General features: G+C 40.2%; 3 protein-coding genes across 7 annotated transcripts; 1 reads left to right on the plus strand and 2 right to left on the minus strand.

Moving 5' to 3' along the window:
* Positions 1-741: 741 nt before the first annotated feature.
* Positions 742-43,389, minus strand: LOC145353285 (tRNA (cytosine(34)-C(5))-methyltransferase, mitochondrial-like). Of its 2 annotated transcripts, XM_080203889.1 has the most exons (7): positions 43,229-43,389; positions 39,111-39,226; positions 31,202-31,545; positions 24,727-24,881; positions 16,740-16,861; positions 16,411-16,445; positions 2,804-3,025 (listed from the first exon to the last, which is right to left on the minus strand). In XM_080203889.1, exons 1-7 carry the CDS (start codon positions 43,370-43,372, stop codon positions 2,928-2,930), a joined length of 1,014 nt encoding a protein of 337 aa, XP_080060015.1. In that variant the 5' UTR covers positions 43,373-43,389; the 3' UTR covers positions 2,804-2,927. The 2 variants fall into 2 exon arrangements, with proteins under 2 accessions (XP_080060014.1, XP_080060015.1); XM_080203888.1 differs by lacking the exon at positions 16,411-16,445 and having other exon boundaries at positions 742-3,025.
* Positions 43,390-51,387: 7,998 nt separating this feature from the next.
* On the minus strand, positions 51,388-118,534 carry arl13b (ADP-ribosylation factor-like 13b). Of its 4 annotated transcripts, none has more exons than XM_080203892.1 (12): positions 118,437-118,534; positions 111,148-111,270; positions 107,469-107,539; positions 104,312-104,561; positions 74,615-74,720; positions 70,563-70,765; positions 68,739-68,856; positions 65,745-65,937; positions 65,487-65,594; positions 61,647-61,667; positions 54,777-54,855; positions 51,388-54,682 (listed from the first exon to the last, which is right to left on the minus strand). In XM_080203892.1, exons 2-11 carry the CDS (start codon positions 111,204-111,206, stop codon positions 54,779-54,781), a joined length of 1,206 nt encoding a protein of 401 aa, XP_080060018.1. In that variant the 5' UTR covers positions 111,207-111,270; positions 118,437-118,534; the 3' UTR covers positions 51,388-54,682; positions 54,777-54,778. The 4 variants fall into 4 exon arrangements, with proteins under 4 accessions (XP_080060018.1, XP_080060017.1, XP_080060016.1 ...); XM_080203891.1 differs by lacking the exon at positions 61,647-61,667 and adding an exon at positions 61,812-61,880 and having other exon boundaries at positions 51,388-54,679; XM_080203890.1 differs by lacking the exon at positions 61,647-61,667 and adding an exon at positions 61,812-61,880.
* Positions 78,571-91,850, plus strand: LOC145352971 (syntaxin-19-like). Its single transcript, XM_080203278.1, has 2 exons — positions 78,571-78,807; positions 89,049-91,850. Exon 2 carries the CDS (start codon positions 89,143-89,145, stop codon positions 90,022-90,024), a length of 882 nt encoding a protein of 293 aa, XP_080059404.1. The 5' UTR covers positions 78,571-78,807; positions 89,049-89,142; the 3' UTR covers positions 90,025-91,850.
* Positions 118,535-144,179: the final 25,645 nt, after the last annotated feature.

The following is a 144,179-nucleotide window of genomic DNA, read 5'->3' on the forward strand; positions in this document are numbered from 1 at the left end:
GAGGGGGAGCGGGGGGTGAGGGGGAGCAGGGGGGTGAGGGGGAGTGGGGGGGCAAATGGGGGGGTGAGGGGAAGTGAGGGGGAGTGGGGGGGAAGTGAGGGGGAGTGGGGGGGAAGTGAGGGGGAGTGGGGGAAGTGAGGGGGAGTGGGGGAAGTGAGGGGGAGTGGGGGGGTGGGGGGAAGTGAGGGGGAGTGGGGGGGAAGTGAGGGGGAGTGGGGGGGAAGTGAGGGGGAGTGGGGGGGAGTGGGGGGAAGTGAGGGGGAGTGGGGGGAAGTGAGGGGGAGTGGGGGGGAAGTGAGGGGGAGTGGGGGGGAAGTGAGGGGGAGTGGGGGGGAGTGGGGGGAAGTGAGGGGGAGTGGGGGGAAGTGAGGGGGAGTGGGGGGGAGTGGGGAAGTGAGGGGGGTGGGGGGGAAGTGAGGGGGAGTGGGGGGGTGGGGGGAAGTGAGGGGGAGTGGGGGGAAGTGAGGGGGAGTGGGGGGGAGTGGGGGGAAGTGAGGGGGAGTGGGGGGAAGTGAGGGGGAGTGGGGGGGTGGGGGGGAAGTGAGGGGGAGTGGGGGGAAGTGAGGGGGAGTGGGGGGGAGTGGGGGGAAGTGAGGGGGAGTGAGGGGAAGTGAGGGGGAGTGAGGGGGAAGTGAGGGGGAGTGGGGGGGAGTGGGGGGAAGTGAGGGGGAGTGAGGGGAAGTGAGGGGGGTGGGGGGAAGTGAGGGGGAGTGGGGAAGTGGGAAGGTGGTGGGAGCTGTGAAAATTGCAGAGACAGTGACACAGTGCTGTCTGCAAGATGAGGGAGCAATATTGAGGCTGTAAAGCAATGGCTGCTTAAAGGAAGCAGCTTAATGATGGTACATTGTATATTCTATAAGCAATTACACACAAATCATCAAATTTATTATTGAATTTAAAATCCAGAAAAAGGTAAACTGCATCTTACAGAACTGTCCTTAATTCTGAAAAACTACTAGGAACATACTGACAGCATTTTAGCCAACATTTTCCAATTTATTTGCATGTGCTATTTGGTGGGGGATAAATTGAGCACTTTTTCAATTCACTGCCTGACCTTAGTAACAAGTGCTCCAGCTTGGGCAGAAAGTAAAGTTTGTTCTACACTTGATCAGTCTAAACCTCAGCATTATTATCAGATTATTTGGTTCAGGTTGCTCAGGAGCATCCGAAGTGAGATGCACAGGGATCACAACTATACAAGACACGCTGGATGGGTCAGCTCATGTCCTGTCTAATATTTCTGTAGGTCTGTATATACAAGGGTGTCATTTTCCATTTCGAGCATCAGCTGTTTTGTTCCCTGACTGATATTAGCAGCTTTGCAACATTGCCCCCTCTAATCATACTGTTAGACACTGGACTCAAATTACCTGGGATTATTCTATCCAACACAACATTAAACTTTCATTCTTTTTGTCAAACTGCAAGGGATAAGAGATGTTGAAAGAAATTTTGGTTCTGGTTAAGGACTGTCATACTGACAGCCTGCATACAGTAGAAGTTAACAGCAGTTTTACTGCAAGCATCAATGATTAGAATATTTGCTGCTCGTTTCAGAGATGTACAAACATATTTCTTACACATTTTCAGTGTCGTTTAATGTTTACAGTGACTTAGCATTTCCTTTTACTGTTTAGCAACAAAAAGATGAGCTAATTTTTGGTATTACCAGAATGACTCCCCCACCCCCCACTACTCTCAGTAAAACCTCTAGCCCTGCACTCCAGATAAATCAGAGGTGTTATAAAGAGCTGATGCTACAGTGTGGAAATGGAAAAAGGATGCACATCTAAATCAGAAAGACCTTAAAAGAATTTGACATTTCTATTTTCTATGTTTAGTTTTCTTCCTGCACTTGCTAATTTACTCAACTATTGAAAGTTAGCTGGTCTGCAGTTTTCACTGCTTTAACTTACAAAGTTGGAGTTCACTTGAACCTTCTTGAGAGATGATATATAAACAAGCAAAATAAGTGCATTTCCCTGTCCTAAGATAATTTCTCTAAAGAAGGGGAAATTTATCCTTAATATTTCAATTGTTACACCAGGGAGTGTTTACAAAAGGCAAATTTTGGTAGGACACCTAAATGGCCTGTTTTGCTGTCAATCATATTTAAATAAATTGTGTTATAGGTATTAATACACATTGACAGCTGGGGGCTACTATCTTATTGAGATAGAAAATTCTATTGTGCCATCTTTACATATTTATTTCTTGTGCTTAGTTATTTGGTCATTATAAGCATTTTTATCTTTCCCTTTCAATTTTAACAGGGGAATAAAACATTATAACAAGTACATTAAGGTGCAGAGTACAGTTACAAAACATAAGCAAGAGATGCCATTTAAGTAAACAGTAAATATTGCAGATGGTGGAATCTGAATAAATACAAAAAAATGCTGGAAATACTCATCTAATGCAAGGTTATCAAAATGAAACACAAACTTCCTTTCTCTCCACTGATGCTGCCTGACCTGCAGAGTATTTCCAGCATATTTTGCTTTTATGCTGTTAAGTTAGTAACACATTCAACTCAAAACTTAAGTGTTCATAATCCCTTATATTTAATTAAGCCAAAGTTTTTCATATATTTGAATGAATTCTGAGCTTCATAATTTGTGTAGCTCACAACCGTGACTAGTGTGTGGAAACTGGAGTCATTAGTATGCACAAAGCCACAACATAAGCTGAACCTGATATGATCACAATTATTACCAAAGGTTGCCACCAATTTTTTAAAATTTGTACCTGAATTACATATCAGTGCAACTTCCGCAGTTTGCTGCTATACATAGGACCCCAAGGTTTCCCCCTTTCCGGCACAACTAACTGTCCGTGTTGTACACCCTCAGCAAACATGAAGTAATCGGCGAGAGAATGTACAAAGCCTGTTAAATCCACAGCCTGAATGTTGTCATAAGAATTCAAGACAGAGGCCACAACGTCGTCATTTTCTGCTTGAGACAGTGTGCATGTAGAATAAACGACAGTCCCTCCAGGACGCAGTGCCTCAAGAGCTGACCTGTAAGTGGCCAGTAAAAGGACAGTTAGGTCACTTCAAGTAGACACAGAACAGCAAGTTGAAAAATGGATCTTGTTTATTTGTGTGTAACCAGAAAGTAAAATAATTTTAATAGTGCAGCATCTCTATGGAACAGTGCACCCTTAATCAATCAATCAAGCTTTCAATAACAATCTCAATCACTGAACAGTGTCTCTGAAACGAGAGATGGTAATTTATGGCCGAAAATATGATATAGTTTCAAGTGAAATTTGATTCCTTAATATGAATGCCTAGAAAAAGGAGGTAACTGATTCACATGAATAGGGAGGGAGTAGAGGGATAAGGATAGAGTAATAGCAGAAGTTTTTTAAAATTTAGTTAGGGCATCATAATTGGCACAGACTTGAAGGGCTGAAGGGCCTGTTCCTGAACTGTGCTTTTCTTTGTTCCCTAAAAATTTCTTCTCAAAAGATAATTAGTACTGATCATTACACATCATATACATATGATTTTTAAGCTGATAATTTATAGAAGCTCCTGAATGAAAGTACTCCATCAGAAACATAAACTACTTGTGGATACAATTACTCTGTGCACTGTTTTTAAAGCGCCTGTTTGGTCTGTTTGCATATAGTTCTCTCTGCGCTATCTTAACACAAATGTTAAACAGTTGCAAACAAACAAAACAAACTGCTCAGTATGAAAACATGAATGTAAGTAAATGCATTTATTAATGTGCTAAAAATAGCACAGTACAGAATTAAACTAATTGATATTGTATATATAGGTAAATACGTATCATACAAAATTCTTTTTCATCATCTTTTCAGTAAATACAGGTGGATATTTTTCAGTCCTCATACTTTTCCAATGAGAGAGCCCATGGGCTATTTTTTACTCCCATATGGGGCAAATATGGAGGTGGGCTATGTTCTAATGTAACCAATGATAACATTGGAATCTGTTATAATGTAACCAATGGCAAAATGATGTGATATAAACCAGTAAGCTTAACATCGGAAGAGGGGAAAATTCTCGAATCCATTATCAAGGACTTATAGCAGAGCATTTGGAAAGTAATGGCAGGATCAGACAGAATCAGCGTGGATTTATGAACAGGAACTCATGCTTGACAAATCTGATGGAATTCTTTGAAGATGTAATGAGTAGAGTCGACAACGGGGAGCCAGGTGATGTGGTATGTTTGGACTTTCAGAAACTGTTTGGCAAAGTCCCTCATAAAGGAGATCATCGTGCAAGATTAAAGCGCATGGGATTAGGAGAAGTGTATTGAGATGGATAGAAAACTGGTTGGCAGAGAGGAAACAAAGAGGAGGAATTAATGGGTTCTTTTCAAATTGACAGGCAGTAACTAGTGGGGTGCCACAAGGATCGGTGCTGGGACCCTAGCTATTTACTATACTGATTTGGATGACAGAACAAAATGTAACATCTCAAAGTTTGCAGATGATACCAAGTTGGGTGGGAGGGTGAACTGTGACCAGGATGCAGAGATCCTTCAGAATGATCTGGGAAGATTGGGTGAGTGGGCAAATCAATGGCAGATGCAGTATAATTTGGATAAATGTGAGGTTATTCATTTTGGAAGCAAATAAAAGCAGATTACTACCTGAATGGCTGTAGAGTGGGACAGGGGAGTTGCAATGGGACCTGGGGATCATTGTGCACTAGGCACTGAAGGTAAGCATGCAGGTGCAACAGATGGTAAAGAAGGCAAATGGCATGCTGGTCATCATTGCGAGAGGTTTCGAGTACAGGAGCAGGGATGTGTTGCAATTATACAGGGCTTTGATGAGGCCACACCTAGAGTATTGTGTGCAGTTTTGCTCTCCTTTCCTGAGGAAGGATGTTCTTGCTCTCAAGGGAATGCAACGAAGATTACTAGGCTGATTCGGTGATGGTGGGACTGATGTATGAGGAGAGATTGACCAGGTTAGGATCGTTTTTTCCGGAGTTCAGATGAATGAGGAGGGCATCTCACAGAGACTTATAAAATTCTAACAGGACTGAACAAGGTAGATGCAGGGAGGATATTCCCAATAGTGGGGAATCCAGAAGCAGGGATCACAGTCTGAGGATTCAAGGTAGACCATTTAGGATGGAGGTGAGGAGACATTTCTTCACCCAAAGCGTGGTGAACCTGTGGAAATCATTACCACAGGAAGTAGTTGATGCCAAAACATTGAATATATTCAAGCGGTAGCTGGATAATAGCACTTGGGGCAAATGGGATCAAAGGTGATGGGGAAAAAAACAGGATAGGCTAAAGAGTTGGACAATCAGCTATGATTGTAATGAATGGCAGAGCAGGCTCAAAGGGCCAAAAGGATTCCTCCTACTTCTATCTTCTTTGTTTCTATGATCAGCTGACCTGGTATAAATAGGAAGCAAATGGGTATTGTGGGGGACTTGCATGACCCAGGGCGTGGCCTGAATGTTGGTGTCATGAGTGAAGGGTCAGGATCTCCATGTGACCCAACAACAAATCCAAATCCTACTCACCATCACTATTATTATTTAGATATAAATGGGACTATATTTCAAATTATGTTATCAACTGTATAAATTTCTTAAAGCAATCGCTCTGTTAGATCCATATTAGAACATACAACAAAAAAATTACCAAGACAGTACTGCAGCTTATTAAACATATGCACATGTCTAAGATTGACATTCCAAGTTAAGCATTCTAAGATAGTAACATATTTTGCTGACATGTAAAAATAGCAATCAGATGGAAAAAAATTTTTAAATAAGTTTTCTGCTCTATTAACCTCATTTCCTAATTCAATTTAGAACATCAACAGTGGAGTGATAATCATCTGAAAAGCTTTTAAACACTCACAACATGACAAGAAACTGTGACATTTAACAATATGCAGTAAGCACCTGTCTATATGAATCTTATTTTATGTAATTCTAAAATATGGCGTGCTTGTACTAAATGGGTTACAGGAATCATGAGTTTCTGAGAAACAGATAGCAACCGTTAAGTCAATAAAGAAAGTTAATTCAATAAGGATATGCATTATGGATTGAAAAGCAGTTTCCAGTAAAAGGGTAACTGCCTCAGCATCACTATTAAGCATTTAGCAGGATAAAGGCATGGCTGCCTTGGAGGTCACAAAGTATCAAATGAAAGAAAGCAAATAATTTTGTTCCCTTACACATCAAGCTGCAAAGTGCTAATGCAATTTCAAATAAAGCACATGGCAGCAAGTTCAGTGCATCTTTGATAATCTGCATAATTAAATAATTTTTATAATACATTATATACAGTTCAATTGATTTAGTGAATCATTATGTTTCAGAGACATGAATTAATCATGGTACAAATAAATGTAAAACAGTCAGTTTTACATAAAATATACTGATCAACATGGTAAATGTGCTACATGATCAATTTGTGAGGTGTACAATATATGGTTTAATGTAAATATACTTGAAAAAGAAGTTACTTGTTTTACTTTGATCACACAGTTATTATGTCATTTTTATTAATTTCAATATTCTAATTGATTTTTTTTCCCAAACAGATACACAAGTTGGAAATGAAAACATTGACATCACGAATTGACAAATAATTCATGATATCAAATGAAAATTGGCAGCTACAGCTTTGGATTAATATTAGAAAGATGTTTGACAGTACACTGTGTAACACTATCACAACAGTGCTAATTCAATACAGTTAAATAGTTGACCTATTGTTTGGTTAAATGATCATAGAGGTTTACAGCATGGAAACAGACCCTTCAGTCCAACTTGTTCATGCTGCCCCTTTTTTTAACCCCTAAGCTAGTACCGATTGCCCACGTTTGGCCCATATCCCTCTATACCCATCTTACCCATGTAACAGTCTAAATGCTTTTAAAAAGACAAAATTATATCTGCCTCTACTACTACTTCTGACAGCTTGTTCCAGACAGTCACCACCCTCTGTGAAAAAATTGCCCCTCTGGACCCTTTTGTATCTCTCCCTTCTCATCTTAACTCACCAGGTCAATTACTTCAATAAAATGAATCTGGGAACTAGGCATATTTTCCACTGGAAGCATTATTTAGTATAAAGTTTCCAGCTTTCGATACCTAATTAGTCAAAGGCTGCCTTGCCTGCTGAGCTTCCTTCCATCTCTTCACACAATTTGTTGTCTACTGCATTTGACTAAACACCATCATCTTGGACACAAGTAGAGAGAAAAAAAATTATCTTTGATGACTGTCAGTCATCATCGCTATAGTGGATAAGTCAACCAGCATGATGTTTGGTGACGGATTTGTGAATACAACAGGAAATGACAGTAGACAGTATCCAATTTATCAAAAATAAAGTTGGATGTCCAACTCAACAGAAAACAAACATTTATTTTCAACTATTTGCATTTCAACTTGTGTAATAGGCACACACATTACTGTGTGTACCTGCTATACCTGGTTTATAGTTATACTAAAATAATTTGACCACAACAGATTAAATTATTCTCATCTCCACTAATTGTTTCAGCAATTAAATATCTTCAGCTATATCAACAGTGCCACCTGATGGTGAAGAGCAGAATGTTCAAGCAGGCTGAGAGTAATTGAAAATTATTTGATCTCAGCACAGAATCCAAATTCTCAATACTTATCGCTCACTTTAATTATATACTATGAATTCCTGATCCATTTACTCAAGAGCTGAAAGCGCAATCGTAATTCAAACATTACCACCTCACCCTCTCAGGTTTTTTAATTCCCTTCTCACAGAATATTGACCGTGCATTTAATGTCACTTAAGGCAACATGAAATGTTAGAATTCTCACCACTTCTCTGCATTAGCACCTCCATGTAAATCATTTTTGTCAATCTATTTGCACAGTAATGTGTGGCATGCTTCCTGTAATCTCATTTCAGTTGAGTAAATGTGCAAATTAGATAAGATGTAAATTGCCAATTTATTCACTGGAGCAGCAAGGAGATTTTGATGTGAAGAAGACAGGGTAAAACATTTATAGGGCTGCTAGTCAATAAAGCAAACATATATGATGATGCAGCTTGATGAATGCACAGGGGATGTAGACTATAGACTATAAAGTGGTGTCAGAAATGAACTGTTATGCATATTGCCCCGCTGATTCTACAATCAATTCTACCACCTGCAGCTTTAAGAATTAAAGGGAAAATATTCTGGAGAAGTATGAGCCTGGAAGTCAGTTCTATCCCGCACAGGTTTTCTGTGGTGCGAATGTCATTGTGCTCAATGTGGCGTCAGCACCACCTGTGTACACCTTTGCAGTGGGCCATGCCGGATGCAGTGTTGGTAAGAGCCAAAGAAGAAGCATCTTTCACCCATGTGAGAAGCAAGCATGAGGGCAGGGACTTACACAAATAAGGGGCAGAAAACCTGCATCTGCCCAATTGTACAACCGTGGCTTACACCTGAGTCAGCTAACACTAATGTTGATTGCCTCCAGGAAAGTCAGTCATAGAACGAGAAAAAGTTAATCATCTTAATCACACTACTCCTTATACAGAGATCTTGGACTTTTCCCCGATTTCAAGCTCCAGACACCACCCTGAACTTCTCTCCCCTCTCCAAAACTCCAATTGCGCTCCCAGATCCCTGAACAATACTGCACATCTAAGCAACGTTCCTTCTTGACACCAAACCCAGCCTTCACCTCCACAGTTTACTCTTCTCGTTCTCTGTGATCTTACACAATCACCTACCTAAAAGTTGGTACGTGGGCCTAAGCAGGCACCTACCACCGTGTCTTCTACATGGTAATAAAGTCTGAGGCCCAAACTGCATTGCTGTTCAGTCCTCCTTATTTGCCCTCCATGGATGGGGTGCTCAAAATGAATGGTGCTTACTTTCTAAGCCTCGACATTTACAATTTTGCGGATTGCTGGACATTTCATGCCATAATCCTTATAATCCTCTAAACTTCAGCCAAAATGTTATTAAAGGAACCAAATGGGGATTAGTCATTTTCCCATATAATAAAGCATCACAATACAAATTGGAGTGTTGTGCTGCTTCTAGAACAGCTTCTCAGTTTGGACCTAGTGCATCATCTTTGTGGGGACTATGAATTGGTTTTTGAAGCAAGCAAGGAAATGGATTAAGGGCTTGGCTGGCCACTCCATGCATTGGCTCCCTACATTCCTTTTTTAAAATAAAACACCCATGGTTGGGCCACTCTTTTGGTTAGAAAATGTGAGCAAGTATCAAACTTCAGGATTTCTACTTATTTAGTGTGCAAGTGATGAGATTAATTTAGTATATAAAGTATTACAAAATAATATTAACTGTGACATGAATAAGATCTATTAGCTGAGGTATCAGGTGAAGTACTTAACAGAATTACATACATTATTTACCATATCAGTTTGAGACATCATTGGTGGACAGAATCATTAGCAAGTTCTAGAGAGGTCAGCAAGCAACCAAATGGGAAATGTACAATCTAGTTATATGGCTGCTATACCCGACAGGCTGGGAGTGGTGGTTGTCGTGTGACGGTGGGGGCTGGGGTGGGGTGAGAGGGCCAGGAGAGTTGGGAATACGTTCGGGAGGCTCAGGGGTTGCAGAGCAACAGGTTAAAGTTCCGCATTCAAAATGGAACTTTTGACTGACAGCTTGGCAAGCCAAACATTGACAACAGGATTAAGAATTCGGGTGTGCAGCTTCTTATGTCGAGAAATGATCCAGAGCATGTTTGAGGATTGGACAAGACAGACAAAAAAAAAGTTCAGTACTGCTGACTTATAATGTGAAGTAGACCGCTATCATAAGGGTAAAGTTTGCATGGTTTATTTTTTACTGTTTAGAATTGGTTGAGATACACTGTAGCCTGTTCATCACAGTTTTTGTGCTAAACTAAACCAGTTTGTTGGTGCTCAGACAGACAGACAGACAGACAGACAATCTATAAAAGGATAGGGATATCAACATGAGAACACAAGGCCACAATATTTAGTAACTCCTTTTGCTTAACTAATTATTGAGTGGTAAATCCATACTTCTGATGTTTGCAAAGTGGGTTCCAGCCACAGGAGTGATCACCATTACTGACCCAAGAGAATATCTTGTATGGATGCAAAATTAATAACACACAGGAAGAACAAACTAGTAAAGCCGAAAGCATAAGGAGTATAACTCAAGCACAAAACACTTGTATGGCAGCAAGTGTTTCATCCTGGATTACGGCATAGTTAGTTGTTGCTTTTATGTCAGTCATTTTAATTTTAAAAGATAACCAATCAAAACTATACAAATTGTTATCTCATTGCACAAACAGCAGACATAACCAAAGCATTCAAATGTAAGGACTGATTTTCATTCCAGTTTAAAAAAAATGAAATTTTGAACCACCTCTTCAGCACTTGAGATAAAGACCTCACAAAGATTGCACATTGAATACTTGTCTATATTGGGATAGATTGCACCTGGGAATATTATTTTTCTTCCTTCAGAGATAACAAAGTGGCTCATCTTGTTTGTAGAGGATAAGCGAGTTAATTGGTGAGTTTCAGAGGATCGTCTAAATAGAGTAGAACTTTATTTTCAGCGCTCGGGAGCAACTATTCAGCATCACCACTTGCCCAGTTTTAGATAACAAGCCACCTGATCTTTCTTCTTTGAAGTCAACAGCGTACAAATCACAAATTCTATACAGGTCAGCATTCGATTCTGCTCAAGAGGTAAAAAGAAAACTCTACCCCTCTGTTAGTTCAACCGTGTACCAGTAGTTCCTTAGATGTCATACTTATTTTACAGCTATCTTGTTGTTGTACAGACAGGGGATAAAGAACAGTCCTATGATTTTCTGTGTGATAGCAAACCAGTCAACATAGTTTTTAGAGATTGAAAACACATTCCAGCTGGCTTCCAGTGAAGACATTCTGAAATCTTCAGGTTTGCTGCTAGCAACATCTTCTTTCAGTCATCAGAACATTGCTTGGAGTTGAACATTATATTATTATTTTGTCATCTTTTTTGAGTGTTATATAACTAACAAGCATGAAGTCCGCCTTGGTTAAACACTACAAGCTACCACAGATTTAAGCTATTAAAAAAAATCCAATGATAACAAGTATGTAGCCAGCAAAATCAGGAGTTATGTATCACATTTGTCATAATTAGTTTATTTCCCCTGTCAAAATAGTTTCCTCTCAAATAGTTTCCCAAAGCTCGCCATCACTGAGTCACCTTGTGTCCGGGTCTACTGTAGACAAATTGATAGTGTTTGCTTGCATTTACAACCAGGATATATACACAAGTTGTGCTGGATTTCAGCTTTGTAGCAAACCCGTTAGAGCCTCTAAGCAAGCCGTGAATGCGCGAATGCCATAACCACAACAGGCCAAATGGCATCCTTCTTTGTTGCATTATTCTATGATTCCATAGCCAGACAGTGTGTCTAACTGGATTGCTCTTCGAAAGAGCTAGGGTTGTGGGCCACTTTCCGGTTCCATAATTTAGTGATTGAATTTTGTGGCTTGTGTTAGACCAACATGTTAGACTAACTAAGTAATAGGTATGGCTCAAAAGGTATTCCTGCAGAGTCTATTGATGGAATGTACAATTACTTAATTGATAATCGCTGAGGAGCACAGCTTCAGGACTGTTATCAATTAACTAATTGTACATTTCTATCAATAGTCTCTGCAGGCAGTTTTACGTGCAAAGTATTATGCACATATTAACTTAATTCTACTAACGACAAATAGATTTACAAAATGAATAGCCAGATATTCAATTTTCTTTCTGTGCAGAGGGCGAGTGCCAAGCTGTTTGAAGAGTCATAATATATCAGTATTATCTGGTAAAACACGCAAAACAAAAGTCATGAATGTATAATATTCCTATTTTTTTAAAATGCTTTTGGTAACATTTTTGCTTTTCAAGGTGAAAACTATCACAACATGTTGCACCTAAAGCCACTAGCATGTCCCTGCGGTCATATTTAACAAGGATTAACTATAATACATGGATCCTCATTCAATCTTCATTATAAAATGTTTAATCTAAGCAAGAATTTAAGATTACACTTTCTAGAAGACAAATTAGGGTTGAAGAAAATGAAGGCGACTAAAAAACTCAGCCAAACCTTGATCACATTCAGAATAATTTTATGACTGTCCATCAGAAACAGAAATCAATTACCCCCCCAAAATGGCAGCAACAAATTGCATTTTCTCACATAAAGTACACCAAGCAGCAAGGAGAAGGGGTGGCGCTGGTGATGTGTGTGTGTGTGTGTGTGTGTGTGTGTGTGTGTGTGTGTGTGTGTGAGTGAGAGAGAGTGAGAGAAAGATAGATAGGGTGACTGAAGGCAAGATCAAAGGCATTGGTTTTAAAGAGGTCTTTGAAGACAGAGGTGAAGGTAGCAAGCGAATTGACCTTAGCAAAGCATTTCAAAAGACCACAGCATTCTGACTGAATGACTGCTCTTCAATGGTGGAGCTCCATAGAAGGAAATAACCAACAAGTAATTAAGATTGCTCAGGTAGGCTGGTGAGAAAACGGGGTCTAAAATTATTAAAGAACCTGAAATCAATTGTTGAAGTATAGTAAGTCAGTAGAGCTGTGAAACGACATGGCATTCATGGTTTGAAGGACTTTTTGCTGAAGAGGGGATGGGCCATGGTGTTATGAATTCACTGTAATTGGTTAGGGAGGAGGAGTTTTCAAAGAGAGGATTACAGAAGTCAATCCTCAAGGTATGAGGTGGAGGATTAGATTTTTGACAGCAGAAGGAATGTGGCTCATCATGCAACGTTTAACTTGTGAATGAATTCCATCTTAGTCGGCCAAATAAAGAACATGAAATTTATCGCAGGGTCAAACAGAGTGAGGGCAAAACTCCTCAGAGTTCAACGCACAGTTTCTCTCACAAATGACTGGCTAAGTTGAAGCTCAAATCAATGGATTCATTACTGAAGGTGAAACAATAGGTTGCAGACAACTAGAAACTGGGGCAGCAAGACGGAAGCAGTGTGTGTCACAGCCGCTTTCAGTGGACAATTAAATTACTGTTGACTAAGCGTTATCAAAAGTAGTTAAAATCAACTAGATTTCTGAACAGTGAAAAAAATCTTGCATTACATATATTTTGTTACATGAATAAATGTATTTATCAATGTAATTTTTAACATCAATTTATGACAAAATAAATAGCATCACTATTCACAATGCACAAAGAAACCTATACATAATCTATCATACAACTGACTGCAAACAAATCCATCAGTTCTGTTATAAAGAGAATACACAAACCAATATATCATACATGATCAAAATATTTGTACTCTATCATTTCACATATTCTCTCCTTCGTTACTTGAACTTTATTTTTGAAATTGGCCAATAAAACAACTGAAAGAATGTAAAACAAAGGAGACAGTCATCGACTTCAGGAAACGTAGTGAGTGGAGGACATGCACCTGACTACACCAACAGGAATGAAGTGGAAATGGTTCAAGTTTCCAGGTGGCAAACCACCAACAATCTGCCCTGGTCCCTCCACACAAATGCTATAGTTAAGAAAGCCCACCAACACATCTATTTTCTCAGGAGGCTAAGGAAATTTGGCATGTCTGCTACGACTCTCCCAACACTTACAGAAGGACCACAGAAAGCATCTTTCTGGTTATATAACAGCTTGGTATGACTCCTGCTCTGTCCAAGATCACATGAAACTACAAGGGGTCATGTACGAAGCCCAGTCTATCATGCAAGCCACCTCCCATCCATTGACTCAGTCTACACTTACCACTGCTTCGGTAAAGCAGCCAGCATAATCAAGGACCCCACACCTTGGATATACTCTTGTCCATCTTCTTCTATCAGGAAAAAGATACAAAAGTCTGAGGTCACCTCCCAACTGGTGACCTCAGACACTAGTTCTTCCCTGCTGCCATCAGACTTTTGATTGGACATACTTTAAATGTCCAATCATATGTACTTTCTCTCCACCCTAGCTCTGACTGTAATACTACATTCTGCACTGTCTCCTTTCCTTCTCCGTATACAGTATGCTTTGTCCATACAGCACGCAAGAAACAATACTTTTCAGTGTATACATGTGACAATAATCAAATCAAAAGTATGATTCATTTAAACTCTTCAACCATTAAAATATTGCATGTTAAATACTTTTAAAATGAGACTATTGTAAAAGATTACTTGATAGATTTATTCACGAGGTTACAAATAATTAAGTTTACATTTCTAGAACATTAATATACACGAAAGCTTTAGAAGTAGTCATTGTGGCAGATATAGATGAATGGAAGTTAAAGATCACGTCGCTGGAGCCAAAGTATTCATGTCCATTTTGAAAAAGTATACAAAAGCGTAGCTGGGGATACCTGCCATAAAATGCTGCTACAAAACGTCTTTTTAAAAAATTAGAGGTTTTTAATTCATTGTACACAATGGGCTGTAATTTATTCTTAGTGGTGACCATTCTCATTTCACTTGCACTTTTTAATTTGCAGTATGCGCAAAAACAAGTCAAAAAGCACAGCACCCTCTACAGAGCATTCGAGACCAATGTGAATAGAGCAGGCAACTGTCTAGTTCTTTAACCAGAATGAAAAATCATCAACGAGTTTTGCAAAGTCTGAACTACAAAGTGTTAAATAGAACAATAAATTTCATGTCAAATCAGGGAGTGCATGAAAAAGGGGGGAAGGAAAGATTGAAGTAAAAGAGACAGATAGCGGCAGAAAGAAAAAGTAAAGGAAAATTGTTTAAGATCTCCAACAGTAATTCACATTTGTAAATTTGGTGAGTGGTTTGTCTTTTCAAAAATCCAGGCTCACTGTTACTTAACGGTCCTGCAAAAGTCATTTTTCACAAGTACACTGCTGATATAATGCTGTTTAGTTCTTTTCTTATTCTAGTTACACAGTATAAACTCCATTTTGCAAGTGTCCTATTATCAGAAACTGAATTTTAACAAGGTGGCTATGTAATCAAAAGAAGAAAATCAAAATCTGCATCTCCCTGAAGATTACATAGTTTTTAGGAGAGTAGGAAAGGTGATGTCATGATTAGTAAAACCCACAACAATGTGGGACAGGATTGATGGACTTTTTGATCTTTTTCTACTATTTTAGCATATTCATTTACTGTATAAAATGTGAAAGGTAAGGGATGCATAAAGTGGCAAGAAAAATAATAAAATTATACAATGCAGATGACAGAGGTATTTTTGGAATAATATTCCCTTCTGCCCATCAGGAAGAACATACAGCAGTATAATTAGGGCTTATGTAAGAATCAATGCAATGACATTCAAATGAAATGTGTTATGAATAACAACCACTGTGGTAGAAATGTTAACTTTAACTCCACACAGTCCAGAGGATTTGAATCAATATAAAACAAAATTTGAAATATAATTGAACAATAAGAAAAAGGCATGAGAAATAAATGAAATTAGCTACAACTGGCACTGCATCACCTTCTTCTGAAAACAAAATGAAAGGGAATAGTTTGGACAGACCATTTTGTCTCTTGGCGTGAAACTTTAAGGTTAAGATTACCTAATGGTTCACCGGCTTAAAGCTGTAAAGTTTATTTATTAGTGTCACAAGTAGGCTTACATTAAAACTGCAATGAAGTTACTGTGAAAATCCCCCAGTCGCCATACCACGAACAGCTAGGTGAAAAAGACTGGGACCATCTAGTTTGCCTTTTCCATCCTGGTTGTCACTTAATGCAATGATAGAGCAGACATTGACTAATTATAGCATTTAGTCTCTATCCATTAGCCTACAACAGAAACCAAAAACAACCAGGCAAAACCAGAGTGAAGGAGTTTAGGAAACCATAGCTACAAAGTCAACAATTTCCCCTAAGCATGCTACATTTACCACATATTGGGCCCAATTCTCCCTAAAAAGTTCTAAGTGCTGAACTGCCAAGAAAAATGGTGTTTTTTCAATGGGAGTTGAATCTCCCACACTCTGTGCAATGCAGAGGTCACAACTGTGATTATTAAAAGCTCTGGTTCAGAGCTTATTCACGCCAGGGTCTGAAAGTTTCAGGCCTCTGCGCATGAGTAGTGGCCCCAAACTGTCAGACTGTAGTTGCTGGTCAGCGCCATCCCCGCGGCCCACACAAGCATTCTCAGAGCAGTCCCCCACCCCCTGTCCAGGAGCACCGCAATCTCCAGCACCCCCCCCACCAGCAGTGACAATCCCCCACTTCCCGCCCAGGAGTCAATTGCCCCCCCACTTCACTCCTGCGGGGTCTCCTGCAAGTCAGGCTACTCTAAACCCTGCTGGAATGAAATATTCATGATGGGGTGAAAGATGCTATCGGGCCTGGAGAATTCAGTCCTGGGCCCAATAATGACATTTAAAGTAGATTTAAATCACTTACCTTGTCTTCCCGCTAGTTTCCAGCCTGGTGCCGTTCTGCAGAGGTGGGAGACATGCATGCATCAGAACACATGCACAAATCCCACAAAATGGCCAACATGCGCATCTCCTAACATAACACACATGCACCTTGGGTTGGGAGAATTGGGCCCAACATGTCTCAAATTACTCATATACTGTATCCCAACACAAATCAATACTTACTACTTCCTCTAGCTCTCTGGGAAGTCTTTTCCAATAGATTGATCACTTACTCACTGAAATATTGGACAATTATTCCATTTAAAATGTAAAACGTGAACAGCTGGGCTTAAAGTTTTTCTCTTGTACCTGAGTAATTGCCTCTGCAAAATCGGCAGATTAGGCCTCTGTGTAATCCTCATGGTTGCCAGAAGGTCATCAGTGCAGAACAGCCAACTTCGGTCATTTGAACACGGAGCGTCCACTAGTATCTGAGAAAAAAAATCAAACTAGTACAAAAACACTAAAGTTACTTCAAAAAACATACAAGTTCAAGTGACAGAAAGTCTTTCATCAAAATTCTTGTTTCCAGTTTAATGTCAGCTTGACACAGTTGTCAGCACCCCAAGCCAAGGTTCACTACTCTGACTAAAGATCATCTAGACTCGAAATATTGGCTCTATTCTCTCTCCACAGATGCCATCAGGCCTGTTGAGATTTTCCAGCATTTTTCTGTCTTTGTTTAAGGTTCACCGGTGCTGATTCCAAACCTCAAAATTCAGCAGATAAGGTAGGCTAACATTTGGTAGCATTGAAGGGGGTATGGCACTGTTAAAGGTAGCTTTTGGCTCAAATGTTCACCCTATGCCTCATTTGTCTGCTCAGGTGAATGTAAATGATCCCATGGTGTCATTCGATAAAGGAGCAGTAAGTTAGTTAGAAAGGTGATCGAGTTAACATTTATCCTTTGACCATTCACTCACTGTGAGAAATTTCATTGTGCACAGACTGGCTGTATGGTTTACCTGTAGAGGAGCAAATCCACTTCAAAATTATAATCCTTGGTTGCAAAGGGCACTTCTCCCTTTCTTTTACAAAGTCATTGTACACTGCACAATTCAGTGACTACTTAAGAATAAAACACGTCTGGAGATTTGTCAAAAGTGAACATGGTGACATAGATAAAGATTTACTTTACAGGAAAAGCTGGCACATCTAAAAAGGATCACTGTAGTAAAATAACGGTGTATGGTCTGACAACCGTATGGTCAGTTAAAAAGTGAACTCAGCAAAGCAATTTAAAAATCTCATCTATCAGCCAACGAAGCATCCACTCAGAAGAAGTTCTACAAAATAACACGTGAGCCAAGACATTTAGGAAATTAAATCTTTGATCTGTTATTGCTGATAGGTTGTCTATTTGGACAATGGTGACATAATATGACCAAAACAGCAAGTCACGTGAGACACGCAATGTGACAGAACATTCCCCAAATGCACAAATATAGATAGTGACTTATAGATACGGGCAAAAGTACAACTTCTGACAGCGCTGGACTCAGACTCCTGACAAAGTCCAGCAAGGTAATTATAGAGTTTCAGACATTAAAAAAAACTAGAATTATGTAAAGATATAGGCTGTCTAGGGTAGGATGGTTGTTTCTGATCGTCCATGCTAAGACTATGCAGTTTTTATGAAAATGACAAATTAATTTCCTGTAACTTACAAATAATGAATACTTTGGAAAATAAGTGAAAACTTGGATTGCTATTCAAAACAAAGTGAACAAGTCATGGAATCCAATTGCATCTTATTGGGATTGTCTTCTGCTACACATGTAGGGGTCAAGCACTGTGCAAAGACAAGGAAATAGAATCATTTTCCTCAAACAGAAATGTTGAGTAAAACCTGACAACTGAGCACCCCCGTGTGGCCAAGATCAATGTAACATGGATATTCAAAAATTCAGCACAATATGGTAATCTTCACATATAGACAGAGTCTGACAATTAATCTCAGGTTAATTGTTGGTAGAATGTCATCTAATTTCAGAACAGATTTGAGCACAAAATTATGTCTACCATGACCTCAGCATTTCAACAGATCTGCCCATGGAAAACATGTTGCATGAACATTTCAGGTCAAAACAGAAGTCAGCAAACCCATGGGCATTATTTGTATCTGACCACAATCCACACGAGGAGAACAGGGTGGTGGTCGCACTAAATACCACTCCAACCATTTAATGACTGCAATTGCTTGTGATCTAATTACTAGATTTGTTCATTTATTAACTGCTGGAAACTGACATCTTTGGACTGATAAACCTTTGAACATCATCTGATTAACCAGTAAAAGTACAAGAGGTATGTAGTCGGGCTTATTTGTGCACACCAACTGGAGCAGTCACCTGATCTTGCCAAGAAGTTGATTTTTCAATTACTGTATGGACCCACCCAAACTATCAATGACATCAAAGTACAGAGAGTAAGTTGTGTCTCCTTCACACAACTCAGGTCAGGCCAGCATATGGCATGTAGATGGTCATAGAACATAGAACATAGAACATTACAGCGCGGAACAGGCCCTTCGGCCCACAATGTTGCGCCGACCAGTCTTATTTTCTAAAAAAAACATTGACCCACTAATCTAAACCAATCCCTTTTCGTCCATAAACCTATCCACCAATCTCTTAAACGCCCCCAAACTAGGCGCATTTACAACTGCAGCAGGCAGGGCATTCCAGTCCCTCACCACCCTCTGGGTAAAGAACCTGCCCCTGACATCCGTCCTATAACTACCCCCCCTTAATTTAAAGCCATGCCCCCTCGTGCTAGCTTTCTCCATTCGAGGAAACAGGCTATCACCATCCACCCTATCTAAACCTCTAATCATCTTATATGTTTCTATAAGATCCCCTCTTAGCCGCCTTCTTTCCAGTGAAAACAACCCCAAATCCCTCAGTCTCTCCTCATAGGACCTCCCCTGCATACCAGGCAACATCCTGGTAAACCTCCTCTGCACCCTCTCCAAAGCCTCCACATCCTTCCTGTAATGTGGGGACCAGAACTGCACACAGTACTCCAAGTGCGGCCGCACATTGTTGAGGTTAATTTTCAGTTCAGCAGTTATATGTTCAGGGTGGGCTGAAATCCTTGATTCAGATTCACTTATTTGAGATCAGCGGGCAGGCCATGCACAATGGGGATTGATTGGCACATGAACCCTCATATCCTCAACTTCAACCAATGGAGTCACAATCCAGTAATTAAAACAAGAGTCTTGTTTCAGCCTTAAGAAGAGTGGAATATCATACAGCCAACAGTACAAACCACTACCAGCTCAACAACTGAACTCCCCAGATCCTTGGAGTCTTTTTGTGTCAGGGGCGGGGGGCGGGGGGGCATGTTAATGCAGTGGTGTGGGGCAATGATTTCACACTCAGGCTGTGGAATCATCACAGCACAACTCAATCACCTCAGATGGTTAGCTGCCAGAGGTAACATCCTGAAAAGGACCCCAGAAGATCCCAATTTTAATTGTGCACTTATACAACACTGATCCCATTGATCTCAGAGTTTAACATGTTACGTCTGATATTTTAGTCTTTTATGCCAAGTTGCAGGACAGTAGAATCAGCCAATGATGATCACCGACTTGTTTAACTATTGTCGGAGAGTAGATGCGAACCAGTGAAAACAGGACTCCAGTGGGTTGCGATGTCCCACATGCTGGCTTTCCTGTTCATTTTCGTGCAGTGTTAATATGGTGCCTCAATATAATCACAGTATTTTACCCCTATAACCCTTTGAAGGCTCTGGTTGCAACTTATGAACTAGACATTATTTAACAGTCAATTTTTCTGGCCAGTAACTTAAAGCAGGGGAGGGTCCTTTATTTTTTTCAGGTCTGAAAAAAGCTTCTGCTATGTCCTTTGCCTCTACAACAACAAAACCCAGAACTAATGACAAAAAATGCAAGCAAGCAAGAATGCAAGGACCTGAGAATCTGACGCATCCTATGTGACCAATGATTGCTGTTGTTCTGGCAGTGATGTTAAGGATGTCAATCAAGCAACAGCAGTAACAAGAACTTAAAAATGTTTGATAGGGTGCGATTGCCCAGCAACAGACAGAAATCAGCCCAGTGATGGCAGTAGCTTTCATTCTAAAAGTATACGGAGATGCAATTTGCCCATTAACAAGATTAACAGACATCTAGACAGAATCAAGTGTAAATTGCCCTATTAGTACCATCTTACCTAGAAAACTGACAGATCAGTGAAGGTATGCACATGCTAATTTCTGGAGTCAAGGAATTTGAGAGATGCAGACAGCCAAATCCGCAGAATAAAATATCAAGAGATTAAATGGTATAACTGCTAGGACCTTCAGAGGAAAGAAGGCCAGAATACCAAACACCTGAGAGGCTATTTTCCATCTAATAGCCAGACAGACCAAAATGATCAAGCCTATGCCATCTAACACTTCGAGCCACAACTGACAGTTTTGTACCTTTGCTGAGCCAACAAAAGTCGGTTGCCAAGATCTGGTCATCTAAGATGCACTGCATGGCCAGGGAATGTGGGTATTGTTTGGGAACAAGAGGTAATTTCAGAGAAAATGGTGTGTGTTTAATCTTTCATATACTCTTGGTCTTGTTGCGTATTTCTCTTCCTTTCTTTTATTTTCATAAATACTCTTTATTAATTGTTTGTATAAAGATTGGACTATTTTCTCACTGGCTCTATTGAAGGATCATCCAGACTTGAAACGTTAGCTCTCCACAAAATGCTGAAATTTTCCAGCATTTTCCATTTTTGTTTCAGGTTCCAGCATCTGCAGTACTTTGCTTTTATTTTCTCACTTGTTTGTACATGATTTCTCACATTAATCCAAACAAATGTACACCACTATGAACGAGTGTTTCCAGCTGGGACATCATCACATATAACTTCAGCGGGGTCTGTAACAGGAGCCGTGGAGAAATGGGTGGGATTAGGCACAAGGAGAACAAAACTCCTCTGAGGAGTGAAGAAATGGACTGCAGGGTGGAGGTGGTGAAAGTCAGAAAAACATGTCAAATAGTGGAATTCCATATTTGAAAATCCGCCATTTGGTGGATACTTTCATCGCTGCATTTAATATATCCTGCTTCTGAATAACTTTCTTTCCAAGCTAAGTAGCTAAGCATTAGATAGCTCTGCACAACCCTAGAGAGGAAAATAAGTTTATACGTAATTATTGATTTGGCAATGCACAATTTTCTTTCACAATCTGACATTAACTGTAGCTGAGGAAGACCTGAGTCTATGTCTCCACAGCTCTCCCTCAAGTCCATTCCATGTGTCACGCAAATCAGCCTCCCATCCACTGACTCTGTCTACACTTCCCGCTGTCTCGGCAAAGCAGCCAGCATAATTAAGGACCCCACGCACCCCGGACATTCTCTCTTCCACCTTCTTCCTTCGGTAAAAAGATACAAAAGTCTGAGGTCATGTACCAACCGACTCAAGAACAGCTTTTTCCCTGCTACTGTCAGACTTTTGAATGGACTTACTTTGCATTAAGTTGATCTTTCTCTACACCCTAGCTATGACAGTAACACTACATTCTGCACTCTCTCGTTTCCTTCTCTATGAATGGTATGTTTTGTCTGTATAGCACATTAGAAACAATACTTTTCACTGTATGTTAATACATGTGACAATAAATCAAATCAAATGTGTTGATTGCTGCTTGTGTAAAGGATTTTACAGTATTGGCTAAGATCAAGTGTAGTATTGGCATCCTGCACTTGGTTGAAGTCATGAGGTTACATTGGACTTCATTTGAAGCAATTTTTTAAAGCGGCATCTCGGCCTTTTGCCTAGATGCAAATGAGATCAAGCCTTGGAGGAGGTGCAATGCTTGCTCCAATTAGCTTGGATCATGTAGATCAAGCCCAAGACAGGAAGAGGCTTGTATGTATTGTCAGTTTGGGTCTGGAAGGTCTCACTTATTGAGACTTTGAATTGGGCATTGATTGAATTGAATTGGATATAAACAAAAAGAAAAATCAGTACTAAATTTACATTTTACTCCTATGTTTCACTACCTTACTCTTGCAATCTAATAAAACACAATAATCTGAATTTAATATCTCCATAACTATTTTGTTTACTTTATAAAGATACTTGGTAAAGTTTCCCTCTGGAATCTTCCTCTTGGGAATTTTCATAGACAGTACACAATGATTGCATTTAATCGTCACATAAATCTAGAAAGTTCAACAGATCTTCCTCAAATGAGCCCTTAGAAGGCATGAAATTTAATGTTTATGAAAGATTGTTCTAGTCCTTAATTATGTTATTCTAGTTTACTCAACTTTGACCTTTTAAATTGAGATTGTTAACTGCACTGCCCTTAATGGTAAATATCTTATTTGCTTCCTGACCAGCAGTACTGGACATGGTACAAAAAATGCAAAATTATTAAAGTTCTGTATAGGTCACTGCAACTTCCTTGTATTTGATGTTTTAGCTAAGTAAACATTCAATAAACTTTTTAAAACTGTTCTCACATACCATTGTCCTCCAATGCATGCACCTGGTTTCACTCTTACTCATCCAGTGGAATGACCTCTGTTTTTTAGGAATCTGAAAACCTAAGTATTTACTGAAAGAATGAAGCCACAAGGCTCACCATTTAAACATGTAATTTTAATACACAAAGAACATAAATACTAGTAACTATACTCTATCTTAAAGATATTGAAAGAACAATGAACACTGTTATCTATACCACTTCGAACTTAACTCAAAATTTCCTTCTAAAGCCATTCGACTGACACCCACAAAGTCAGACACTAAGAAATTGGAAGACGAGCCAAATGATCTGAGTAGTGTTCCCAAAGACTGTATAAGGGTCGAGATTTCTTGGACCTTCCATTTACTCCTGGAAAGGTTGTCTCTTCAAATCACCTTCAACCATTCCATAGTTACAGATGGCCCGTTCAACACAGGAGTTGCTAATATCTTACGTGTCGCCACCTTGATTCTGGATTCTCCCACTTGTAATCATCATAGAATCCCCTAAGGAAGCCATTCGGCTCATCAAGCCTGCACTGACAACAATCCCACCCTATCCCCCTAACGCCACACATTTACCCTACTAATCCACCCAAAACTAGAGTCAATTTAGCATGGTCGGTAATAATTTATAACTCTGGAGTTTTGTATCTGTAAACTCTCTCTCTCCATTTTCAGCTTGATGATCTTCAAAAATCCAACTTACTTTTAGATCCTTCAGTTATCAAGGATTTTAAAAATCCTTGCCAGCCTACACAGAATTTCAATTGTATCCTGCTTGAAAGAAATGTCCTGTGCTTTGCAGTTAGCTTATTCTACACATCTCGCCTCATAAGTAACTTTTTTTTGACCATTTCTATCATTTAGCACCCAGTCACCTTGGTCATGTGATCAGTTACTAGAAACCGGGTGCTTTTCCAGAAATCATCTCCTGGAGAAGCCTAGTTCTTAAAGGGACCATCACCCCACATAGAGGACATGGGTTTCCTTGTAGTCTTCCCACCCCCCCCAAAGAAAAAAGCACATGGAGCACAGAGAATTACTTGCAATGCTTTTTTTTTCCCTCCTCCCATTACCTCTGGAATTCTCCAAGGCTATATTTTTGGCCTGTTAGAATCTCTCACCAAGTTGCAGCCCCAAGTGACATTACCCAAAAACAGAATCAGCTTCCACAGGTACGTTGACGACACCCAGCTTTCTATCTTAATTGTTCAACTATCTCTAAATTGTCAGACTGCTCAAGTTACCCTGGCTCCTCTTGGCTTTGAGCTTAATGTATGAACTTTTCTATGCAACTCTGTTAAACATTTATTTAAAAGTTGAGATATAGCATTTGTACAGCAGTCCACTTTAGCTTTCACTATTTCATTGAAGTTGATAAGGCAGATTTTCCCCTTCTGATATCATACTGATTGTAGTTTATAAAGTAGTTAGAAAGAAACCCTCAAGCTTACTCTTGCTAATTCTGAAATCAGCTTTGGCATCTTTTTATGGCTTCAATTTTAATAGAATTCATGCATGTGAAAGTTTATTGCAAAGACCTTTTTCAAACTGTACAATTTTCACACATCAATAACTTTTTAAAAACTTATCACTTGACCTCCATTCAAAGTTAGTACAGCAAATAGCAATTCAGTGCTGTGTGGCCCATATATTGCAACCCATGTCTCAGTGTTCTGTAGGGTTATACTTTGAAGCTATTATGGGCAATATCGCCACGGCACAGAATTGTATTAAAGACAGTGCTTGCACATGCCTAGCAAGACATGATAAAAATATAGGCTTACCTTGTCATACATTTGTGGCTGCTGTGGACCAATGTATCTGCCATCCTGGTTAGTCACAGAAATTATGTTCGTTAATTCCTCAGGTACAAAAGATTCAAGTGATTGCTTTAGTCGTTTGTATCGCAAACTGTCATATTCATTGCAGAGTAAATGACCTTTTTTAAAAAAAGACAAACAAATGTGAGATTGACCAAGTGAGCAAACATCTCACTGTGAGTAACTAGTTCTGCTGCAATCAACATTAGTGAAAGGTAATAATTAGAAAAAAATTACAAGTATGGCAGTAATAAAACTAAAACCCCCGGTGTGTCTGTCCTCCCAAGGATACTGTGACATGTCTGCCTTGTCCCACAAGTAAGACTCTCATCTCTGTGCCAAAATGCTTGGGTACAAGCTCCACTCAAGAGACTGAGCTTAATCCAGGCTGAAGGTTCAGCGCTACGCCGTCAGCAACATTAAACCTACAAGACTGTCTGCCCATCAGGTGGGCACAAAAGATTCTGTAGTAGTATTTGGAGATCTAGCCAATATTTAAACCTTAACCAAAATATATTATTTGAGTGCAAATTGGCTGCAGTGTTTCCCCTCAGCCACAACTATGACCATGCTCCATAGGTTTCATGGATGGATCCCACCACACACCCAAACTTCTTTGGACACAGTTAGACAGTGAATGGTGCTGCATAAATGCAAAGATGTTTTAAATTCTTCCACAGGATATAAGTGTCACTGACTAGGCCAACATTTATTGCCCGCCCCTAATTGCCTTTGAGAAGTTGAGCTGCCTTCTTGTTGAAGTAGGCTTAATTTCACATTACAATGACGTTACTGTGAAAATCCCCGAGTCACCATACTTGGCGCCTGTCTGAGTACATCAAGGGAGAATCTATCATGGCTAATTCACCCAACCTGGTCTTCTTTGGACTGTAGAAGGAAACCGGAGCACCCAGAGGAAACCCACGCAGACACAGGGAGAACGTGCAAACTCCACACAGACGGCAACCCAAGTGGGGAATCGAACGCAGATCCCTGGCGCTGTGAGGCAGCAGTGCTAACCACTGTGTCACCCCATCTGTTGCACCTGCCATGTATTTGCCCACTCACTCAACTTGTCTAAATCACCTTGAAGCTTCTTAACCTCCACCTTGCCACCCACATTCCCACCAAGTTGTGTGTTGTTAGCAAATCATGTATAGAAAGGAATATGGAAATATTACATTTGATTTCCTCATCCAAATCATTGATACGGATTGTGAATAGACACAGCAGTTCCCAGTAGCACATAATAAAAATGTTTACACATTTAGGAATGTAGGAAATTCATGAACATAAGAATTCATATAAACATAAATAAATTCTACTACTGTTGTTACCATCCAAGATATGTGATAACACGCTAGTTCTTCAATTACCAAAACTGCCATACTGTTCTGAAATATAGGTCTTCCCAAATTAGACTTTGTGCTGTACTACACTGGCAACTCAAAAATTGCTACTGAGGTGCACATATCATTCATTGTAAATGTCTTAATCTGGCATGAACAATAGATACACAGTCAACCAATCATGGTGCAGATAAATTCCTTTGGCTCTACCCAAACTTTTATCATACCCCTAACATTGAAAGGATAAAGGTGTTTCTCTTCCTTTATATGTTCAATGCGCAATTTTTAAAAAAAAATGCCTCCTGTCCCTCAACTGTCCTTGATGCCATTGCTGCCAATGGGGATGGACAAGTCTTTTTACAGATAGGTACCACTTCAACACAAGTTCTCTTTCATTCAGGGACACTGGATAACCTGTGCCCAACACACCTTTGTTTGATTTGACAAACACTGAACAGAGTGGCAATCAAAGCAATAATTGTCTGACTCCACTACTGTGAATATAGTTTCAACATGCTATACTAGTAGAAAGCTCTTATTCAATGATTAATAGTTAACCATCATGAAACATTGTTTATGCTAAAGGCACTATTCAAACACAACTGCTCTTGTACACAAGCAAAACCAGCTGTCTGTATATCTAAAATATGCAATTGTGTTATAAATAGTTGGTTGGATACATTTCATTAAAGTGTTCTTTGCTTGTTTGCTGTCCTGCCATGGACCTTTCCCCTCCCAATCCTTCACTTATGCCTCTCTTGAACTAGCATAGCTAGAAGGATGCAGATTTTCACTTCATAACAGGGAAGTGTCACACTCTATTGCCCACAGTCATCATCCTTGACTTGAAACAAAATTCCCAATGTATGACATATTATGGCCATTTTTGTTGCAGAATTATATCCATTAGACAGAATTGTCTAATACTGAACCAAGGTTACATTCAATTACTCGATTCTTTGAACTGTATTGTCACTGCGGCTCAGTTAATAGCAAACTAGCCTCTGAGTCACAAGGTTGTGGGTTCAAGTCCCACTCCTGGGCTTAAGTACATAAAATCAAGACTTGACACTTTGCCATCCTTCAGCTGAGGCATTAAACAAAGGCTCATCCATCTACTCGGGTGAATATAAATGATACCATGGCAGTACTTTGAAGAGGAATGTGGATTTATTCCCCCACGTCCTGGACAACATTTACCCACTAATCAACATCAATAAAACATCAGACAGCCATTCTCACATTGCTGTTTGACAGAGACTGTTGTCTGAATATTCGTTACTGCTTTTCCTACATTACAACAGTGACTACAATTCAAAAAGTGCAGATCGAATAACCTTTATCCACAAATCTGAAAACCAAACATATCCAGAAATGAAAATTTTCTGAATCTCATCGACCTTTAGCGCAGGAAGTCTAGTTGTTTGCACTGTTTAACTTGTAATTTTTTGTGGTGGACATGTCAAAAAGAAATTGTTGTGGGTATCCTGTATTTATTATTTTGTGATACATCTTATTTTGGACCATAGCTAGCCTAGGCTTAGGCAACTGTAATGCAAGTTTACATGTGGTGTCTGAGAACTAAAATTATCCAAAATGGGTCCCGAGAATTTCAGACAAAGGATATTCACCCTGTATTTCAGTGGCTGTAAAGCACTTTGAGACATCTGGTGGTTGTGAAAAGTGCTGTATAAATCTAAGTCTTCCTTTGTTTTAAGTATCATTACATTGTATTTACAAACATTAAAACTCTTCATCATACAGGAATCATAATCAATGTATTCTTTACAGCTACTGTCCATTTGTTTCAGTGTGCAGTCCTTTTAAATTCTTCTTGTGCAGCTGAATGTGTTATTTATTATAGAACAGGCCCTACATAGTACTTGTCAGACTGTTATGCGACACTGCATCCATAAGTTTAGCAGGAACATTCGTCATAATTGCAGTTGAAAAAAAAACAGCAGATCTGTTCAAAGTTGGATTTCTGTTTTGCAAAAATATTTAGACATAACCTACATTAGGGATAGCAAGGTGGTATAGTGGCTAGCACTGCTGCCTCACAGCGCAGGTATCCGGGTTCGATTCCTGGCTTGGGTCACTGTCTGTGTAGAGTTTGTATGTGCACCTTGTGTCTGCATGGGTTTCCTCTGCGTGCTCCAGGTTCTTCCCACAATCAAAAGATGTGCGGGTTAGGTGGATTGGCCATGCTAAATTGCCCCAGGGTTAGGGTCAGGCAATTGAAGTGACACTCTGTTGCTTGCTCTGTCACACAGATCCTAAATCCCTTTAGATGGCACCATGGTATTTCACACTCACTGGTTTGCCACTGACAAAATCCAAGCCAATACCTCAAATAGACATTTACAGATGCAAGAAATCTAACTTCTTTGTCAATATACAGTTTCTATTTGAAGATCACAGCATTCTCTTTCATTAGGAAGAATTGGAGTAAATGCATGGGGTTGTGCCGATGGGGCCTGGGTGGAATTATGCTCAGTGCAGACTCGATGGGGTGAATGGCCTCCTTCTGCACTGTAGGATTATATAGTTTACTCAAAAATATTAAAGCAGAAAATATGTTCAAAAGTAGCTACAGAAAAGTCTAGATACTAATCAAGAATGGAATCTCCATTCAACCAGTTTGACCATCTATTCCAAAATTGACATTTCTATTGGAACATGTTGACCTGAACTTTGGGGTAGGAATGGCAGAGAAAATATCAGTGCTTGCCATTATTGAAGAGGAAATCAGACAGCAACATCCAGTGTGTGCAATTGCACAGTTAAACACAGAAATTCAGAAGATGCTCAGTTGCCAGGCTTCTCCAGAAGCTTCGACACACCATATCCTTGCCAAGAGATTCAGCTTTTATATATGTGGAGGACAATGAAATTACAGTTCCTGCCTCTTAGATATCGACCCAAATGTTCCAGAAAGTTAAGATTTGCCAATTCAAATGTAAGTGATTTTTTAAAAAGTTTGATAAAATTTAATTACTATCAAACTCCTCTCTGGCATTGAAAATTTACTTTACAGGTGTGATATCTTATTCTTTGAGAATTGAATTGTTGGGAGAGTTTGAGAAAAAGATTTTTTATTTTTATCTTATCCTTATCTCGTTCTTAATTCCATTTCCTTCCTCTATTCTGTTTCGTGTGTCTGATTTTACATAGTCTAACTTGCAATTCTTGTTTTAGACTCTGGATGCCTTACTAAGGATTTAATTGAAGTGACACTGTGTTGCTTGCTCTGTCACACAGATACTAAATCCCCTTTAGAGGGCACCATGGTGTTTCAGACTCACAACACTCATTGGTTTGCCACTGACAAAATCCAAGCCGATGCCTCAAATAGACTTTTACAGATGCAAGAAATCTAACTTCTTGTCAAATACAATTTCTATTTAAAGATCACAGCATTCTCTTTCATTAGGAATAATTAAATCTGCATTCATATGTACCATAGATGGTCCTGTTTGTATGCAGTTCACAGACAGGATTTTTTGCAGTTAAAAGTTGTCTAAAGTAAATAGTCAGCCATATTTTTTACGAAGGTTAATTTATGTTTATGTCCATTTTCTGTCACAGAGTCAGCTTAAATTCATTGATTCTTCTTTTATCAATTTCTAATTGTTTTATCCCATTTATGATCTTTTGAACTTTATTGGATTAATTGTCTCGTTCTTTATGACACCACTTAAAAGTCTCTTTGTTTAAGTAGCTGGTTAGCCCCCTCAAATTGATAATTTGTTAGACAGGTTGGAAGCTTTTTTGTAAACATAGTGGATCGTGATCTCAAAAAATCTAATTCTAGCCTATTCCAATGATTTGCTCCTCAAAACCAAGCAAAGAAATTGCATAGAAACACTGCTCATGTCAAAATAGTGAGCGCACTTGGTGAAAATCTTCCAGCCATAATGAGTGGTTCCATCCCAACCAAGCAGCACAAACAATCATCCAATGAGACCAACTAACTTTTCCAGAGATTCGTTGCTTTGCTCACGCTTCAGGGTTTTTGTTTCTCACATTATTCAGGCCTGCACAATAAAAGAACCATTACATGTACAACATGGGTGTTATTTTAAGATACTGGCTGAAGCTTGTACTCAGTTCAGCAACAGGCAGTAGAGTAAATGCAAGCAAGCATAAGAAAAATCAGTCCATTTTCTAATATTAGGAGAGAGTGGGGTGGAAGTATCAACTCTCTTTTATCAGTAAGGTACATTCATGAGTAAATTTGCAAGAATGCACCTCCTGGGCACCTTTTCAGATTTGATTTTGCACCAGGTTGCAGTTATATCCAAAGCTCCAAGCAATGGGATCCATTAACTAGTGATCATCTGGCACCTATCAGGAGCAATGCAGCTGTCAAGCCACTAACTGGAACCCCAAGTTATAGTCAGGAAAATTTTACTGGCCCACAATAGATGGGATCATGATGGAGGAGGGGGGATCAGCTCCCAATTATGCCCCACTGTTGGGGAGTTTTACCGTTGGTGGGGCTGGCGTCTGGCAGGGGCTTCCTGCCACAAGGAGATGGGAAACAAAATTAAATATTCCAATTGATCATGAATGGCCATTTTACCAGGTAAGGAGTTTTTTTTTTCATTCAGAGGAGGATGCAGGTAGGGTAGGCAGCCCCAACCTCAAGGCCCTGGTAATAACCTCAGAGGCGTTTCTGCTTCATTGGTATTATCTGTATTTTTTATATATAAATGTTTCTTCAGCCAGGTGGCGCTGCTGAACTGCCGGCCCTCTGGGCCAACATCTCTAGGGAGAGGGTGACCACCCTTCACAAGACAGCAATCCCACCAGGAGCTGCCGCCTGTAAAATTCAAGGAGGAAGTCCCAGTAGCCCAAATGCATTTCAGGCCATTCCTTTCCGAATAAAATTCATCACCTTTTTCACTTGTTTCAGAAATTGCTTCTCATTTACTGAAACACGACACATAGGACCACTAAAATGGAACATGAACAACAGATGGAAAAATTAATACCACCTCAGCCTGCAGCAAATTGCAAGGACGGCAATTCTGAAAAGTGAAAGCATGGCATGAGCTTTGGGAACCACGTAAAATAACAAACATTACCTGGTGTGGCATACTGCATTATTGCCACAGACTTCCCTCCAGGGGCAGCACACATATCGAGCACACTCTCGCCATCTTGTACATCCAATGCAAGGACAGGCAACAAAGAGGCTGCATTCAGAAGATAATACTGCTTCAACCTTTCAGCATGGTGTCGAAGTCTGGGGAGCCGGCACTGGGTGTTGCCGATGTAACATCGTAAAGAACACCGGGCAAAAGGCAAAACATCTGGTAGGAAATTAGAATATCCCTGAGATTGAAGGCACTGTTCAAATGTCACACATTGGCTAAACTTGTTCACAAGGACTGCATACTGCCAGGTGGAAGGAAGCAGCAGCACTTCTCTGAAAGACAATCAAACAAGAAAAATCAGTGCAAGTTAAACTGTTACAGCACTGTAACAGTTGAAATTTGAAAGCTTGAAATTTGACCTAAAATCTGAGACGAAAGGAATGACTGATATCTGGATATTCAGTACTTCCATAATTTAATCATGATTACAAGAAGATAGAGATTATGTTTTCACCATGAGATTATGTGCTATTGTGTTGCACTAAGTGTATTTTGGAAAATGCACTTGCTGGAGCAGCTCAATTCTCTGGTGAGTGGTTAACAAAAGGACTATATGCTGGCAATCTCAAATAGACGTCAAATCAATAATATTTTAAATGTCCAAATTCAGCAAGTTAGACAGCAACATAAGGCGTTCTATTTGCCCAATGTGGACTGTACGTTGTCTCTGTCTAAACATACACCCAAAATACCAAAGGACAGGAAACTTTATTGGTTAGCAGAGCCATTTCTTGGGGGGGTCCAAAGTGAGTACAGGGCTGCTGCTGAAAAATAACCAGCTAAAAAGATGCTGTCTATCTGTGCAGAGCACTGTAAGCACCCTGCTACATTGGGCGGCACGGTAACACAATGGGCAGCATGGTAGCACAGTGGTTAGCACTGCTGCTTCACAGCTCCAGGGACCTGGGTTCGATTCCCGGCTTGGGTCAGTGTGGAGTTTGCACATTCTCCTCGTGTCTGCGTGGGATTCCTCCAGGTGCTCTGGTTTCCTCCCACAGTCCAAAGATTTGCAGGTTAGGTTGACTGGCCATGCTAAAATTGCCCCTTAGAGTCTTGAGATGCGTAGGTTAGAGGGGTTAGCAGGTAAATATATAGGGAAATGGGGTTAGGTCCTAGGTGGGATTGTGGTCGGTGCAGACTTGATGGGCCAAATGGTCTCTTTCTGCAGTATAGGGTTTCTGTGATTTCTATTGTCCATCCTTAGGTACTGGCTTGCAAGATCATATGGAGCCAAATATAAAAAATTGTGCCCTCATTGATAGGTGTCTAGGTCTTCAATGAGTCCTTCGGTATCCAGAATGGCTGGTTAATTGTCAAAGAGCTCTTGAGGACTGCAAAACTGCTCACCTCAGGTGCCTGATTACTAACTCTGCTCTGAAAAAAGAAGAATTTCAGACGTAGAATTTTGCAGCAGTCTCATCCCTAAAGAGATCCTGTTAGCCTACCTCTTTCTTGGGCATATTGTCAGGTATTAGTCCTCAGAAATTCACAGACATGGTTGAGCAATCATTGGGCACACATTTATACCAAAAGCTGAAGTTCTGGGAAGTGCTCCAAACTCTGGTCCATAAGCAACAGTTCTACTAAGTGAAGCAAGTTCATGCTTCAGGCTGTGAACAATGAATGAAATGGTATATATTTTTTCTTCTCAACAATTCCAACCTTAAAACTGTCAATTCTCATGGCTAGGGTAATTGTAACTATAATTTCTAGTCACATCAAACTGCTTCTCCTTCTCCACAGGTGCATTATGAAATTCTTATTAGACTCCTTTCATACAAAGTTCAAAGCACGTTTGTGAAATACGGAGTTGAGGGGGTTGAGCTATGAGGAGAGGCTGAATAAACTAGGCTTGTACTCATTAGAGTTTAGAAGAATGAGGGGAGATCTCATTGAGACATATAAGATGATGAATGGGATGGATAGGATAGAGGTGGAGAGACTCTTCCCGCTCAGAAAGGACAGTAGGACTAGGGGGCACAGCCTCAAGATAAAGGGGGGGCGGTTTAGAACGGAGTTGAGGAGGAACTTCTTCACTCAAACGGTGGTGAATCTCTGGAATTCTCTGCCCGTTGAGGTGGTGGAGGCTGCCTCGCTAAATATTTTTAAGACGCGGGGATTAAGGGTTATGGGGAGAGGGCGGGAATGTGGAACTGAGCCACGACAGATCAGCCATGATCTTATTGAATGGTGGGGCAGGCTCGAAGGGCTAGATGGCCTACTCCTGCTCCTATTTCTTATGTTCTTATGTTCTTATAACAAATATATTACATATAATTTAAAAGCTGGCATCCTACCCTGAAAACTATACATGATCTTTGTTTAGTTACACACTATTTCAAAATATACAAAAAGACAAAATACACCAACAACTATTGATAGAAAAATGACATAGGCATTAAGTAATTTGGTAACTATGTATGTAATCATTGGACCACCATAAAAATAGCCGAGTAGACTATATCATAAGTTCCATAAATTCATTTCCTTGTGCATGCATATTTATATTGTACAACTGCAAATAGACAACGCAGTAGTAACTATATAGTACTTTAGTCGTAATGCTTTTAACAGATGAAGCTCAACAAAAATTATTTTGCCAGCAACTCCAGTGTTTTCTCCTAATCCCCTATAATCTATAGCTTTTTGATAATCTACTTTCAGTAGAATTAAACTCTCATGTTCAGAGTATCAATTACTCTGGATTCTTACTGAATTACAGTGTCCGTATATACACATATATTATATATAATATGTATGTATATATATATATATATATATGCACAATTAAGGACAGAAATCTTTAAGTTACTACCAAAGATATATTCATTTATAGGTGCACTCTTGTAATCTTTGCCAATGGAACTAGGACAGAATTATGATTCGATTATAATCATAACTGAACAATCTCTCTGGTACCAAAAATTTTTTTAAATGTGGAGTCACAGTCCCTTGAAGTAAACATTGTAGATTTATTTTAAAATTAAAGTTTTTTAGAAGTTCACGTTTTCTTATTAAAGTTTTTCTGCTAATCCCATATTTTGTCTTGTTTGTTCTATACCATGATTTAAATGCAATTTGTATTTACTGCTTTTTGCAGTATTTCTCAATTCGATTGGTTGATTAGCCTCTCTGCCTTGCCACAGACCCAATGATGCTCTGACAAATGTGACAGCTTAAATTGGTATCGGAGGAGAGGAAGAAAGTTGAAGTAAGGTGATGAGAGCAGATTTTTGAGTTGAATGGTGAGTGTTCTTTCACCAATGACCACAAAACTCTGACCAATGTAAACATTTATTATACATCAAGCACAGTAAAAATGGAACATTTCATCTGATCTGGCTACAAATTTGGAAGGAATTTTCAAATAGATGCAAGATCCAATTGACCATAGAACATAGAACAGCACAGCACAAGAACAGGCCCTTCAGCCCATGATGTTGTGCCGAGCATGACACCAAATTAAAATAATCCCTTCCGCCTGCCCTTAGTCCATATCCTTTTATTCCTTGCATCTTCATGTGCTTATCCAAAAACCCCTTAAACGCCCCTATTGTATCTGTCTCCACGACCACATCTGGCAGCGTGGTCCAGACACCTACCACTCTGTGTAAGAAGCTTGCCCTTCACATCTCCTTTGAACTTTCCCCCCTCACCTTAAGTGCGTGCCCCTTGGTATTAGACATTTCAACTCTGGGAAAAAGATTCTGACTGTCAACCCTATCTATGCTTCTTTTATAGATTTCCCTTAGCCTCCACTGCTCCAGAGCAAACAACACTACTTTGTCCGGCCTCTCCTTATAGCTCATACCCTCTAATCCAGGCAGCATCCTGGTAAATCTCTTCTGCACCCTCTCCAAAGCCTCCACATTCTTCCTGTAATGAGGCAACCGGAACTAAACGCAATAGTGCGGCCTAACCAAAGTTTTATAAAGCTGCAACATGACATCCTGACTCTTGTACTCAGTGCCCCGACCAATAAAGACAAGCATATCATACACCTTCTTTACCACTTACTTACTTGTGTGACACTTCCAGGGAGCTATAGACTTGAACCCAAGATCCCTCTATACATCAGTGCTGTTCAAAGTCCTGCCATTAACTATCTATTTACCCTTAATATTTGATCTCTCAAAGTGCAGCAGCTCAATTCTGTTTAATTTCTGGGGGTCCAGCATCATAAAGCTTGAGATGAACTTTACAATATTGTATTTAAATATATTCAACTCAGAATGATTTAAGTTTCCCAAATGTTAAAAAAATACAAATAAGTAAATACACAATTCTGGAACTCCACAAGATTTACACAATCTGCAATACTAAAATACATTCTTGCTGAGGAAAACTGAAATGCAATAAACTCCAAACTAACTAAGGAAATAAACTACTTGATCTTTGGATGGAAAGAACTTACTTTTGTTGTAATTGTGACTAAGGTTGCCTCTCTGATTGCTATGAGGAGGAACTGGGAATCACGTCAGTCTAGCTACTCTAGCCTGCAGATTGATTGTTTTGTTAATTGGATATGTGGGTCAACTGGTGCTAATTAGATCCAGTCTTCTTGGTTTTCCTGTGCCTTCGCCAGAGGCTAAATCCAGTTTGGTTAACTATATACTGGTGCCCGGTACCTGGCCCATGCCTTCGCCAGTGGTTAAGTCCAGTTTGGTTAATGTTTTCTGACAGATGCTTTTGAGGCCATCCTCTTGCTAATTAGATCCAGGAGCAACTGGATTTTGCTCTGCTAATTAGTTACAGGTAGTCCCAATGTTGTACAGCCAATCAGATACCAGTAGGAGAAACAGCTGTCACCAGAAGAAATCTCTAAAATATCCAAATGCCATGCTTCTGAAGTTCAAGCATTGTTGCATTAACTCTGATGAAAATTTGTAATTAACAGATAGGGAATGATCTTAGTCTCAACAGTAGCGTTTCCATCACTGATTTATGTGAAGGGTCTGAATCATTTCCAGACAGCCCCAGTGAATGGAGGCTAGTATATGGATTCTGTATACTTGGAACATCCATTATATTTTGATTGAAGAACCACCAACTGAAAGGTAGAATAACCACCTCTAAGTCAGAAGGTTTGTATCTTGTCCCACTCCAGACCATCCAAGCAAGCAGAGTGTTGGTTCTGAATAGCATCTATTAACAGTACCAATATCTGGAGGGAAACAGAAAATGCTGGAGGAATTCAGCAGGTCTGACAGCATCTGTGGTTCTATTCTCTCTCCATGGATGTGGTCAGACCTGTTGACTTTCTCCAGCATTTTCTGTTTTTGTTTCAGATTCCAGCATCCGCAGTATTTTGCCTTTATAATATCTTTAGGTTCATCCCCAGAGCAAAGGGAAGTTGGAATTTTTAGTACTGGCACCACCTCAGCTACTCTTCTGTAGTATGAGAGAGACTTTTGTGAGGCCCTACCAATGGACAAAATATGATGGATGAACAAACAGAATAAGCTCATTTCAGTGTTCTAATGAATGTAGGTAATACACAATATTAAACTTGGCAAAAGCAGAATAAAATAGTCAGTATACTTGCACATTCAGATGGGAAATGCAAAGAAATTGTGGTAATCTATGCTAATACTGAAAACGATTAATGACTATATTGCCAAAACATCAATAATCTACTTCTATTCATTATACACTCAAATTGCAATATATGTCTAAAAAGTGAAAGGCCATCTGAGGATTGGAAAGCAGACATTGTCAAACTTAACGCCTTGAATTTGCAACCATGAAATAATTATGCTCTGACAAATCTGTGTTTCAGAAGCTTATGATGAAGCAGCCACTTTCTCAAAGAAATATCCCTTAATATCAGAAACATTACTCCTTGTTAGTATTGCTTTTTATTGTAAGCTAACTTTTTGACCAGACTTTAATGAAGCTAACATGCACCAAACTGAAGAATATTTAGTCTCTATAGGATACCCATTTCATGCTTTGCAGATTTGAGGTTTTGATCCTACCTGTGTGAAAGACAATGTTAGGAATTGGTGGGAGAATTCATGGGGATTACAGCACAGGAAGGAGTTATTCACGTGGTATGCCTTTGCTAACTCCACATTACACCTATACTTACAACTCCATTTCATCTACATGTTCCATCCAATTTTCCCTTTACAGAGCCCCATCAAGCCCACTGCCCTATCTGAATCTCATCACACAAACAATTCTTCAAGAGATCCAAGGTTTAAATTATTTAATTTGTTCATTAATTTTAACACTTTTTCTTATATCAGGCTTGATTCGGTAGTAACATTTCCACCTCCAAGTCAGATCATCATGAGTTCAAGCCCCATTCTGGAGACTTGTGCAATGGTTTGATAGAGCAGACGCAGCACGGATTCGTTAAGGGGAAGTCGTGTTTGACTAATTTATTGGAATTCTACGAGGATGTGACTAGTGCAGTAGACAGACGGGAACCGGTAGATGTGGTGTTTCTCGATTTTCAAAAGGCGTTTGATAAGGTGCCGCACAAAAGGTTGCTTCAGAAGGTTAGGGGGCATGGAGTTGGGGGTAAGGTGGATAGAAGATTGGTTGTCTAATAGGAGGCAGAGAGTAGGTATCAATGGGTGCTATTCTGATTGGCGGTTGGTGACTAGTGGAGTGCCGCAGGGATCGGTGCTGGGGCCTCAGCTATTTACCATTTATATAGATGATTTGGAGGAGGGGGCTGAGTGTAGGGTAACAAAATTTGCTGATGACACGAAGATGAGTGGAAAAGCAAATTGTGCAGAAGGTGTGGAAAGTCCGCAGAGGGATCTGGATAGGCTGAGCGAGTGGGCGAGGACCTGGCAGATGGAGTATAATGTTAGCAAGTGTGAGGTTATCCACTTTGGCAGAAATAATAGTAGGAGGGATTACTATTTAAAGGGCGAAAAGCTGCAGCATGCTACAGTGCAGAGGGACCTGGGGGTCCTTGTGCATGAGTCGCAAAAACCTAGTCTGCAGGTGCAGCAGGTGATCAAGAAGGCGAATGGGATGCTGGCCTTTATAGCGAGGGGGATAGAATATAAAAGCAGGGAGGTCTTGTTGCAACTGTACAGGGCACTGGTGAGGCCGCAGCTGGAGTACTGTGTACAGTTTTGGTCGCCGCACTTGCGCAAGGATATTTTGGCCTGGAGGGAGTGCAGAGGAGGTTCACTAGGCTGATACTGGAGATGAGGGGGTTAGACTATGAAGAGAGACGAAATAGACTGGGTCTGTATTTGTTGGAGTTTAGAAGGGTGAGGGGGGATCTTATAGAGACGTATAAGTTAATGAAAGGGATGGATAGGGTAGAGGTAGAGAGATTCTTCCCGCTCAGAAAGGATAGCAGGACTAGAGGGCACAGCCTCAAGATAAGGGGGGGACAGTTTAGAACGGAGTTGAGGAGGAACTTCTTCACTCAAAGGGTGGTGAATCTCTGGAATTCTCTGCCCGTTGAAGTGGTGGAGGCTACCTTGCTAAATATATTTAAGACACGGGTAGATGGGTTTTTGACAGACAAGGGAATTAAGGGTTATGGGGAGAAAGTAGGAAAGTAGAACTGAGCCACTCCAGATCAGCCATGATCTTACTGAATGGTGGGGCAGGCTCGAAGGGCTAGATGGCCTACTTCCACTCCTATTTCTTATGTTCTTATGTACTTTAGGTTGAGACTTTAATGCAGTTGTGATGGACTGCTGCATTGCTGAAGTTGACACATTTCAGGTGAATTATTAAATTGAAATTAGGGTCACATCTATGGCCTGTACTCATGACTTAATTTATATTTAGTCAGATGATTTTACAATATTTAGGTTTCACTTCAATCTAATTTAATAGGAAGGAAATTACTTATTACCTGACTTTGTTCCATAATTCGCCAAATTCTTGTCCATATCTTTCATCAAAATATTCCAAAACAGGTTTGCAAATTTGTTTCTGCGGTTTCTGTCTGATATGAGACTTCTTGTTTGTCTAAAAGCAAAATTGACAACAGTAATTACTTCTGCCAACTCTGGTTGTTCGTTATGAATCTGTCTTTTACTTGGAGTCAACTTCTTTTCTCCTGTTATTGCTATGTGAACATAACCAATAATACAATTCCTGCATCCAGTGGAAACTATCTGGAGATCACTTCTCAAATGGTGGTAAGTATGCAGGAAGAATTCTTAAGTGCCCCCGCTTGTGCAGTGTACATGTCGTTTACATCAAAACAACAGTGATAGCAAATAAAGTTCTCTCCCTTGCAAGGTTTTGGGAGGTTGGGGAATGTACTGAGAAAAAAGAAATATGAAAAATGGCCAGTTGTAAAAAGTACTAAAGGGTTGCTTGTCATACCCTGATGTGTAACATAACTTCAGTAGAAAAGGGAGGAAAGTTGTTTATGATCGACAAAAACAAAGGTCATGTTTTCCACAACTTCTATTTCTTTCAAAGTACATTCCAGTATCTTTGCAATACTTAAATGCATTGCAATAATTCCTTTACTATTCGAGGAAAATTATCCACTGATTGTGAAACTATTTGGAAATGGTACAATTAAGAGCTACGCTATGTAAAATATAATTCTCTTAAAACTAAATCTATTGTGAAACATGATTTTAAATGCCGTACTCATTGGCAGGTGGGGGATGGAGGTAGGAATATTTTCACAAATTAATACCTGGAAAAGACCAATTTACTAACATCTAGTTTCATAAAATATTAATGGGGCTGGCACAGTAGCACAGTGATTAGCTAAGTTCGATTCCCGACTTAGGTCACTGTCTGTGTGAAGTTTGCATGTTTTCCCAGTGTCTGCCTGGATTTCCTCTCAGTGCTCCAGTTTCCTCCCACATTCTGAAAGATGTGCTGGTTGGATGCATTGGCTCGAACTGGCGCCAAACTGAGATGACTAGGGGAATTTCATGGTAACTTCATTTGCAGTGTTAATGTGAGCCTTATTTGTGACTAATAAATAAAGTTTAACTTTACTACCACAATGTCCATAAGAGAAGCTATTGTTTTTGTCCAACTGCTCTATTTATAAACTATCCACAGTTTGTGCATATATTGCATCTAAAATTCTTGTTAGTTTCTTGCTTATTTGCTCACCTCAGGAATATAAACATTCTCAATTAAGAATGTTTAAATGTGAAATGTTTCACTTTGCTTCTAATGATTGTAAATTATTGTTTTGCAAAATCCAAGTAGAAATTGATATCTTGGTGCAATTAACTTAGGTCAATAGCCTCTACCACTCTGCTGTTCCCACAGAAACAGGTTAACACCAATCAGGTTGACATCCTACACTTCAACGCAGTATTTAAAGTGACTAAGATGTTGGAATTGATTTCCAAGATCATACTCATAACTAGGCAAATCTCCAGTTTTTCTTCCACCTGTATTTTCTGAAGTTACTGAAGATGCAATTACAAAACTCAAATTATTCACAAACTTAAAATTGTACTAATTTTCAGTACATTCATTCCATTACTAATTTCCTATCTACACTGCACATCCCAGCCACTGTTCTTCAGATCTTTGTGAACCTTTTATTGGTCTTGTACTTCCAAATTCATTAATGGAACTTTCATGTATATCTCTAAACCATTATGTGGTTTTACATGAGTTACATTCCTGGTTATCCAGTGTTTTGCAAATCTATCTGTGCTATAGTTCATGTCAGAGATCCCTCATTTTTGTTCTCTCTTAAACTCTGCTTCTTTACATTAATGACCACCTATGCTCAATGATATAATGCAATCTACTCCTTTGCTGATATTCCACTCCACATTTCAGTGCATACAATTTATTATACAATAGTTTAATCATTCTGCTCTCCAATATATTTTTTTGCTTGATTTAACATTCTGATATATTTTCATTTCCTTTTTAATTCCCTGAATTTTCTGTAGTTCTCTCACCTTTCTGCAGTTTTAAAGTTTGAGCATCTGAAATAAGCTTTCTTTGTTGTCTTATTGTACTTTTTGTGCTCTTTGCACTTGGTAGGTTGGTGGTGGTAGTGGGGGAGATAGATTTGTAAATCCCACATTTATTATGGAAACATGTCTGTTCTGAATCCTATCTCCTGCTCGAATGCCCTCTTCATGTCTGTGATTGCTTCCTTAACCAACATTGCAACCCTTTCTTTTTTATCCTCTTCCCTAATCCATCTGAAAACCCTCAACCTAAATGTTGAGCTGCCACTTCTGTCCATCTTTAAGTCATAATTCAATAATAGTTATGTCATACTTTCAAGTGTTTGTCTATGCCCTCACCTCAACTGCCTTATTCACCAGACTCCTTGCACTAAATTATATATCATTAACTAGTGATTTCTTTGTTGTCTATTTTCTCACATTTGTTTCAAAGATGTTCTATACTTAGTTATTAATTTTGCCCTAAGATGCAGCAAACACACACAGTGTTGACCATGGCAGCCACTACCTGCCAGGCATGTTTACTGTTGTCCTCTGAGGAGGGTGCCAAAGCATGTAACTCTCCACAGAAAATGGAACTCATTGTCACAGAGAGTGGTCAAGGCATACAGCATGGATGCCTTTAACAAGGTGGTTATTAATCTAGTCTTTAGCTGATCTAACCACTGTCCGACACTAGATGACTTTTATGTCTGGTGTTTTGTACCTTAGCACATTTAATACAGTGAATCACTGGCAAACACTGGTGCTCTTTCCAATCCCCATCCACAGCAGCCTCAAGCTGACTGGGACACAAAACAAGCTGATTTTCATAATTGTTTTCCACTTCTTGTCGTCTCTCCCTTGCAATTGGGCCTTTTCCGTCTGATTTACATTTCAAAATTATAGGTTAGTGGCACTGTTGTTTATATTTAAACTTCAGCAACTTCAGACAAAAAGGGCAGATGTGTCATAAAACTCAAAAAGTGCTGTCTGAACTGCCATATGTCATCAGCAGCTACACAAAATCATCTTGGTTAGCAGATGCATTGAAGCACCTGAAGTTCCTGCACTTGCACTAAACTTGCCTCTCAGTGAGTTAGGTGTCAAATCCATTCCAGTCTAAGTACTGCTTACATGACATGATAACTGAATTATTACCACTCAACCTTTCCAGTACTGAAAATTAACTGTCACTAATATCCTTGAGGAAAGAGCACAGTGGTTAGCATTGCTGATCCCCAGATCCCCAGGTTTGATTCGCGGCTTGGGTCATTGTCTGTGTGGACTTTGCACATTCGCCCCACATGTCTGCATGCGTTTCCTCTGGATGCTCCAGCTTCCCCTCACAGTCCAAAAATGTGCGGGTTAGGTGGATTGGCCATGCTAAATTGCCCCTTAGTGTCAGGACTAGCTAGGGTAAATGCATGGGGTTATGGGGATAGTGCCTGGATGGGATTGTGGTTGGTGCAGGCTCGATAGGCTGAATGGCTTCCTACTGTACAACAGGATTCTGTGAAATCTGCTTTCCTTACCTGGTCTGACCTACATGTGATTCCAGAGCCACAGCAATGTGGAAACTAGAGATGGGCAATAAATGCTGGCCAGCCAGCAACAACAACATCCCAAAAGTTAATTTTTAAAAAGTTTGTACATTCTCATTCACTCGGATTTCAATTTTAATTTGAAATTTGAGAACCTTTTGATATTTTTAACCTTTCATTTCACTTTTGTTTCTGTTCAATCCCATTTTCCTCTCCCATACCTTTAATGTGGCTGATATGACATTGAATTCACCCTCTCTAAACTGAGAAGTTTGAGTTAATAATCCTTAAATCTGTTTCTTCTTCTCCCCCATTATTAACATTTAAAAAAAAACACAATTAAAATCCTGAAGCTGCTTCAGGCTGATCTCTGTCTCAGGACAACCCGGCAGGAGGAACCTGTGGCTGCAGCAAACTGTCAGGCTGCTCTGCCCATCCAGCAGCTGGCAGCCCCTTTCGCCGGGAGTCTGCGGCCCCGGCCCCGGCTCCCGGCTCCCGCCGCGTCGCTCCCCCGCCTGGGCTCCGGCTCTCACCTGCTGCCGGGGCCTGGATTCGGGCCCGGGCCCGGGGCCGCTGCCGCTCCGCCCGGCGGCCGTCACAGACTTACAGCGGCTGAGGGAGGCAGCGCGGCGGGCGGCCCGAACCAGGAGAGGGGCCGCGGCGGCTCCCGGGAACATAGCGACCGCCGGGCCGCCTGTCCGACCGAGGCCGCCCTACAGGAACCGGGGATCCACTGGGACCCACCCCCCGGACACATCCCCAGACAGATCCCCAGACAGGCACCCCCCCGCCCCCACCGGACAGATCCCCAGACAGATCCCCAGACAGACACCCCCCCCCCCGCCCCCACCGGACACATCCCCAGACAGACACCCCCCCTACCCCCCCACCGGACAGATCCCCAGACAGACACCCCCCCCCCCCCCCCACTGGACACATCCCCAGACAGATCCCCAGACAGACACCCCCCCCCCCCCGCCCCCACCGGACAGATCCCCTGACAGACACCCCCCCTACCCCCCCACCGGACACATCCCCAGACAGACACCCCCCCCCCGTCCCCACCGGACACATCCCCAGACAGATCCCCTGACAGACACCCCCCTACCCCCCACCAGACACATCCCCAGGCAGATCCCCAGACAGACACCCCCCCGCCCCCACCGGACAGATCCCCAGACCGACACCCCACCCCCACTGGACACATCCCTCGACAGATCCCAGACAGACACCCCCCACCCCCACTGGACACATCCCTGGACAGACACCCGCCCCCCCACCAGACACATCCCCAGACAGACATCCCCCCCCCCCCCACCGGACATATCCCCAGACAGACCACCCTCCCCCTCCCGATAGATCCCAGCACAGATCCCCAGACAGACAACCCCCCCCCCCCACCCCGGACAGATCCCCAGACAGACCACCCTCCCCCTCCCGATAGATCCCAGCACAGATCCCCAGACAGAAACCCCCCACCCCGCCCCCATAGATCCCAGCCCAGATCCCTTGACAGACCCCACCCCCTACAGATCCTAAGATAGGTCCCCAGATAGACACCGCCCCTCCCCCCCACCCCCACCAGACCGATCCCAGGACAGATTCCCAGACGGACCCCCAGGACTTCCACTGGGACCCACTCCTTGGCCAGCCCCAGGGCTTCCACTTTATTACTATTTGCAGAATGCTAGATCCAAATTAATATTTTTTCCCTTGTCAGTTCTGCAATATATTGCTCCAGGAACCCCACACATTTACCCTAGCTAATCCCCCGACACTAAAAGCCAATTTAGCATGGCCTATTTACCTAACCCACACTGCTTTGGACTGTGGCAGGAATGATGTGGAGAAGCCAGCATTGGACTGGAATAAAACAGTAAGAAGTCTCACAACACCAAGTCAAAGTGCAACAAGTTTATCTGGTAGCACAAGCTTTTGGAGCGTTGCACCTTCTTCAGGTGAGCGAGGAGTTGTGTTCACAAACAGAGCATGTACAGACACAAACTCAATTTACAAGGTAATGGTTGGAATGCAAGTCTTTACAGGTATAGACAATGTGAGTAGGGAGAGGGTTGAGCTATGTATTGTCTCCAGCCAAGACAGTTAGTGAGATTTTGCAAGCCCGGTAAATTGTGGGGGGTTGCAGATAGTGTGACATGAACCCAAGATCCCAGTTGAGGCTGTCCTCATGTGTGCGGAACTTGGCTATCAGTTTCTGCTGAGAGTTCAGCCTTTCTCCACTCACATTATCTGTACCTTTAGACTTGATTACCTGTAAAGACTCGCATTCCATTATCTTAATAATATCATATCATATCTTAATATCTGAATAAACTAGGCTTGTGCTCGTTAGAGTTTAGAAGAATGAGGGGAAATCTCATTGAGACATATAAGATGATGAATGGGATGGATAGGATAGAGGTGGAGAGACTCTTCCCGCTCAGAAAGGACAGTAGGACTTGGGGGCACAGCCTCAAGATAAAGGGGGGGGCGGTTTAGAACGGAGTTGAGGAGGAACTTCTTCACTCAAAGGGTGGTGAATCTCTGGAATTCTCTGCCCGTTGAAGTGGTGGAGGCTGCCTCGCTAAATATTTTTAAGACGCGTGTTGATGGGTTTTTGATAAGGGAGGGGATTAAGGGTTATGGGGAGAGGGCGGGAATATGGAACTGAGCCACGACAGATCAGCCATGATCTTATTGAATGGCGGGGCAGGCTCGAAGGGCTGGATGGCCTACTCCTGCTCCTATTTCTTATGTTCTTATGTTATGTTCTTATAAATAGAGTTTGTGTCCGTACATTGCGAACACAACTCCTCACTCACCTAAAAAAGAAGCGACACTCCGAAAGCTTGTGCTACCAAATAAACCTGTTGGACTTTAACCTGGTGTTGTGAGACTTCTTACTGTGGGAGGAATCCAGAGCACCCAGAGGGATCCCACGCAGACATGGGGAGAATGTGCAAATTCCACGTAGATGGTGACCCAAGACGGGAATCAAACACAGGTCCCTGGCTCTGTGAGGCAGCAGTGCTAATCACTGTGCCACCATGCCACTTCTGTCGTAATCTGTCATAAAATAAACACAAGTTCATTTTCTAGACCCGTGTCTAGATTTTGATTGTTCCATTGTATCTGAAGGTTAAAATCCCTCACAATTATTACATTGCCTCTGTTAGAAGCTCCAATAACTTGTTAAAGGCTCTATTCAAGGGAAACTATATACTGCTACTCCCACCAGTGGTGTTTACAGTTTATTTATTAATAGGTTTACATTAACACTGCAATGAAGTTACTGTGAAAATTCCCTTGTTATTTCTGGCTATTCCCAATCTCCACACATACTGATTCAACTTCATGATCTTCCAAGCCCAGATCCTTTCTCACTACTGTCCTTATCTCATCCTTTACTGTCTGAGCTCTCCCTTCTCCTTACCTTTCTGTCTGTTCTTCCAAAATATTGTGCATCTTGGAAAATTTATTTCTCAAACCTTGTAACCATATATCTGTAATCATGGTTAAATTTAAACCACTTGTATCTATTTGTGGCACTTGTTCATCTATCTTTATGTGGATATTTCACAGATTCAGATAAAAATTCTCATTTTTTTCTACCACAATACTCTGTATGGACCTTACTTGGTGACACTCATACTTTCTAAACCTTTCTGTCCCACCCTGCTTGTCTTTCCTATATGGCTATACAGTTCAGTTGCCTTGAGCTTTCTCTTTGGATTTCAAAACCCCCCTTCACTAGACTCAACTGCCACTCCTCCATCCTAGCCTTGAAGCCTTATCCACAACCCTAGCCATACGATTGGTCAAGACACTAGTCCCAGTCTGATTTAAATGTAATCTCATCTCAGCAGAATAGCTTTTTCTCTGAGTTCTGAGCTCAGTGCCCCATGAATTGAACCCCTCTTTCCCACAACAATCTTGTTAATTCTGTAATCTAGATTTTCCCAGCCACGGAACCGCTTGTGACCTCCCAAGAGCATTGAGGAACCCAAAACTTTTTTATGTCAAAGACATAAGAATAAGTTGTGGAATAGGTGTGACCACAGAAACGAATTGTGTATAACTCTTTTCTAGCTATATTTATGCATACATATATACTATAAAAGAAATTAAATATTATGTTCGACAAAGTACTGAAGTCTGATCTTTGTCATCTTTGATGGGAGGAGTGATGCTGGCTCCTTTGCACACAGATCAATTTGATACCAGAGTAGATTTGGAGAACTGATTCTCGTTTCAAATATGGCATTCAGTCTGCTTCTACTTTTTGCATTTGTCACAGAGTACCGAGGAAAACCACTTTCACACAAGTATACTGAGGCAAAAGGAAGTAGCTCACAAACTGTTCTGTTTGCCCTATTAAACTGCTGTAAAAATTCATCAGTGGAAGTTCACTGAAATGTTGCTTCAGTGTAGTCAGAAGTCATGTTAATCAGGCTTTCATAATGGTGTACTGATAAGCCACCTGGCCTAATTGTTAGTGCAAATGGCTTGCGCACCACATATTGTGCTCATTTGACAGAAATATTCCAAGAAGGGTGAAAACTAAGTAGATGCTGTGTAATGTCTCTGAAAATATTTTCCTTGGGGATAGAATTAACTTCAACAAGAAAGTCATTCAATGTGGGAAAGCAGTCAATGGTCTTATTTTCTGTGCAGCTTGTTCAGAAGTACAATTTCCACAACAATGAAATCTTATCTCTTGCTGTGAAGGCAGTAATATCCTTTCTTTGTAGTGACAGGATCACTTTATTTAGTCTTGTAAAAATATCTGTAAGATATGCAAAATCTTAAAAGCCTTGAGGTACTTGTAAAACAATTCTGAAAATTGATATTTCTGACGCACACAAAACACCAAGAGTTCACAATGAAGCTCAACAAAGCTCATAGGCATTTTGCCTTATTACAGCCACCTCACATTTATAAATAAGAGCAGCAGTGCTATGTGCTCACTATTCATTTTGTCACAAGGAATTTGAAAGCGTCTCAATTTTAGTGGACAAGCTTTAACACTGTAATTAATTTGCATTACTCCATTCAGCACAATTTTTAGAGGTGCAGGCATCTTCTTAACAGTGAGTGAAGGCCCATGGAGGATACAGTGACTGCTTGTGCAGCATGGTGCTACAGCTTTGACCTGCACTACAACACTTGCCCTCTTCCCAATCATTGCCCATGCATCATTAATGTGCACATCAACACATTTCTCCCAACTAGTTCCATGTCCTTCGATAAAGTTTTTATGCAGTTGAATATTTCTTCACCAGTGTTGCTCTGCAGTGGGTCTCCAAGAAGCCTTCAATTAGTATGGTGTGCAAATACGAACAATATTGCAAGGCCCGACATGGCCTTGGACTCATCCAGCTGTAATCAACAGGCTTCTCAACATTTCAGATGAGAGACTAGCTGATTCTCGATGTCAGAGGCAAGGTCATGAGTTTGATGGTTGACAGTATCATTGGTGAGCTATAGCACCCATCTTACTATTTACAGCCTCATCTAGCAAGCACATTATATCTTTGGTGTAAGGCTTTATCAGGTTTTTCTCCAACTGTATGGGCATCTTCTGCAGGTGCAGTGTGGTCGCTTACTTTGTCGCATGCCTCGGTTGTGTTTTCGTTATCGGTCTTGGCAGTTCTTACTACCATGGATTTACTGCTTGTCAGTGAATTAAGTTTTCTCCTGAAGAACCATATGTCTTTATTTTTATCTTCGAAATGAGTCATTTCCAAATACCTTCGCAGTTTAGCAGTTACAATAGAACTGTTGGATAATATTTTGTAGCATACACCACATTGTGCTTCAGGGAAAGCGTTTTCTCCAGTACACATAAATCCAAGGGACAGATAGCTCTCATCATATTTACACTTCATATTTCCTGCTGTGCTGCTTCATTTGACATGGACAATGAACGGTTCATCATGAAAAGATCATCGCCTGATTGTTTTGCAGTGATTGCCTGAAGTGGTCCATCTTCATCATTTGCTTGTCACTTCTTTTAGTCACCAGTCCATTGGTGAGTAGCACACCTACATTAGCACCAATGCGTGATAAGCTACTAACAACATATTTGTTTGGCCCAGCTGTCTCCGGTAGCTCTGGCAATCACTCAGAACCTGTGATGTCTGGAATTAGGAAGAGGAACAGTTACAAATGTATTGAGCTACATTCACCAGTTACTGGTATGTGCATGTGCCCCCCTCCCAACCCCTTCACATCAACTTCTCCCTTGAGCCCCCCGTTATTTTGATTGGTTGATAACTTCACAATGGAGCTGCAAAACTCAGTTTGCACTTACTCTAATCAACTTAACGCAAAGTCAATTGGCACGTGGGTTAGATAACAATCCAGAAATGATTACTCTTGACGTCCTGGTGGACCTGATACCCTATCTGTTACAGCCCCACCTTGACCTTAGTGCTATCAGACCCTAGAAATCTTCTTAGCAGTGCTAAAGAGGACTTCTAGAATACCACATCCCTGGTGGCCCCAAATTTCTGCCATTAGACCCAAACCCTGTCCCAGTGTTTTCAAACCCAAGGACTCGTTTTGCACATGTCAAACTCAAGGAACTCGTGTTCCAAAGTTCAAGAACCATTCCTTCAACACAAAAATCTTCATTGCTCTCCTGGCTTTGATCTCAGGACAACACATCACAAAACTGACAAAACTTCAGAATATTCGACTCACCACTCAGTATTAAGCCTGCAATCCATCCCTCATTTTATTAAAGTGCAGTACCATGGTGTGTATTATAATGCTACAAAACCTCAGTCTGCCTAAACTCCAGGATACCTGCACTAGTTTTGCCAGACTCTGGCAATACTGCTCCAATACCCAGGTTCCCCATTGCTACTAAATTTCTTTTTTGGTGGGTGTATATATATACACAGAAAGGGGATTACAAGCTTCCACTGGTGATGTAACAATAACAAAGAAATGGCACATCCATTTGATCGAACCTTGAATATTGAATCAAGGACAAAATAAGTTATTTTTTAAAAAACAAGACAGTGGTATCTGTTTCGTGCATTAGGAAAGTGGACTAAGACTTTGGTCCAGGGAATAAATTTTCCAGGACTTACAATATTCTAGAAACAAAACTTAGAATCACACAGTGCAGAAAAAGGCCCTTTGAATCTGTGCCAACACATCAGAAATAACTGAACTCCCACCTAACCCCATCTACCAACACTTGGCCCATAACCTTGAACGTTATGACATGCCAATTAAAATATTTTTATAGATACATTTTGATATTGTTTATCAATGAATGAATGAAGCATTTGTGTTTGCAAAAATACAATTGTTTTTAAGCTCAGTTTGCTTAATTCTAGACCTTTTATAAGCTATTACTTCAAGTTGACCAGTTTCTATTGAATCAGTTCTGCTGAATACTGTTATTTCATATTCAAAATGAAACAGGCACTTTTTCCTGCACATTTCACAGATCAAAACTAGCCATGAGATGAGTAGGCATGCTGTTCACATTTTCATACCTCTATCATGTCAGCACTTTGCTAGTCAGGCTAATATCTACAGAAGGATCTAGATAGGCTGGGCGAATGGGCCAGGAAATGGCAAATGGAATTTAATGTTGGCAAGTGCGAGGTGGTCCACTTTGGTAGGAATAATGGTAGGAAGGATTATTACTTATGTGGAGAAAAACTGCAGCAGGCGACGGTGCAGAGGGACCTCGGGGTCCTTGTGCATGAGTCGCAAAAACCCAGCTTGCAGGTGCAGCAGGTGGTCAGGAAGGCGAATGGGATGCTGGCCTTCATCGCGAGGGGGATTGAATATTAAAGTAGGGAGGTCTTGCTGCGGCTGTATAGGGCATTGGTGAGGCCGCAGCTGGAGTACTGTGTGCAGTTTTGGGCGCCGTACTTACGCAAGGATATTTTGGCCTTGGAGTGCAGAGGAGGTTTACTAAGCTGATGCTGGAGTTGAGGAGGTTGAGCTATGAGGAGAGGCTGAATAAACTAGGCTTGTACTCATTAGAGTTTAGAAGAATGAGGGGAGATCTCATTGAGACGTATAAGATGATGAATGGGATGGATAAGATAGAGGTGGAGAGACTTTTCCCGCTCAGAAAGGATAGGACTAGGGGGTACAGCCTCAAGATAAAGGGGGGGGCGGTTTAGAACGGAGTTGAGGAGGAACTTCTTCACTCAAAGGGTGGTGAATCTCTGGAATTCTCTGCCCGTTGAAGTGGTGGAGGCTGCCTCACTAAATATTTTTAAGACGCGGGTTGATGGTTTTTTGATGAGAGGGGATTAAGGGTTATGGGGAGAGGGCGGGAATGTGGAACTGAGCCACGACAGATCAGCCATGATCTTATTGAATGGCGGGGCAGGCTCGAAGGGCTAGTTGGCCTACTCCTGCTCCTATTTCTTATGTTCTTATATTGCTGCCTGCTTGTGAGAATATTGTCATCCTAACTGCTATAGTGTAGTTTGAGTTGTATGGGTAGGCCAAAGAGATCAGAACAAATGCACAAATACAAAAGAAGACACTCTCATCTTATCCACAAACAACTAATTTGGTATGGATTTATTTGATTTATAAAAAATGCCCCAGAAATGATCCGTGTGTTTGATCCTAGGTTATCGGGGTAAAAATGAATCATTACTGTTGGAGTCTGCAAACTAATGATGCTAGAAAAAAAACTATGCAACACTTTTTAAAAGGTATTTTTATTTTAAAAGATCATAAAATCTTCAGCTATTAAATAAAGCCCCAAAGTATAATACAATGGATTTTAATCAGCTTTTGACTAATACATTTTACAGTAACATTTCAATTCTACCACATAGTACTGACTTTGAACAAACTGATAAATGTGTTTCACAAATCAGTAGTTTTTAAAAAAAATGATTACTGGATTATAAATAGATGTTACTACAAATGGTTCAAAATAATACATATTACTTTCAAAAAGGAGTGCGATTAAGCTACGGCTTAAAGGTAAGCACAGTGTAAATCAAAACATTTAATTTGTAATACTTGTTATAGATGTTTGAAACATAAGAAAATAACTTTTTTTTTATAAAAGGAAATTTTATTGCAAACCAATGAGGAAGATTTTAAAAATTGCAGAGCACATAGTTTAACACTTTGTCTTGGAATAAAATAAATAGCAACAACTGTGTAAAATTTATGCACTTAGTGTTTAGATAAAGAAATTAAACAAAATACACATTATCAAAAACATAAATATTTTGATACAAATATTAATGTTCTTACCAAAAATGAATTCCCCATTATTTATGATATTTTGTTTCATAAGATGGCTGGTTCATTCACTCATCTGTGCTGTTAGCCAATTTTATAGAATGACATAAGGTCATCAATCTGAAAGATTAACTGTTTCTTCCTCCACAGATGCTGTCTGAATTGATGAATATTTCCAGTATATCCTCTTTTTCTTTTAAATGGGCAGTGTGTTAACAGAAATTGATCTGTTTCCCAGAACTGGGAGGATTGTTTGGGTAGGTGGGTAGTGGGAAAGAAAAGGGGAAACAAGAGCCCAGGAAATCAGATAACTTTCCAACATTGGATAGTTATCCAATGGTTCTTACTGGTGGAAATGCACGTCTGGACGTCAGCAGCAGAACAGGCTGAACTCAACTGCAATGGCCCACTGGTTAAATACACCAGTGATTTGATCCGTTCAGGCTGACAGACATAAAGTTCCTACTATAGTGAGTTATTAGATAGTTACTGACATTTATTCTTCAACATTAAGCACTATCAAGCAAGAGGGAAGAAGGGTAATTAGAGGAAGGATTTGTCGCAACCTTAACTTCAAGTTTTGCATTTTGTTCGTTTTGATTGATGAAGCAATAGTTTGATGTTAAGTTACATATCCAAGACAATACAGTAAGCTACTCTAATGAAATCTATTAATAGGTTTTGTTCAATTCAGACCAATGTGGTATAGTGTAATAACACTGCAAAGCAGCAGGAGATTTATTTTATTTATTTATTAGTCACAAGTAAGGCTTACAATAACACTGCAATGAAGTTACTGTGAAATTCCCCTAGTCACCACAGTCTGGCGCCTATTCAATGCACCTAACCAGCATGTCTTTTGTAATGTGGGAGGAAACCAGAGCAAGTGGAGAAAACCCACAGACATGGGGAGGACATGCAAACTCCACACATACAGTGACCTGAACTGGGAATCGAACTCAGGTCTGAGAGGCAGCAGTGCTAACCACTGTACTACCGTGCCATCCCCAGAGCCGATGGAGATGGAGCCTTATGTGGGGAAATGCAGTTAGTCTATGACAGGAATAGAAAAAGGTAATATTTTTAAATGATAAAAAGTCTATTAAAAGTTAATGTTCAGAAGGATTTGTGTGTCCTTGTACATTAAGTCAGATGATATACAAGTATAGTAAGCAATTAGGAAGGCAAATGGTACGTTCGCTTTTATTGCGAGGGAGTTGTAGTACACAATGAAGGAAGTCTTACCGAAATTGTACAAGATTTTGTTTCGATGAAATCATCTCATTTTTCCAAATGCAGAAGATTCAGAGAGGACAATGATATGGTACATGTTGAAATGCTGTTTCCATTGGTTAAGAATCTAGAATTAGGTTCCAAATCAATGGATAAGGATTGAGATGGACAGTAACCTCTTCAGTCAGGGGTTTTGAATTCTAAAAATGCTGTACATTTGTTGTTGAGAAAATTCAAGGCTGAGATTAATACATGTTGGTATCCTAAGGGAATCAAGGGATATGGGGATCACATAGTAAAGTGGAGTTTAGTTGAAGATCAGCCATGATCTTACTGAACGAAAGAGCAGGCTAGAAGACCATGTGGCCTTCTCCCGGTCCTACTTCTTATGGTCTAACCAAGTGATTTGCTGTTTCCTTTTCACAACACGTAATACTTTTATAAAAATGCAAGATCATTTTTTGAAAGCTGTACAAAGTGCTTGAAAAACTATAAACTCATTTGTAAATACAAATTAGTAACTATTATAAACAAACTCAAAACATTTCAAGAAAGGAAATAAGTATTACAGACACAAGATGGGTCATTTTAAATAAGATAAAAATTTAAATTTTACAGACAACTTTCATGACCATTGAAGTATACTACATTCTATAGCTGTTCTCTACAAGAACAGATCTATCACATCGCAGGATGGAAAATACAAGCCACTTCTAAAATGTCACATTTGACTTTAATCTACATAACCGTGATTTGTTTTCTCTGATCACAGATTGAGAGTCTTTGAAAGGTAAGTGTTTCTGCAATTTAAAAATCGGGATATTTATGTAAGAAGCTATTACACCATATCCAGAGTCAACCCAGCAGTGTACAAGGAAGATGAAGGGATTATTGCTTGCTAATATTATAAGTGATTTTTTTTTGCTCCATGGAACATCTAACAAAATATCACCACATTAGTACTTGCAGACATTCAATCCAGTTGAGTTTCAAGATCGCATGAATAGAAGTTGTTTCGAATGCTTCGAAATAAAACCTAGATTATCTGCAGTTCTAAACATAATTAGTTGCATGACTATATTGCATTTTCTAGAAAGAATGCTCAAAATACAACAAGCATGAAAGGCATTAAAATGTCTTGTACTACACAAATACCAATTCTGTGTTTAAAAAAATGATGCCTTTTTCTATCTGGTTTCAGTGCATTCTCATGAACATTTCAAATGATACAAAATTCTACTGGCTTAAACAGCAGAAAACAATACTTCTGTAGTGTATTTTCTCACTGCTTCTTTCTTCTCCGATGTTTATAAAATATACTGCATGCCTGATGTATCTGTTCAGCACTTTCCTTGAAATTAAAGTCTATCCATTCCAGCCATTTATTTGCATTGCAAACATGCCAATGCAGTTCCAATGGTGTCCTCGAATGCAGAATGGAAAGCTCTGTTCTGTTCTGAAAAGTGACAGTAGATTCCCTTCTTGATAAGTTCTTTAGATCTTTCCTGCTGAGAAAGAATAAATCACAAGTTTAATTTTTTTGAATAATACTTCAAATACTGTCTTTTTATTTCTGTTCAAACAGCAATAATAGATCCATACTGCTAGGAGATGACTTCTTGGGTATCAGCATTTGGTTTCTGGCTCACTTGTACTGGTGGCAGTGGCTTACTGTAAAAATCTGTCAAACAAGAAAAATGTAATAGATGATTAGAAAAGCTGTAATTTCCTGATTAGCACTAACCAACAAAAGTGTAAACACTGAGAAAGTATCAGCTCTTCTCAAAGTAGCCTGAGTTATTCGTTCACATTTATTAACACATTGAAGGGTAAAAATGGTAAATTTGTGTTAGAAAAATAATTTTTGCATACCTGGTCTTCAGTAACCTCGTCATATTGTATTACTTTTTACAACAGATTCTCCTTGCATTTATTTGTAGAACATCCATCATGTTAATTTCTAATAGTTGGCAGTTGAGAATCATAGAATCATCGAAACCCTACACTGCAGAAAGAGGCCATTTGGCTCACCGAGTCTGCACCGACCACAATCCCAGCCAGGCCCTATCCCCATATCTCCGTATATTTACCCACTAATCTCTCTAACCTATGCATCCTCGGACACTAAGGGGCAATTTAGCATGGCCAATTAACCTAACCTGCACATCTTTGGACTGTCGGAGGAAACCGGAGCACCCGGAGGAAACCCACGCAGACACAGGAAGAATGTGCAAACTCCACACAGTCAGTGACCCAAGCTGGGAATCAAACCCAGGTCCCTGGAGCTATGAAGGAGAAGTGCTACTATGCTGCCTGAACTTGGGGATTATTGAAAGACTCAAAAGCTTTTTGTTTTGCGCTCATCAGGATAATTTGCAAGAATACAATATGTAAGGGGAATAACTACTAAGACCGAGTAAGGAAACTGGCAAGTGGACCTAGGCTGGTAGAGGTATTAACATGGAGAATGCACCAGTTAACTGCTAAGCTGTCTTTTTTCAGCAGCACTCATGTTAATTTCTCTTGTGACACCTTAGGCATTTAATTACTTTCTATTGAAAGTGTGGTAACTGTTCTATAAGCAATGTTCACACCAATTTTCATCAAATCCTTATGAGGAGATTTAATGTAAATGAAATATCATTTACAATGTGTGTTTAAAATGCAACAAAGTGGTTAATTAGCTGATCAGAGCCAAACTTTAACTGGCCTAATCACCCTTTGATATGTGGAAAATCAGTTATTCCATGCATGCGCAATTGATATGTTTGGGAGGGGAGCTGGTGCACACAATGAATTTTGTTTCTGTATGACTCAATATGAGAGGAAGGAACAAGGGAGAAAAGTTTTATTTTCATCTCAGCAGTACATGTGAACATACAAAATAAGAGAAGGCAACCATTTAGCCCCTCTAGTCTGCTCCACCATTCTGTTCATCTTTTTGAGTTCCACATTCTCATCTACCCATGATAACTTTTGATTGCCTTGCCTAGTAAGTATCTGTATACCTCTGCCTTTAAAATATTCAATGGCACTGCTTCCACTCTTCCTAAGGCAGGGGGGTTCCAGAGATGCATACTCTCGAAACATTTCTCCTCATTGCTTTCCTACAAGGCAACCCCTAATTTTACAATAGTACCCCTCTTTTTCTTGACTCAATCATTGATTGGTGGCAGAACAGGTGGAAAAAATCAGTTAACAAAGCATATAGGATTTAGGGCTTTATTAATAGATGCAGAAGGAGACCATCTGGCCCATCATGTCTGCACTAGTTCTCCAAATGAGCATCATCATTTAGTGCCATTCCCCATATCGCTGCATATTATTCCTATTCAAATAATCATCTAATGCCTTTTGAATTCCTCAGTTGAACTTCCTTACAGCACACTTTCAGGCAGTGCATTCCAGACTTGAACCACTCATTGTGCGAAAAAGCTTTTTCTCACATTACATTAGCTTATTTTGCAAATCACTTTATATCTGTGCCCTCTCATTCTTAGATCATTTTACAAGGGCAGTTTTATTCTATTTCCTCTGTCCAGCCCTCATGTGATTTTGAGCATCTTTATCAAGTCTCCTCTCAGCTGTCTTTGCTCCAAAAAGAATAGTCTCGACCTCTCTAATCTATCCTCATAACTGAAGCTTCTCATCCCTGGAACCATTCTTGTAAAGCTCTTCTGTACTCTCCAATATGTTCACATCCTTCCTACATGTGTTACCAGAATTGTACACAATGCTCCAGCTGAGATCAAACTAATGTTTTGTGTAAATTCAGCATAATCTCCTTGGTCTTGTACGCTATGCCTTGATTAGTAAAGCCCAGAATACTAAATGCTTTATGAATTGATTTTGCCACCTGTCCTGCCACAAATCACAATAAGAAACATCCTTTCTACATCCACTTTGTCAAGACCATTTGGGATCTTATATACTTCAATCACTACTCTATTTTAAACTCCAGTGGAAACAAGCCCAGCCTGTCCAAACCATCCTCATCAGACAATCCATTCAATTCCAAGTGGCAATCTGGTAAACCTCCTCTGAACCGCCTTAAATGCATTTACAGCAGTGTTATACAATAAAGGATAATTATGACAACTAGAACGGTAATTTAAACAGTATAGATTAAGATCAGTGAAACAACATTGAGGTAGTTTATTAATACATTCAAAATTTTATTGTTCTCATCTATTTTTCTTAATTCCCTCCCAATTTTCTGGGTTCACATACATGCACTGGAAAAGTTAACAATAACTTTTATCAAAAATAATGTCATATACACGTGTTCCTCTCCTGAAGACATTACATTACTTGCTAAAGGGATAGTTCTACAGTTGGTAGTTGCTTTCTGGTATCTGGCCCACAAAGATAAATATTTATACAGAGTCTTGACCATGCATATAAGCAGACTGTTGATTTATTGAGAGCACCAAATATCAAGTCTAAATGTATGACAAAATAATACCTACATAAATGTACTTCCAGCAAGGGCCACTAAATAGCAATCTAGCAACTGTAGCTAGAAAATGCTTCCAACACATTATAAAATCTCATTAACACTGTTGCCAGCTTGCTGCAGCATAGTGTCCCCTCCACTTTGGAGACCAAATGCAGATCACGAGCTCACTTGTGCTGAATACCCCCATCAGTCTGCAAATATGACTGAGCTGGAAGCTTGCTATTTTAATTCTTTGTCCTATTCCCACTATTCTTACCTGTTCTTCTTCTAGGAGGGTTTAAGGCAACTTGGCAGTAGGATGGAAACCAGAATGTAGCATTAGAAAGGAAAATCAAGTTCAACAAAGGATTAGGACAGATTGTGTAGTAGAGTAAGAAACAACAAAGTATTGTATGGAGTCAGACAAAGAGGGATTGAAATAAGATCTAAATTAGCTTTACAGTGCATGTATGTGGACACATAGATAAATAAAGTTTGTGAATTGTAGGAGCAAATCACCATATCAGAATATGATACTATAATAAGAGACCTATTAAAAAAATGGACAGACTGGGTTAGAACTATTCCTGGATGCAGATGTTCAGAAGAGAAAGGAGGAGGGATGGCGTTATTGATTAATTGATTTGATTTTTAGTGTCACATGTATTATTAGTGTGCAGTGAAAAGTATTGTTTCTTGCACGCTAAGCACACAAAACATACCATACATAGAGAAGGAAAGGAGAGACTGCAGAATGTAGTGTTACAGTCATAACTAGGGTGTAGAGAAAGATGAACTTAATGAGAGATAGGTCCATTTAAAAGTTTGATGGCAAAAGGGAAGAAGTTATTTTTGAGTCGGTTGGCACTTGTCCTCAGACTTATGTGTCTTTTTGCCAATGAAAGAAGGTGAAAGAGAGAATGTCCGGGGGTGTGTGCGGTCTTTAATTATGCTGGCTGCTTTTCCGAGCAGTGGAAAGTATAGATAGTATCAATGGATGGAAGGCTGGTTTGAATGATGGACTGAGCTTCGTTCACAATCCTTTGTAGTTTATTGCAGTGTTAGACAGAACAGGAGCCATACCAAGCTAAGATACAACTGGAAAGAAAGTTTTCTGTGGTGTATCTTAGAAGTTGGTGAGAATTGTCATGGACAATTCTCTTAGTCTCCTGAGAAAGTAGAGACATTGGTGGCTTTCTTAACTATACCGTTGGCATAGTGGGACCAGAATAGGTTATTAGTAATCTGGACACCTAAAAACTTGAAGCTCTCAACCCTTTCTACCTCCTCCCCATTGATGTAGACAGGGGCACGTTCTCCTTTACACTTCCCGAAGTCAATGAAGTCTCTCCTTCGTTTTGTTGACGTTGAGGGAGAGATTATTGTTATCGGAATAGTTCACTAGATTGTCTATCTCTTTCCTATACTGTATCATGTCATTGTTTGAGATCCAAACCACACTGGTGGTGTCATCAGCAAACTTGAAAATTGAGTTCAAGGGGAAATTGAAAATCGAGTTGGAGGGGAATTTAAGGAGGCGATTAAGAAGAATAATGCAGTGCTGGAAGGAATCAAACTCATTTGGTAGAATTAAGAAAATGTATTTTCTTAGGTCACCAACTAGTCAGAAAGAATAAGAGTACTAATAATGGGAGTAATTAATTATCCTAATATAGCAATTGTGGAGAATGGCAGGCAAAATAGCAACAAAACAATAGGCTATTTTTTAGAGAGAAAGTAGTTTGGATACAGGCAAGGTACATTTCCATGATGGAGAATGGTAGTGCAACCAAACCCAAAGCTCATTGGATGATACAAGTGGCAGTGAATAAACTGAAGTAGAAAGAAGGGGGCAAATAACAGATAGGCAGGTTGGTATTACAAAAAAGAATCAGGCCTATGACACAAGGTTCAGAACAGAAGTGAAAAGGAAGCAAGGGAGCTTGAGAACAGACTGGTAGCTAACATAAAATGGAATCCAAAAGTCATCTTTAGGCATAGAAACAGCAAAAGGTGCTGGCTGGTCGATTAAGAACCAGAAAGGGGATCTACAGATGGAGGATGAGTAGTTCTTTGTCTATCTTTTCAAGGAAGAAGTTGTTGGCAAATAATGATGGGAGAGGAGATACTAGAAAGGTTAAGAATTGATAGAGGAGTTATGAGAAAGACCAGCTATACTTAAAGTTGATACGTCACTACAACCTAGTAGGACACATCAGAGGATGTGAAAACTACAAAGGTACTGGCCATAATCTTCCAATCCTCATTCGATATTGGGGTGGTGCCAAAAATCTAGAAAATTGTAAATGTTACATCCTTGTTCAAAACTGATTGAAAAAGCTAAATCCTGCATCTACAGGCCACTCAGTTTACTTTGAGATAACTGTACCCTTCTAATTCTGGCCTCTTGTGCATTCTAAATCATAATTGTTCCACCATTAAAGGCCGTGCCTTCAATTGCTTGCACCCCAAGTTCTAAACTTCCCTCCCTACACCTTTCCATCTCCCTACTGTGCTTTCTTCCTTTAAAGACTGAGAGGAAATCTGAAAAGAGCTGTTCGAAATCATGACGGGTATACGCAAGTGGATGTAGAAAAAGAACTGTTCCCACTGACAGATGTTGCAAACTTGAGGACACTGATTTAAGTTGACTGATAAAAGAAACAATGGCAACATGAGAAGAACACAATCTAACTTTGAAAATATCACGATTCGAGTACAAGATGCTTATGCTGATTTGGATGCTGACTTCATACAGTTTCATTGTGTTATTTTCTCCCTATATTCTTATCGGTACCACTTGAAGTTAGCAGCTATCACAACTTCTGCCAAAGTACTTCATATAGCAATAAACACCTGGGTGCAAATAAGTTTCATTAAACCTCTTTCTTAATGCATCTTGTGCTTATCTTAAGATCATGAATCGATATCTTGAATTTACCATACTTATTTCATTTATCTTTCTTAAGTTGAAAAGAATCCAGCCTCAGTTGACCTAGCCTTTCCCTGAAATTCAAGATTCCTAATCCATTTTGTCTTGATAAATCTGTACTACACTTACTCCAGACTATTATACCGTTCTAATATTAAGGATCTAACTCTTCTCCACTATGCAGCTCCTTTAAACATTCTGCTGCTTGTGACTGCAACTCTTACAAAAAACTATGTTTCCCTTAATTAGCTGCAGTATCGATTACAGCTTTTAAGTGGTATATAAAAGCAAGAACGTGAAGATATATGTAGAGAGAAACCAGTTGGAGTGTGTTTGCAGGTCAATGTGATAACAGAAACATGAACACCAATACTCACTTTGAGGTGCATTGGTGATGCGAGGTGTCCAATATCACTTGCGAGACCTACAGGTAATTTCAACATGTCTGTCTGGGATTTTAACACAGTCAGCTTATTTACCATTTTACTTCTGAGTTTGGTGTTGAATGAGGAGCAGTGGGCGTGTTGTGGACTTACATGATGTGAACACAACCCCAGAATTTAAAAAGCTAATCTAAGTGGAATTTGAAAGAGGAGTTGCAAAATTTGGCAAAGGAAAATTTCAAGGCATTGACTCAGGACGCTCAAAGTGCTCCATCACTGAGGTTTTCTGTGAATAAGAACGCAGCGAAAATATTTTCTGAGATCTACCATAGCAATAGCAATATATTAGAATCTGTCCCATTCAGTGTGCAATTTGTATTAGTTATTAAAATAATACACTGTACTTCATTAGATATAGATTCAGAATCCATAGAATCCCTACAGTACAGGAAGAAATTGTTTAGCCCAACAAGTCTGCACCAACTCTCTGAAGAAGCACCTTACCCAGGCCCACCCACTACACTATGCCCATAAACCCACATATTTACCCCACTAATCTCCCTAACTTGCGCATCTCTGGACACCAAGGGGCAATATAGCAGCTGCAATACAGCAGCTGTAATAAGTGTCATACTGACAAGGCTGAAGAGAGCAAAAATTACTCCAAACAGATAACTCCGAAATGTCACACAAATTATGTTTAATAGAGATGTGCTTACCATCAAATAATACCAAAGTGTCTAAAACCATCAAAAAAAGAACAAATTACAGTAATTACTTCAGGGTTTTATATTATACAGTCATTAATGGAAGTTGCTGCTGAACAAACAAATGGAGTGCAAAATAAGCATGCTGAGCAACACTGAATGTTGAAAATAATTTACCATTATGTTGGGTTTCACCAAGAGGTTCAAGTTTTGGAAGTCTGGTAACTTTGGGAGTACCCCAGCCAACTAAAGGAAGACAGATAAAATCACCATTAAACATGGAAGTCTGGCTTGAAAAGAATCTTGCTACATTGTTGATGTTAAAATCCAACAAAGCAAGAAGAAGCTCTTAAAAAGCCAAAATATCCAAGTGAGCTGCAATGAACCAACAAATATTAGACCAAATATAATATTCAAGAAAGTATGATTTGGAAAGAATAAATGAAAATATTAGTTAGCTGGCCTCAACATGATTTTTCTTTTAGAGTATAGGAGAACATTCATAATTAACTTGAACCACTAAAAATATTCCTCAAGTTAGTTAGATGCCCTAGAAATTGAAGAATTTGGTGTAGGCATGCTCATTTTGTTAAGGTGCTAAGATGGCAATGGGCTAGAACATGAATCTTTGAAGCTACCTTGGTGAATTGGGCAAGTGACTTGGACCTTAAAATTTTCATTCTCAGGATGGTGTGGTTGAGTTCAAAACATGTTTTGCACTTTAATGGCTTTAACAGGATGATTCATCCCCTTGAATTAGCTTCCTTGTAGTTGCTGAGACATCCAAAACTTAGAATAATCCAGGGTCATAAAACCTCTGAACTACATGTGTGGAATTATTCTGGGTATTTTAATCCAGCAACTATGTCTGATTCTGATATCTAATCGCTATGTCGAGGTCTTACTAGGAAACAAGAGGCAAGAATGGCCATTCACACAACATCTTTTATTACAGGAAGAACTTGCAAGGTCTTGTTAACTGATAAAATATCCATTAAACATTACAGAGCTTTTGCCTATTTAACCTGAGGCTTTTTTTCCCCAGAGTGCATCTTGCTAGGACACTGAGTACAAGATTCTAGGGCCTTAGTTCAAAAACAATTCCTGGTCAGGTTAAAGAATTATGACTCAGCTGTGGAACTTGATAGCAATGATTGAAATTTGCTTTTGGCACCTGAGACACAAGATCGATATCCTGATGGAACTATCATACTTGAACATGTTCCTTTCTCCAATTTATTTGCTTTGCCCATTGGATTTCCCAATTAATAGGAAAAGTCTCCAAGATGTTCATCATTAATTCCATTAATTAGAGATGCTGTGTGGACGGTCATTGTTGCCTAATGCTTTCTAAGGTATCTGAATCAATTAACACAGATACCATCACTATTACGACTATCCTGACAGTAAATACTTTCAAAGGCAATTATGGAACAAGGAACAAATATTTTATCACAGATTGAGACAAATGCACAGTACCATTAAATAATTGTTTTGGACTGACAGTAGTAGTATTTATCTTATAATGCTGCCATTACAATATTGTCAGGCAATATAAAATAAAATGAGGAGTACTAAAGGGGCACAGGAGCAAGGGACTTGTGTGTATACATGCATAAATCATTGAAGGTGGCAGAACAGGTGGAGACAACATTTAATAATGCACAGTGTTCTGGGCTTTATTAACAAGGGCATAGAGTACAAGTGCAAGGAAGTTATGTTGAATTTACAAAAGTCACTGGTTAGATCTCAGCTGGAATGTGTGCAGTTCTGGGCACCACATGAGAGGAAGGATGTGAATACATTGGAGAGAGTGCAGAAGAGATTTACAAGAATGGTTCCAGGAATGAGAAACTTCAATTATGAGGAAAGATTGGCAGAGTTTGGACTGTTCTTGGAGAGGAGAAGACAAAGAGGAGATTTGACAGGGATGTTCAAAGTCATGAGGGCTGGATAGATAGAGAGAAACTGTTCCTGCTGATAAAAGGATCCAAACTGAGAGGGTGCAGATTCAAAGTGATTTGCAAAAGAAGTAATCGTGATGTCAGAAAAACATTTTCACAAATGATCTAGGTTTGGAATTCAATGCCTGGAAATGTGATTGAGGCAACGAAAAGGGCATTTGATGATTACTTGAATAGAAACAACGTGCCTGGGTGCACAAAAAAGTCATCAAGTTATTATGACTTAGATTTGGAAAGCTGGTGCAGACATGAAGGGCCATTTGGCTTCCTCCTGGGCCATAATAATTCTGTGACTTGAATACATTTTGTCAGAGGTGTAGGGAGTGGAGGGAAGTGAATGATTAGATTCTTAACTGGAGGTTCCTTTTTCCCCATATTGGGAATGTCCTGATTTACCTAAATCAACAAGAGAAATAAGACTGAAGATTAACTTTAATTTTATAAACCTCTATAGGTAGCACTACAGTTTCTTAAATACCATATTAAATTGAACAGCCTGCTATAAAATCAGATACATAGGTTGCATTTAAAGCTGATTTTACAACCTGATGTTGATCAAGACTTACACATTTAATTGCAACAGAAACAGATTAGATTTAGACAATTGACCCAGAGGTTTCTGTACACAAGGATGATTTATTTTTGTTGTGTGTTCTAAGATACATCTCTAAAAACTAACAGTATGAAAATAGGAAACTAGAATGTAAGCTGCAAAAATTTTTAATCTATATGGAACTTGTGCTTCATACTTTGCTGGTATTCCACAATCTCAATGTGCTTCTTTGAATGTTTCCAGCTAGTACCATTACAGATCAATTAAAATATTTGTGTTACAGGCTTGCATGTCACATTAGGCAGGTCATGGGAGACAGGAACAGCTATTTTTTCAAAATATATCTACTCAATTTTTTTCACATCAATAAACTCAAATTTCCAGAAAAAGCAAATTGTCCACAAAATGTAATGCCACACAATATTAAAGCACTTTTGGGCTTTCATTTAGGCAGTCTGCCATGTACCCTCCCCCTCAACTATTAATTGTATATTAACTGTGTTTTATTATATGCAGCTGAAGGACATTAATTAGTTTCACTTGAGCAAATATAAAGGGACACTCACAGAAACAGAGGTTTAGTTAGGAGGTGTATGATTATAATGATTCACTCTGTTAATAAATGTTAGACTGAGTAAAGTTTGGTTCCAGCATTATCCTTCATCAGCTGGTTGTGTAGTATAACACCTACAACCTTTATTTTTAAAAAATCTTTCTCTTGAAGGTGCCAACTCTTGCTCTGGCACACTTACATCGGTTCTAGCAATGATTATTACCTTACAGTTTTCTATTCTTCCCGCGTGAGGCTGGATAGTGGGCAAAGGTGGTCGTGCAAAGTTGGACAAAGCAAATTCAGTTCCCAACCTGCACTAGCATGCGTACTTTTGAGCATAGATCATTAGATAGAAGGTAGAAGTGAGTACTTCGACTGAATTTTTCTTGCCACAGTAAGAGACAGATAATGTCAATGAACACCCACCCACAATCAACCTATTATCAACGAACCATGGATTTACTAGCTTTGTGCCATCCAATATGATGCAGTTCTCCATTGTATACAGCTGCAGATCAGATTACTGCTTCTGTTTTTTGAAAAACAGGAGAATGATATTTGCCAGTTCTATTCATTCTTAAAATAAACAGCCAAATTATTATAATTTGTCACCACATGCTAGGAATTACTTTTTATTTGAATATCTTTTCTGAATTTCATTTTTTTTCCTACAGTATTTGTGAATGCTCCATTTCAAGCATCATAAATTATTGCTCCCTTTGTTTCTGAGGGTAACAGGTTCTCTTATTGGGTACATGCCAGAAAAGGGAACTTGTGCTCACCTGGTGGTGGTGGTGGACTGGAATTTTCAGAGTCATCATCTGTATTGAATGGTTCCACCTTGTTCTTTCTCTTTATCGGAATTTTTTTGACCTTTCTCTTCCCTGACTCTGTTTAAAATATATTGTTTTAAATATGTAGTTAAGTATAAACACCATTTTATCAAGTCTAATAAACAATACGCTGAGCAAATTTAGACATAGTTGCTGTGTGCTATTGTTTGTTTCATACTCCCAAAGCAACTTCATTTGTATAATTACCAGAGTCTGGCATTTTCTGGTTGTGCTCGATTTCCTGCTGTTGTTCACTTAATACATGGGCAATCGGCTTCACTTTCTCAATATTTTGATTGCCATTGCCGGACGATTTTGTTGCTTCTGAAACATTTAGTAGAATCTCTCCATTAGATTTTGGTTTGTTCTTTTCTTTCTGTTTTTTGATTTTCTCTTCATTCTAACAAAAGAAGAGAGAAAAAAATGGAAGTGCTGTTCTTCTCCAGTTTGCAGTCTAACACAGTTAAGTCCGAGCTCCTTTCTATCTCCCCTGACCTCTCACTGGCTGCTGGTTGAGGAGCTCATAAGTTTCTGTGTCCCCAAAGTGTCACAGCTTACTCCACTTCCTTTCCCTCTCTGACCACCTGCTATACAAGCATTAACCTCAAGCATTCTATCTGGCAACTTTTGCTGTCTCTCCTTGTGATGCTATAGTGGTCTTATTCTTCCTGTGTCAGACAACGTTGCTAAACCTGTTGAATAGGATTAATCGGGTGATATATTAATCCCATTTACGTGTGTCCGTCAAAGTAGTCTAACCTGATGAAAGAATTATCAGTGAGTTATTGTATTAGACTTGTTACACATGCCTGCCAATGCTGCTTGCCTAATCTGTTGGGTAGAATTGCTCTTTATTTTCAACGTGGATTTTTCATTAAGTAAAAAACAAATCACAATCACACTAAGCTTAGTATTAATTATTTACATATGCCTTTTGCCTCTGGTATACCCATGAAGCCAGGAATCCCAGTGTTCAATTCTGTTATACATCAAGCAATTCTGAAATCTACCTCAAAATATAAATACCAGACAGTTCACAAACATCTCTCTCAAAACGTTTTGCTCTTGATGGAATCCTGCAATGCATGTGATGAACAAACCAATTATTCACAGGCTGTTCATTCATGGTACTTGAATTGAAAAGTAGCATTAATATTGAATGGAAAACTACAGATTATAATGTTGGAATGTATTCATACACAAGGCAAGTGATAAGCAGTTGTAACTGCACAGAAAGATCAATGCTGTCTTAGTAATTTAAGAGTTAGTTTACTTACCATTGCTCAAAATCCACTTGTGATCCAATCATAAAATTTCATGTCTCAAGTGCCAGTCCATGAAAATGAAAAGTCTCTGCATTTTAATTTCTCTAGAATATTTGTGTAATTATAAACACAACCCTTTGGTTATGATATTAGTAGGATTAATAATGGATGAAAGATCCAATCAGCAACCATCCCGACCAAGATCCAATCATTTATTTCCATTATTTTAGCAGATTTCCTTACAAGTACAATTAATTGTGAACTTTATACTCCATGTCAATTTCAGATAAAGACACTGAGAAAGTCTCATTGTAATACCAGGCCATGTGTAACTATAAATAAGCATGTAGATCCCCATACAATAAATGTTAAACTAAATACTTTTCTTCAAGAATTTCCTTTCATCGGTGATCAGAATATAGTGGCCACATCAACATTCAGTTTATGACAAAAGTTATGCGATCTGAATAGATCCTTCAGGTCAATTTTCAGCTATCTAATCCCATCCAGTATTATTTAAGGCGAGAACTAAGCACCAACATAGGTGCCTCTCAGACCAATTGTAGTCCCCAAACTGTGGTTTGGTTTTGATGTATGGCCTGCACAGAAAAGTGTAGTTAAAAGCTACTGAAGGATTTTTGAAAATCTATAGACTTCACTAAATGCATTTAAAAAAAAAAGGATGAGGAGGTCACTGAGAAGGTCAGCATTTATTGTTCGTCCTTAGTTGCCCTTGAGAAGATGTTGGTGCCTTCTTGAACCACAGTAATCTGTGTGAATGTAGGTACATCCATAATGCTGTTAGGAAGAGTTCTAGGTTTTTTGAAACAGCAATAATGAAAGAACAGTGATGGAATTCCTAAGTCACAATATTGTGTGGCTTGGTGGGGAACTTGCAGGTGGTGGTGTTGCTTATGTCTGTTCCCTGTCCTTCTCAGTAGTAGAGATTGGGGGTTTGGAAGGTACTATTGAAGGAGCCTTGATGAGTTGCTGCAGTGCATCTTGTAGACGTACACAGTGCAGCCAATGCCAAAGTAATTGAGAGGAGTGAATATTTAAGGGGGTTGGATGGGGTCCCAATCAATGCCATGAATATTTCCAGGCTTTTTGAGTATTCTTGGAGTTGCACTCCAAGGCAAGCGGAAAGTATTTCATCACACATCTGACTTGTGCCAAATTGATGGTGGCTCGGCTTCGAAGACTGAAGAGGTGAGATACTTGCCACAGAACTCCAGGCCTCTGACTTGCTCTTGTAGTTACAGTATTTATTTGGCTGGTCCAATTAAGTTTCTGGTCAATGGTGAGCCCCAAGATGTTGGGGGCAAGAGATTTAGTGATGGTAATGCAGTTGAACATACATGGGAGATGGTTAGATTTGTCTTGATGGAGATATCATTACCTAGCACTTGTGTGGCATGAATGTGTCACTTGCCATCGAATGTTGTTCACATCCTGCTGTTTAAGGCACAAACAATTTCAGAGTAAAGGGTTGCAAATTGTACTGGATACCGTGCAATTATCAGTGAACATGCCCATTTTTGCCCTTATATTAGAAAAAGGGTCACTGATAAAGTAGCTGAGTGCCGTTAGGCTTAGGACACATAAAGGGGGACTCCTGTGAGAATTTGGCTGAGATGATTGGCCTCCAACAACTTCCTTTGTGCTTGATATGACTCCAATCAAGGGAGAGCTTTTGCCCTGAATTCCCACTGACATCAATTTTGATCCTGAATGCAACACTCCTTCAAATGCTGTCTTGAAGTCAAGGGCTATCACACTCATCTCACCTTAATAGCAACAAAGTTATACAAAGATTGCAATATTGTTTAAAAGTATCAAAACGTTATGCGACTAAATTAGAAACTCAGTGAAAACAATAATGATTAAAATCCAACAGTTAAACAACAAAGGCAACTCAGTTTGGCAATGTACCTACCACAGAAATGACCTTAGATATAGGCTGAAAAGGGTTTGTTTTGAGCTCAGGTTCATCATCCTCTTCCTGATTTAGGGGGCGCCCCTCTTTCTCAGCTGCTTCCTTTTCTTTCTGTTCTCTATAAAGACATAAATGCTTTTTGAAAACCTGTCTTAAAATAATGACAATTCATAGGGAAAATTTAATGATGCGTCAGATTTATCATGTGTAAATTTTAAAAATAATTCTTTGCATGTATGGGTCATTGGCATTTATTGTCCATTTTTAGTTGCCTAGAATGGTTTAATACAGTGAGAGGCTTGCAATTTAAAGTTATGAGTCAATCATTTTAGTGTGGAACTTAAATGACATATGCACCAGAGACCAGCAGGTTTCCTTTTCAAAAGGAAATGTGTTAACCTGTTAGGTTTTTATGACATTCCAACAACTTCATGATCACTTTTTTAAAAACCACGGCATGGTAGCACAGTGGTTAGCACTGCTGCTTCACAGCTCCAGAGACCTGGGTTCGATTCCTGGCTCAGGTCACTGCCTGTGTGGAGTCTGCACATTCTCCTCATGTCTGCATGGGTTTCCTCCAGGTGCTCCGGTTTCCTCCCACAGTCCAAAGACGTGTGGGTTAGGTTGATTGGCCATGCTAAAATTGCCCCTTAGTATAGTAGGATGCTTAGGTTAGAGGGATTAGCGGGTAAAATATGTGGGGATATAGGGGTGGGGCCTGGGTGGGATTGTGGTCGGTGCAGACTCAATGGGCCGAAGGACCTCTTTCTGCACTGTAGGGTTCTATGATTCAATAATAGCTTAAATTTTCACAGTGGGATATGAATGCACATCCTTTATATTATTAGTCCAGATTCTTGGATTACTAATCCAGTATGCATACTCTGTAAACAATATTGTCTTGTGATATGATGTGGAATCGTGTCCTGTAGGAATTAGAATGAGGACCCAGACTTTTATTTCATTTAACAATGCAAAAAAGAATCTGGAGAGGAGATAATATATGTGGACCAGCTCATGATTAATAGCTCAATGCTGAGACTAAGGCAGTAAATTTAAGACTCATGTGTACAGCACTCATGTGTGTGCTTAGATTATTTGTTCAAGTCTCAGGAGAGGAACTTAAATTCCCATTGTCTGGTTTGGATGGAAGTGTTACCACTGGGTGGGGGTGCTTATGCTTAGATTTGTTCAAGTCTCAGGAGAGGAACTTAAATTCACAATCATCTGACTTAGATGAAAGTGTTACCACTGGGCGGGGATGGGTTTTAAAAATAAGTTATATTCCACAAAATTCCACAAAACAAAACTCTCAAATTAGAGTCCTTCATCATTTTAAAGCCATTTAATTATTAAAATTCTTAGAAAATTTGAGAAAATAAATTGTTTCCTGAGGCACAGAAATAGATTGCAATTATTATTTTAAAGTGTACAATGGTATGAACAAGTGGTAGCATGACACAGCTCCAGGGACCCAAATTTGATCCCAGCCTGGAGTGACTGTGGAGTTCTCCATATCTGTGTGGGTTTTTTCCGGATGCTCTAGTTTCTTCCCACTGTACGAAGATGTCCAGATTAGGTAGATTAACCATGGGAGATTTGTGGGGTGATGGGAACAGGACGGGGGTGAGAGCCTAGGTAAGATTCTCTATCAGACATTCAGTGCACACTCCATGGGCCAAATGGCCTCTTCTGTACAGTGAGGATTCTATGATTTTAACTGTCTATAATACAAATTCTTCTGAAGCATTAAAAAAAATCAATGCTAAAAATGAAGTGTTATTTAAATAAATCGGACAATTAAACTGCCAAATGTGTTTTTACCTTTCCTCTCGTATTTTACGCACTCTCTCTGCCCGTTCTCGTTTTTCTTTCTCCTCCTGTGCCTTCTGCTCCATTGTGTCTTTTTGTACCCGTTCTTGTAGAACATCATAATCTTTTGCTATGGTGATCAAAAGCCAACTAAGGCCTTTCCTAATGGATTTGTCCAATTTTTTTCCATACCCCAAAGCAGCAGAACACGGCTCCTATTGGCATAAATTGAACATTATACTTAGTGGGGAATTGCTACCAAGTTTCAATTTGTGTTTAAATGGGGTGAAATGAGTGGAATTGCAGAAATTGTCTTAGCGTCACCATGATGCTTTGGGGACAAACTGCATGCCTCTATTAATATTTCCATGAACAACAGAAATTGGTGGCCTTTATTAGAGAGCGGCATGGTGGCATAGTGGTTAGCACTGCTGCCTCACAGCACCAGGGACCCGGGTTCAATTCCAGCCTCAGGTGACTGTGTGGAGTTCTCCCTGTTTCTTTTCCTTTGGGTGCTCCAGTTTCTTTTCACAGTCCAAAGATGTGCAGGTTAGATTGATTGGCCATGCTCAATTGCCCCTTAATACAGGGATAGGGCCTGGGTAGTTGCTGTTGTTGGCACACGGCCAAATGGCCTCCTTCTGCACTGTTGGGATTCAATGACTACAAGTTCCTTCACCGTTTTTCAAAAAGTGGCACATGCATATTGGAATAAAAGGCCTTCTTCCATGAATTAAATTTCAATGATTCAATCCCTGGGTGACATTTTACAAAGTTCCTGATAGGCAGGGGTTTAATAGCAGCAGATAGAACAGGGAGAGGATTTGAAAGTTTGGCAGTAATTATGGGAGTGTGTCAAGCTCTGGCACCTTCAGCAGTCATATTGCGGAGCGTGATCCTGAGCTTTGCTACCACCAGAATATGGAGTGATTCTTGGGATGTGGCACAAGATGATGGGGGAGTGCAATCTCAGGGTTCAATCCTTGTGGGAATATAAGCTCTCAGGATAAGGATGCATTGGAAAGGATCTGGAACATTAAGCAGAATCCTAGAGTGACTCAGAACTTTACAAAGTGCTCCTGTAATTTACAGCAATTGAGAAAGGACAAATGTGGTTTGGAAAAAGGATGTAGTTTTGGCTTTACTGTGAAAATGTCTCAACTTTACTGCAGTGGAATTAAGTAGAGTCTTGATCTCAGACAACTGGGGATAGGGGGTCATGATCAGGCAGCAATCTGGGCCTTAGGGTCCCATTGTAATAGTTGCAAGGAAGGGGTGGTGCTATGCGAAGACAGTGCTAAGGGTTGCACCACAGAAAAATTAGGGGTGCTGGAGGTCGAGGCAAGGTTAGAAAGAAAATAAACCTTAAGGGTGCAGATATTGAGGTGAACCAGGAAACTGAGACTCTAGAGCACAATATTACTTTTGTTAGAACGTGATTGGTTCAGCCATGAAATGAGCCATCCAGAATTACATTAACAATTATCATAGGTTCTTGATTATATGATCTGGTTAAAGGGAAAATGGTGTCTGGTTTTGAGAGAAGGAACTCTACAATCTTACATTAATAAATTCAAACATACAAAACAAAATTAAAACCATCGTTAAAAGAAATAACTTAAACCACTTAAAAAAAATTGCTCTCTGTAAAACAGATGTGCCGTTGCCATGCTAAACCAGTCACCATTACAGGACAGTGAACAGCACATTAAATTTAATAGTAAAATTAATTAAATGTTTATTTTTCAGAACTGCTAAACTTAGAAATTAAGAATCAAATGCATGAAGAAAAACTATGTCAGCATTATTTATAGAAATTGGCAACTGCTAAAACTTCCTGCATATCCCTATCTTCAGTGATGAGGGAGCTCAGCAAACTAATGCAACAGGTAAAGCTGAAGCATTTGCTCCAATTTTCAGCTACCAGTGCCAAGTGGATGACTCATCTCAGCCTCCTTCAGAGCTCCCCAGCATCACAGATGCCAGTCTTCAGTCAATTCGAGTTACTCCATGTAACATGAAGAAACGGCTGAAGGACTAGACATTTCAAAGACCACTGGCTCTGATAAGATTCTGGCAACAGTACTAAAAACACGCTCTAGAAATTGCGGTACCCCTAATCAAGCTGTTCCAGTACAACTACAGCACTGGCATTTGCCCAGATATGTCCTGTATACAAAGAACAAGACAAATCCAGCCCGGCCAACAACTGCCCCATGAGTCTAATCTCAATCGGCAGTAAAAAGTGATGGAAGGGGTCATCAACAGCACCATCAAGCAGCACCTGCTTAGCAATAACCTGGTCAGTGTTGCTCAGTTTGGGTTCTGCTAAGGCCACTCAGCTCCTGATCTCAATACAGGCTTTGTTCAAATCTGGACAAAAGAATTGAGCTCCAGAGGTGAGGTGATAATCACTGCCCTTGACATCAAGGCAGCATTTTACCAAGTGTGCCATCAAGGAGCCAGGCAAAACTGAAGTCAATAGGTATCAGACAGAAAATTCTCCACTGGTTGAAAATATACCTAGCACAAAGGAAGATGGTAGTGGTGACCAATCATCTCAGTTCCTGGACTTCACTGGAGGAATTCCTCAGAGCTGTGTACTACCATCTTTAGTTGCTTCATCAATGACATTCCTTCCATCACAGGATCAGAAGTGGGGATGTTAGCTGATAATTTAGTACCATCCACATCTCCTCAGGTACTGAAGGAGTCTGTGACGAGTCATTTCCAAATGCAGAACCTGAAAAAGATCCAGGCTTGGGCTGACAAGTGGCAAGTAACATTCATGCCACACAAGTGCCAGGCAATGACCATCTCTAATAAGAGAGATGGAGTTAATCTAACCTTTGCCACTTGACATTCAATGGCAGTATCATCACTGAATCGCCTACTGTTAATATTCTGGGGATTACTATTGACAGAAACTGAACTGGACTAGCCACTTAAATACTATGCCTACAAGAGCAGGTCAGAGGCTAGGAATACTGTGAAGAGTAACTCACGATTTGACTTCCCAAAGCCTGTCAATCACAGACACGGTACAATTCAGGAGTCTGATGGAGTGTTCTCCATTTGCTTAGACGAGTGCAGTGCCAACAATACGCAAGAAGCTTGCTATCATCCAGGGCAAAGCAGCCTGCTTGATTGGCACCCTATCCACAAACATTTACCCCTTCCACCATCGATGTACAGTGGCAGCAGTTTACACCATCTACAAGGTGCACTACAGTAACTCACCAAGGCTCTTCAGACGGCACCTTTCAAACTAACAATCTCTACCATCTTGAATGACAAGGGCAGCAGATGCATGGAGACACCACCACGTGCAAGTTTCTGCCCAATTCACTCAGCATCCTAACTTGGAAATATATTGCTGTCCTTACACTAGCACTGGATCAAAATCCTGGAACTCCCTTCCTAACAGCATTGTGGATGTACCTACATCACGTGGATTGCAGTGGTTCAAGAAGACAGTTCACCACCATGTTCTCAAAGGCAGTTAGAGATAGGCAATAAATGCTGGCTTGGTAACATTCACATCCCATGAACAAATTGAAAAAAAGTTCATGAACTGAAGCATCAAAAGTTTCAGATCTAGTTGTTAAAGGTATTTTAAAGAACAGGTAAAAGTTTGTGTTTGAAGCAATACATGAAGTTTAATGTGGAAGACATTATGATGATGCATTTTGGTAGGAAAAATGATGAGCAAAGCTAACTGATAAACCTTTAAATAAAGCAGTAGCAGCACTTAATTCAATACACATCTTCAATACACATCACAATGTGCAAGATTAGTTTCTTATAGCTGAGATGCAAGTTTGATAAATAGGGATGTAGAATTCAAAGACAAAACAGATGATGCTAAATCTATATAAATCATGAATTCAACCAGAGATTGATATTTAATTTAGGACACCTTATTTTAGAAAAGTTATAAAAGGCCATAGCAGGGTACAGACAAGATTGACAAATTGCAAAAGGAAAAAAACAAAATAAACAGAGCATCTTTTTTTTCCCCAGGAAAGAAAGTGAATATATGAAGATGATAATCAAGTACTTACAATTTGACATAGGCATTTGTTTTCATTGACTAGCTTCTCCAATGAAAGGTACTCTATGATATCAGCCTCCGCTAATGCACCATCACAATCCTGTTTGTTAGCCAATCTAAAATAAAAAAATACATTTCTATTTTACTGATTTCTTTTTAAACAAACTAACCACATACTTCCATATTTTGTGCTCTTATTTGGAGGCTGGCAATTTCCACTAAAACGATTTTGAAACATTTCCAAGTAAAACTTTAAGGAAAGCATTCAAAGATAACTCAATGGATAAACGTAATCATCATTGTGACATTTACTTTTAACTTTACTCAACCTCTTTTTTCTGACATCAGAATTTCTGTTACCAAGGGAAAAGCGGTGGTAAAAGTTTCTTCACACATTATGTAAAATGTTGGAAAAAAGTAGCACAATTTTGTTCCTGATTATATAGCTTTTTCTATTATAAATTTAAGCACAAGAATTAATAATGGAGCAAATAGAATGAAATTGTGAAAAAATGCAACAATGGGGTTTGATTTAATACACGCTTATGATCGAATTTGCTGCCAGTAACGTTTGGTTAGACAAAATTTGAAATTCCAGTTATCCACTTGGAGAATAAAGCCACAAGATTTCACCGTTTTAAACAAATTAAATCTTACTGAACAAAATCAGAAAAGTAAATCAATTTATAATGCCCATCTGACACTCTAACATTCAGAATTAACCTGAGGTACATATGAATTAAGAGGCAAACTTCAGTCAAACTCACCATACTGTGCATTAAACAGCAGATGCAACCAAGACACATCCCATGAATTTCTCAGCAACCCAGCAAGACGTCTGATCACCAAGAATCACAAAATATCATTAAAACTCTGCCTCCCTCAATAAGGATTTCAACTTCTCACTTTCTCAGATCTAGCCTCAGAATTCCTTCAAAAGCCATTCCAGTTTCGACTGTCTCAACGACTGTTCATCTCCCAATAGTTCTATTTCTTTTGAGATTGCATTTCATGGGATTCACAAAACTGCACTCCTGCCTCTAATTACCTGCATACTTCCAATTCCACCAGTTTCACTAAACAGGCAGTTTCCCTGGATTTTTCCAAATTCCAGTCTACTAACTGTTGCAAACTATAAATGGTTCCCGGGACTTTTCTGAGCCCCTAACTGCCTGCCATGGAAGCAAAGGCCTTCCATCGTCATCTCAGCTCATCAGGACTTTATTAAGCCCCAACTGTCTGGAGACTGCTAATAGCTCCCAGCGTTTCTCTACGAGCTGCTGAAAGCCACAAAAGATCCAAGCTGCAACCAACCACCTCTCCCAGAAAACACAGATAAGTTGAAAGCAGTTAACTTTCTTAAGCTCCACCCACCTCTATAACAATGTAGCTTTTAAGAGTTCACTGAATGCTTTTCAACTAATTTGGCTCTAACCTCTAAAAACATCTGTCTGGACTGCATTTCTTTACAAGCAGTATAAATATCATAGGCGGAATTTTACAAGCACACTCACCCCAGAATCAAGGCAGGCATGGCTTGCAGAATGGCGAGCTCCATTGAACTCGGGTGGGACCTTACGAGCCTTGGGCTGGCAAGGCAGTAAAATTCCAGTGCACATATCCAACTCTCTGGCTAAGTAAGCCTACCTGCTGTTTCAGATCTTACTTTTCTGTCTGTTAAGCCCTCAAGTCAACATGTCTCAACCTTTTAAGTGCAACGGACTTAATGAATTCTCAAGGACAATTAGAGATGAGCATTAAATGTTGGTCTTGCCAGCAACACTCACATCCAGTGAACAAATCAATAAAATATAATGGCCTGTAACTTCCTCAGAGTGGCAGTGGCAGAGGCAGATTACCACTCCAATGCAACTTTCCTTCACTGGAATTCCAATTCCGTCTCGCCCCAACCTTCCTGACTCAGGCACAGCAGCTCAAGGATTCCAGCAGCAAAGTATAAAAGGAGTGCAGCAAAGGAGGATATGCACCCTTTTTTTAACCACATTAGCTTCTGTAAAGCTGATGAATTTAAAGGGACTATTGAAAGGAAGACAAACTGAACAGGTGAGAAAGCTACAAATGTTTCCAACTGGGTTTTAAGTAGATGAATGCAAGCACAAGAAAGGAATATATAGGCACAGAAGTAAGAATAGGCTATACTGAGCCTTGGGAAATGTTCCCTCTGAGCCGCATGGTCACAACCTGGAAATTTCTTGAAGAAGTCAGCTTCTTTAATTATCTGCACATGGGCAACCACACAAAAACTTAAGAGCGTGCAACAAAAAAATAAAATTTGAGGAATATTGGTACTACACACTTACTGATCAGCAGAGCTGGCTCAAGGGCAACATATTCCCAATTAAATTTCCCTCAAGGCATTACACATTGATACATTATTCCTGTGAATGCTGATTACCTTAAAATGGAAAGACTGTTCCCTGCTCATGGATTCTGGTTTCCATTAACATGCCTGTGATAAATTCTGTTCATTGATTCACTGGTCTTGGTAGCCAAGACAATATTGGATTTGTTAATGTACTGCTGTTGGAGAGCTCTTGTCTGGTGCAACTGTTGTCATGATGTCTGTAAATTGTGTATGACTTTATATGCCCTTCTCTGATCAGAACCTTCCACACACTTGACAAGGGAACAGCATTTCCGAAAGCTTGTGGGATTACTACCAAATAAACTGGTTGGACTTTAACCTGGTGTTGAGAGACTTGCAACTGTTGTCATACAGCCTCCTCCAGGTTTTCCCTGGGAGAAAAGAAGCTTGTAAATGCAGAAAGGGAGACCAAATGGAACAATATAGATTTTCAATGAAAATAAATGGTTAATATTGTGGTGTGAAAAATCTTCCAATGGGGACAAACAATGTTTTTCCATATAATAATAACCATTGACAACTTATTCATCTTATTCACTTAACAAATGTTATAGGTTTATTACTGAGCATCCAAGCTGAAAGTATGTTTACAAGACCTTCTCCTCTAGTTTAGGATTGCAACCTGCTGCTAATGTGAAAACAAGTAGCAGTTAATTTTCTTTGTACTTTTACTCATATTTCTTTCAAGAAGGATCTTTTGTTGAAGACGCTTAATTATCTTCAGTACAGGTATAAACAATTCAGAGTGTTTTAGCAACCTTAGCTCAACTGTTAAGCAATTGTTTCCTTTGCATTGCAAGTTTCAGTGTTTTAAGTCAATTATACTAACTGCAGTTTTAACATTCAATAATTCAGATTTCACTATCAAGAGGGGAATGTGAAAAAAATTCCTATTCATTTGATTTATAATTTAAAAATGGTTTATTTACCTTTATGTGGTTTGAAACAAAATACTATAGTTCATAGATTGTTGTTTTAAATTACTGACCATTACTCATGAAAGATGGGAGAGCTGCATGTACAATGCTGTGAAACAGATGTTTGGACAACAATTCAATGGTATTTGGTGACCTTATTTAAATACATTGAATTGATCTTGGAAGTGACTTTGACTTTTTGAGCACAGTAAATTATGATTATGATGCAACTTACTGTGATTCTTTGTCAAATGTCCATATGCAAACTAGATCAGTGAAATTCTTCTTCCTTTGGGAAACATCTGGCCCAGATGTTAAGATCCCAAATTAGCCTTTAACATTTTAGTTTCAAATACATTCATAACATGGTACAATACAGTTGTCATTTAGATTTATTAAAAATACAGAAAGAAGTGATCAGTGAATGGTCAGGGTGCTTCGTCCTGTACTATACTACTTGATAATTTATACTGTTGGTAATTGGAATTGTTTCTCAAAGCTGTAGGCTAGTGGATAGCTGACAAGGAATGTTGCTCCTCTGAAGGCCGCCAACAGGCTGAACCAGATTCCCAGACCAGGAAACAACAGGAAGAAATTTTCTTGTTCTTGACGTCATTTGAACATCCAAGCAGTCTGATCACATCTCGCCTGGAGGAGTGCCAGGTTACGTAGTCTGAGAACTCATAACAGTAAGCACAGTAGGAAGTTGCTTCTTCAGTATGTTTACAAGATGGAGAACTATTCAAAAGTCATTGTGATCTTAAAATATAGTTTGCTCTTGAAGACTTCACGGACAACATGAAGCTTCTACGCACTGACTCTTCACTTTTATACCCAAGGAGCCACGATTCAATCTAAGATTTTGAACAAATGTTATTAATTCTGATCTGATTGCATAAGGTACTGTACAATGGTTATAGATATTTTACGAATGATTTTAACTGCATGTGTAAAATAAAATGTGGACTACCAAGAGTAACTAACGATAGTATTTATGACTTTGTAAAACTGCTGCATAAAAAGCTAAATATCATAAATGTATATTCTATATTTAAATACTTTCTTACTAGCAACTTTATACTGTTCCAAAACTCAGAAACTGAGCTAGCGCAGTAGCTTATTGTAAGATTGGAGATCTTTGTAGATTGAAATTCCAATTCATTACAATAAATTCACTGCTACAGATACTTCACTTGAATCAGAAGAATACCAATGTCTTTGCAGAGGCGGCAAATGAGACAGTAGGACGTGATTGAAAAAAAGTGAGGAAGGAACAAACCTGGTAGATTCAGAAATGATGGGGGAGTGAGGAGTGATACAGTTAGAAAGATAAAGAAATTAGATATCACTAAGTGTGGGATTTGGTAATCCCAATAATATAGCAGGTAAGCTTTTCAAGTACAAAGATATGATTACATGAGGAAATAATGGCAAAGCAATCACATCAATCTCTGAAGTGAATTGAAACCAAGATTCTGTATATGAATTCTGGAAGTATTTGGAACAAAATGGAAGGCACAAAAGTTCTTGATACAACTGAGATATGATATCACAGGTGTCAGACTGGAGCTCAACATCAGCACAGCCTTGATAAACATGATACAGATTGTTGGAATAGCAAAAGAATCAAACTGGTGTGAATGTTGACCAATTGTGCAAAGGAAAAAGGGATTCTTATAGAGATGCAACTTTCTAATCAAAGCACAGATAAAATGGAAACCTATGATTATGCATCAGAAAGACAAGGGGAAGGAAAGTGTCCACTATAATTCATTAAATTAGAAGAAGGGATTGAACCAAGAAATTTATAACCAAATACAGGAACTGTATACAGAAACAGACAATTGTTATGGACGACTCAAATTCATGATGTGGGTATGCCGGCGTTGGACTGGCGTAAACACAGTAAAAAGTCTGACAACACCAGGTTTTAGTCCAACCTATTTATTTGATAATATACTCGCAAGCTTGCGAGTATATTATCAAATAAATAGGTTGGACTAAAACCTGGTGTTGTCAGACTTTTTACCGACTCAAATTCACCAGGGTGAATTTGAGAAAGAGTGTACCAGGAACGAATGCATGATAATAAGATCGCTGAGAACACATTGAATTGTTACATCTAATAATTAGTCAATGAACAATGCAAGTAAGAGATCCACGATGCATGGCCCACCCTTTTGTTTTAACCTTTTCTCTAGCTATAACTTCTCCTTTAAGATGTTCTTTAATACATGCCTTAATGTCTAAGCTAATTAGTAGGTTTCAACTAAAGCACTTGCATGCAGTTTTGGGCATCTCATTATATAAAGGACCATTAAAGCCATAGAAAATGTTCACTGGGATGACACCAAATTAATAAATAACAGAGAAGGCCAAGTGGACACTTAGTCATTCAAAATTATGAAAGCTTTTGATAGGCAAAGAGCAACTCCCGGCTGAGGAACTTGTGATGTGACCATTTTAAAATTGAGCAAGTAAAATGATTGGGAAAAATTCCTTTGGCTTTGTTAGGGCATTAATGCTTTACCACAAGGCATCACGTGCATCTTCAAGGGAAGAATGGGTAAAAGGTTTAAAGCAGAGGAAGATACACTTTATGAGGACAAAATGGTGGGATTAATTTTAAATTATTGTGGTAAAGAGCCAGTGCAGGTAACAGGCAAGAAGTGGCCTGCTTGTGTTGTAAATCTCTGTAGGGTTGGAACTACATTTTTGCAATGCTATATTCTGCCTCATTTACACTGCAGGAAGATTTGTAACAAAAACAAATTTAATTTTGTATGGCTAATGATCTTATAAAGGCCTGGTGGTGGGAGGGGGTGGGGGGAGAGCTAGGCCATTATAAGAATGAAGGACCTCTCTCTAAGGCATTGTGACATCATGATTTCAAGCAATAGCTCCCACTTTGATTCCGAATCACTGCCACAGTCCAGCTTTGGAATTGCCAAAAGGTAGTAATCTTCACACTGGCACACAAAAGCAAGGAAACTTTATAAAACACTGATCCAGCCTCAGTAGGAGCACTGTGCCAGATTCTAGACACACAATTTAGGAAGGCTGCAGAGAAGGTGCCAAAAAGATTTTTGATATTGTTCCAGAGATGGAGGACTTCAATAACACTGCTTTATGGAGAATAACCTCAACTTCTCCATTCTATCAATGAAGATTCAGGGGAGATTTGATGATGTTCAAAATCCCAAAAGGTCCAGATGAATTAGATAGAGAAGTACTGCTCCATAGGGCAGAAAGTTCAACAACAAGAAGACTGATTTTTTTTGCTGCCAATCACCTTGAACCAATGGTCTCATGAGAGAAAAATGGTTTTTAAAATAACACCGCAAGTGGTTAGGATCTGGAATACATTTTGAGAGTGACTTAGAGTTAAGTTCAACAATGGATTTTAAAAGGGAATGCACATCTGAAGAAAAAAAATGCAGGGCTACAGAGAAAGGACTAGCTGAGTTGCTCTTACAAAAAGAGATGATCTGAACATGATGGCCAAATAGCTTCTTTCTCTTGCAAATATTCTATTAGTCAATAATTCATTGGTATTTACACTGCAGTACCTCTTATTCCTCCATAGCAAGAGTTCTGTTGTTATTGGGCAGGTCACATGAAGGTTATTTGTGCCAAAAGTGTCTCATTTAACTGGTAGTATAGCACATCAGTTACCCCAGAGGGCTGACAAATTTAAAATTAATGCAAAACTTACTGTAGAATGTTTTCTTCTCCAGACAATGTGGAAACAGGAGTGCATCACAAATTGCTCATAGAGCTTCTCAATATAGCATATCGGAATTATTTGTCCGATTATGCCCTAAAAATTCAAAACAGAACCGGAGGGAACAGCAGTATGCTATCTATGACCCATCTAGGTTCCAAAGTATAGTATGGTGTTTCTATAGTTTCAGCTGAATGGCTTAAACATATTTTGTAATATGCATATTTTCACTTTCCTTTTTTCTTTCATATCTCAGTGTCACACAATAATCCCTAGCCAAATGAACTGATAGACTTGTGTTAATGTAACTTGCATTTTCAATGAAAATTGGCCAAACATTAAGGTACTAAATTAGAAAAGGCAACCTGCCAAAGTACAAAAAGTAACAAAATACTTAAGTGCGTGGACCAACGGCATGAAATGTAGCACAAACAAATGCTGCAAACAAGAAAAACAGGAAGGCTCAAGAAATAACTAGCAGCGAATTTGAAAAATCTTACTAGGCTAAATGATCATGTCGTCTGATCATTGAAAGATTGAAAAGAAAGAGAACAAAGTGGGAAAAAGCTGAAATTATACTGACTTGTTTTTACTATTCCTACATTTAAATAAACTGCTAATACTTGCAGCCTAATAACACACATTTGAATTGCTACTGGACAAAGAACTGAGGTGGATTTATGCCCATAGAGCCTCACATCATCAAGGAATCCATAACTGTAATTATACTGACATGTGTCATAAAGTTTTACAGCATAGTAAAAGTCCCTTCAGCCCAGTGTCTATACCAGCCATCAAACACCAATCTATTCTAATCCCACTTTCCAGCACTTGATCCGTAGCCCTGTATACTATGGCATTTCAAATGCTCATCTAAATGCTTCTTAAATGTTAAGAATTCCTGTGTCCATTACCCTTTCAAGCAACAAGGTGCAGATTCCCATCACTCTTGGTAAAAAAGTTTTTCCTCAAATCCCCTCTAAATCTCCTGCTCCTTACAGTAAATCTGTCTCCTGGTCACTGACACCTTGACGCAGGGGAAATCTACCTTATGTCCCTCAATTTGGTACATCTCAATGGAGGTCCCCCCTCAGTCTTCTCTGCTCTGTATTTCAAAAATCTCTCACATGCCATAAATCACTACAAGTGCATTCGGTAATGTAGGGAAATGAGGAAAGCATTTAAACAGTAATATTTTCACAAATAGCACTGAAATTAATGACAAGCTAATCTATTTTTGATGGTGTTAAATTTAATTGTTGGCAAAGATACTGAGAGAACCCTTCAAATATTGCCATGGATCTTTCAGATCTACCTGAGTCATGGTGCAGGAAGATAGAGCCTCAGATAATGCAGCAGTTTCTCTGTACTACAGTGTGATATGTCAATTATAGGTTCCAGATCTATAATGCAGCTGGAACTTTCAACCTTTCAACTCTGAATGCTACCTAATAAACCAAGTTGATAATAGTGGAAACGCTACAGATTGGACAAAATTGTAAGTAAACATAAGAAATAGGAGCAGGAGTAGGCCATCTAGCCCTTCGAGCCTGCCCCACCATTCAATAAGATCATGGCTGATCTGTCGTGGCTCAGTTCCACATTCCCGCCCTCTCCCCATAACCCTTAATCCCCTCTCTTATCAAAAACCCATCAACCCGCGTCTTAAAAATATTTAGCGAGGCAGCCTCCACCACTTCAACAGGCAGAGAATTCCAGAGATTCACCACCCTTTGAGTGAAGAAGTTCCTCCTCAACTCCGTTCTAAACCGCCCCCCTTTTATCTTGAGGCTGTGCCCCCAGTCCTACTGTCTTTTTTGAGCGGGAAGAGTCTCTCCACCTCTATCCTATCCATCCCATTCATCATCTTATACGTCTCAATGAGATCTCCCCTCATTCTTCTAAACTCGAACGAGTACAAGCCTAGTTTATTCAGCCTCTCCTCATAGCTCAACCCCCTCAACTCCGGCATCAGCCTAGTAAACCTCCTCTGCACTCCCTCCAAGGCCAAAATATCTTTGCGCAGGTGCAGCGCCCAAAACTGCACACAGTACTCCAGCTGCGGCCTCATCAATGCCCTATACAGCTGCAGCAAGACCTCCCTACTTTTATATTCCATCCCCCTCGCTATGAAGGCCAGCATCCCATTCGCCTTCCTGACCACATGAAACATGTCAGACCAATCCTTGAGTACAGTAGTTTCATCTTCTGATTACCAAAAAGTATGTATTCAAGAGATGGGAAAATGCAGAGAAAACCCACAACACTAGAAAGATTTGCTGGCAGTAAACTATACAGTCTCTACTGCTCAGATAGGCTAAATCGCTCAAAAATAATTTCCTTTAATCAATTTTTAAAATTACATCCTTTAGTTTTAGAAGTCTAATGTCAAGATGACCTCGCCAGCTAAGTTAATTTTTGCTTCCAACCATTATCTTCTGTTCCCTATTTTCTTGCAGTTATGGATTCCTTGATGATGTGAGGCTCCATGGGCACAAATCCACTTCAGTTTTGTCCAAGTGGCAATTCAAATGTGTGATATTAGGCAGCACGTATTAGAAGTTTATTTAAGCGTAGGAATATTAAAATCAACTCCAAGTCAATCCACTGAGCAGGGATTGTACGGTGGTGAACATGAACAAGAAATTTTGCTTTTTCACTTCCTTAACCAAACTGTGTTGAGCTTAATTGCAACATTTCAAGTAGCATCCAGGTAAAAGCTAACTTAGCAAAGACCTGATGATTTCCTGGTCTGGAAGAAATACATTCATTGGAGAAGAATTTGCTCACTTAGTGGCTATACTTGTATTGATTCCCCTTAGGCAATCTGTGGAATTAGCACAGCATTCTTCAACAGTGTCATTGGAGAATACTTGGCGACCCATGGAGCTCCCCATCTCCCTTGGCGCAAGTCTGTCTATGCAATCCAAACTTGCTCTCATTATGTCTGAATTCACCTCATCACTATCAAAATGCAAGGTCCTAATGTAGGTATATAGAACATAGAACATAGAAAAACAGCAGCACAAACAGGCCCTTCGGCCGATCATATCCCTCCCTACTAGTTTAATGTTTGACAAAAAATATCAGATATAGTTTATGCAGCTGATCAGATCTTTGATGATTGGTTTCAAACATATCATTAACATTTCTACTCACTGTATGAGCAGCCACATATCTATTGCTCTATAGCAACCTCAGCAACAGTTAGACCATTTCCTCAAATCTAGTTAGTTGGTAAATTTCAAACTTGGAAAAATTACTGAACAAATTTACCACAATGATTAACTGCACTGATGAACTGAGAACTGCTTGTTTGTTATTGGAAAATAAGCTGGCACACCTAACCACCGTGTTGGGCATTTGTTGTTCAGCAATTTTCAAAACATTTTGATCTTATTTATTATCTTGTTTCATTAGGGAGATTAGCAATAAGCAACAACTCCCTCTGTTCGTCGCCTTCTTTTCCCAATTCCGACAGTCTTGAGTACTTGGCTGAAGTCTTTAGCAGAAAATCTATATTGGCCCCTTTCCATTTTTTTCTTGTGCAAGTTCACCGGTTATTGCAAGGTCGGCTGAGGAATTGCACTTAAGGAAATTCCCAAACTAATATTACACAATCTCAAATGCTTGTTTTGATCTTCCCACATTTATGACACAGTTTCTTGACATTATGCATCATTATTATGAAGCCTTGTGGCTGATGACAAACTTTGTGATGTAAACAGTTTTGGAACCATTAGTGAAGGTATTTGGTCCAAGTGCATGTCACCAATTTAAAGACTGCTTTATAAAAATAAATGATTTATGGATTGAACTTCGAGGGCAGTTAAGTTACTTGTTTAAAAAAAGTCTTGATAAGTTTAGGTCGACCATACTGAAAGATTAAAAAGTAGCAGAATTCTACTAATTAAAAGGATACACTGCCCAAAATGATTTGCAGACAGAAGCTATTTTCTAATATGCAAAATTGCCAGAGATCGTGATGTTGAACTTGACCTTAATATCTTCGTAAGATACTAATTTTTCTAGATTTCACAGTCTAGAAGCACACATGAATGCCTGAAGAAAATAATTCTCAACTGAGATACCCAGTCTATCTTCTGATAGTTAGGGTATGTGATTTGTCATGATAACAATTGCCAAATATTACCTGGCAATTCAGGACAAATCTAACAATTTGTCTAATTCTCTACACTCTACTAAGAGAGGAAGTCTAAAAGGTTCCAGATTGATCAAGATGTTGCAGTTGAAACTAGGAGTAATTCTGAGAGAAAAAGAGGGACGGTGAGAAAATAAATTACTCAATATATGGAGGTGGTCAAACATTTGTTGTGATCTGACTTGATGTTATGAATCACTTGTCTTCCTGATAATTTAAGATTTTTGAGTGAACGTCTAGCAAGGGGTGGGATAGGGCAGATGTTGAGAGGAAAAAGTAATTGGTTTCCACTTGTTACAAAGGGATGAAGTAACTCCAAGTAGTGATGCATGCTTTACTGAACACGAGCACAAATGCCAAATATGATTCATCGGAAACAAATTTTAAAATTAATGTGATCATTAATTGCAAGGATGTGGCATAACTTTGGAATTTAATTTTGAAATAACAGGACTCAAATTATTGTTTATAAGGTAGCTAGTTAACCCATCATATTTTGGCCTGCAGAGTAAGATGATTCAAGTGCAGGACCATGGGGTGTCATGATTCACTTCTCTCCCTGAAACCTATAAATTTCTAACAGGACTATACAAGGTAGGTGTAAGAAGAATGTTCCCAATGGTGAGGGGATATCCAGAACCAGGGGTCACAGTCTGAGGAGACCATTTACGACAGAGATGAGCAGAAATTTCTTCACCCAGAGAGCAGTCAACTTATCGAATTCACTACCACAAAGTAGTTGAGGCCAAATTATTGAATGTTTTCAATATCAAAAATCAGTTAGATATAGCACTTGAGGTGAAGGGGATCAGGCCTCTGAGTAGAGCAATCAGCCATGAATAATGATGCGGAGTACATTCGAAAGGCTGAATGGCCTCTTCCTACTCCCTTTTTTTATGTTTTTATGAATTGGAGCCATCCACTTCAATTCAATTTCTGTGTCCTTTTCTAGTTAATCTTATACCCTTTTCAAATATGTATTTACTTTGTTTTTAAATGATGTATCATCCCTGCCTCAATAGCCACAAGTGGAGAAGCATTCCATGTTGTAATAATTAGAACAACAGCTTCTAACTTTGCTCTTCATTTTTGTAGTGACAATCCTAAATTTATGCCCTTGCTACCGATTTTCTAGCATGTGCTAACAATATTTCATTATTTATCCCTTCTTTTCATGTGCTCCCCCATGACTTCCCTCTCCCAGTCTTCTGTGTTCAAGTGGAAAAGTTACATTATTATTTGAACCCATAAAACTATAACCTCTGAGCTCCAGCATATCAGATTAATGATTCTTTACCCAGAACTACACACAATCCTCCAATGCAATCTAACCAATGTCAATCAATAGCATCACTACTCATTTGTACTCAATGCTCCTTGATTTAACAAAAATATTTATTTTTAAATATATAGCTTTTTCTACTTTTACTGTCAACTTTAAAGTATCTGTACCTTTCAAACTACACAGTAATTTGACTTAAAAATAGACAGAGCTCCTTGTCCAATACTAGTTGCTTTGATTGATAAAGAGAAATGTACACAATACAGAATTACACACCTACTAAAATAATGAACAAGAATGAACTAAACATTCCAGACACATGCAATGTATTTTCAGTTGCAAAAACTGTGTAGAGCAATTTCATAACCAGCAAAATATTATTTATATGAGCTATAATAAGAAACAGAATAAAAATCAACCATGGTTTCCCCTCATACACCTAGAAGCACAATTCTTCCAACTAGTTCAAACATGGGATGATATTGATACTTTAAAATCTTGGCTTGGCATATGTTACAAGATACTGTATATTGCACAATTTCCTAAATCAGCATTATGGTGATCAATAATCTTATATTCCACATTACTTGCCTTATTATCTGAATGGTTACAGTAACTATCAATTGCTTGTAATTGCCCATCTTTCACGTGGTATGCAGTGAATAATGTCAATTATGTAGATGCTGATGTCAAAAATGGGAAAAAACAGAAGCAATACTCATGTTCCAAAAGCAAGGCCCAGCACTATAGGGATTCTCTGATCTGCATTTGACAGAGCTTTTCCTGGAAACTGTTAGCCATCCTATCTTTGTCCCTCTGCACTTTATTGAGCTGTGGTTTGACTGTGAAAGCCTCAACTCCACTTTGAAATACATGGCTACAACAAGCTGTCAGATGTATTCATATCTAGCAGGAAACAACCTTCCCGGCTATATGTCAGGCTGTGATAATTGTGATATGCAGGGAAGTTGGGCAAATGAAAACGGTACCCCAATTCAAGACAGACCCTGCTTCCACAGGGTATTTTATTGTATCAACTGCTGGGATTGCATGTGTGATGCTGCAAACTACCAGGCCTTCAAAAACATATTAGCAATTCATGAAATCAACTAACTGTCAAATTTGGAAACACTGTAGGCTGAAATACCCTACCAACAGTTGCAAGTTTCTTGTCATTATTTACTGTTCAGACAATAAATATAGGTATTTAAGTTTATTTATTAGTGTCACAAGAAGGCATACACTGCAATGAAGTTGCTGTGAAAATCCCTGTTGTCACACTCCAATGCTTGTTCGGGTATGCTGAGGGAGAATTTTAGCATGGCCAACGCACCTAACGAGCACGTCATTCGGATTGTGGGAGGAAACCGGAGCACCCGGAGAAACCGGAGCACCACGCAGACATGAAGAGAATGTGCTGACTCCGCACAGACAGTGACCCAAGCCTGGAACTGAATCCAGGTCCCTGGCGCAGTACTAATCACTGTGCCACCATGCTGCCCACACTAAAACTTTAGTGTCCTCATCATCCAATAGCCAACAGATTAGCTGTACTCCCGTGGTAGAAACAATGCTATTTGAACTGTCCAGTGTTTAAGGTGCTTTCTTCACCTAGGTTGTCTGATACAATGTGACAATCTAGCTGCACCCTGTGGAATAATCAAGTTAAACTCTCTCAAGGCATTTATTCCAGAGTAGCAATAATAACTATTTATTTGTTCACCAAAATTTTTGCTTATTTTTCTTGAAATCAAGTACCATTTCTAATCAAGTAAAACACAGCCACCTGTGGAATAAAACTCCAGCTACTAGGATCCAACAATGCACATTAACTCAAATCTCAAAAGACAGCTTCTGTAACTTTAAAATATCAAAATATAATACAATTCCATTGTTTTCCTTAGAAACAAATGCAATTTGTAAATTAAAAAAGTTTGTATTTTAACTTCTGAAAACTTCTCCTTTTTACATAGATTAAAAGCATCTGCAAGAATATGAGGTCCAGCAATCTGTGAAGAAGGTGCGAATGGAAGATAAACCTGCTGTAACAGACAACAGGCAGCCAAAATGAGGGACCGTCTTCAAGAACTTCGACAACGGGCAAAGGAGGCAGAACTAAAGCTAAACAATGATGGTGAAGAAAGCAAGCAAATAGAAGACACTATAGACTTCAAACAGCAGGCCATTATTTTTGAAAAGGAGCCCGTTATAGAGAATTTCTTATTGAGCGCACAGCGAATTCAAGATGAAATAAATGAACTAAACAATGATATAACGAAACTGAGTCAGCAGAACAAGACCATGCCTTCCACACGTCGGTTCAGCATTGTAAAAAAAGACAACTCCAACCTCATTAAAGACATCAAAGTCCGAACTGAGTTCATACAGAAGCATTTAGATATCTTATCAAAGGATACACAACAAACAGAGGCAGAGGCTGGAGTGGATGCAATTATCTCAAGAATGAGGAGAACACAATATTCAATACTGTTTAAGCAGTATCAGGTAGCAATGTCAGACTTTAATACTGTTCTAAATAAAAAGCAAGAAAACTGCAAGAAATTCATTCAGCGTCAGCTTGAAATCATCGGAAAGGAAGTATCAGAGGAGGAGCTGACCAACATGGTGGAGCATGACAAATGGTACGTTTTCAACGAGAACTTCCTCAGTGACGTCAAAATTACTAAAGGACATCTGAATGAAATTGAGAACCGTCACAAGGAACTGATCAACCTTGAAAATCAAATCAAAGAGTTACACGATCTCTTTGTGCAGATTTCACTTTTGGTACAGGAGCAAGGGGATTTTCTTAACAACATTGAAAGGACAGTTCTGAACACAAAAGAGTACACAGAAAAGGGCAGGGATGAAGTCAGACTAGCAGTAAAATTCAAAAAGAAAAATCTATGCAGAAGATTGTGCTGTTGTTGTTTCCCATGTTGCATTTGATATTATGTAATGACTGCCATAAATTCATCATTATGAAATTAAGATCCATTTACAAACACTGGGTTTTAGAATGCTGTGGCTAGTGTGTAAAAACTGCTGTAAACTTGGAGCGGTGCTTCTCAAACATCTTTGCACTATGACCCCATTTTAACACTTGAAAATTGCTGTGACCCCAGAGTCAGCTCTAGGGCACAGAATGGGAGTGACAGCTGTAAAAGCAGGGTGGTGGAAAACAAGTGGTGCCTGCGGCGAGCAGCTACAGAGTGATGGCTCTTTTGACAATTGGGGTCTCAGAGAAAATTCTCTCAGGACATGCCATCCAAATCACCCAACCCAGTATGGGAACCACTGATCTAGACTGCATTTTTGCAAACTTAACAGGAAAGGAAGAAAATGGTGTGGTTACATGCTGGCAACTAGGAAATAAAGACAAAGTAAGAAGTGAATCCAGTTAGCAAAAGTGCTGGTCAAATATAGATAGTTAGTGATCCGTCCAATTCAAACAGGCAAGTTTGAGGAAATACAAAGCTCAAGTCGTTATTTGGAGAGGCCTAAAATGGTCACTGCTAACCTGACCCCTCCTTTCTCAATTCCTTTATTTATTCGCCAGCAAAAGTCCTAGTTATTACTTTGAGTAACCATGAAACCTTCAACAGTGAATATTTAGTCTTTAATATTTGCTTCACGTAAAGCATATATACTGCGTGTATATTCAGCATAGACATGAGAGAGCACTAAATCACATTATATACTCGACAAACTGAAGTTATCTTCTGAAAATATTAGGTGGAGAATGACTTATTACAGCAACAAAGTCTTTCCTTCAGTTTTAAATATAGTATTACACATTGAAAGGCCGAAGCTTTAAATTTCGTATCCTACATTTAAGAGCAAAATTCAGAATGCCCCCATTGTTATGCATTTTGACATTCATAAATATGACATAAATAAACATACTGAGCCAATCCCTGCTGGAGTTTGTTTTCTTGCTGTACACACTGTTAGACCATTTTCTACACTCTATAGCTCACATACTATTTGTGCCATAACTTGCTGGAAGCATGAGCTGTAAACGAGGGCAACTGGAAATACATAACTTCAGCAAATGGCACAAACAAATAGAGAAGGAGGGTGCATTAAAGACAAATCCAGTACTGTAAATGTAAGAGGGGGGAAAAGAAAGACTGGATTAAGACAAAGAAAAAAGAGACAGAAAGAAAGGTATTTTCAAATTTGACAACAATTGACAACATGTAGGAATGAAATTGAAAGTTTAAATGGTTCTCTTTTTGGGCCAGCAAGATTCATTGGTATCGTACAAGCAATTATCACATGATTAAAAAGGTATTTATGTTGTTTTGTTCCAGTCCTTACTGTGGCAAGTTTAATGGGCAATTAAGGTGCAAATACATTAATTCCTTATAGAATAACAGAAAGGCTAATGGCTCATTTGCAAAGGAAATCAACCAACAAGTTCTGGAAATTTGGAAGTTACCCAATATTTCTTAATTCCATGAACTTGCTGGCCAATTTGCACATTAGAAAAAACAACACTATGTGCTGTTAATGTGGTTATTTTTCAAACAAGATCTAGTCCAATGTTTAGCCAAGTAAACAAAGATCTGAAGAAAGAAGACTTTGAAGTGTTATTATTTCAGCTACATGTAATCTTTGAGGAAGTTTTAAAATACTAAATAGAATATTATTTTATTTGTAGTTTATGATCTTGTAATGAAGTGCAATTTGATTTTGGATATAAAAACAAAGTCACTTTGATTTCCTGAAAATCTGCTGTTAAACTTCAAGAAAAAAAGTGTCCAATGACACCTCTCCCCCTCATTGCAGTATGGTTCCATTGGTTCAGAGCACTCTCTGTTACCTACCCAGGTGGTGATTATTCATGTTTGAGACTTCACTTTACTATTTCCGTTTTGCCATGCGAGCTGTCAAACATCTCTTCTATCTTGAAATTCCCTACACAGAGATAGCATACTAAAGATAGTGAAAATGAAGTATTAACCTGCAAGGCGCTTAGCCCGAAATGCTGGTCTATCATTACAGACTTAGAGATCAAGTATTACTAATTATCTCCACAACTTCACGTATATCCAAAATGCAAATCTCTCCAAATTTGGCAGCATTCATATTGTATTGTTCTTGATTTAGAGAAACAGTTAGGGAAAAGCAGTTATTTCTAATCATGATGTTACCATAGTGTAGTATGTTTTGTCATGAAAGGAGTGACTTTTTTCCTCCAAATTTTATTAAAAATTAAATTTAATTTGTATTGTTACTATAATCACAAGGCCAAAGTAAACATACGTAACTTACAAATCACATCAGACACATTCCTTATTTTACTTTGTCATATGTAATCATTACTTTATTAATCTAATAGCTTCAGACAGTTGTTATCTATGCACAATAAACTAAATTAGTTAAATTCACAGATGATAAAATGATTGAGGGCCTTGTTTTACCATTTGATTCTGATTCTAAGTGCTGGGTGGACTTGAAATGGCAGTGTTTCAGATCCAACTTTTAGACCTGTTCTGAAGCGCCCCCATACGCACTCTGCCTGTAAAAGATATCAGTAAGCCTGAATCGCACTGCACAAGCTTGTGGGCAGGGCTTAACATGCCCAAAATCCTGCAGCTCCAACTGCACATGTGCAGAAACAAAATGATAGAGTGCTGCTCCCCTGCCATATCCCTCCCGGGATGATGCCTCCCCTTGGGCTCCACAGGCATTGCTCCACCCCCACAACATTACTGATCCCCGCATCCCCCCATCTCCCACCACCCAGACCGAACACGGGCTCCTCCTCCCCACTGATCTCAGGCACAGTGATCCACCCTTCCCTTTCCCCGATTTCAGGAACAGTGGCAGCGGACACCCTTTCCACCATCCGCCCCACCCTCCAATCTCAATCAGAGAGCTATCAGACACTCAGTACTTACCTCCTCACTAACTGAAGCGCCCGAATCAGACTTAAATGGGGCATGTCTGTCTCGCACCAATTCTGGATGGGCGAATATGGTGGTAAAGGGGAAAGTGCCGATAAAGATTGGGCGTGCAGCCCATTAAGTCATTCATGAAGGCTTTCCTTCTCAACCTTGCCCCTCACATGAGGTGTGGTGTGGTGAGCCTCACGTTAAATCACCACCATTCGGTTCTTTTCCCCTCAAAGGGGAGAGCAGCCCGTGGTCAACGGAGATTATGGTGACTTTACCTTCTATTATTCATATGCCTACAGAATACTTTGGGTTTCCCCTATATGTTGGCTGCCAGTCTTTTCTTATAATCCTTTTTTGTTATAATCATTCTTCACTTTTCTAATGTGCTTGTTCACCTCCCATCTGAAACTTCTGGTTCTCAATTATATTTTCCACTTGATAGCTGTAATAATCACACCTTTCCTGGTTTATATTCATTTCTATTGCCCTTTTCATCCAGGGAGGTCTGGATTTGCTTGACCTACATTCCCCTTTTAATGGAATACACCTTAACTATGTCGGACCATTTCTGTTTTGAAGTCAACCCACTGTATAATTTTTCCCACCAACATTTCAATCCAGTCTAAACGACCCAGCTCCATCCTTGCCCTACTGGAGTTGGCTTTTTCCCAAATAATTAGTTTTAGTCTTGATTGCCTACTATTCTATCATCCTAAACCTTACAATACAATGATCAATGTCTCCTAACTGTTCCCCGCTGACACTCAATGTACTTGACTCACCTTATTTCCAGGACCAGGTCCAACAGTGAATCTTGCTTGTTGGATTGGACACGTCATGAACACCATCTAGGAACTTCTACCTCTTACACTACGACTGTCCATAGAATCACAGAAACCCTACACTGTACAAGGAGGCCATTCAACCCATCGAGCCTGCGCCGACAATAATCCCACCCAGGCCTCATTCCTGTAAACCCTCTATTACAGCCAATTAAGCACAGCCAATCAACCTAATCCGCATATCCTTGGACTGTGGGAGGAAACCAAAGCATCCAGAGGAAACCTACGCAAACATGGGGAGAACATGCAAACTCCCAAAGACAGTGACCCAAGCCAGGAATTGAACCTGAGTTCTTGGCACCGTGAGGTAGCAGTGCTAACCAATGTGCCACCATGTTCCATTCAGGTCATTAAAGTTCCCCATTATAATTACTCTATAATGTTTAGATCTTTCTATAATTTCCCTGCAGATTTGTTCTCCTACATCCTTCTCACTAGGTGGCAGTCTCTAGACTACACTGAGCCATGTATTTACATTTCTTTTCCTTAGTTCGTATCCTTCCTAAAATGTCACGCCCAAAACATTACACAATACTCCAACTAGTGTCCTAAACAATTTCAGCTTAACCTCCTTGCTCTCGTACTCTACTCCCTTATTAAAAAAATCCAGAACACTGTGTGCTTTATTAACCACGCTCTCCACTTGTCCTACCATCTTCAATGATTTATGCACGTATACATCCAGGTCCCCTTATGCTGCAGCCCCTTTAGAGATGTATCCTTTATTTTATACTGTTGTTCTATGTTTTTCCTCCAAAATTAATCACCTACACTTCTTTTCACTGACCTTCGTCTGCCACCCAACTAACCACTCCACCAACTTGTCTATGTCCTTCTGAAGCTCTACACTGTCCTTCTCATAATTTACAAAGATTACAGTGGAAGAGGAGTTAATTGAATGTATACAAAATAGTTTTCTAGATTAGTGTGACGAGAAAACAAAAGGCATCTGGTTATTTTGTTATTCTTGTGGTAAAGGAGACTCTAGGGAAGAGTAATCAGGATGTGGTGGTTTTTTAGATTTAGTATGTTGAGGAAACAACTGGGGAACAGGTTATTTTGTTATTCTTGTGGTAGAGGAGACTCTAGGGAAGAGTTATCAGGATGTGGAAGAATTTTATTTAACATTCCAGCTTGATGTAGTTAAGTCTGAAATGATAGTTGTTTTGCTCAGATCAAAGCCAATGTAGGGAATCTAAGCGAAGGCACATTGTCATTACTAATCAACCAAAATATATTTCAGTTTGGCTTCCAAACAATTAAACAACTCAATTTTCAACAATAATTGAACATAAGAACATAAGAACATAAGAAATAGGAGCAGGAGTAGGCCATCTAGCCCTTCGAGCCTGCCCCGCCATTCAATAAGATCATGGCTGATCTGTTGTGGCTCAGTTCCACTTTCCCGCCCTCTCCCCATAACCCTTAATCCCCTCTCTTATCAAGAACCCATCAACCCGCTTCTTAAAAATATTTAGCGAGGCAGCCTCCACCACTTCAACGGGCAGAGAATTCCAGAGATTCACCACCCTTTGAGTGAAGAAGTTCCTCCTCAACTCCGTTCTAAACCGCCTCCCCTTTATCTTGAGGCTGTGCCCCCTAGTCCTACTGTCTTTTTTGAGCGGGAAGAGTCTCTCCACCTCTATCCTATCCATCCCATTCATCATCTTATACATCTCAATGAGATCTCCCCTCATTCTTCTAAACTCTAACGAGTACAAGCCTAGTTTATTCAGCCTCTCCTCATAGCTCAATCCCCTCAACTCCGGTATCAGCCTAGTAAACCTCCTCTGCACTCCCTCCAGGGCCAAAATATCCTTGCGCAGGTGCGGCGCCCAAAACTGCACACAGTACTCCAGCTGCGGCCTCACCAATGCCCTATACAGCTGCAGCAAGACCTCCCTACTTTTATATTCAATCCCCCTCGCTATGAAGGCCAGCATCCCATTCGCCTTCCTGACCACCTGCTGCACCTGCAAGCTGGGTTTTTGCGACTCATGCACAAGGACCCCGAGGTCCCTCTGCACTGTCGCCTGCTGCAGTTTTTCGCCACGTAAGTAATAGTCCTTCCTACCATTCTTCCTACCAAAGTGGACCACCTCACACTTGCCCACATTAAATTCCATTTGCCATTTCCTGGCCCATTCGCCCAGCCTATCTAGATCCTTCTGCAGACTCTCTCAATAATTGTCTCTTTAAGAACTAAAACCCTCGTTGGAAAAGTGGTAGAATTGTGCCTCACAAGGTAAGATAGCATTGGATTGAGGGAAGAGGCTTGTCAGAAATGTTGTCAAGCCTGAGGAATGGGACAATTTTAGAATTCTGCAAATGATGAAGAAATTGATAAACAGAAAATGGAATATGAGAATAAATGAGAGAGATATAAAACCAGATTGGAAAATTTCCTATAGGGATGAATAGAAGTAAACATGGATCCTTCAGAAGCAGAGACAGGGGAAATTATAATGAAAGATAAGACAATGGAAAAAATATTCAACAATTAGTGCCTCCATGGCAGAAGGCAAAATAATTCCTGAAAAAGTAGCTCCCAAGAGTCTAGCAAGAATAAGGAAATTAAAGAAATTTTAATTCATAAAAAAGATACTAAAATAATTAATAGAATTAAAAACTGAAATTTCCAGACCAGTGGCTTGATGTCCATCTAAAGAGGTAGCTTGAGGGATAGCAGAAGCATGGCTTTTGATCTTTCAGACTTCCCTACTCTGTCAAGATTCCATATGAATTGGAATTCAACAAAAATGACCCTGCAATTCAAGGAAGAATGACAGAGCGAGAAAATGGCCAGTTGGTCTGACATCAGTACCAAGGAAATGCCAGGACATGATAACAGAACACTTAGAAAAATCATAATTCAATTAGGCAGAGTCAATACAGTTTTATGAAAGGGAAATAAGATTTGATAAATTTATTATTTGCTGCGGTTGCGGTTAGCAGGATAGATAAATGGGAACTAGTGATTGTAATGCACTTTTTCAAAAATAAAAGCATTTGATAAGGTGCCACTTAAAGGATTATTCCACAAATTAAAGCTAATGAGATTTGGCATATTATATCAGCTTGGACTTTGCTCACAGATGCTCAATTTGGGCTTCACCAGTGCCACCTAGCTCCTGACCTCATTTTTGTCCATGTTTGGACCAAGACTATAGAGTTGAACTCAAGAGGTGAGGAGTGTGTGACTGCCCTTGACATCAAGGCAACATTTGACTGAATGTGGCATCAAGGAGCCCTGGCAAAATATTCCACTAGTTCGACTCATACTGGCACAAAGGAAGATGGATGTTCATCATTTCAGCACTAGGACATCACTGCAGGCATTCCTCTAGGTAGTGTCCTAGACCCAACCATCTTCAGATGCTTCATCAGTAACTTTCCTTCCATCATGAAGTCAGAAGTTTGCTGATAGTTGCACAATATTCAGCACCATTCAAGACACCTCAGATACTGAAACAATCTGTGTCCATGTGCAGCATGAGTTGGACAACATTCTTGCCACTTAACAGCCCAAGCCTGAAAGATTCATGCCACACAAGTGCCGGGCAAATGACAATTTCCAATAAGAGAGAATCCAACCATTTCTCCTTGACATTCAATGTCATTACTATCATTGAATTCCCTACTATCAACTTTCTGGGGGCTACCATTGATTAGGAACTGATCTGGTACAAACTAATAAATACTACAGCAACAAGAACAGGTTAGTGACTGTGGCAAGTGACACACCTTCTGACTCTCCAAAGCCTGCCCATCATCTACAAGGCACATGTCAGGAGTGTGTGATGGAATACTCATCTACAATGGCATCTACTATGACCTCTACTGTCCCAAACGACAAGGGCAACAGATGCATGGGGATACCACCACCTTCAAGTTCCCTTCCAAGCTGCACACCATCCTGACTTGGAACTATATCAGTATTCCTTCACCGTAGCTGAGTCGTAATCCTGAAACTTCCTTTCTAACAGCACATAGCAGCTCCCACAAAATATAGATTACTGCAGTTAAGGAACCATCAACTTCGAGATCAATTAGATGTACCTAATAGATGCCCACATCCCATGATCAATCTGAATGATTTGAAAACCAGTCCTCAACTGCACCTGTGATCACCATCATCTAGAAAGATATGGGTAGCAGATACACAAGAACAACACTAGCAAGTTCCCCTGCAAGGCACACCATTTGGACTTGGAGGCATATCTTTATTTCTTTCTCTTAGTTGTGTCAAAACTCTGGAAATCCTGTCAGGTTTGTGGTAGTACCCCTCTCACATGGACTGCAACAATTCAGAAGAGCAGCTCAGCACCACCTTCTCAGTCAACCAGGCGAAAACAATAAATTCTGCTCTTGCCATGAACATCTACATCCCCTGAACAAATAAACAAACCTAATTTCCATTGTCAGTTGATTCACAGTTAATAATGATCCTATTGTTAAAAAGGTATTTACAGTTTAAATGACAAGGTGTAACTTTCTGCAGCCAGTTTAATTTGTACCTTGCACTCAAGTACAGCAACTCAGCCATGATCGTAGTGAATGGCGGAGCAGATTCGAAGGGCCAATGTCCTCCTCCTACTTCTATGTTTACGTTATTCAGTCCCTTTCAATAGTGAAACAAACGATGAAATGACATCTTTTGCAAAGCCAAGAGAAGAGTGGGGCAACTCACATCTTTTTTTTAATATCCTGATCAAACTGTGAATCTCTCTCTCAACTGAAGCTGCTACATTATTTTCAAATGAGTAATGGTGAGCACTATTAATCTCAATTTAATTTTGAGAGCGAAATCCAGCCCATAATTTCCTACTCTACATTGCATTGTCTTGTTACTGCAGATACTGAAATCTTGTTGTGGATTTACTTAGGTACTGCAGTGCCACCTATTGACTGGTAGCTGGGAGACTACATTCAAAGCAGCAATTTCATAGCATTCTAACAAAGATGAGACATATTCCATACCTACATAATATCTGACAAACACATTTTCCTCTTAGTGATATACAGTACACAGTAAATTTGAGTTCAAATTATTGACGAGACCTCCAAAATGGTAATGAAAATTATTCGTAGGCATTTAAACTGGAGTCAGAAACTGAAGGGGATGTGTTTACCAGAAACATTTACCCTGCACAGAACTTATAATTACTACTCACTAATATGGAGACATTTAAAAATGGTAAGCTAGAAATTAACATGGGCAATATTCAGGCTTAGGCTGACAAGCAGCAAGTAACAAATATTAGTAACCACACAAGTGCCTGGCAATGACCTCTCCAAAAAGAGAGGATCCAATCATTTCCCTTAACATTCAATGACATCACCTTTGCTGAATCTCCCACTATCAACATCCTAGGGGTTACTAGAAATTGAAAGGCTAGGAATCCTGCAGCGAGTAATTTACCTCCTGGCGCCCCAATGTCCACCATCTACAAGGCACAAGATATGAGTGTAATGGGATACCCTCCACTTGCTTGGATGAGTGCAGCTCCAAGAATACTCAAGAAACTCAACACCATTCAGGACAAAGTAGTCCACTTGATTGCTACCGCATCCACAAACATTCAATCCCTCCATCACCAACAAATAAGTGGCAGCAGTGTAGCATACAAAAGATGCACCTCAGGAATTCACCAAGGGTCCTTAGACATCACCTTCCAAACCCTTGATCACTACCATCTAGAAGCAGAAGAGCAACAGATAACCGGGAACATGACTACCTGGAGGTTCCCCTCCAAGCCACTTACTTCACTGAGCTAGAAAAATATAACCATTCTTTTACTGTCGCTGAGATGAAATCCTGGAACTCCCTCCCTACTGTGGATACACATACCCCTCAGGTGATTGCAGTACCATAAGACCACAGACCATACAATATGGGAGCTGAGTTAGCCCGTTTAGCCCACTGAGTCTGTTCCACCATTCGATCATGGCTGGTATGTTTCTCAACACCACTCTCCCACCTTTTCCCCGTAACATCTGATCCCCTTACCAATCAAAAACTTATCTCTGTCTTAAATGCATTCAATGACTTGGCCTCCATAGCCTTCAGTGGCAATGAATTCCACGGATTCACCACCCTTTGGCTGAAGAAAGTCCTCCTCATCTCGGTTCAGGAGGATCGTCCCTTTTCTAGTCTCTCCTACTAATGGAAATAGCTTCTCCACATCTACTCTATCCAGACCTTTCAGTATTCTGTAAGTTTCAATGAAATTCCCCCTTAACCTTCTAAACTCCATCTAGCACAGACCCAGAGTCCTCAAAGCTCCTCTAATGCTAAAGCCTTTTATTCTTGAATCATTCTTGTAAACCTCTTCTAGACCCTCTCCAAAGCCAGCACAGTGGTTCAAGAAGGCAGCTCACCACCAGCTTCTCAAGGGAAACTAGGGACGGGCAATAAATACTGGGCTAGCCAGCGAAACCCACATCCCATGAATTTTTTTTTTAAATTGCTTTTAGATATGTTGCATGAGAATGAAATGAGATAACATTACTGACAGATAAAGTTCCCTTCTGCTTACAATTACTTTCTATGGTGTTCTTCTGACATCCTTCAGTGTGAAGACAAATCCCTCAGCAAATCACATGTTCAGTCCACATCTTTTGAGCTTGTACCAGTGTAGCGACATGTTACAGAATAGATATCACGAAGTTAAATACTAAATTAGGTGAAAAATTAGACTACAATCTAAAAGGAGGGCAAGTGATATCATCAGATTGCTTTGCTGAGACGACACCACTAGGTATGCAAAGTCAAGATGAACGAATGGGTAATAAGAGGCTTGGTGTAGACCAATCTATGTAGCCCAGCTATCTGTACAATCTACATAAATTTTGCAGAGTTTTTGTGGCAGGGTACTGAATAGTTCACAGGACAGAAATAAAAAATACCAAATTTCTCTTCTTAGTTCCACAAGTGGGACCAATAATGGCCAGTTTAGTCTTTGAAAATGCAGCTGATTTTGCCTAAATACAGATTCAAATCAGTCAATTTGAACAACTTCAGGTAATCAGAATTAAATCATATTATTTCTCGCTGGTGGGTGCAGGAATGACAGTTTTCTGTCCCGTTTCAAATCACAAGTCCACTACATTAAGTACCGTAAATGAGAAACTGCAGCTATAGTTAACATTGTCATAACTTGAAAATGATTTTATTGCAGGGGTGAGAGTGGCTGAAGACAAGTAAATCTGAAATTAGTCACCAAAGGCAAAAATGTTCTGAAAATTTGTGGCAAGGAATCATGAAGTGGTAGCACTTTTTAATGATCTGTAGAGAAATGCAAATGCTTCTCAGCCATTTCAAATGGGTGGAATTAATTCAAATGGATAGAAAAATTAGTTTTCCCTTTGTTTATCTTCTATAAATATCAAGACTGTCAGGAAAAATAGCAATTGCATGAGCATATTAGGGGAAATCCAATAAATTGCAATCTTTCTGTTATATATTTTTAAAAAGTACTGGAAAGGCTGCTTAAGGCAGGGACAGTTTGGTTATGCTAATGGAATAGTACTTTTGATATACTGATGAGCCTAGCAACACTTCAAATAGATATTTATCTAAGGCAACTTTGTAACAATGAACAGAACATAAACTGCTTTGAACAAGGTTCAAAGGAGGAGGCGAGGTGTGAACTTTTCATTTACACTCTAAAAGGTAGCCAGCCTCATGAAATGAAGGCAATTAAGTTTGACTTCTGAAGAGACCAGTTCAGATAAGGCAAGTTCAAAAGGGAAAAACTGTATGCCAGAAGCTGATTAAATCAAGGCAAGGGTAGTTTTTTTTCAGACCGCAGGCACAGCAGGAATAACTGTTCAACTTCTAGCAAGCCGTGTCTGTGAAGAAAATCTGTCCGGAGAAGCCAGTTGTTTGTTTTACCTGAGAAGTAAACCCCAAAGAGATAAAGCAGCCTGGTATGTTAATAGTTACTGGGGTGTTAATAATTTTAAACATCGAAGATATTGTGGAACACTTGGGGAGAATTAGCTCCGAAGGCACTGAAATAAAGGTGTTTGGAACTAGATGAAATTAGTTACTGTGTCTAGCCACTGTTAAAGGATTTTATTTTATTGCCTAATAAACATCTATTTTATTTTAAAAGTTACCACAAAACGACTGGGACATAACTCTCTGGATTTCAAACCTTTCAAATTGCTAAATACAGGTGAGGGCAGATTTTCCCAAGTTTCCCTTTTGGGATTTGAAATAATCCAGCAGTGGTCATCAGCTGTTTTCTTGTGCAATAATACATTGGCATCAAATCACCAAAGAAATCTCAGCTTTTCAGCATTCAATGCAGTTTGTGCACGTAATTCAGGATGAAGCCCATATTTACAACAGAACATGACCTTGCTGCATTATGTATATGCGAAGCAAAGCAAAGGATTATGGCTGTGCTTCACAAACTATATTCCAGTGTGATTCATTTTAACTCACTCAATAGCAAATAGTGATGGGCAACAAAGGCTGGCCATGCCAATGATGCCCACATAGCATGAACAAACATATGTATATATAAATAACTATTGAAAATTGTGACCCTAGACCAAAAATAAAACAATAAAGCATTTGACATGTTACCAAAGTTTGTGTTTTAACAGATTAGCTTATAATATTACATCATATAAAATCTGTGTTTTGTTCAATTATATATCAATATCAGCCATTTCCATATTTTCTAGTGTCAGATGACTCTCTCACCCCACCCAAACACATTGTAATCAGCTCCTCTCCTCCACCACAAACACACACATACACCTCTTCCCACCCACTTCTGATATATTCATTCATGACTTCTCTCCCACTCCTACTCATTCATATGCCTTCCTATCCTAGTCAGCACCCCCCCACTCCTATCCTCCCTTCCCACTTAGCTGCACACATTCAACCCTCCATTCTTCCCCATCATCCCTTCACTCATCCACTCTTCCTCCTCCTTGCTATGTGGATTTCACTACCCCTGCATGAATGGGGGATGCTGGAGTGGAAAACCAGCAATAATAACCAAAGATGAAAGTATAACATTTTATAAATTAGATTCAAACGTCAATCCTTTATAACACCTTGATTGATGCAATTATCAACGTGTATAACCCAAGCCCTGGAAGCCAGGTGCCAGGCTTCAGCCCCACTTCTCTACCCTGCCCACCAACTCACCCTCTCATCCCTTGCAGCAGCCAAGCAACACTCCTTACCCTTTAACAACAACTCCTTCAGCCACTACGGTGGCTCCTCCTTGCCACTGTCAGTAGATGGCTGTGACTCTTCCTTGGCCGGCGTCACCTGGATCTGCATTGCTGGGTAAGTAAACGCCTCCCCAGGAGATACAGCTCAGCCCTAGGGCTCAGAATCCAACAAGATAGGACCATAGCCTCTTCCATCATTGGATACTTAGGAACACTAGGATCTGCAGAAAGCTGGGCCAGAGGCAGTGCTACAAAGGGCAAAATTTGGTCAAGACCAAAGAATCAAAGACCAAGAATCTTCCTGCCTCCTAGGGCTGAAGCTGGATCCTGAATCCAAGTGGCAGGCTACAGCTGGATTGGGGGCCAAGTCATTCCATTCGTAACGGAGCCTCAGATTGAGCAAGACCATTCAGCTGTCGTGCACCAGCAACTCTTTGGCAGCGGAGGTAGCGCCAGGAAGACAGCCCCGCACAGGAAGATGTTCTGTAGGCTGAACTTGGGGGCAGCAGCTACTGGAGGTATGATCTCTCCATCTTCGGATCAGAAAAGACAAATCAGATTTGCAGCAGACTGAAGAGGGAGGGGCTGATGGATAGCCTCCTTGGTCCAGGTGGAGGTCAGAAAGAAAAGGTGGACTTCTGTGACCCAAAAATTAGAATTCTGCCAAACATCAGAAATTTCTCATTCTTATTAGTGCTTACTTGCTGGGACAGAAATTATTTTTGAAAGGAGAAAATGTTTTGTGCTGAACTGACGACTGGGGATGGGGCAGTTTAATTTGCAACTTTGCCCATGCACAACTCACCATCACGTCAAAACTGTCCAGTCAGAGATTGCAGTTGTGTAACCCATTGACATATCTAACATTCTATTGCAAAAGGAGATCGTCTCTCAATTAAATGATTTTCATTGATTCATATAAACCAAATTAGGTCATTAGGATATTACAACTATAGAAAAGTTCACTTTCCCCACAGTAACAATATTCCAGCTTTAATGACGTTTCCTCTTTACATTTAATTTTAAGAAGCAGTATTTAAAATCTAACAGATTGATCATAATAATCCAAGCCTGTGCAAACCACAACCATTTAAATTGTTGGCTAGTGAGCACAGAAACAGAATACACAAGCCAAATATTCACTGACTGGGCATTCAGAGTTATACTAACGGAAGACCTGCGATATTGCTGCATATAAAACTTGTACCATTTTATTCATGCATATATCAATATTGGATAAGATAAACAATAGATGTTTTTTCTATATTCAGAGTTAATACTTACACTAGCACAGGTTTCCCTGATATCCGAGGATGCCTTATGACCTCTGCTACAATATCTTTGGCTTCTTCTATTCGATCAACATCACTGGAGTCCACAACAAAAATAACACCAAAAGACTCAGCATAATAGTTCTTCCAGATACCACGAATTCTTTTTCCTCCTCCCAAATCAAAGATGGTTATTTCAAACTTGTCCTGTTTTAGATCAATTCTTGAAAAACCGACTGTGGGAGCTATATCTTCCAGAGATTCTGCAAAAGAAAATATGTACGCATACTCCATGGGTCAATGAAGAACTCCCAACTGCTACTTTTTTTCAACATTTTAAAACCATTTTTCTGCTCCAGCATCAACCCCAAATGGAATCTTAATAGAACCAATTAAAATCACAATCACATTCTTAATATGTACATTAGAATCAGTTTTCAATCCCTTACCAGGCACGAATGTAGTAGTACTAGTTGAAAATTCAAGTGCTGAACTCACTGCCCCATCCTTGTCTATCTGCCTACTGCCATCAAAGCCTAGCTATAAGTGAATGAATTCCTTTCAAAAACAGGTGAGCTTAGCATGAATGTTCAGTGCTGGACCCATACAGTTGTACTGTGTGCTAAAGATATGGGGCACTCATTTGCAAGTAGTCAGATCATCGGTGTCTTTCTGGAGAGTTAAAGGAGCTTTTATGATCAGCATTTGAAATTGTGCTATTTTTGACATTTCAACTAACTTGCTAGCATCGACAAGTATTTGCGTTATTGACAGACAACTGTGATATTGATCATTCCTTACTGGCTATAGGAAAAGGGAGTACAAGCACAAAAGCAGCATCAGTTTGGGGAGCTTTAGGGAATATCACACGGCCCTGCCAGGAATTCAGGATGGAGAACCACACTTCACAAACAGACTTACCCTGCATATATAATCTAGACCACCAGGCTGATGCTCAGGTCCCTCAATCAGCAGTGTGAGAAGATTAAGATTCCCAAAGAGGTAAGACCAGATAGCTATAGAACACTGCCAACAGTTGGAGCCCATAACTGGTACTATATTGCTTGAAGAGGTTTAAGTGACCACCACCCTGAAACCCTATGCAGCAGAGACATTTTTAGGCTAAAGGTATATGCAGAATGGCTGCAGTGTGTTCTTGCAAAAAGGAAGTCACAAATGGTTTTCAAAGAAGAGTTACATTGGACTCGAAGGAGCAGGACAGGCAAGGCTTGCAGAACAGAATTCTCTGTTGGCCTCAGATGCGATCTTAGAAGCCTCGGGCAAGCATGCCGGTAAAATTCCGGCTGAAACGTTAACTCTGTTTCTCTCTCCACGATACTATCAGACCTGTTAAGTCTTTCTAGCATTCTTTTGAATCACAAATGGAATGTTTGCCAGATTTAAAGCACTTGGCTGGCTTCTCGTGGACAACATAAACTGGCAAGAAACTGGCACATAAACTGTGCGTTGCAGGGTTACCATAATTGATAAGGGATTTTACTCACTTAAAATCCAGCATGCATTTATAAAAGATGGGTCACATAAGGAACATGACTGATTTTTAAATAAAAAGATGACAAAACCAGTGGACTGGAAAATGTCGATCGATGTTATTTGTAAAATTTCCAAAAAGAGTTTGACAAAATTCATCACAAGAGACTGTTAGCTGAAGCTGAAGCCCCTGGAATTGATTTTGTTGACCTAGTTTGGAAACTGGCTAAGTGGAAGGCAGAGAATAGGAATAATGCGCAGGAATGTTAATTAGCAAGATGTAACAAGTAGCATCCCACAACAATCTGTGTTGCAGTCAACCACTCTCTGCATTTATTAATGATGAGGATCCATTCCTCTTGCTGAACTTTTATTCATCAGTACATGGTTAAAAAGGACATATGCTAGAATGGCAAGCTTGAAAAATCACACTGCTGGTGTCAAATAAGCACTACCAGCTAATGACCCAATCTTGCTTACTGTACTGGGAAGCATGTGCAGCATGGATGCCATTTTGTTAGCAAAACAGTACCCATCATTCCTGAATTATGGGTATTATAGAGTCCTATTTTGTCATTTTCATTCTCATTAAGAGCAGAGTTAGTTGGGAGCAATGCGTGCATTACAGCATTTGAAAGATCTGCTATGAACAGGAGATTAAATTTATTTTCTATAAATTTAAAAGCTACAGCTGTTATTTCTTATGAGACAAGATTTCACATGAAATTCACCAGGGGCAATTCTCTTAGCCTCTGTGCAGCTTGAGTAGCACAGCGGGCCTGGAGACATCAGTGAGACCCTATTGCAGGACTTGCGACTGGCATCCGGCCAATCGTGAGTCTCCCAGGCAATGTTTCTTGATGCAATCAGTCTCATGCTGCATATCAGCGCAAGGCTGTTTCCAATATGAAGATTCACCTTTCTGTATGATTAGTGAGCCCAGGATGGTAGTCTCCGGGCTCGCTAGTGTCTCCCCCATTGCTGGGAGAGGTTCCCACTAGCGGTGATTCCAATTGGTCCCCATCAACAGGGATCAGGTATGATCACCCCACTGGTGGAAACAGAGGCCATCAAGGCCACTCTGGGAGGTCGCGGCAAGTGAGGGGTACCCCTTGGCCAGTGCCAGCCTGGCACCCTGGCACTGCCAACTGGATATCGTGGCATTGTCAAGGGGTGGAACCAATTAGCGGTGGTGGGAGGAGACCTGCTGTGCACTCGGCAAGGGAATTGATGAGAGATGGAGGAAGGCAGTGATTGGGGCTGCATCTGGTGGGATGGGTTGGGGCGGCGTGGGTGGCTAGGAAGCCAGCTGGTGAGAAGGATGGTGGAGGGTTGGGGGGGGGGAGAGGGGGGGGGGGGGGGGGTGGTGATGGGGGAATGCAAATTTGCCGATCTCCTCACTGACAGATCAGCACAAGCGCAGTGGCCCACTCAGCGCTATGCTACCGGCCTCTTCAGTGGGATGAGGCGTGAGACTGATTGAGGCAGAATGTGAAGCACAGAGTGCCAAAAATTCATAAAATCAAGGACTCCCAAAAAATGGGCGGGAAAATCACCCATTTTCCCACCTGCTGGGCAATTAATTCTTTTTGGGAGAATTGCCCCGACAATGTTTATACAATTACCACAGAGTTAGAATAATAGTTTGAAGTTTCAATGGATCACCAAAGATTCCTTACCTCCTTGAATTCCTTTCACAGTTGTAGTTTTCCCAGCATTATCCAATCCTACCATTACTAGAGTCACCTTCCTGAGAAAAGAGTATATTACATCTGCATAAAGCTACTTTTTCCACTTACAATACGATAAAGATGTTAAACCAGGGATCTCAGAATATATATAGTGATAAAATTGGAGGCATTATATACCCATGATTACAAAATTAACAAAATCACATTTTCAAGAATTATACTATCCCCAACTTACAACTGTGCTGTGGGACTAGTGTGATGACTGTAAAAATACTGGATAATATTTGGGCTGCTACAAAGAGGCAATACACAGCAGTCCATTCTACCAAATTATGAATGCAAAACCAGGAAGTGATTATCAATAATAATACATGATCTACAAATGAATGAAGAGGTGAAACTACTTGTCATCACCATACTTATGAAGTTGGACAGGCTGAATGTAGATGAGGAACAGGGAGAAGAGTTTAGAAATAGATCCTTGGGAAATTCAGGGGAAAGGTAAATGAGGCTAAGAGGAAACTGTTTTTTGAAGTTGTGCTAACTGTGTTAATACATGAGGAATTAAATCATTCAAGGGTGAAGCTACAGAACATTCTGTGATTCAAAGCCAAAATAGGTGAGGAAAAAAATCTCTGGGACATGGAGATAGATCATAGCAATGTGACAATACTAAATGCATACTTTACTGTCTTTAGCTTTGTCTCTTTGCTCTATCTCACTCAATACATCTGCAAGTTTCTGGGCACAGTCCTCAAGAATACCACACAATCAACCAGTCCAAGACGTTTAATCATCCATATGGGACTATTTTCATGCTGTAAACCTCTATTAGTAGCTGTCCCAAGGCCCATATCCCAATTCCAGGGTGCTCCTTAAGTTCCTTAGCACTAATAAAAAAGACTATTATTAGATTGGAATGCTTTAAAGGGGATGGGTTGGAAATGCAGTGGTAAGAGTTCTGTAAGGTTAAAAAAAAATTTTCACCTGATACTGATATGTTGATCTAAACAGCTAGAGTGTAGCTCTGCAGAACTGTAACGTACAAGAACTAATGCAAAGCTGCCCATGAAAAAGAACTGTCATACTAAATCTCAATTTTCTGCTTTTGCAAAATAATAACATAAGTGACCTCATTAAATTAGGCACTTTGTACAAATATTAACCAGGCAGAACATTAACAAAAATTATTAAACTTTTTGAAGCAACTGGAAGAGATGAGAGAAGTAATTAAAAGCTCATTGAGTTAGAATGGCCTTTTATATTGCAGTGGAAATCCAAGCAAGTCTATATAATGATGAATACATGATCTATTTATCTTTTGGACAGCACTCTTGATCATGTTAAGAAAATTATATTATTGCAAACATGTGTAACAGGAGGTTTGCAGGTGATACAATTCTTTTGTGAAACTCCAATGTGCTGACTTTGTAATTCAGAGTAAGTATTAGAACTTGGAGATGTTACAGCTGATTGATAAAAATAAAGCAAAGCAGCACCTAGATTCAGTGACACATTTGGAATCGTAGCTGGGTGCAGTCAGGCATGCTTGTTAGATTTCTTCCTTTTGCGTAGCAATGTATGAGCCAAGATGGTGAGCAGCAGGAACAGTGTGCCCAGGTCTAGGATTCAGTGCAGGAAGCTGGCATGTTAAGAAATGGTTAGCTATATTTGCTGATTCAACTACAGCTTGGGATTTAAACCTCCATCCCCTTTGCACTCATCCCATCAGCTTTCAACAGCAGTATTCAATTGCTGTGCACTTTTATCTGGCTACCTTGTTTCCCTCCTTCAAGATGTTCTTAAAATCTACCTCTTTGACCAATCTTTTGTACATCCGGTCTCTTATCTATCGTGGCTTTGTAGTGCATTTTGCTTTATAATGCTCTCGCAAAGCACCTTGGAGTGTTTTATTGTGTGAATTTGATTTTGATTTGACTTATTATTGTCATATATCTTAACATACAGTGAAAAGTATTGTTTCTTGTGCGCTATACAGACAAAACATATTGTTCATAGAGAAGGAAACGAAAGAGTGCAGAAGGTAGTATTACAGTCATAGGTAGGGTGTCGCGAAAGATCAACTTAATGCAAGGCAAGTCCATTCAAAAATCTGACAGCAACAGGGAAGGAGCTATTCTTGAGTCGGTTGGTACACGACCTCAGACTTTTGTACCTTCTTCACAAAGGAAGAAGGTGGAAGAGGGAATGTCTAGGTTGCATGAGGTCCTTAATTGCGCTGGCTGTTTTGCGGGAAGTGTAGATAGAGTCTGTCAGAGACTGGTTTGTGTGATGAATAGGGCTACATTCACGACCTTTTGTAGTGCTGCTTCGCTTTATTTTTATCAATCAGCTGTAACATCTCCAAGTTCTACTACTTTGAATTACGAGCACGAGCCATACCAAGTTGTGATAAAAACAGAAAGAATGCTTTCTATGGTGCATTTGTAAATGTTGGTGAGAGTCATTGCTGACATGTCAAAATTCCTTAGTCTTCTGAGAAAGTAGAGGCATTGGTGGACTTTCTTAACTGTAGTGTATAGAAAGGTGCTTTGCAACTTTGAGGGTGAGGAATATGGGTCAGAAACCAATGTTTAAAACTTAAACATATCCAATTACAAGGGCATAATGACAGAGTGCACTGAAGTGGGCTGGGAAAATAGGTTAAAAGACAAGATAGTTGAGAAGCAGTGGCAGACATTAGAGATTTCATAACTCTCAAAAATATATTCTACTGAGAAAGAAAGGTTCCATAAAAAGAATAAACCAACCGTGACTACCTAAAGAAGTTAAAAACATATCTAGTTGAATGAAAAGCTGCGCAATACTGCAAGGATTAGTGGTAGCTCAAAAAGGTAGGAAATTTTTAGAAACTAGCAAAGGATGAGGGAGAGAAAAAGGGAGAATGCACCTCTTGCTGTTGCAGTAATATACTTTTTTTTAATGTGTATGCAACAATGCAGGACACTGGCAATACCTGGGCTTCAATTCAAAAAGGCAGAATAGATGGACCTTTGGAGATCTAAGGGACAATGAGTCGCCGAGGTGGGCAATGCTGGTGGCAATTGGCCATGGCATACTGCATGGAATGATTTTCAAAATGCACTGAAAGTTAAAACCTGGCATGGCAGGGAGATTAGAACCTACAAGGAAGCTGGGGGCAACTTGGGACTCTATCTTGTATGGTTAAATAGCAGCCACAAGTGCAGTGAACAGTGAAGCAGTTGTAAGACATATCTCAATTGTGCGGATTAGCTTGGTGTGTTAGTTGTCTGTTAAATAATTTTTGATTTTAGTTTGTTTATTATGGTAAATATCTTAAAACTTATAATCTTGTTCCTTGGTTTATTTCCATTGGTTGCAGGGGAGAAAAAATAGTCCCTGCAAAGATTATAACAATCCTTACAAAAACTTCAGCTGCAAATCTTAAATATAATTTTTAAAAAGCACTTTGCCAATATTACAAATCAAGTAATTGGAATTTCTATATTAAACAGGCTCAAATAAAGCAGCACTGCAGTAGTTTTACAAAAGTAAAAGTACCGCAAATGCAGCAACTTTGGGAAAAAAAGGAAAACGCTCGTCAGTTCAGGAAGCATCTGTGGAGAGAGAAACAGAATTAACATTTCAGGTTGATAACCTTTCACTAGAGGTGCTTAAATGATACCTGACAGGTTCTCGCCAACGTTTTAGCCAGGTACAGCAGTTAGCCATCAGACTGAACATCCCTTCTCAGGATTCTGTGAAGATCAGACTTCAGCAAATATGTCGACGACTGAGAAACAAACACCTGCAACGAGATGAAGAAAAAAAACATCAGCCAGAGTTTACAAATGTACTTTCAAATTAAAATTTGAAATTATCCTGAAGAATTAGGATCCTTGTATAACAAGTTGTAAAATCTAAAACCTCAGTTCATAGTAAATTTATTTCATGCAGAAAAGCATCGATCTTGGTAACTTTTAAATTCTAAACAAATACAAATAACATATTTAGACAAATTATTACTTCATTATTTACATACATTCATTATTATTCATTGTTATGATTTCAGCTGACGTCAATACTGGACATTAAATGGCTTAGCAGATTCAGTGCTACTAAAACTGATACAGTAATCAGTACAGCTTTCAAGCTGTCAAAGGCACTTTGACACTCCTTTGGCCACTCAAATTGCTTGCCTTTCTTTAATAAGCTTGGAGGGGACCACTGCAGTGCTGAAATTCAGAACAAACTTTCAAAAGAGTTCACCCATGCCTGTATACCAGGAAATTTCTTGTTTTGTCTTAGACACTGGGAAATCCAAGATTGTCCTCATTTTTGCTTCTCTAGGTGCTACTTGGCCTTGCCCCACAAAGTGACCCAATTAGTCACTTTCATACATACATACAAATATACATAGAAAACAGAAGCAGGTGTAGGCCATTAGGCCTTTCAAGCCTGCTCTGCCATTCATTATGATCACAGCTGATCAACAAATTCAATCCCTGATCATACCTCCATCCAGGGTTATAAAAGCTAATATTTTATTGCCAATATCACCAAAGTAAATCAAGTTTAGTAACAAATCTTGCTTGTCCAATCTTTTCAATACAGTCTTTTCATTGTGGAATCACATATGAATCTTCCTTTGTTATGCATTAACTTGTCATTAAGACTCATCAGGTTTTGGTCCCACTACAATAGGTGAACTCCAGCTACTATGACTCGGCGTTCAATAATGTCATTTTCCAACATGAACATTATTTCTTCCCCCACTTGGGCTAATTTCTATGGATCGAGTCTCTAAGGATTTTGCGTTATGGAGATGCATCTCCTAAGTTATCGTGTATGGCCAGAGGCATTTTCCCTAGCCTATTCACACAAATCAATTTGTAACAACTTTTGTAAGTCACCTCAACAGTTTTCTGGAAGATACCATATTACACCTTAAATTTTTAGTCACTTCTGTGTTTTCCAATCCAATTACTGGGTGGTCAACTTCTAAATTTTCGACTTCTGATTCATTCTCAAATCATTCTTCATGTTTTTCTTTACTCTCTGCAACTTTTACCACTGCAGACATGCTCCTCGCCTGACTACCTTTCCTGTCATAATATCACATTATCCTATTAACTTGACATGCTTACTGACATTTCCTTCCATCTGGAGTACTCACTATATAATTTATAGTCACTGAGTTTCCTTTGATTTGGTACGATGGTCCAGTGAATCTTCCTTGTAACAGCTCACCAGAAACAGGTAACAACTCCAACACCTTGTCTGTAGCAACAAAACCTCAAGTTTTGTTGGCATTTCTATCTGCTCTAGCTTTCATTGTTTATTGAGTGATTTGGCCAACTCACAAGCTTTGATTAATCTTTCGTGGAAATTTGACACATGGCTCAAAAGTACAGTCTCTGAACTTGGGTTTATAAATTTTTAATTAATTTAAGGGATCCTCTCAACTCATATCCTTATTGGAGGACCAAAGGACCAACTCTTGTGGATTATTTATGGCATTTCTGATAGCAAACCATAAAAATAGAATTTTTATCCCAATCATTAGTTCATTCCTGACAATAAGCTTTAATTACGGTCTTTAAAATTTGATGCCATCATTCTAATGCTCCTTATGATGATAAACTGAAGAGTTGAGTTATTTTCTTCCAATTATTCTTTATTTCTTTGATTACTTGAGACATAATATTTGAACGTTGATCTGATTATATTTCCTTAGACAATTCATACCTTGTAAAGAAGAATCGAACTAACTTCTCCACTACCATTTTGCTGCAACTGTCCCCAAAGGCACTACCTCAGGAAATCTTACTGAAATATCCACAATTGTTAAAAGATATTGATTCCAACTTCTGGTTTTAGGTAGGAGGTTCTACACAATCAATTAAGTCCCTGTTAAACGGTTTTCAAAAAGCTGGTATCAGAATTAAGGGTGCAGATTTAATTGACGATTAGGGCTTACCCACTACCCAACATATATGGCAGAATTTAACCACTCTATGCAATCCTGGCCAATAAAAATATTTCCGTATTTTAGCCTGCTTTTTCCTAATCCCAAATTCCATTATGCGGTCATCGCAATTGAATGTCAAGAGGCAATGGTTGGATTTTCTCTTTTTGGAGGTGGTCATTGTCTGGCGCTTATGTGGCATAAATGTTGCTGGCCATTTGTCAGCCCAGACCTGGATATTTTCCAGGTCTTGTTTCATTTGGACAGGGACTGCTTCAGGATGAGGAGTTGCAAATGGTGAACAATGTGCAATCAGCAAATGTCCTCACTTCTGATCACATAATGGAAGGAGGGTCACTGATGTAGCAGCTGTAGATGATTGGGTTGAGGGCATTACCCTGAGGAGCTGCTGTAGTGACGTTCTGGAACTGAGATCTTTAAAAACCACAAGCATTTCCCTTGGTGCTTCCTTTGACTTCAACCAGTGGAGAATTTCCCTAATTTCCATTGACTCAAATTTCATTCAGACTCCTTGATGCTGCACTTGGTCAAAAGCTGCTTTGGTGTCATGTGCAGGGCAATTTTGTCCCAGCGACAGTAAAGGGAAATAACTAGTTGCCTCGACAGAGACTCTGCATCCAATTTCCGTTATATTGCATTTCGTTATCTGACTTACTGTTAACTTCAATGTTCCTTGAGTTGGGCCTAGTTAAGCGTGTATAACTGGTTGCGCTGATGTCACACCCTTCTTCAAATTTCAACATGTTTAATTCTTCCTTCTGAGCTATTCTTCGGTTTTTCCTTATGCCATGTCCCTTTATTTTCTAATCCTATATGATGCCAAGGTGTGGATATATAGAACTTTAAGTCCTCAAGGTGTCCCAAAACTTTACAATTAATGGCTTGTTTTCAAAGTGCCATTATTGTTGTTACATTGGCAAATGCAGCTAATAGGTTGTAAAATTATAGTACTATACATAACACTGAGCTAAAATAAGTAGATAATGTGGTTTTCCCGAGGGTGCTTGAGAGAAGAAAATTGACGAGGACACTGTCAGAACTCCCTTGGCTTCTTCATGTAGTGTCATGGAACCTTTTGCATCCACGTGACCAACAATACCAGGCTCCATTTACTCCTCACCACTCAAAGTAACAAGGATTTTCCAGCGTTACTCTACATATATCAGATAAGGCTATATACCTTTCAATCTAAAATATCTGGCAAGCAGTTTCTGTCTCCATAATTCAAGAACAAGTCTCATTCTAAGAATTACATTTAAATTATATCTTTTGCAAGTGTGGACAGAGACACAGAAATTCTGAAACACAAAGTTTGAAGGAAAACAGAACCATTGATCTCTAGACTGCAATCTAGATCATCAAATGTTTTCCAATCTAAAAGAGAACCTAATTCCAAACTTAACCAATACGTTCATTTCTGTAACGATAAAATGGATATTGAATCAAAAAGTCAGATTATTAACCTTTTTCATCAGCCAATAGAATCAACTTAAAATAATATGTTACAATGGCAATAATTTGTCAGCCAAAAGTTACACATTCCCTTCGCAAAATTTAATAAGTCTAGGTCCTAAAATTGAGTTCATTAAAAGTCAGGTTGAATTTCAAGGTAAGGATCCTTAGTATTACTGGTGTATTATGATAGTGCCCAACATACTTTGTAATTCTATTTTTTACTCTTGTTCTATGCTTCTAAAACTTCATTTTAACTCTTAAACTATCTTTCTTTACACCTTAGCTGTAATGTAACATAACATTCTGCACTCTCTTCTTTCCTTCTTTATGTATGGTATGCTTTATCAGTATAGTGCACAAGAAGCAATACTTTTCACTGTATACTAAAACTTTCGACAATATAAATCAAAATCAAAATAGTGAAGGACTGCGCCAGTTCTTACGGCACATATGACAAACTGCCTTTTAAATGGCTTTTTGAACATAGTCAGCTATCCCAAGTTGCTTCACACAGGATTGTTATCAAGCAAAATCGGCTTCTGAACTATGTCAAGAAAAAAAAGACTTGAGTTTATTTATCACCTTTCATGACCTCAAGACATCCAAAGTGCTTTACAGACTAAGAAGTTCTTCTAGAACTGTAGTCACTACTGTAACGCAGGAAATACTGTAGCCAATTTGGGCACGGAAAACAATGTGACAATGAACAGATAGCCTATCATAATGCATGAAAGCCTAAATCAACATAATCCAATCAAACATTGAAGAGAGACTCCCCTACTCTTCTTCAATATACTGCCATGGGATCTCTCTCATTTGCCTGAGGAGATGGTGGCTCTGTTTAGCATCGCATCCAAAAGACACATAATAGGAAACAAAATATTATCGAGCCAGATAACCAAAAGCTTGCTCAGAGTGATAGGTTTTAAGGGCAGTCTTAAAAGAGGAAAGTGTTAAAAAAAAAAGGCTTCAGGGAGAGAATGCCAGAGTTTAGAGCCTCAGCAATCGAGGGCACCGTTGCTAATAGTGCAACAATTAAGTTTGCCAATACATAAGAGATCAGAATTCAAAAGAACACAGATACCCTGTAGGGTTATAGGACTGCAGGAGATTACAGAGATAGAAAGGGAGTGAAACCACGAAGACGTTCGAATGTAAGAAAGCAAATTTTAAAACTGAGGCATTGTTTAACTGGAGCCACAGTATATTAGTGAACACAACAGAATTTTTGTAAAAAGAGCTTGTGTATACATAGCAGCTTATTGGATTTTTGAGATGTCTGTAGGTGTTTTTCACAATTAATATGCAGCAAATTTGTTAATATCTTACAATTAAATGCCAAATAGGGTACACTGATAAACCTCATTAAGGAAACTATTATATTTTGCCAACTGCGTCCTTTCCTATTCTTCACCTCTTACATCAGTATTGAGTACATGGACAGGGGAACTAAGGATAGTTTTCTTCTGAACCGGGGCTATGTATAGCAGTCAAAGGGCCAGATTTCAGCCACAAAGGAGCCACATGTAGTTTCAGAGGCGCCAGTTGGCCAAAGCTGTGGCAAAAGAATGAACTCTCCCATTGCAGTGAACCTTGGATAGGATTCAAAGTTCTCAGGCGATTTGAAATAAAGAATAAAACTATATTTTTTAAAGATTAAAAATATTCAATCAACAATGGCCCAGAGTGCACTTAAATCAAGTAAATCAGCAATAGAATTCAAAAGTAGTGAAGTTACATTAAACTTGGTCCCTGGTCAGACTGCACTCACAAGTTAAGTGTGCACAATTCTGATTGGCATACAATAAAAAGAAACGAGAAACTGCTGGAGAAGGTATAAAAAGCAATTACAAGGATGGTACCAGAACTAAGATTAGTAATCAAGGGAGATTGAATAGGTTTGTTGAAAAAAAAGAGATGACTTACAGCTTTGGGAAGAATCTAAAACTAAGAGCCATAAATACAGGATAGTTACTAACTAATTCAGGAGGGATTTCAAGAGAAATTGCTTTACTGAGAGAAAGGAACTCTTTGCCACAGGAAGTGGTTGAGCAACTAACTTGGATATTTTAAACAAAAGAAAGCAAGACAAATACATGATAGAAAATGGAAAATAAAAATGCTGAAAGGCAGAGGTGATACATGAGAGGGACACAGAATGGAAAAACACTAGTGTTACATGTTAAACAACAGCACAGGTTTGTTGGATTAAATGTTCTGTTTCAATGCAGATGTACATTCTATAGAAACTCCAGCTTCAGTTTGGGCAAATCTTGACTTAGAAAATACAATGTTAGAACAAATCATTGGAGAAAATAAGTCAGAAGGAGCAGGAAAAGTGGAAAGCGGCTGAAAAGACACTCCTAGAAATGACATAATTAATGCAAAAAAAATCTTTTGTCCATGAGGACAGTTAAAAGGGGACCAGAAAAGTATGATGATAACAAAGAACAAAGTAAATTAGAGCACAGGAACAAGCCCTTCAGCCCTCCAAGCCTGCACCGACCATGCTGCCCAACTGAACTAAAACCCCCTACCTTTCTGGGGACCTCTATTCCCATCCTATTCAAGCATTTGTCAAGGTGCCCCTTAAAAGTCACTACTGTATTTGCTTCCATCACCTCCCCCGGCAGCTATTCGTCTTGCTTTCTTTTCTTTAAAATATCCAGGCTAGTTGCTCAACCACTTCCTGTGGCAAAGAGTTCCTTTCTCTCAGTAAAGCAATTTCAAGGCACCCATCACCCTCTGTGTAAAAAAACTTGAGAAGTCCAATGCCGGCATCTCCACATCATAAAAAAACTTGACTCACACATCTTCTTTAGACCTTGTCCCTCACACCTTAAACATGTGCCTCCTATAATTGACTCTTCCACCCTGTGAAAAAACTTATGACTATCCAGGCTGTCCATGCCCCTTGTAATCTTGCAAACTGTTATCAGGTCGCCCCTCAACCTCCGTGGTTCCAGTGTAAAAACATAACAAATTTTGCCAACCTCTCCTCATAACTAATGCCCTCCAGATAACATATATAACATATGTTTTTATTTCTCAAATCCTCTCCCCTCAAAAGAATGAGAGATCATCATTTAAGTGCTGTCTATTTAAAGAAGTTGCATTTCATGCCTTGTCCTTTGCCCAACATCACAAGTGAAAACCCTGGATTATTAGTGTTTGCTGCCCAGTGAAGCAGAGGAATTCTTAGCTGAAATAACCAGGCAAACTCAATCATAACATTATCCATTGCTGGCCAGTGTCGTCCACTGGCTGCAGCAAAGCTCAGAGCCACTGGCCGTTCTGAAGCTGACAAGGGGCCGCTGCTAAAGCCGCCCCCCACCCCCCAGCCGTTCCGGGCACCCACACAAAGGCCCGACTAATCAACACAAAGAACGATGCCCTCCCCCTACCGGGGGAACTGGGACCTAGGCCGCGAATCCAAACTGCCATCCATAACTAGCGCTACCGACACGGCCAGGCCCAAAACCTGCCCCCCTCCCTCCCCGAGGTGAAGCCAGAAAAGAAGCGGCACTTACCTCGCACCCATGGCCGCCGCTCTCACTCACTGTGTATATCCGGGCATCCCCGCCTCCTCCCCGTTACCCCGGTGCCAGTTGCTAAGCGGGTTGCCAGGTTCCAGCGTCGTCCGGGTGACGTCATCGGCAGCTTGAGCTCCCGCGCGCTGGCTGTAATACTGGGATTCCCCTCCCTTTATTACTTGAAGACATGATTAGCTATAAAGACTCGCATTTCAATCATTATTCTGCAAATTGAGTTTGTCCCGTTGTATGCCCTGTTTCTAAAAAGATCGTAAAAAGTCTGACAACACCAGGTTTTAGTCCAACCGATTTATTTGATAGTAAACGCACAAGCTTTCAAGGTTTCCCTCTTCGTCAGGCGAATGGAGAGTTCTGGCCTCGGACAGAAAATATAAAGCACAGACAGTTTAGAGATTACTGATTAGAATGCAAATCTTTACACCTAACCTGCTGTTCAAGTCCTAAAGTGGCTGACAATGTGTGCGGAAGGAGCACTGATCACAGATTAAAGAGATGTGTATTGTCTCCAGACAGCACAGTGAGTGAGGTTTTGCAAACCCAGGCAAGTCACGGGGGTTACAGATAGTGTGACATGAACCCAAGATCCCTGTTGAGACCGTCCTCATGTGTGTGGAACTTGGCTATCAGTCTCTGCTCAGCGACTCTGCGCTGTCGTGTGTCGTGAAGGCCGCCTTGGAGAACGCTTACCCGAAGGTCAGAGGCTGAATGCCCGTGACCACTGAAGTGTTCGCCAACAGGAAGGGAACAGATCTCCCACTCACCTGACGAAGGAGCAGCCAGTGCTCAGGAAGGGAAAAGATCTCCCACTCACCTGACGAAGGAGCAGCCAGTGCTCTGAAAGCTAGTGGCGTTTGCTATCAAATAAACCTGTTGGACTTTAGCCTGGTGTTGTGAGACTTCTTACTATGTTTACCCCAGTCCAACGCCAGCATCTCCACATCATGATCCCCCCCTCTCTTCCCAGAGCTGCACTCACTAACATGGCATTCTATCAGGGGGAATACTGGACAGCCAAAACAAAACATATATCAAATAGCAGGGTCCTCCCTTCACCCTTCTTTTGGTGTGAGGCACAACCAATAAATTCCCAAATCTTGCAGAACTGGGTGAGCTAAATCATTCATACAATCATTGAATTGATTTATTATTGTCTCACGTATTGGGTACAAGGAAAAGAATTGTTTCATGTGAGCTGTTACATATCATTCATAGAGGAGGAAAGGAGAGGGTGCAGAATGTAGTGTCTCTGTTATGAATAGGGTGATGAGAAGGATCAGCTTAATATATGATAGGGCCATTCAAAAGTCTGGTGCCAGCTGGGAAGAAGCTGGTCTTGAGTTGTTTGGTATATGAACTTAGACTTTTGTATCTTTTTCCCAGCAGAAGAAGGTGGAAGTGAATATGTCTGGGGTACATGAAGTCCTTGATTATACTGGCTGCTTATCTGAGGCAGCGGCAAGGGTAGATGGAGTCAATGGACAGGAGGCTGGTTTGCGTGATGGACTGAGTTTTCTTTATGACCCTTTGTAGTTCCTTGTGGTCTTGGTCAGAGCAGGAGTCATATCAAGCTGTGATACATCTGGAAAGGATGCTTTCTATAGTGCATCTGTAAAAATTGGTGAGAATTGTAGTGATCATGCCGAACTTCCTTAACCTTCTGAGAAAGTAGAAGTGTTGGTGGGCTTTCTTACTATAGCATCAGCATGGGTGGACAAGGACAGGTTGTTGGTGATCTGAATACTGAGAAACTTGAAACTCTCAACCATTTCCACTTCATCACCTTTGAAGTAGACACACTGTCGACTGCACACTCTAGTCCCTGCCATTGTACACTGGTTGCAGAAGAGCTCAAGCACACTGGCAGACACTGAGTAGTCCTTCTACTGGACCATCACCCTGCTGCCTTCAGACTTTTGAATAGACCTACCTCGCATTAAGTTGATCTTTCTCTAATCCTAGCTATGACTGTAACACTACTTTCTGCACTCTCTCCTTCTCTATGTATGGTATGCTTTGTCTATATACTGCACAAAAAACAATACTTTTCACTGTATACTAATACAGATGACAATAATAAATCAAATCAAATCACACACAAAGGAGAGAGCATCCAAAGGGAACAATGTCCCATAATATTTGGGATACGTCAGAGGTGATGTTAGACATCGGGGAATTTTGTCTTTCTCTAAACTTGAAGAGAATTGGCTTGCACTTCTGACTTGTTGAATGTGTCATTACACTATTCTTACTGATGTTACCAGTGGCAGCCTAGAATAATCGGTCCCTGCATTATTGCAATTCAAGGTAGTTGTGAACTTTACTAATGGCAGAGTCTACAAAAGAGGTGTATGGTGGATTATTTTGTGGTTTCTTATGCTTGTTAACAGCAGTGTCCACCATTGTAATTCCTGACTGAAAGGAAGAAGGAGAACCTTAGCTATCTACTGCTAGGTAGTGACAGACCAATAAGCCTCCCCTTTGTAGGAGGGAATGAACGAATTGAGTCTTCCAAGAACTTCAACAAAAATGGCTTTATTCAACATGCATAAGGGACAGCAGAACTCATGGCTGTAACTACACTTTGCTTCCGAGCTACTCTACTGAGCATTGGATCTTACAGAATCTTGTATTCTTTTCTTTACATTGCCAAACATTATATTTACATCAACCCATCATATTGTTATTTTGAATTGGTTACAGTTTTGGTTTGATTACATTATATGATTCCATTATCTTGTGTACTTTATCTTTATTTATTTTCTGGACATCTCCTGTTTAACTGCTTACAATATCAAAGCGTTATGTTTGTCAAATTGATTTTGATGGGGTGTTAATTATCCCATCTCCCAGATACTTGAGATTTTCAGAGGCATAATGGTTCCTCTCGACTTTTTGGAGCCTTGATAAGTGATATCAATTCTCTTATGGTTGCTGTAACCTTGGAACATTCTCTCCTGGGATCTTACTGATTTAGTGCCATCTATTTTGTTCTGTCTGCTGCAGTGAGTATGGATGCTACAGTGTTCTCTGTTTATCCTTTTCCATACATTACTCTTCTGTTGCAGCCCACATTCCCTAGGCTTGCTCTACTACACCCTCCATATGTGCTCTTTTCCTACTCCAAAGAACAAGGTGCAAGTATTTTCCTATTGTGAAATGCATTGTAACATCTTCAGGTTTAGGGTAGGAAAATGGCAAACCTATGCTAGAGCTTAAATTAGCTGCTGGCCCTGTAAATAAACTTTTGAATGTCTTCATTTCCAGCAAGTGTCAGCTTGGATTAAGTAGATAGGACTCTTGCCTCTAGTTAGAAGATTGGTGATTCAAAGTTTAATTCCATGACTTGAGGACAAAAATCAAGACTGACACACCCTTGGAATACTGAGAGAGTACTGACTTGTCAGAGATGCCATCTTTGGATGAGATATTAAATGGAGGCCTCATCTGCTCTCATAGTTGTATGTAAAAGATCCAAAGGCACTAAAGTGAAGAAGAATGGGGGAGTTGCCTTGGTATCCTGTCCAATATTTATTCCTCAATCAACATCACAAAAAGAGATTAATGGTCATCACATTTTTGTTTGTTAGATTTGCTCTGCACAAGTTGATTGGCATGCTTCCCATGTTACAATAGTGGCCACGCTGTACACTAACCATGGATGGCATGGTGACACAATGGTTAGTACTGCTGCCTCTCAGGACCAAGGACCTGGGTTTGATTCCCAAATTGGGTCACTATCTGTGTAAAGTTTGCATGCTCTCCCCGTGTCTGTGTGGATTTCCTCCAGGTGAGTTGGTTTCCTCCCACAGTCCAAAGATGTGTGAATTAAGGGCATTGGCCATGCTAAATTGCCCCTTAGTGTCAGGGGGACTAGCTAGGAATAAACACATGGGGTTATGTGGATATGGCCTGGCTGGGATTGTGTTCAGTGCAGACCTGATGGGCCAAATGACCTCCTTCTGCACTATAGAATTCTATGAAGCAGTTCAAAACTACTTTATTAGTTGTAAACCATTTTGGAATGACCTGTGGTCATGAAAGATGCTATATTAACGCAAGTTTTCTTTTCTTTCTAACTATCAGATCTTCTACTTCTCCAGTTATTTTTTATAATCGGTCTTAATGAGGTAAAAATCATGGAAAAATAGAACATATGATGTTGCAACATGATTATTACTTCATTTAAATATGCCTACTATTTTTAAGGCAGTACTTCTAGCATTGGGTTGAAGTGATTAAGCATGCAAAGACCTGTATGTGATTCATTCTCAAAATCTCTGAATATAAAACCAAGACAAAATAATCTTCCAGTCTGTAATTAAAATTAAGTCAACCCACTGTCTAGTCCACAGACAGTGGGTTACTAAGATTGCAGAGGGAGGATGTTGCAACTGGCAGGAGCTCAAAATGACTCCTTATTGCTCTTCCAAGCAAATCTAACACACCAGCCAGATACAAGGACCTTAATCATTATGAATTCTTAGCAATATTTCATTCTGCATCTAAAGGGAGTATATCTTAAAAATGCCAACAATAGCAACATGCCAAAGACATTGTATCTTTAGGAGGTATTGGGAACCTATTATTACATAATATAACCTTACACAACAAAGCCTCCTTAAATAATAGGAGACACAAGAAAAAATAAAGTTTTAAAAGGTGCCATTAAAAATAACAGAACTTTTTTTTTAAAAGATCAGAATAATAATGGCAAGCATATTGTGGAGTGAACTGAAAGTAACCTGCAGCACTCTGAACTTCTGAAGTTGCAGTAACAGTGGCACAGTGATTAGCACTGTTGCCTCACAGTGTCAGGGACCTGGGTTCAACTCCTGGCTTGGATCACTCTCTGTGCAGAGTCTGTATGTTCTCTGCGTGTCTGTATGGGTTTCCTCTTGGTGCTCTGGTTTCCTCCCACAGTCTGAAAGATGTGCTGGTTAGGTGCATTGGCCATGCTAAATTCTCTCTTTACAGTCCTTCAGACAAATGTTTAAAGTTTATTTATTATTACTTGTGACAATAATAAATAAACTTCAAACATTTGCCTGAAGGGCTGCAAAATTGCTACCAATGCAAAGCAGACAGGAAAATGGCCTGTTCTGTAAAGAAATACAGTAAATCCATCTGTGTGCTGAAACAAACATTTCAATGTTCCCCACTCCACTGTCAAGATACTAATTGACAGGACTGTGAGTTAGAACACTGCCTCCTCTTATTGAGAGAAAATTCACAGGACACAGGACTTGGATCCTTGTAACATTGGCCCTCCACTGAGGCATGGAAAACTCCAAGTTCTAGCAACTCAACTTCACAAATATAAAATTCCAGCAATCCCCCATCCCCACTAAAGGCAGCACAACCTCTTCCTTCTCCTCTTCCTCCTTCCCCTCAACCCACTGAGTAAATCACAAGAAAAAGTAATTGTCACTGATCCAAATAAAAAATGGGTCATATAACATGTAAAGACATGAAGTATTAAAAACAAAATCAGAGGTTTAGAAGCATTAATAACTATGGAAGACTAAGAAGGGAACATAAAATGAGTGAATTCAATGCCAAATCAGATATAAAAAAAACTAAAGATTGGAAAAGAAAGGTTAATCTTTCTCTCTTTAGGTATCAGGCCCTGAGAGGACACTGGCAATCATTGATTGCAATGTGTTGGTCCATGGTTATGCTTGACAAGATATTGCAGTGGTGTGCTTTGCCATCTGTAGGTTCTGGCCGACCTGATCTCACTTCGCTCCATAGGCATATACGAAGGGTTTGCAGGTTGATAATTAAGTTGTTTGCCAAATCATTGTAATGCCTGAACTATGTTAGGAGTTGTGGATTTTAATGAAAAGAAAAAGCTGTAGTTTGCACATGTGGATTTAGACTAACAACAACAGGCTTATTCTAAGAGTTCTGGCCTGTACAAAATACAAGACAAAAGTTAAACAGTAGCTGCGGCAAATACCCTAATGGCACCACCTTCAAATCATGTGATCAGCTCTTAAAGCTACTTTCAACCCTTTTAAATGTACAACATCCCTCTCTCTTTACTTCTGTGGTCATAACAACAAATCACTATGATGTTATATATAGGATTAATAATACTCTAGACACAAGGCTATACATCAGTAATCATATACCCAGTCAATAAGAAAATCAATCAGGAGGACATAGAAACATAGAAGATAGGAGCTGGAGGAAGCCATTGGGAGGCCATTTGGCCCTTTGAACTTGCTACGCCATTCATTACTATCATGGCTGATCATCCAACTCAAAAGCCTAATCCTGTTTCTTCCCCCATGTGCTTTATCCAGCTATCTCTTGAATACTTTCAATGTTTTGGCATCAACTACTTCCTGTGGTAATGAATTCCATAGGTCACCATTCTTTGGATGAAAAAGCTAAGAACATCTATTCCTCTTAAGTTGTATGCAACATTTTGGAATTTGGCTGTCCTTGACTCTGGAAGTATGACTTGGGACTTCAGTAGACATTTCTTCTCTTGGAACTAATTCTTCATCATTCTCACATAGTATGGTAGCAAAGACACAATCATCAGGCAACTCAGATTCAAAGAAGTCTTCTAGGCACTAAAGAATTCAGCACTTCTGGAGATGATTCAGAGATGCAGTGGGCCAGCCAAAGGTACTTCAGAAGATCCTGGCAACAAACAGGGCCCAAAATGTCTGGTCAATGGATCAACCAATCTTCCGCTAAATTTGAAGTACAGTAATCATCGATGTTTATTTTAATCTAAGAAGCAACAAAATCTTCAAAAATGCTAAATTTAATAAGTGTGTCCAGCAACCAGAAGAACTCATTGATTTAGTCATTAATGATCTGTAGAGGATGGCTAAAAATGTGAATACAGAGACCTAAAATGTCAACTTATCAGGAATAGCATAGTTGTTAGAGTAGCGAATGACACAGTCTGTGACATGCTGCAAATGAAGGAAGATTTAATCCCTGAGAAAGCTATCCAGATTGTTAGGTAGTCTAAACTCCATGTATAGCATGCTCCATTTTGATAGAAGAAAATAAACTGTGGTACAAAGGAAACCTCACATTCCAGTCCATTCAATGTCCTGCACTTTCAACCCAATGCTTTCAATGTATTAGGATTGAAGACTTTGATAACTGTACAAGGCAAAACATCTAGATACACAGAAGATCCATGAAGTTGAGACGGCACATCAAGTAGGCACACATTCATGCTTCTTGAATGAGGTCAGAGCACTTGGGTTTTCATAATTGGAATGTAGATATTCTAGTTAATGGCCATCTCACATGGTGACACAGTGGTTAGCACTGCTGTCTTATGATGCCAGGGACCCAGGTTCAATTCCGGCCTTGGATAATTGTCTGAGTGGAGTTTGCACATTCTCCCATGTGTCTGTGTGGGTTTCCTCCAGGTTAAAGTCCAACAGGCTTATTTGGTAGCAAAAGCAATTTGATAGCAAAAGTCTTACCTGACGAAAGGGCAGCCCTCTAAAAGCTAGTGGCTTTTGCTATCCAATAAACCTATTGGACTTTAACCTGGTGTTCTGAGACTTCTTCCTGTGTTTACCCAAGTCCAACGCTGGCATCTCCACATCATGGGTATCCTCCCACAGTACAAAGATGAGATTAGATTGATTGGCCATACTCAATTGCCCCTTAGTATCAGGGAGATTAGCAGGGTAAGTATGTGGGGTTATTGGGATAGGGCCTAGGTGGGATTATTGTTGGTGCAGTCTTGATGAACCAAATGGCCTCTTTCTGCACTGTAGGAATTTTCTGATTCTATGGACATGGGAGCCAGTATTAGAGTCGTTTTGGTCAAAGAACCATGGCTGAGAGACCTCTGGCTGTGAACAACAGACACACCACTTTATGGGCCCAGAGGAATCTGACTTCTGGTCATCAGCATGATGCTGGAACCACTAAGGTATGACTGAAAACAAATCTTCAAGCTGATATATGTCATCCATGTAACCAGCCTTTTTCTCTCTTGAGCAGAGATGCTGGTGTAGCCCTGTATCTCCTCAAAATGGTAGAGGATATAATGACAATCATTGTTTAAGTTATATAGAACTGCAACTTCCTGAGAGCTCAACAAGAAAGAGTATCCTGCCTGGGACCTCAGCTCTGAATTATCTTCTGTTTTTGCAGAGCACATATGTCCATTCTTTTTATCAGTGCTGGAAAGCCCTCATTACTCAGACCAGTTAACCACGCAGATGGTTACCATGGCGCCGCTAGTGGAGTGTGGCCAGTAAAGCAACCAACAAGCAGCAGAACTTCACTCTTCGCCACCAGTGACAATTGATGAAGTCAACACTGTAATGACAGGGCAAACGCATTAACCCCAACAGAAAGTCAGTTCTTCAGACAATGCTGAAAACAAGTAGCAACCACTTATTGCTGATAAAACAGCATACAGCCGAATGCAAAGGTTACCTTACCAAAAACCACATCCTAATAACAGGAAAGGCCATCTTCCATCACAGAGGACATCGTAACCACTCACATGATGAAAGAATCAGAGAAAAGAAATGACATGAAGTAAACGCAATGTTTGCACAGCCTGCCAAAAAACAGGATGGCATAACAACCACTTACCACTATAACTGTCAAATCAACAAAGAGCACTTCAATACTAAGTATGGAAAAAGAGGATAGATACACATATGGCACATATCCATATACCTACAGTGCCGAAGAAGGCTATTCAGCCCATCGAGCCTGCACCAACAATGATCCCACCCAAGCCCTATCCCCGTAACCCCATGTATTTACCCTGTTAATGCTCCTGACATTAAGGGGCAATTTAGCATGACCAAACAACCTAATCTGCATATCTTTGGTATGTGAGAGGAAACCAGAGCACTCGAAGGAAACCCATGCAGAAGTGACTAAAATGTGCAAACTCTGAAATTGAATCCAGGTCCCTGGCACTGTAAGGCTGTAGTGTTATCCACTGTGCCACCATGCCAGGTTAATGTGGGACTGAGTACAGGTGATGTATGAGGACACATGACCTGCACCTAGGGATCCATCTAGTATTGGATAGAGCCCTGTGTGCAAGCAAGCATGGGGACAGCTTCTAGTTTGAACCCTTTTATTATATAATATGCAGGTACATCTTATAGCTGTAGTCACAGACCTGCACACAAGCAGCCCAGGTCTAATGGTCGTTTTCCACTGACCGAAGCAGCAGTGGAACTCGGCCTCTACCTGGGCGACTGCGCAGTCCTCTTCAGGAACGCACTGCTCACCTCCACAGAATGAGGAAGGGGCTAGAAAAGGTGCCCTAAACATTGCCTGCTTCACTACACCCTGGCCAGTTTACCGCGGCTGGCGGGGATCCCATCTTGTGGTCGAACACACAAAATAAAACACAAGGTGACAATGCTCACCATTGGCACTTGGAACGTGCGCACGCTTTTGGACAACCCTACAGCAGACAGATCAGAGAGAAGAACAGCCTTAGTTGCCAGAGAGCTTGCAAGATACTCTACCAAGCAGTGACTATTGATGCAGAAGTTAACTGCAGAATAGCAAAGGCAAGTTCTGCTTTTGGTAGACTGCACTCCACTGTATGGGAATGTCGAGGAATCAGCCCAGCAAAAAAACTGAAGGTCTTCAGTGCCGTGGTACTCGCTACCCTCCTGTATGCCTGAGAAACGTGGATTGTGTATCGAAGGCATGCAAGACAGCTCAATCATTTCCACATGTCTTGTCTTTGCAGAATATTACACATCTGATGGCAAGATGAAGTACCAGACACGGAAGTTCTCTCTAGAACAAGTCTACCATCAGTCCACATACTGCTGATGAGAGCGCAGACCCGGTGGGCAGGTCATGTCATCCGTATGTCAGAAATGCGCATACCCAATCAGCTCCTTTTTGGGGAACTCTCTGCTGGAAGACGCTCGTATGGAGGACAGAAGAAACGTTTCAAAGACACACTCAAGGCCTCCCTGAAGTCGCTTGACATTGACACAACCACCTGGGAAACGTTGGCACAAAACCAGGCGCTGCCTCATCCACAAAGGCTGTCAAGCTCTCGAAGCAAGGTGTATTGCTGAAGCACAACTTAAACGTGAGCTGCATATGTCCAGAGCCGCCAGCGCAACAACTACAGTGTCTACATAAGTCTATCCAATATGTGCCAGGACATTCCGTGCCCGAATTGGCCCGATCAGTCATCTTCGGACACCCCACAACCAGCCTCAAAATGACTAATTGTGTTGAGGTCCTCATCGATGACGATGGACAAACGACATGGACATAGTTCTCATAGTTAATAAGTACATACAGTTGATTTACTTAAGAATACAAAAACTTCATTAAGACTGACCAAAACTCTACAACACTCAGCACTTCGAGGCGATCATGAGATGCGTGTAACTGAGGTAATGCCCTATTTGGAATTCCTCACTGGAATTCTCCAGTCTTTCACACCCCATTACGGTGGCCGTTGAGGACAGAGAATTTGACACTCAGCCAAATCTCTGTTCACAACAGCGGAACTGGAGATTCCCAGCTGAAGGTGGGCTCGGAGAGAGTGTGGCGGCTCTTTACGAACAACGTATGGTATGATTTGTATGGATAACATGCAAAATGACATTGTTCACTGTATCTCACTACATGTGACAATGATAAATCAAATCAAATCAAAGAATTCCAGCCCCTGTCTTTTCTTTTAGTCATGATGTGGAGATGCCTGTGTTTTCTTTTAGTGTCACAATACATTTGTTTGCCAGCAGATGGCTGTGAAGTTCAATATTCTACACACGATCAGCCTCAAGCAGTGAGCCATCAGACGCTCAGCAGATGCATAGAGCATGCTCTACATTAATGGGACTAAATTTAATGGGTACAGATCAAGCAGCTGTCCTGCCTGGCCCTCAGTAACATCTGGTGTCATGACATGGGGTCAGGAAGTCATAGGAAACGTCATGATGCCCTTGTCCAAAAATATCAACTAATAATAATTCAGAATGCAGAATATATTACCAAAGGCCCGTCTGCCTCATGAAAATGAGCATTTCATAGAATAGGATGATAGCATGATGGCACAATGATTAGTACTGCAGCCTCACAGCTCCAGGCACTCGGTTCAATTCCAGCCTCTGGTCATTATCTATATGGAATTTGCACATTCTCCCCGTGTCACTGTCAGTTTCCTGCAGGTGCTCCGGTTTCCTCCCATAGCCCAAAAATGTGTAGGTTAGGGAGATTGGCAATGTTAAGTTGCCCCTTACTATCCAAAGATGTGCAGGTTAGGCGGATTGGCCATGCTAAATTGCCCCATAGGGCCCTATTTTACCATTTTGATTCTCAGTGCTAGGTGGACTTGAAACTGGGAGTGTTTCAGGTCTGACTTTTAGACCCATTCAGACCCGACTTTTAGACCCATTTAGACCCATGGGGAGCCCCCATACACACTCTGCCTGAATAAATATCAGCGAGCCCGAATTGCACTGCACAAGCCTGTGGGCGGAGCCTAACACACCCGAAACCCTGCAGCTCTGATTGGCGCCTCCAACTGCGCATGCGCAGGAAAAAAACGATAGAATAACACTCCCCTGCCACATCGCTCCCAGGAACGGATAATGACTCCTCCTGGCCCCCACAGACATTAACACCCCCCCCCAACCACAACATTACCCCTTATCCCCCACACCTTCTGCCACCTAGACCAATTGCAGGCCTCTTTCCCCCTTCCCCTTCCTCGATCTCAGGCAGAGTGGCAGTGAACACCCCCCCCCTTCCCCCTTACTGATCTTAGGCAAATTGGCACCAGGCCCCCCTTCCCCATCACTGCTCTCAGGCAGAGTGGCCGCAGACTCCCCCTTACACGGCCCTCCCCACCAATCTCAAGCAGAGAGCCATTGGACGCTTGGCACTTAACTCCTCACCAACTGAAGCACCCGAATCGGACCTTTGTGGAGCATGTCTGTTTCGCCCTGATTCTGGAATGGGAACACGGTAGTAAAAGGAGCAGTGCTAATAAGGTTGGGTGTGCAGCCCATTTAGTCAATTTAAGTACATGCAAATACATTTCAATGGCTGTCGCACCCCTTTCCGGTGTGGTCCCAATTGCAGCCATTTTCGGGCCTTGGTAAAGGGGGAACCAACGTGGAGGTGGGTGCAGATTGTGCGACTCACCTCATGCCCAACTTTACCAACTTTTCACACCTGAAAATGGGTGCAACTTGATGGTAAAATCAGGCCCATAATGTTGAAAGATGTGTCGATTAGATAGATTAACTGTGGGAATTGTGAGGGATAGGACAGGGGAGAGGACCTAGGTAAGATACTCTATCAGAGAGTCAGTGTAGCCTGATAGGACGAATGGCCTCTTTAGCACTGTTGAGATTAAAATAGATTGGTGCTTGATGGCCAGTGCAGACAAGATAGGCTGAAGGGCCTCTTCCTGTGCTGTAAAACTCTATGATCCATTTGCTTACCGGCTCTTTAATTGAGCACTTTCCTGGTCCTGTGTTTCCAAAGCCTTTCAGATTATTCACTATCTTGTGAATTTAGCACACTCTGACATGGTGGCTTCATTATAGTCTGACTAGAAGGTCTCTGGTTATCCCATGTCATGTAGCATGATGTAAAATGGTTCACCATGTTGTACCTGCACTGAATCTTGCTGCCAGGCTGAGAACTATATCATTAGAAAGGAATCACTGCTGCACACCATGTCGCGTGTGTTATAGTGATTCAAAAGCATCAATAGTTCAAAAGGGTTTCTGCAAACACATTATGGGTTCATTTATTGATTCTCGGCACATATGAACAAATATAGATTTGTATAAAGATTGAGGATATTACAGCTGTGTGTCCCTGTTCTGCCCCAGGCTGAAGTGAAACTGAAAGTGAATCATATGACACACTTCCCTTAGAGTGATAATATGCTGTTATCCCTTAAAGGCATATTGCAGCACCCATGACTACTGACCCCGCTCTTCGACCTCAGCCAGGCTCACCTAGGTCCATCAGTAAGGTCTTCTCTTGCCAACCTGCAGTAAGGGAATCTCTCACTGTTCATTAACAGCCTGCGAGTAAGATAAACAGGGGGTGAACATCATAGGGTCATCCGACATCTCACCTCCTCCATTGTTCCTGGCAGTGGATGTTATGGGAGTGGGTCTCTCTGATCCAGGAGTGTTGTCCTGAAGGAGCAGTTTTTATTTCCATTTTCATATCCAGGGATGTTAAGGATGGCAACTGGCATGGGAATTGCCAGACTGATGCCAAATGTTCTGCCCAAGATCTTTATGCTCCACCCATACCCCCACCACCCCCCTCCCGCCCCCTTGTTTTCCTGCAGTGCTACTTTTTCTCAGAGCTGGTGGGCGGACAAATGACAGATGCTGCTCCCAACTGTGCCAGCAGCACTAATGGAAGCCCTTTAAATCTGATGCTGGAAGCTCCTTCTGATTCACTGACCATTAGATCAAAGAACATAAGAAGTAGGAGCAGAAGTGGACCAAACAGCCCTTCAAGCCAGCTTCACCATTCAATAAAATCACAGTTGATCTGATCATGATCTTAATTCTATTTTCTTGCCTGACTGATTAAACTTTGTTTCCCTGTCAGTCAAAAATCTGCCCCACTCAGCCCTGATTATATCCAATGATCCAGCTTCCACTACTTGCTGAACAAGAGAATTCCAAATTCCAAATGTCCCCGATAGAGAAGAAATTCCTCTTCATGTCTGTCAAAAATAGGAGATCCCTTATTTTTAAACTGTATCTCTTAGTTCTGGTCTCTCCCGGAAGGGAGAACATCTTCTCAGCATTCACCCCCATCAACTCCCTTAAAATCTAACATAATTCAATAAGATCAGCTCTTATTCTTTTAAACTAGAATGAGTATAGACCCAACCCATTCAATCTTTCTTCATACGACAGCATTTTAATCCCAGTAATCAGCCTGCTGAACTCTTTCTGAACTGATTTGATTTGATTTATTATTGTCATGTGTATTAGTATACAGTGTGTAGTTTTTTGCATGGTACACAGACAAAATATACCGTACACAGAGTACGTAGGAGAGAAGGAAAGAATGCAGAATGCACTGTTCCAGTCGTAACTAGGATGTAGAGAAAGATCAACTTAATAAAAGCAGGTCTGTTCAAAAGTCTGAAGGCAGTAGGGAAGAAGTTGTTCTTGAGTCGGTTGGTACGTGGTCTCAGATTCTTTTTCCCAACGGAGAAAGGTAGGATTCTTGATTATGCTGGCTGTTTTCCCAAGGCAGCAGGAAGTGTAGACAGAATCAATGGATGGGAGGCTGGTTTGTGTGATGCACTTGTGGTCTTGGTTAGAGCAGGAAGCTTATTGTGACATGTCCAGAAAGGATGCTTCCTATGGTGCATCTGTAAAAATTGGTGAATCGTAGCCAACATGCCGAACTTCCTTAGCCTCCTGAGAAAGTAGAGACACTGCTGGGCTTTCTTAGCCATAGCATCAGCATTGAGGGAAAAGGGCAGGTTTTGTTGATCTGGATACCTAGAAACTTGAAGCTCTCGAGTATTTCCACTTCACCACTGCTGATGTAGACAGGGACATGTCCTCCACTATGCTTTCTGAAGTCAATAACTAGCCCATTCATTTTACTGACATCGAGGGAGAGATTATTGTCATCGCACCATTCACCCAATTCTTTATCTCTTACCTGTCCTTTGCTTCCAGTGCAAGTATGTTCTTTAAGTAAAATGACCAAAACTGAACACAGTACTCTAGATGTGATCTCATCAATACCCTGTCATAGCAAAGTTTCCATACTTTTATCCTTCACCTCCTTCGTTATCCACGGCTTATTACCTCTCCTCCTACGGTCCTTTTTGACCATCAGAATAAATTTCTGCTGAGCACCAAGAAAGATCTCCTTAAAGATCCTCCACTGCTCCTCAGCAGACCTACCTTCCAACGTGCTTCCCCAGTCCACATTCGCCAATTCTTCTCTCATCCTACCGTACTCCCCTCTGTTCAAACAAAGGACGCGTGTCCGGGAACCCACTTTCTCCTCCTCCATCTGCAGCAGAAACTCCACCATACAATGATCGCTCTCCCCAAGAGGATCCTTCACCGCAAGGTCCCTAATTCTACCTGCCTCATTACATAACACCAGATCCAAGATAGCTCGCTCCCTCGTCGGCTCCAACACACACTGTTCAAGGAAACTATCCCGGCAGCATTCCAAGAACTCCTCCTCCAGCCCACCGCGTCCAACATGGGTCGACCAATCAATATGCAGATTGAAATCCCCCATAATTACGGCCGTCCCATTCCTGCACGCCGCACTTATTTGCGCGTTAACAGCCCGCCCCACCTCTGGATCATTATTCGGGGGCCTATAGATGACACCCACCAGCGTCTTCCTCCCTTTGCTGTTCCTAATCTCTACCCACAACGATTCCACTTTCTGCTCCTTGGCTCCAATATCATCCCTTGCTACCACCCTGATGCTATCCTTAATCAGCAGAGCTACACCCCCCCCCTTTTTCCTCCCGCCTATCCTTCCTAAACACTTGATACCCCTGGACATTCAGCTCCCAGTCCCTGTCACCTTGCAGCCACGTCTCTGTAATGGTCACCAGATCATATCCATTTGTGTTGATCTGCGCCACCAGCTCATCCACTTTATTCCGAATGCTTCGTGCATTCAGATACAGTGCCTTCATCCCAGCCTTCACCTGGGCCCTATTTGCCGGAACGCCACCAACCATACTCATGCCCCCTACTCCCTTTATTATTGGGACATCCTCGGCCTCTTCCCTTACCTGTACCCTCTCCTTAACTTTAGGCCTCGTAATGTCACCTACTCTCGCACCCTCCCCCCCCCCAATTAGTATGTTCTTATGTTCTTATATTCTGTCCCCCTTCTAATAAAGGCCAACATTCCATTTGTCTTAATTGCCCACACATTACCTTTTGTGATCATGTACAGGGATACCTAGAGATCCCACTCTTTTGCAGCATTCTGCAATCTCTCTCCATTTAAATAACATTGTCTTTTTTGTTCTTCCAGCTAAAGTGGATGGACAACCTCACAATTTCCCATACAATTCTCCCACTGCCAGATTTCTACCTATTCACTTAACTTTCCTATAACCTTTTACATACTCATTGTATCCTCCTCACAACTTGCTTTTTATCTACCTTTGTATCATCAGCAAATTTGTCTACAATACTATCAGACTCTTCTTCCATGTTATTAACATAAATTGTAAATAGCTGATGCCTGTGGCACTCCACTAGTTACAACTGGAAATGACCCATTTATCCTGACTCTATTTCCTGCTACTTTGTAAATCTTCTGTAGTCAGCTTTTTTGTGGCACCTTATAAAATGCCTTTTAGAAATCCAAATATATTACATTTACTGGTTCCTCTTTATCCATGCTGCTTGTTACATCTGCAAAGAATTGGAATCAATTTGTCAATCACAATTTCCCCTTTACAAAACTATGTTGACTTTGCTTGATTGTATTCTGATTTTCTAAATGCCCTGCTGCTTTGTTCTTAATGATGAATTCTAGCATTTTCCCGATGACAAATGTTAGGTTAGCTGCCTATTGTTTCCTGCTTTCTATCTCTGTTCAACCCTGCCACCATAGTGTGTCCTACTCCAGGCCGTCCAGTTCCACCAACCAGCTGCTCAATGGCCTGCTGGCACTTGGTAAAAGAGACCTGGGGAGGAACGGGTGACTGTGCACTTCTGCTTCCATTGCATTGACTTTGCCATGAATATCACAGCCACCCAGAATAAGTACTTGTTTCCCTTATGGCAAGTGATGGATACTTTTCCCCTTATAACATCCATGTCCAGCTGAATGACTGATTTGGCATGTGTCATAAATTGTGGTTTGGAAGAAATGACTGATTTAAAAGCCAAAGAGACAGAATGTAGGGATCATCTTCAATTTCCCAAGGCTTTTTCAACTGTGTCTTCCACACCTGTTACTTCTGCCACCAAAAAAGACATGGGCATGCCACCACCTGCCAATTCAGCCACGTAACAGCCTGACCTGGAAATATATGGCCCATCTTTCACTGTCGCAGGATCAAAGTCCTGGAACTCCCTAACAGCACTGAGGACACTTACGTGGATTGCAACAATTCAAGAAGACGGCTCACCATCACCTCACTGGAATTTTGTAAAATTGGCCCGATATCTAACACTCAAAGCTAAGTAATTAACCATCTCTCTTTTTATATACTTGTTACAGCAGTTAAAAAAAAGAAGCAACGTAAACAATATTTGAAGTTATTAATGTTGGAAAAGGAATGGAATATGAATATATATATATATATAAGATATACAATATAGCCAACTGACAGAATAAAAAAGGCTCATATTTCAGCTTGTGAAATAAAGTGCAAGCAAAACACAATCACGTGAAAAACTGACATTATGTGACTCAATAACCAAGTGTAGTCACATTAAATTAGAGCCACAATATATTTATAAAAGGAAATTAAAATACAATTCAAATATGGAAAGCTTGTGAGTTCACATTAAAATTCTATATTTTCAATTCTTCGGTTATGCATTGAGGAACAATACTACTTTAATCAATTTTACATTTTTTAATACTATTGATATTATTCTGTGCGTGAACATTTCAATATAAAATTCTTCTGTCCATTCCATAAATCAGACATCAAGTAATGAAATAATTCTGAAACAATTTTAAATACAATTTCATATGAACAGCATAAGCATTGGTATGCAAGTAACATCATTTAATGTCTAATTCAAATCAAATAGTAACCTTGCCATAAAACAATGTCTACAGCAACCCTGTCACCACATGCCTGGTGCTATTTTTTGTAAATCCAAATTTTGAGTCAAATTGCTTGTAGTTAAAAGTTAGAGTGGAAAGTCTTCCTCAGTTGTCAGCTGATCTGCTATTGTCCAAGAGAATTTAACCACCAAACTCATAAATCCTAGAGAAAAATGCAAAAAGAATAAATTTAAGAGAGGGAAACCAAAATGCAGTAATTAAATATGATAGTTTTATAAAGCAACATAAAATGTGGAAGTGTTACGAGTGGGACGCCCATTACCCCAAGGACTCCTTGAAATGTTAAAAATTTCAATGATCTCACTTAGTCACGAGGAATGAGCTTTGCCCTATGTGGTAATTTTCCTCCATCTGAGTCAAAAATATACAGGTTTGACTACCCGGAATAGCTCATTTGCATAATTGTTCAAGTGCGAGATGATAATTCAAATGTGTTTTCAAGATGATTACAATTAGCTGGTGAGAAAATTACGTGTCAATTGTCTTTTCAAAGAGAGGAAGAGATTCAAAAAAGAATGTCATGCAAAACAGGCCCAAAAACTCTGACAGCTATTCATGCCTTCTTACACAGAGCCTAGTACAAATCTGAAAATTGTGTGGATCTGATTCTGCTCTCTTTTGTTACCCAAACTCATCCATTGGAAAATGGGCACAGGGTAACTAGCTAGATGACACTAAAAGCAGTCCCAAAGAGTCTTGATACGTAGTTTGTAATTGGCTGGTCCAAAGGCTTTAGCTACAGTAAGAGAGGTTAATATTTTTTACGTTGAATCATGTCTACCAAAGAGTAATGGTACAGTACTCCCATATGCCACTTCCTAAATCCTCAAGCAGACAGGCCCAGACCACAACCTAAATTACAAAAACTGACGTCACTTGAATATGTAGAGTGAGGGTGTCAAGATAGTAACATAAAACATTAGAACAAAGAACATTACAGCACACTACAAGCCCTTCAGCCCTTGATGTTGCGCCGACCTATAAAATCAATCTAAAGCCCATCTAACCTACACTATTCCAATATCATCCACATGTTTATCCAATGACCATTTAAATGCCCTTAATGTTGGCGAGTCCACTACTGTTGCAGGCAGGGCACTCCACGCTCTTACGACTCTCTGAGTTGAGAACCTACCTCTGACATCTGTCCGATATCTATCACCACTCAATTTAAAGCTATGTCATCTCCATCCAAGGAAAAAAGCTTTCACTGTCCACCCTATCTAATCCTCTGATCATCTTATATGTCTCTATTAAGTCACCTCTTAACCTTCTTCTCTCTAATGAAAACAGCCTCAAGTCCCTCAGCCTTCCCTCATAAGATCTTCCCCCTATACTAGGCGACATCCTGATAAATCTCCTCTGCACCTTTTCCAATGCTTCCACATCCTTCCTATAATGCGGCAACCAGAACTGTACACAATACTCCAAGAGTAGCCGCACCAGAATTTTGTAAAGCTGCAAGATGACTTCATGGCTCCAAAACTCAATCCTTCTACCAATAAAAGTTAACACACGGCATGCCTTCTTAACAACCCTATCCACCTGGAGGCCAACTTTCAGGGATCTGTGCTCATGGACAACGAGATCTCTCTGCTCATCCATGCGACCAGGTAACTTACCAATAGCCCAGAACTCTGTATTCCTGTTACTCCTTCTAAAGTGAATCACTTCACACTTTTCTGCATTAAACTCCATTTGCCATCTCTCAGCCCAGCTCTGCAGCTTATCTATGTCCCTCTGTAACCTGCAACATCCTTCCGCACTGTACACAACTCCACCAACTTTAGCGTCAACTGCAAATTTACTAACCCATTCTTCTACACCCTCATCCAGGTCATTTATACAAATGACAAACAGCATTGGCCCCAAAACAGATCCTTGCGGTACACCACTAGTAACTGAATGCCAGGATGAACATTTCCTATCAACCACCACCCCCTGTCTCCTTACAGCTAGCCAATTTCTGATCTAAACTGTTAAATCACCCTCAATCCCATGCCTCCATAAGGACACCAATGTCTGGGAGCTCTGTTAAAAAAAAGTAAGCCCTGGAGGGGCCAATATCCTTGTGGGAATTCATTTAGCTTTCAGTGATAAGTAATATATCTCCTATGGATCGACTAGCTTTCATTCATAATGGTTGAGTTTTCCTAACACTTTCAAACCACCTGTTAGCTGATAAGAATTCTCCATGGACCTTGAAAAGGAGAGCTTAGAAGAAATTCATTTGGTGGCCTGTTAAACAACCCGCCTACACCATCATTGAAGATGCATCTATTTCTCTGCAATAATCTCACTAAGGTCAGTCTTCCATCACCAGCATCCTTTATTTACAAGATGTTCAAAGCTCCTTCCAGCAGCTGCTGTGCCTTAAAGTCTTTCGACTGCCAGCCTGAATGGAGCCAGCTGGTTTTAAACCAACACCACCACCCCCCCCCCCAACCCCCGCCACCCACTCCCATCTGCTCCTTCCCTATTGGGCGAGTCTCCACTTATCTAAGGGGGATCTTGTATTCTACAAGGCCCCATGGGTAGATCTATAGATGAACCCCTCCGGTCATCATAACAGCTGAAAATGTGGAAGGAACAAGGCAGAACCCTGGTGGAACCAGTTTGAGCCCACAAACCAAGCTGCAGGCAGACAAACCATCTACTCTTTGCCCAGAATCAAAGTTTGAGGGCTTAGGAAAACAGGAACTAAAGTGAGATATCCAATATTTTGCAACTACCCATTATTTGTAATGTGTATGCGTAAAATGCCTTTTTATATTCAATGTGCAAAATTTCTATGGTCAAAAGTGGATCTGGCCAATGAGTTATTTCCTTCCTTCTAAATTTCTGAAAGTAAGATGAATTCTTCCTGTGCCCAACCATGATTTGGAAACCTGAAGTAGGAGGAAACTGGTCCTGACCAGCTTCCTCTTTGAGGTGTAATATGGTTAGTGAGCTTTCCAAAGGAAATTGAAGTTGTAAACACCCAATGTCAATCTGTATCACCTTCCTCACTTCTCACAGGATCAACACGGAAGATTAACTCTTAGACTGCATTTATCTCGTTGGACTGAACAAATCAGTACAATTTCAGTTCATACCTGTAATTCTGAGAAATTGTATCAGGCTCAAAAATGGACGCAGGGGTCACAACGTGCGATGAACCTACAGCTTCTGCAGTAGGTAGTACACAAACATGGTGCTCCAGGTCATTTCAATCATTGCTATGTGTAGCCAGTGCTCACTGTTAAATGGCTGCATGCCAAAGGAGGGAGCATTCCATATTGAGAAGCTTGTTCCACTTAAAGCTAGCCTGCACTTAAAAAAGTGGCTGCAACATGTGCTAGCACTGGTTACTTCAGAGAATCTGAACAAGAAAAATACCAAATGATGGCACAACATGGGCTCCAAGTTTTCCAATGTTGCACTGGATGCTGTGGTTGAGAAGGAATATAAGAGGAGAGATGTTTTGCGAAGGTCAGGAGGCCCAGTGGACAACTTATCAAAAGGCAGTGGGAGTAGATAGTTGTGGTTGTCAATGACAAGAATGGAGCTCCAAAGATCTGGATATAGTGGTGAAAGAAGTTCAATTAGCTCACACAAGTGGGTAAGGTAAGTGAATGCATCTTTAACCATCACATCCCATCAACTGCAAAGATAGCCTCAACCACTGCTCATTTCACCACAACACAATCACTCACCAGCCAATAACCTCTCTCAATCGCAACTCATAGCTAATATTTCTAGCTTCACCTCACACGTTGTACTGCTGAAACCCACTTACACATTTCACACAAATTGCACATACTGTCAGCCAGTCATGACAGCAATGTTAGCTATTGCACCGTACTCACTGATACACTACCCTCTCTCTTGCAGGATGAGGTAGTGCACAACCAAAGACAGCAGCTAACCCGAGGGCAGGTGGGTCTGCAAACCCATGGAAAAGACAACACTCATCATCATTGGAGCAGTCATAATTGAGGCTGTTTCCAGTGGTGGGAATGAAACCATTGAATGTGACAGTATGTTTATAGTTAATTTTCCTTTCTACAGCCCACTTCCTTCTCATCACTTCATATTTACAGGTTGAAGATGGTGTAACCATGCACCTCTTACTGTTGATCCATTCTATTCATCATAGACTTGTGCCTTTTCCTATTCAGATACTCAAGAGCTACCACCTGGCCAGGCAATGATAAAAGAGAAGGGGAGGAAGAAGAAAGAAAGAAGAAGAAGAAAGCAAAAAAGAGCAGGAAGAAGGTGAAAGAAGCAGGAGGTGATGAGGATGAAACAGTACCATTCAGCCAACACTTGCAGGCCACCAGCCGAGATACTGACACAGCAAGTACTTTAGGGGAGGGCAAAGAAGCAGGAGCTGTGTGTGGTGAGACTCCTGGTGCAAACAGCCTGCATGGGAGAAAGAAGATGCCAGCTCATCAGAGGGCAAGGTCGCACAAATGATTTGCTGCACAGGACTCAGTGAGAAGTTGAATGGGAGAGCTGGATATACTTGCACAAATGCTTGATGCGCAAGCAGGCATGCAAAAAGCCTGTAGTTATGTAAAGAACATGGAGAAGTCCAACCTCAACTTGTCACAGGGTTTTGCACACAGCTTTTGCCATCCTTTCCATTATAGCAGTGGTGGCCAGCCTCATGAGCACTTGCAGATCCGACCACGATGCAGAGTTTGATGGCTGATATTCCCGTCTCCATTTCAAGAGAAACAGAAGCCACCCAACCTTGGATTGCTGCAATGGGAGCTCAGACTGAAAGATCTGTCTGCTCAGTGAATCAGCACAGCAGGATGGGAGAATCACCCCCATCATTCTAAATGATGAGGCTCTCTCTCAACCTTTCTGCACCTGATGGTGCATAGATCAAATTTTCATCTGTTTATATAACTAATTATACCTGGAACAGTTCACTAGTCTGTCACCAGGAGCTAATAGTCTATCCAAAGGATGGTAATAACGACACTCCCTTGCTGTATGGGTGCCATAGCTCTCCAGCATATCCAAGGAAAACTTATCACAACGGAAATCTCATGGCAAATCTTCAGATGGAGCATTCTTTAAATGGCTCACAAATATCAATGGCAAGTGTTTCTAGGCATATTACAGGAAGGAGTGCATGTTTAACGCAGTGGATGGGTTGTCAATCAAGCCGACTGCTTTGTCCTGGATTGTGTTGAGCTCCTTGAGTATTGTGAGAGCTGCACCCATCCAGGCAAGTGGTGAATAGAACAATGTTTCCCACAACTCCCCACCCAACTGCTACACAAATATTTATGGTCTTTTACAATACAGGTAGAAGTCTCCCTTCCTAACAGCACCATGGGTGTACCTCCATGACACGGACTGCAGAGGTTCAAGGCAATGGCTCACCATTACCTTTTAAAGGCAGGTTGGGATGGGGAATAAATGCAGGCCTAGCCAGCAATGCCCAGATCCCATGAAAGAATCTTAAAAATAATTTACTACGGAACTATCAATATAACCATCTGGCAGTTTTACTGCTTAGCAGAATATTTAATTGGCCTTACGGATCTACCCACATATCCTATAAAGTTTCAAACTTGCCTTTCAATGAACAGAGTGATTGAAACAACATAACCTTCGGTCAAATGACCCTCAGGCTGGCTTGAGTGTTTTTCTCCACATGAGCCTTTTCCCATTTTCCACTCTCCTCGTAGCAACTTATTGTGTTTATTATTTGTGTTTTAATAATTTCCTTTCAAAATAATTAATATAAACACTGCATGAACAATAACACCATATTTTATTACTAATAGATCCTTCAGTGGTGGGTGAAGGAGTAAAGCAGATCTAGTTGGGATGTAACTAACTGTTACAATATTAAGAAGTTATAATACTTATCAAATAAATACAAACACATCTGCTTATCTTCTGAGCATCAGGCCATAACACTTCCTGTAATTCATTCAAACATTTTCTCAGGAATCGACCTGAGTTAAAAAAAAGGTTCTGCTTTCTGAAAATATTTTTGAATTTGCATTCAGGGTTTTAACTTAACACATCAAGTCACAAGATGATTACAATAAGACTGGATGGGTTAAACAAATGCAAAGTGAAAATACTAAATTGCAGGAGTATAAATTCCAGGTACATAAATCTCTTTGAAACAAATACATTACTGAAGTCTAGTCATTATGGTAGCCGAGATGTATACATGGGATATACCCAATTCAAACCTATGTAGATGAGCATAACCACAGTTCGGGCAGCCAGAAAAGGTGACATATACTCATGAACTGGCCACCAGGACAAAGAGTCAGAGCCACCTTTTGCCAATCAATTATTTCTACATTTTCTGGTAATAGAAACTGTGGTGTTTGCAGGATTGACCTAGGAGGCCATGAAGGTTCAACAAAAACTAAGAGCTTTATTTAGGAGATGTTAACACTACAGGCCAGTTGCACTGCCCAGTTACCAGTGCAAACAGTCAATGATGTCATCTCAATGATGCCATGCAAACATTCTCAAAGTTTCCCTAGTTAGCTGCAAGGTTGCTGACAACTAATCACTCTTAATACTAATAGAAACAGACTTAACAGGAACCACAGGGAGAGGGGCTTTGTTCTCTACCAAATCTGCACAATAGTTCTTAATCAGTCTGCTTCTACCAGGAAAGGTAATAATTATCTGGCAATGCCAGCTGTAGCTCAGTAATTGTAGTCTCACCTTTGAGTCAGGAGCTTGTAGGTTCAAGTCTCACACTAGACGCCTTGAACTCATAATCCATGCTGACATGCCCACTGAAGTACTGAGGAGGTACCATACCGTTGAGGGGAAGCTTTCCACCCAATAAGATATTAAAACAAAGCCCTGTTTGTTTTTTCATGAGGGTATAAAAGATCCCACAGCACTATTCAAAGAATAAGAGGATTGTTTCCTGGTGTCCTCAAATTTCATCCAATTAAATACTAAGAAGTCTATAACCTTGTTTTCAGTCCCCATGGCTGATGCCATCCCCCTTCCTAGCTGTTGTGTTTGTCATAACCTTCCTAACTCCAGAGATGAACTTCTGATGTCATATTCACACCATCAGGAAGGCAGTCTATTTCCACCTTAGTAACATTGTCCAACCTCATTCCTGTCTCAGGTCATCAGCTACCCAAATATCATTCTTGCCTCTGTTAGAACATAAGAAATAGGAGCAGGAGTAGGCCATCGAGCCCTTCGAGCCTGCCCCGCCATTCAATAAGATCATGGCTGATTTGAAGTGGCTCAGTTCCACTTTCCCGCTTTCTCCCCATAACCCTTAATCCCCTTGCCTACCAAAAACCTATCTACCCACGTCTTAAATATATTTAGCGAGGAAGCCTCCGCCACTTCAAGGGGCAGAGAATTCCAGATTCACCACCCTTTGAGTGAAGAAGTTCCTCCTCAACTCCGTTCTAAACCGCCCCCCCTTGAGGCTGTGCCCTCTAGTCCTGCTGTCCTTTCTGAGCGGGAAGAACCTCTCTACCTCTACCCTATCCATCCCTTTCATCATCTTATACGTCTCAATGAGATCTCCCCTCATCCTTCTAAACTCTAACGAGTACAAGCCCAGTTTATTCAGCCTCTCCTTATAGCTCAACCCCCTCAATTCCGGTATCAGCCTAGTGAACCTCCTCTGCACTCCCTCCAAGGCCAAAATATCCTTGCGCAAGTGCGGCGACCAAAACTGCACACAGTACTCCAGCTGCGGCCTCACCAGTGCCCTGTACAGTTGCAGCAAGACCTCCCTACTTTTATATTCAATCCCCTTCGCTATGAAGGCCAGCATCCCATTTGCCTTCCTGACCACCTGCTGCACCTGCAGGCTGGGTTTTTGCGACTCATGCACAAGGACCCCCAGGTCCCTCTGCACCGTAGCATGCTGCAGCTTTTTGCCATGTAAGTAGTAGTCCTTCC

The sequence above is a fragment of the Carcharhinus amblyrhynchos genome, chromosome 15, assembly GCF_965287045.1.
Source record: "Carcharhinus amblyrhynchos chromosome 15, sCarAmb.v2.hapA, whole genome shotgun sequence".
Lineage (NCBI taxonomy): Eukaryota > Metazoa > Chordata > Chondrichthyes > Carcharhiniformes > Carcharhinidae > Carcharhinus > Carcharhinus amblyrhynchos.

Coding starts and splice junctions, on each gene's coding strand:
- LOC145353285 (XM_080203888.1), bottom strand. CDS start 43,372: ATGTTCCCGGGAGCCGCCGCGGCCCCTCTCCTGGTTCGGGCCGCCCGC. Junction 39,227..43,228: donor AATCCAGGCCCCGGCAGCAG/GTGAGAGCCGGA, acceptor TTTTGCTTTTAG/ACAAACAAGAAGTCTCATAT. Junction 3,026..16,739: donor TTGCAGAGGCAATTACTCAG/GTACAAGAGAAA, acceptor GGCCACTTACAG/GTCAGCTCTTGAGGCACTGC.
- arl13b (XM_080203891.1), bottom strand. CDS start 111,206: ATGTTCAGTCTGATGGCTAACTGCTGTACCTGGCTAAAACGTTGGCGA. Junction 107,540..111,147: donor CGTTGGCGAGAACCTGTCAG/GTATCATTTAAG, acceptor CTCTTTTCTCAG/GAAGGTGACTCTAGTAATGG. Junction 65,938..68,738: donor TATCTAAGGTCATTTCTGTG/GTAGGTACATTG, acceptor TTCTTTTGTTAG/AATGAAGAGAAAATCAAAAA.
- LOC145352971 (XM_080203278.1), top strand. CDS start 89,143: ATGAGGGACCGTCTTCAAGAACTTCGACAACGGGCAAAGGAGGCAGAA.